This window comes from Haliotis rubra, unplaced genomic scaffold, assembly GCF_003918875.1.
Source record: "Haliotis rubra isolate DU_JTF1 unplaced genomic scaffold, ASM391887v1 Scf459, whole genome shotgun sequence".
NCBI lineage: Eukaryota > Metazoa > Mollusca > Gastropoda > Lepetellida > Haliotidae > Haliotis > Haliotis rubra.
In genome coordinates this window covers 122,678-266,856 of record NW_025767145.1, presented here as the reverse complement: position 1 = coordinate 266,856, position 144,179 = coordinate 122,678, and the positions used below count along the sequence as shown (strand labels likewise).

General features: G+C 40.1%; 5 protein-coding genes across 5 annotated transcripts; 4 read left to right on the top strand and 1 right to left on the bottom strand.

Annotated features, from left to right (window-relative positions):
• The first annotated feature begins 34,547 nt into the window (after window positions 1-34,547).
• Window positions 34,548-66,009, top strand: LOC124290158 (tripartite motif-containing protein 2-like). Its single transcript, XM_046726853.1, has 3 exons — window positions 34,548-34,575; window positions 39,991-40,281; window positions 64,362-66,009. The coding sequence occupies exons 1-3, from the start codon at window positions 34,569-34,571 to the stop codon at window positions 65,975-65,977; spliced, it is 1,914 nt and encodes a 637-aa protein (XP_046582809.1). The 5' UTR covers window positions 34,548-34,568; the 3' UTR covers window positions 65,978-66,009.
• LOC124290159 (probable E3 ubiquitin-protein ligase MID2) lies at window positions 52,931-55,380 on the top strand. Its single transcript, XM_046726854.1, has 2 exons — window positions 52,931-53,247; window positions 53,523-55,380. Exons 1-2 carry the CDS (start codon window positions 52,959-52,961, stop codon window positions 55,133-55,135), a joined length of 1,902 nt encoding a protein of 633 aa, XP_046582810.1. The 5' UTR covers window positions 52,931-52,958; the 3' UTR covers window positions 55,136-55,380.
• A 7,195-nt stretch (window positions 66,010-73,204) lies between the features above and the next one.
• Window positions 73,205-79,217, top strand: LOC124290147 (E3 ubiquitin-protein ligase TRIM71-like). The gene is made up of 4 exons (XM_046726839.1): window positions 73,205-73,296; window positions 76,888-77,178; window positions 77,582-78,722; window positions 78,932-79,217. The coding sequence occupies exons 2-4, from the start codon at window positions 76,890-76,892 to the stop codon at window positions 79,215-79,217; spliced, it is 1,716 nt and encodes a 571-aa protein (XP_046582795.1). The 5' UTR covers window positions 73,205-73,296; window positions 76,888-76,889.
• Window positions 79,218-79,705: 488 nt separating this feature from the next.
• On the top strand, window positions 79,706-86,076 carry LOC124290171 (protein wech-like). Its single transcript, XM_046726867.1, has 3 exons — window positions 79,706-79,765; window positions 83,357-83,647; window positions 84,051-86,076. The coding sequence occupies exons 2-3, from the start codon at window positions 83,359-83,361 to the stop codon at window positions 85,685-85,687; spliced, it is 1,926 nt and encodes a 641-aa protein (XP_046582823.1). The 5' UTR covers window positions 79,706-79,765; window positions 83,357-83,358; the 3' UTR covers window positions 85,688-86,076.
• Window positions 86,077-90,254: 4,178 nt separating this feature from the next.
• On the bottom strand, window positions 90,255-111,866 carry LOC124290144 (alpha-protein kinase vwkA-like). The gene is made up of 2 exons (XM_046726834.1): window positions 111,735-111,866; window positions 90,255-95,172 (listed from the first exon to the last, which is right to left on the bottom strand). Exon 2 carries the CDS (start codon window positions 95,158-95,160, stop codon window positions 94,189-94,191), a length of 972 nt encoding a protein of 323 aa, XP_046582790.1. The 5' UTR covers window positions 95,161-95,172; window positions 111,735-111,866; the 3' UTR covers window positions 90,255-94,188.
• Between the last annotated feature and the right edge of the window lie 32,313 nt (window positions 111,867-144,179).

Sequence of the window (144,179 nt, the reverse complement as noted above, 5' to 3'; positions counted from 1 at the left end):
CGAGCTTTTCAAACACGATTTGTAACTGATACATGCATCAACATATATTAGGCTGTGGGCAGGCGCTTAGCGAGGCTAAAAACGTGTCAGATCAGCGATAAAAGTTAAATTGAAATGCACAGTCTTTAATCCATTAATACTGCAGTTTACATATATGGTTTACGTTGTACAGGTATGTGTGGTGCTGACGCCAGGGCAACGCTATTCCCAGTCACACAATTTCAGATTTCAGAACACAGTTTATACTCATCATATTTTGTTTAATACAATGAAATTGATATTGTTCAAACCAGCGGCTCCTGTAGATGATCAGCGCAAGCTGCCAAATCATGTCGTCGTAACGCCACGGTACACAAAACTTCGTCTGTTGTAACGTTTGCCTGATTGTTTTGTAAATCGTGAGAACAAACATTCAGATTGTGCAAAGCGATATGTGACTGAGTGTAATTTTTGACAACATCTCTAAGTTACCACACCCCTTTCTTAATATCAAGTGCATCAACACTACCTGAGTACTAAAATATAGAAAGTCAACGACAGACAATAACCAGTCTCGATTATAATTCTGAAGCAGATTCCTTTGGGCGTAAAAGGCAAAATCAAAGTGTAAATTAAGAATGGTAACTAAAAATCAATGATGACACCATGTGTTCGCGAAACGTAAGCTAGTTCAAAATATAAAACTACATAAAACAGCGACAAAACAAACACAAAATAAAACAGTCTAAAAAAATCTGGATTGCTAATGCTTCGTGAAATTTCGAAGCGGTCACCAGTCGAACGAAATTACATAATCCACATATCTACAATGACCGGTTCCTTTAATAAATTTGAAATAAAACTTAATTCAATGTAGCCTTTGAGTATTTCCTTTCCCCAGCTTTCACCAGCAGTGATATATAGGTACATAAACCACGGGGACGGCTTGGCTTCTACGTAATGAAGTACTGATAGCCTTGTTCGTGGCTTGCTGAGATATAGATTAATTCAGGTCTCGTAAACTCCCGAGGTCTTGAGTGGGGGTCAAGCCCTTTGTAGGCTTTATAAAGGAGCGATAAAGACACCGTGTACGATATCAAACCTAACGGTGTCGATAAATCACGAGATAATTAGCACACGTGCGTGGCATGCAGACTCCTTGGAAACAATCAAGTGGGAATTAACTTGGTAACATCGCCGTTAAAATATTCCAGCAATTTACAAATGAAGTGTAATGTGCGATTAATGTTGTTGTTTCTGTTTTAAGTGTTAAAAGAATTAACGGTTTCAGCATTTTTTACAAAATAGCTTTGCAAGTCAGTTCTTCAGATCTTCAAAGATGTGAAGGAGTCTGAATTAAGTGATGTGGTTCGTCCATGCTGTTGTGGTTCGAGAAAGGACCCAAGCGGTTGGGTTTTGTACAACTGTTCTATCTGAATTTTTAAAGTGCATCTCGTGGAGTGTTGAAGTTAAGATTCGAACTGCAAGAGTGAGTGAGTAAGTGAGGAGTACGTGAGTGAGTGAGTGAGTGAGTGTGTGGTTGGCTGGTTGGTGGTTGGTTGGTCGGGTGGGTGGGTGAGTGAGTGAGTGAGAGTGAGTAGGTTGGGTTTAACGTCGTTTTAACAGTATCCCAGGCATATAACGGCATATTAGCCCATTGAGGGAGAAAAGCCCTTAGTGATGTAGCTTTCAGTCGTTCAACACGAGCTTGTAGAGCTAATAAACCTTGAAACAATCGGGACAAAATGGGGTTCAAATCAACAATTACAATCAGACTCACCGTAACGTTATTAGACTCAGACAATGTTCAGAGAGCAACGTAGAACCCAAATGTTCCATTGTAAAATACTGATGATTAAATGTTCTCGTCAATTACGACCTCAAGATAACTGATGTTTCCTTAATTCATGGCATTTGGATTTATTTTCAAACATTCATAAATACACTCATTGGACAGTGTTGTTACGGTGCAGATGTCCCAATCTGTACATTTATAACAATTGCGCTGCAGTGTTTGTCGATTTAATGTGAGGCAATATACCCGATTGATGTGATTGTTCCACTTTTGCTCTGTACCTGTACCTGTTTCTCTTGAACTAGGTTAAAAATGCTTGACATAAATCTACTGCAGTCTCACAAAGTGTTTACCGTTTATACAAATGGTATGTGTACGACCAATAATTACATATGAATCACTGTCACTGCAGCTACGCCATCATGACTTCAACATGATCTACCGTCTATATTACAGCAACAACCACCGGCGCCGTCACTCCTACCATGTCACCACCTACATCCACTAGCACTGGAAACGACAACCAACAACATATATTGCCATTTGCACTAGTGTTGGGAATTGGTGTAAATCTCATAATTGATGATTGGTTCATTACAACCGATCAATCATCGAAAATAATTGGTTAGCGTGATTCATCAAATTTTCCTGGTTATGTTTGTTAATGCACAAAAAATAAAGAAAAAACCTGTAGTTCTCTCGTTTTTTCGCAAATTGCACAAAATGCATTTGCAAATTTCACATCTTTAAAGGATGACTAGTGTGTTAGGAACATACATTTCCTGGAGTTGTTAAGATAAACTTAATCATGACTTGGAACGAGCTTGTAGTGCTTATGCAATGTCGAGACAAAATCAACCTTTTGAAAAATATTGTTATTGCAAACAAGTGGTCCAAAATTGTTTGTGTTCGATTATGAGAAAACATGATCGATTGCTTGGTCGTTTTGTCATTGCTACCAATCTTCGATTATTTCAATTAATCGGACCACCACTAATTTGCACAATTACATACATGTGCACTACCAGTAAAACTACTACCACTGACAGTATTCTACCACCTCCGCCACCATAACTACTTATACTACCACCGCCACCACAACTATCTATACTGCCACAACCTCTGCCAATTGTACAACCTCAGCTTCATTAAGGCATAAAAGTTGAATGTTACGTTGCGTAACTTTCGACCATCAGTATACCCGGCAATGCGCGTCTCGTCGCAGTGCTTCTCTTGATTTGGGGCACCGATGCTCCCTGATTATATCCCCAGGTTTAACTGCATCATTCTCATACAGGTAACTTCCATCAGAGTGATAAACATCAAATCTCAGCATCATTTCGGGTTTCTCTCCCACATCTAACTTTTCAAAGAGGAGTTAAACCCAACGAACTCACGAAGATCAAATCTCACTACAATGCAGTAGATCTCCATAATGTTATTTTAACCAATGGAATTAAATAAACAAAATATACCGGACATTTATGACCATCCTTTCTGCGTAAACTTGATAATTTGCCTTGACACTGGCATGTATACTGACTTGGAGCTGTGGGGCTAAACTTTCTGTGACTGTGAAATAAGAAATCAGCCCCTTGCTCCAGAAAGAGATAAGCAAAATTGTGTTTATCTGGAACTTAACCAACTGATAGTAGAGCATATCAACAGAATGAATATCAATTAAAGCTGAGTAAATGTAAAAGCTTTTCAGAGAGGTTAGGTCAGTCCATAAGGAAGCGGAGTATATCGTTAAAGAATCACGAGCGAATGTCACATGCTTACTTGCTGGTTACTGATTAGTTACGGGACAGTAGTAATTGAACTGTTACTTGCTGGTTACAGATTGGTTACTTGCTGGTTACTGATTAGTTACTGGGCGGTTATTGATTGCTTCCTGGCTGGTTACTCATTGGTTACTGGCTGGTTACTGATTGGCTACTTGCTGGTTACTGATTGGCTACTTGCTGGTTACTGATTGGTTACTTGTTGGTAATTGATTGGTTACGGGCTGGTTACTGATTGGCTACTTGCTGGTTACTGATTGGTTACTTGCTGGTTACTGATTGGTTACTTGTTGGTTACTGATTGGTTACTTGCTGGTTACTGGTTGGTTACGGGCTGATAATTGATTGGTTACTTGCTGCTGGTTACTGGATGATTGGTTACTTGCTGGTTATTGATTGGTTATTTGCTGGTTACTGATTGGTTACTTGTTTGTTACTGATTAGTTACGGGCTGGTTACTGATTGGCTACTTGCTGGTTACTGATTGGTTACTTGCTGGTTACTGATTAGTTACGAGCTGGTAATTGATTGGATACTGGCTGGTTACTCGCTGGCTAAAGTGTGTTTTTATTCCAACTGAATAACAACAAAGGAATCGTTTTCTTTTTAAAAACCAGAAACATCAACCATACCAACTGTCCTTTGTCATACATTCTGAACCTCTCGCATCTTTCCGTAACCTTCAATCGCTTGTCCCGGAATGACACGAAAAGTCACAAATGGTTCATGACATGACCCTTGTCTGTCATCTCATATTTCCGAAACATACCAGTTACCGGGATAGTCCGAGCATATACGAATTCCTTTTGAGATGGAGACGAGCATCGTCACGACTAACACGTAAATAAAACAACCCCAGCTTCACTCGTGGCGACAAGTCCGCCTTTAAGTTTACTCGTTTCGGTTTCCTTAGCCATGCATAACGTCTATATGCATCGCACTGAGAGTAAAATCGTACGTGACAATCCGGCGAAATGTTGTAATTATAATCGTTGATGTAGTATCCCTTTAAATATTCTGATAGAACACATAACGGATGCATTTCTACAGTAAATTTCAAACATTGGAATCTTTACGACATCAGTGCCCAAAGTTGAAGAAACATTTTCCTAAACACACGGTAAATCTTTCGTTAGTGTCTCACAGATAAACGTCTGACTTCGTTAACTGATAAAATTGATACACAAGCAAACATGTTTTTAGAAGTATCTTGTCTCCCCATAGTCCAACTCTGTAGGGCGGACCTCTCACGAATAACCAAATGTATATACATGACAGTTACAAATGAAATAGTTGTGAGGCGTTTTTAGACGCTCGTCGTGTTATCATTCACAAATTAAGATAGTGAATGAAGGAATGTAGTGCGTCACAGTAGACGACATTCAACATCACACATATTGAACACCACGCGTCACATCAAATATTAAATAAAAATCTGATGTCGTTAAGCAGTCGTATAAAATATTACTGATGTCGTGAAGCAGCAGATGCCGTATAAAATATTACTGATGTCGTGAAGACTACATACCGTATAAAATATTACTGATGTTGTGAAGCAGCACATGCCGTATAAAATATTACTGATGTTGTGAAGCAGCACATATCGTATAAAATATGACTGATGTTGTGAAGACTACCTACCGTATAAAATATTACTGATGTTGAAGCAGCACATACCGTATAAAATATTACTAATGTGAAGCGGCACATGCGTATAAAATATTACTGATGTCGTGAAGCAGCACATGCCGTATAAAATATTACTGATGTCGTGAAGCAGCACATGCCGTATAAAAAATATTACTGATGTCGTGAAGCAGCACATGCCGTATAAAATATTACTGATGTCGTGAAGCAGCACATACCGTATAAAATATTACTGAAGCAGCACATGCTGTATTATAAAATATTATGTCGGTATAAAATATTACTAATGTCGTGAAGCAGCACATACCGTATAAAATTATTAGCGGTACATGCGGTATAAAATATTACTCGTAAGCAGCAGATGCTGCCATACCGTATAAAATATTACTGATGTCGAGAAGCAGCAGATACCGTATAAAATATTACTGATGTCGTGAAGACTACATACCGTATAAAATATTACTGATGTCGTGAAGCAGCACATACCGTATAAAATATTACTGATGTCGTGAAGCAGCACATACCGTATATAATATTACTGATGTGGTGAAGCAGCACATACCGTATATAATATTACTGATGTGGTGAAGCAGCACATACCGTGATGTCGTGAAGCAGCACATACCGTATAAAATATTACTGATGTAATGTCGTGAAGCAGCACATACCGTGTCGTGAAGCAGCACATACCGTATAAAATATTACTGATGTCGTGAAGCAGCACATGCCGTATAAAATATTACTGATGTCGTGAAGCAGCACAAATAATATCAAACATTACTCATATTATCAAGTATTTCAAATATCATCAAACATTACATCAAACATCACATTACATATTGTAAATATCATCAAACATCATATGTCACTCATATTATCACACATCACACATATCATTTAATATCACATGGCACCACATATTACTCTATACGTCTCATCGCCCATCACACATTGTCCAGCCCGCATCGGATTATACTCCGGTGTATGACATCTTAAGAGCCCATGCCGTTTGAAGTCCCTCAGCGATAAACAAATTGCCTTGCATAATTTTAAATTTAAAACCACGACAGTGAGAAGTATGACAGCATATCTATATACATCAAATCTAGAAAAAGGCAATTCAGAGTTCCGAACCCACGATCACCGATTCCTGACGCGCCAAAGGGACGCAACTCTGCACAACGAAATGCGGCGATTGAGAAGACTGGGCCACCCACCAGTGCCCCCATTTACCCATTACAGTGATAACGATGGCTAGATGGATAAAGCACACTGTACTGTACTCTCGGTATACCAGGCAAGAACATACACATGTTGTCTCTTACAGTGGGCGGGGTCGAAAGATGAAAGACGAAAAGCAAGAGATATAAATACCTACTGTCTATTACGAACGATGGAAACCATTTGCCAGGAGCTATTAACTTAAGCTTCAAAGCCAAAAATACATTTTAGATGACTTGGAGGTTGCTAAAAAAGTCTCGAACACAAAGGACATCTAAATATACATCATATAAATGCACAGTTTATTTTTAATTTGAATAACAAATTGAAATGCCCATATCAAAGGCGTTGCTGTATTTAAAAAAACTCAAAGACTATATAGACCATTAATGCCATAGTCACGGTTACCTCAACAACTGTCATTAGGGCTTTTCTCGCTGCCTCTGTCATGGCCAGGTACACAGTGATAGATTCCTATCAACCATGTTTAAAATCTACGGATGAATAACCCTACAGATTTTAGATACACCGAGGACAGAGTTAATGTCGTTGAATGAAGGATGCCTGATCTACCGATTACTGCGACAGCATCGAAAAAAGTTTAACTCTTGAGTTCTGTACTTTTCCATATGAAATTTAAATTTTCGTAAAAACGTATCCTACAGCAATGCTCTGACAAAATAATTTTAAACACCCCCACCCCCCAAAAACATATTGCTTTATGGAAATCAGACTTGATCATCTGAGTGAATGAGTATGGTTTTACGCCGCTTTTGCAATATTCCAGCAATATCAAGGCGGGGGACACCAGAAATGGGCTTCACACATTGTAACCATGTGGGGAATCGAACCCGGGACGAGGGAAACGCTTGAACCATTTGGCTACCCCGCCACCGTCACAGTGACATAGCATGAATAGGGCGGTGGGGTAGCCTAGTGGTTAAAGCGTTGGCTCGTCACGCTAAAGACCCGGGTTCGATTCCCCACATGGGTACAATATGTGAAACCCATTTCTGGTGTCCCCCGCCGTGATGTTGCTGGAATATTGCTAAAAGCGGCGTAAAACCATACTCACTCACTCACTCACTCACTCACTCATAGCATGAATAGCGTAAATTGTGGCATAACAGAACATTCCCTGGCTCCATAAAATCTTTCGTACGTTTGCCCAGGTGTGACATTGTTTGTGTCTACTTGACAGGCCTGGGGCGGCGGGGTAGCACTGTGGTTAAGGCGTTCGCTCGTCACGCCGAAGACACGGGTTCGATTCCCCACATGGGCACATTGTGTGAAGCCCATTTCTGGTGTCCCCCGCTGTGATATTACTTGAATATTGCCAAAAGCGGCGTAAAACCCAACTGACTCACTCACTTGACAGTTCAGCACGACTGTCATGGGAATGTGGTCAGTGGGACAAATTCAGCTGCAGGACACAAAGTGTTTGTCAGGTACATATCTGACAGATGAAATTGATGTGCCCTGCGACCTTGAATGATAATGCAGTGTGATATTTTTTGTCGGAAGCTGTGATCACCTGCTGTAGCATCTGGACATGGGATGAGGTTAACTGGAGTTTAACAAAGCTCTCAGGATTACAGGGCGCTTGGGGTAGCCTTGTGGTTATCTTAAAGCGTTCGCTCGTCACGCTGAAGGTCTGAGTTCGATTCCCCACATGGGTGCAATGTGTGAAGCCCATTTTTGGTGTCCCCGCCGTGATATTGCTGGAATATTGCTAAAAGCGGCGTAAAACAATACTCACTCACTCAGACACTCTCATGACTACAGCACATGGAGCGACTGGAGTGGTTGGTGGCGTTGATGATGTTTGTGGTGTTGGTGATGTTTGTGGTGTTGGTGTTGGTGTTGGTGTGTGTCCATTCAGTTAGGATACCAAGATTAACATTGACACTACATTGAAACACATTAAACTGTCCAGTCCTCGTTCCATCTCCTCCATACTGAGAACCAGGCAGGGTAACAAGTACCATGTTTTAACGTCTTTTGTAATGCCAGGGTGAGGGTACTTCTGCTCAAAGTACAGACTCTAGACGTAACGATAGTTAACACTGAGTGTTTGGATCTCATTGTGTTCCTTGCTACGTCATATTCGACCAGCCAGGGTATATTACTTTATTCCCTTCAAACTTCAAAGAATTCAGAACTCAGCTGCCCCATGTATCTCCCGTTCTTCCCGCTATGACCATATCCTGTGCTTCAGTCACCTCACTGGCTTCACATCTCTGCAAGAATCACCCTCAAACTCCTCGCCCTCAGTCACGACTCTCTCTACAATGAAAACTTTCCATCCTATCTCAAAGAACTTATCCCCCCTTACTCACCTCAGCGGAATCTCAGATCCTCCAGTGACTCTCTCTTGACTCAACCAAAATCACTAAGTGGACTTTTTGAACGCGCCTTCTCTTTCTTCAGCCCACAACTCTGAAATTCACTTCCCCGAAACCTCAGGAATACAGCCACTAAAGACACCTTTAAATCACCTATTTCTATCTGTGTACCAGTAGATAATCATTCTCTGTTTTATGTATATATGTTCAGTTTTATCACTGTAGTAGCGCCACCATGAGCATCTGTAAGGTGGATATTGGGCGCTTTACAAATGTATTATTATTATCATTAATAACCCTGGAGCCATTCGCCATCAATACTTCGTTTTTAGCCCGAGCTGAATGTCACACCGCTACAATCATCCGTACAGTCAAATAAATATCACGTTAGAGGAGTTATGTGCAAAGTTCCTAAGATATGAAGATGATGTTGTCGAACGTCCGAAACAAAGTTGTAGAAACTGGAAAACCGGGGATGTAAATTAGGTGACAAGAATATTACTGACGTGATTTGTACCGCGGCCCTAGCCTTGCTCCAAGGCTGTACTGAATGCTGGGCCCAAGGATGTATAATAAGTCCGTCCGATAAGCGGAAAGGGCACCGTTAGAGGAATTTATATATATTTTAGAAATTATCATTTAAATTATTAATTATAACCGTAGAGACTTATGTAAGTCTACCGCGACCCATCTGGTCGTATCTATTGTAAAACCTTATTTATTAGCTTAAAATCCCGGACTTTGGATTTTGCACAGAGAATGTCTACCGAGGTTGATCCAAGACTTCCTATATATATTATTCAAAATCATTTTTTGGTTTGTGCTCAGGAATATGGAGTTTCTTCTCTGTACTTATAAAGAGTCCGGCTGATCAGTGGTAGAGGAATCAGCACTGCTTTGTGATTGAGACGTCAAGGTGACCGATGAATGTAAAATTCTCTGTGTCGCTATGGATTTACAGAAACATAATTTTCGAGTTCGAGAAAAGAGAAGTGTCGATGTTCGACCAACTCAATGGTACAGATTGTGATGAAACATCATCTTATTGATACATCAAGTAATTCGAGACAAGAGGTGTGTCGATATTGCATCAAAGATTCAGAGGAATAAAGTTCAAGACGTGAGTAGTGTGAGTGTTTGACCCAGGTATCGTAAGAATTGAGGAAAAATGTTCGAGACAAAAGGATTGGACTAAAGTGCCGTAAGCGTTCAGAGGAAGCGTCGTCTTAAGTCTATATCCAGTGGAGGGAGATGGAAACAAATGTTGTACTGATATCTGCAAACGGCAAGGATGCTGATGAAGCATCACCTAAAACGATCTATCGAGTTAAAGCAGTTCGAGTTATCGGGTATAACGGTTCTGTGACATGTCATTTCAAGCCGGTTGGTTGATCGTCGAACAATATATTCATGATATTTTGTGATCAAATACATTTTTTGACACAGACAAAAAAGCCCGTTCTTAAAATACACCAAGCCTCTTTTTCGTGAAATAATTGAATTCAACCGTTTTCTACTGAATAACTACACCACCGGATGTATAACATCGGATGCATTCCATCTCAATGACACCATCATAGTGAAAAAAAGATTCAGCATGACTTGTTGACGTTCTACCAGCACCAACACACAATCCGAGATGAAGGGTAGCACGTACTCGTCACCTTAATACGATTTAATGAAAAAGGACCCCGGTTCCATGAAATGTTCTCAATCTTTGATACCACTCGCACATAAGCCGACAGTCTAGATACACTAATTGGACATCACAGACTTAATCACTTCTTATCCTGAACGCGCGGGAGAGATAACATTTCGCCTGACGCACGAGCGCAAGTGTTCTGGTAGACATTCAGTATAACTGACGGTATGTTTCCTGAAGTCTCATTGTCAGGTGAGCATTTTTATAACCCTCGAGGGGACAGTTTTATGAGAAGGGTGTGTGTGTGTGGTGGGTGGGGGGGTGTCACACTATTGAGAAGGAGGGTAGGGGTTTGCACACTTCATTTCCACCCGAGTTTCAATGGTCATTTAACAAACTTTCTGGACAAAAGGGAGGGTGCGCAAGTGTGAAATAAAGTTTTTTAAACTCTTCTGTTGAATATTGTACACGTATTGAGCAAGGGTTTATTGAAATATATGAACAATCACATTTTGGGACGAAGAGGATAGAGTAGATACTTTGTGGGTTGCAGGAAGTGTCCCAAGCAATGGATTTATGAATTTTGTAAACATAAATTAACACAAATGTTTCATTTAGAAACAATACATACATAGTGGTAAGAGATCATTACAGACACGAGCAACACACATACACGCGCACATACACACACACGCACGTACGCACGCACGCACGCACGCACACACAAACTGTATACTGACTGCTGGTAAGCATATGCATTTTTTAAAAGTAGTATTCAAAGTTTATACAAGTCGGCTTTTCAAGGAATGAATGAATGAAAGAATGTCACTCAGTGTTTTTGCAACCGGTTGTATACAAGTCAGTTTTTCAATGAATGAATGAATGAATGAATGGAGCGTCACTCACTGTTGCTGAAACAGGTTTATGCAAGTCAGTTTTTCAATGAATGAATGAATGAATGAATGAACGAATGAATGGAGCGTCACTCACTGTTGCTGAAACAGGTTTATGCAAGTCAGTTTTTCAATGAATGAATGAATGAATGAATGAATGGAGTGCCACTCAGTGTTTCTGCAACAGGTTCTAAAAGTCAGTTTTTCAATGAATTAATGAAAGTCACTTCAATGAATGAATGAATGAATGAATGATTGAATGAATGAATGGATTTGCCTTCAGCTTTTAGCCATACACCTTTCATTGCAGGGGAAAACAAATGTCAACTTTAAACATTTGGGAATGAAACTCGGAACGTCAGTGTGACGAGCGAAAACTTTCTCCATTAAGTGACGTCACCTCTAATGCTCACCGAAGTGTGTGTGTGGCGTAGTAATATCTAGTGACATTAACAGCAATGAATGTCGCTCATTATTATAATTACACTGTCAGGCAGTAGTTTCTTAAATAAAACATTATTGACACAACATGGCACGTGGAGGGATTTGAACACACTGTTCCGCTTTCGTTCAAGTTGTCGACATTGATATTAATGATAACAGTAATTATTTACATTGTTTACGCTGTTCTGCATCAATTGGTATGCTGTACCCACAAGCATGCATATGTTCATGTTTAGAAGGGGCGGTAGGATAGCCTAGTGGTTGAAGCGTTCGCTCGTCACGCCGAAGACACAAGTTCGATTCCCCACATTGGTACAATGTGTGAAGCCCATTTCTGGTGTTCCCCGCCGTGATATTGCTAGAATATTGCTAAAAGCGGCGTAAAACCATACTCACTCAATCAAGGAGGGGCGTAACTGCTGTCATCATCACTGCAGTGACTGGTACATGAGATCCTGTCAAGGCATCAGAGGGCATGCACTCTGTGTATTTGGTCACCCTCTGAAGCAAGTAATTAACATGATTGATTAACACGGGGTCGCCGACTGTGAAGTCGTTATAAACTCCATGTAGCAGTCCGTCAGTGTCAACGTTGACGAAGTTACCTTGCAAAATGTCGTGACAGCAATGACTCCCATTGGACATTTTTTTTCAAACTTGTTTCTGAAAATTGGACTCTTTCATTTTGACATCAGTCCTGCCCTTGGTGTTAATGCATTGAATGAAATCCACGATGCCATATCTCCTTGCTATAAGGTTGTTGTAAATGGGATAAAACTGGGATATGATCAAAAAGACACATTTGGTCATATTAACACTTTATAGTTCTTAGTGTTTACTGTTTATTCGGAAATATTAAAGTTAAACCGAAAATAACAAACGTAATCAATGGTTAAGAGATAAAGAATTAGCCCGTTTTTTAATTACGATCTTTGCACATTATTTGAATGGTATTTTTACGTACATGTATGTATATGACTCTATTGGCATATTAAGGCTTTTTCATATTTCTTTGCTATAATTTTATTCACACTTCCAGCAAAACGCGCACAGAAATCTGCGTTCGCCTTTATTTAGGTTTCATCATTTCATATAAAAAATCCACATGTAAATTTCCTAGTTTCCTCCTTCAACTGATGGGGAGGCAATCCTGTAATGTCGGTCACAGATACAAAGGAAGTCAGCCGTGGAGGTTTATGGCTTTCTGGTCCAGCAACATCTAATCATCATCCTACGTATGTCCAAAATTCTCTTTAAGAATCATGCTTGATTTCACAGAACAAGCGGGTGACAGTCAAAAAGTAATTAATTAACGAGGGCTGAACACACCAACAGACATATTTAATTGTCACGAAATATGATGATTATTATTATTTTGCCATCATAATCAGAGAGTAATTTTTCGCCTGAATAATTCATTTGTTCAAAGAGAAAACCTTCATAAAAATATGATACTGCACAACAAACCTTCGCTTTGTTCACATGTTGTGCTTACAACCCATTGTTGTGAATTCTTGAATAAAAACGAGATTATGTTTCTTAATATGAATCATTTCAGCCCGACAACCCTTGGTGAAAAAGAAATTCGCCTGCGGGATACAAATTTAACTACCCTTTCGACAGCAGGGGGCACTTCCGGTCCGCCATTTTATAGTCTCGATGGCAGTGGAATCCAGGGATAATCTCGTAACCAGACCACTATGGAATTACAAATGGCATGTAGTGTCCTCAAAAGGCTGTATTCGTGACCGATCCTTAGGTAATGTATCGTCAATAGGCAAAGACCATCCCCCTCAAGAGGGTACGTGTTAAAGGGGAATTAAAGGATAATCCATTCATCGGGGAAATTCACACACGATGAATAAACAGAGGTCTAATTGTTCTCCTCAAGAGTGTTCTCTGCAAGCAAGCGTAAATACCTCGTCACAGGCAAAGTGAAGGGAATTGAGCTCGTTGGGTTACCACACATGCCAGTTAGCGGTTGAACATGAATGGGACTGAAGAGGGCGTCATGCTGCGTCCTGCTATCGTACAATGCAACGGCGGCGTCCAACTGCCTACCCCAGGTCGGGTCACTGTAAACAAATGATATTTAATTGTTTGAAGAAACTTGCAACTTGCAGTTGATCTGCTAGACATTGACTTCCTAAAATAATAAAACCCATCTTCGTCAATTGTGGTAATGTCTCCAATATATCCTATAGGCTATTAAGTGTATTTTTAATTGCTTTTAGGGTGTTGTCCCTGGCTCCTTGAGACTGGTCTTCAGCTCCACAACGTTCAGCGGTAGAGTTGCGTCCCTTAGATGTCAGGATCCGATAGTCGGCGGTTCGCTGTGATCATTCATCCCGATTATGATCACCATCCTCGTTTTATCTGGTTTCAACAAAGTGTTTATTACCAGCTTTTTGTAAAATTCAAAATCAATTTTAAAAATAATAAATAACTGTTTATTGCCTTTACTGAATGTTTTATCAAATGTGATAAAATTTTGTAGTACTCGAACAAAAAAGTATAAGCGTCATACAAAGTTCGCACCCCAATCATATATAAACTACCTTGCAAAAGAAAGTTATCACTTTTGAAGTAATTGTATAAAAACAGAAACGCTGTTACAGGTTTGAACTCAAGCAGAAAACATTGGCCAAAACGCAACATGGTCCCGTGAAAAACGTAAATGGGTCCAAATGCACGTGCAAATTGTTGCATAAACACCGATGTTGGACAGAGCAAGCATGCAGTAACCCCCAAAAACAACAACCCCCCCAAAAAAAAACACAAACAACAACAACAAAAAACCCAAAAAAACACACCACGAATATGCCAAGTGTAACGAGACAGGGAGATCGGTATGGCCAGTATCGGGTCTTCACAACGTCAGCTGGCAAGAACCTCCAACTGCAGCCAGGCCACCATCAGCAACTTGAAAAAACCTGCTACCAGCAAACAGACCATACCTAAGACCGCCCTAGATCGGGAAGACCGAGAGTCACGACACCGGCCAAAGACGGCTACACCCAGCAGATCAACCTCCAGAAAAGATTCGTGACGGCGACGTCAACGACAACACTTTGACACGCCATCAGCAGACGAACAGACCTTCGACAACTTGGTTTGACTGGCATACGAGAGAACCGCCCCTTCCGGGGAACGGCCTTGACCCGTTATGATCCGAGGAAATCTGAATGCCCGGCGATACAGGGATGAAGTTTTGAGACCCTTTGTGGTACCCTTTATTCGACAACAGCCAAGAGGAGTCATTTGAAAAATGATTCCGTTTTGCAAAATATTTATCATAAATCTCACTTACGTCTTTGGTTCTATTTTTTGATCGGTGGTAACTTTCTTTTATCCGGTAATTTATATAGTGACATTAACTAAATCCCTTTTCCTCATAGTACTCGTCCACAATACGCAGTGTCCGGACAAGCGAGGTCCGGGTTTACTAATTCAACCGACCGTTCCGACACATCGCGTTGTATGTACCATCAAGTGAGTGAGTGAGTTAAGTTTTACGCAATATTCCAGCAATATCACGGCTGGGGATACCAAACATGGACTTTACACATTGTTCCCATGTGAGGAATCGAACCCGGGCTTTCGGCGTGACGGGTGGACGCTTTAACCACTAGGGTACCCCACCGCTCCATGTACCCTCAAAGTTATAATGTAAAGCCTTAGTTTTGCTTCAATTAGCATGCATACGTGTACAATGTGTATGTTGTATACGGGCGTATTTTTAACGGGAAGAGATTTACTCTGCTAACCAGTAAAACTAAATAATAAAACAATTGTGAAGACCTCCGATGCGAAAATAAATAAAACCCGAAATGTAAACATCGATGCCTTGGTTCTCATTGTAAATACAGTTGAAGAGAGATAGTGTCAAATTGATGTTTGAGTGCAGATAACCTCTTTAATCGGGACTACGTTAATCAGGAATCCTTGCATTCCGGCCAGTTACAATTGCGAACGTATATACAGATCGATTTATAGTGAGTGAGTGAGTTAAAATTTATAGTCACATACATCGGCAATATTTCAGCCATATTGTGACTTACAGTACATTTGCTTCCTGCATGGACCCTAGCTGGATAGATCGATTTATAGAAAATAGGTTCGTGTCAACGATTCCTTACCTGGAAACCCGTGAAGATCCGGGTTAGAATTGATCTTCAATAACCTATGCTTGTCGTAAGAGGCGACTAACGGGACCGGGTGGGCAGGCTCGCTGACTTGGTTGACACATGTCATTGTATCCCAATTGCGTAGAATGATGCTCATGCTGTTGATCACTTGATTGTCTGGTCCAGACACTTCTATTTACAGACAGCCGCCATATAGCTTGAATATTGCCGAGCGCGTCGTTATTCAACAATCCAACCAACCAACCTTCCCCGGAAATTGGTGTATCAGGGCAATTAATGGGACTGTACTCTCTGGATGGACCAGGTTTGTGTTGTTTCAGCACTTAGGACCAATGCGCTCACCTGCCAGGAATTGGGAACGGTAACACAGTCAGCCTGATAACATTTTCCGACCACAGGAAACACATTAATCGGCTTTTAAGACAAGTTTGGAATAATAGGGACCTGACTTCTCCGAAATCCCTATTTGGTTTTGAAGCCATGATTTGGACGTTATTTGGACATCCGACAAAAACCCTAGCGTTTGCAATTCTAAAAAATATTTGAAAAAAAAAGGATGTCTCAATTAATTTGCTACAACATTTTAAGATCTGTCAAGCTTGGTCTGATTTAAAAGTACCATTACGATAAGTCTTTTTACAAAATGTAATTATTTCGCTGAGCAGTCTATCAAAGATAGGGTTAGATACAAACGAACACACAAAACTGCCAAGTTTCAAACACGACGTCAATTAACCAAGAATGAGGAACAGCGACGTCAACAGTCTCCCCCTGAGGCTGATAGCAGCTTGTACAATCAGTGATAACAAACCTTCCTGGCTTAGTCTTCAAACTGTAATGGACCTCCAAAATACGCATGTAAATAAACTCCGTGGACTTCACAAAGATATCATTATCAGTTGATGAGCTTGGTGACTCCCTTCACTTCTTTTTCATCAGAATCTCGCTGCAGTTGGAAATGTGAAGAAAGAGTTAAGAGTATGTATAAAACAACTCACTTTGTGTTTTTCGTTTGTTTTGTTGTTTAACGCCGCACTCAGCAATATTATAATGGCGGTATGTAATTACTCGAGACGTGGACCATACAATCCTGTGATTGACATAATTGTGTTTTGCATCGAAGTTTCAAAAGTTTCAGCTGCTGTTTTCAGCCCATTTACATTTGATAGTTTTCTCAATTTTGGCTTTAAATCGAATTTTGTAATGTATACCTTCTGTCTCCTGGTAGTTCACACAACGGAACAATAATAACAACGACAACAACAACAACAACAACAACAACAACAACAACAACAGCCAATAGTAACATACAGTAAACAACGAACACGTTTTAAACGAAATGACGGAAATAAAGAAACAGTTGTTTTAGTTCCGACCACTTAATGTATATTTTCATTGGAATGTACAACGAGTTATGGCAATTACGAATTGAACACATTGGTCCCTTTTAGTTCGTAATAACCGAAACCGAAGTTTACTTACGAACTAAACTAAAGTTTACTTTTGAGTTAATAATAACTTTTTGAGAAGTTTACTTACGAACTAAATAAGTGGCCTTTTTGAGTTAATAATAACTGAAGTTTACTTACGAACTAAATAAGTGGCCTTTTTGAGTTAATAATAACTGAAGTTTATTTACGAACTAAATTAGTGGCCTTTTGAGTTAATAATAACTGAAGTTTACTTACGAACTAAATTAGTGGCGTTTTTGAGTTAATAATAACTGAAGTTTACTTACGAACTAAATTAGTGGCCTTTTTGAGTTAATAATAAATGAAGTTTACTTACGAACTAAATGAGTTTATTGATGACTTATAAATAACATACACGAGATACATTGCATAACAACAACAGCTGACTGGAGTCAGCATCCCTGCTCAGTACTCATTTCCCGTAGAACCAGATGCTAATCGGTCCATCATTTACATCTCTTTGACAGGGACATCTCAAGTGAAGTCTCTACACAATTCGCCTGGTATAATGGTCGGGCAAATTTGCAATCAATTATTCTCCCGAGTCTTTATCAATCAAGTCTGACAAATGCTGTAGGTAACCCGAGTAGAATCATGTTTACAGAGTTCATAGCAGGACCGTAAGACAAATATGTCGCTGTACATGCACTGACGGAGAAGTACAATAAAGTTTAGACTTGATAGTATGTGCTTTTGATAGTACCAAATAATTCCATTTAATAGAAGCCTCAGAGAGTTGGGAGATTGAGAACTGAACCGAAGGAAAAGCTAAACTTGGTTCATTCAAGGTTTTTGCATTGCAGAAAGGGATGGAGGAAGGGAAACAATAGAATTAAAGGTCTGGGAGACGGACTATTAGAGAAAAGTTGAGAAAACATAAGTCAGGTGATATAAATGTGTGTACCCGTGAAGATCCGGGTTAGAATTGATCTTCAGTAACCCACGCCTGTCGTAGTAACCAATGGTTGTCGTAAGAGGTGACTAACGGCATCGAGTGGTCAGGCTCGCTGACATGGTTGACACATGTCATCGTATCTCGATTGTGTAGATCGATGCTCATGATGTTGATCACTTGATTTTCCCTTCCACACTCGGTTATTTACAGACCGCCGCTATATAGCTGGAACATTTGGTGTAAGCGGCGCTGAAAAAACAATCAGTCAACCAAATAAATGTGTGATTTCAGGTGTATTGTGTGACGCTTGTGCGTCAAGCAAATTTGCAGTGTAACGGATAAGGAATGTTCTGCCTGACTTGACAGCGTCTAAGTGAGTGAGTGTGGTTTTACGCCGCTGTTGGCAATATTCCAGCAATATCACGGCGAGTAACAGCAGAAAGTGCTTAAAGTAAAATACCCATGAAGGGAATAGGCGTGACGAGCGAACGCTTTAACCACTTGGCTGAAAACGCGGACTGGTGGTATTTAGTCAGTGTATTAGGTCTGAGGTGCTTACGGCGATATGCCATCCGACTCACTTGTACACATACACGCATACGCACACACACGCAACGTTCCATTTGATTTTCACCTTAAATGTCAGGAAGAATCGTGGTTCAGGTTTTAGACGTCTATCGCTTTTGTTAGAACCATGAGTATAGGTCCCGTGGTGAAAAAACAAAGGATGATAATCATTGCGATTTGGGATGGAACCCACGATCAAGGGATTCAGGGACGGAACCCTGTACACATAATTGTAACGCCTGTCGTCCACTGTAATTCGAGTGAGTGAGTTAAATTTAACGTCACATCGGCAATATTGCAGCTATATCGTGACGAGGAGTAGAATGAGAAATAAAGCCGTAATAAATAAAGTCAAATTATAAAACCCTGTCAACGGACAGTAAAATAACTAGAGCATCACATATATAGATATAAAACTAGTATGAAAAACTAAAAACTATAGAGGACAATACAATATAAAAACAGGCTACATATAGCCAATAACTGAAAGTAGATCACCATACTGGGGACCATGGGGACTGTAATTCGAAGACAGAAATATTAAAGATATTATTATACAAAACGAGTGAGTGAGTGAATTAAGATGGGACCATGTTCCACAAAACGAACGTTTGGGAGAGAACGTAACAGCTGTCATTCACCAGTATGTAATTGATAAAAAAGAAACTGTCAAACCAGTTGAAGAGAGTCAACATTTGAATGGATGAGTGAGTGAGTGAGTGAGTGAGTGAGTGAGTGAGTGAGTGAGGTAAGATTTACAGTCACATCGGCAATATTTCAGCCATCTCGTGACTAACAAATTCATCATACATATAAATCATAAAAGCCTGCCAACGAGAGACAGTAAAACCAATAGAATATCACAGATACGAATATAAAACTAGTGTGTAAATATATAACAGTTTAACTAGAAGACGATATAATATGAAAACAGGCTATAGATTGCTAACAACTGAAGGTAGATCACCAAACAAGGAACCATGTCGAATGGTTCAGAAAACTGTATTTTCCTGAAGATTTTCATACCGCTTCAACAAACACGAATGACCAAACAGAAAATGGAAAATATGGATTCAACGCCAATAAGTACACGCTAAAGTGCTTTGTGAGCAAATTTATTTATGATCACCGACTTCACATGAAACATTTTACGAACGCTTTAATCAGTAATTTTAGTACACGATTTCCAGTGGATGGAAGTCGTCTTGCGCAGCTGTGTTTGTCAAATGACAGGCTCATTATAAGTAATATATTTGTTGTTGTGTATTCGTCTTATCATATCTCACTCCTTTCTCTACAGATTCGAATTTCATTATAAGTAATAAAGTACATTGTAGAAAGAACCTTCATAGGATCTCGGTAGCAGTAAGGGTCTGTGGGGTAGCCTAGTGGGTAAAGCGTTCGCTCGTCACGCCGAAGGCCCGGGTTCGATTCCCGACATGGGTACAATGTGTGAAACCCATTTCTAGTGCCCCCCGTGTGATATTGCTGGAATATTGCTAAAAGCGGCGTAAAACTAAACTCACTCACTCGTTAGCAGTAAGGTCCACAGTTCAGACTCCTTGTATTGCTGGAATATGTCTATACGTTTCTGGCAATCTATTAAAACTAAGATCTTCATGTATTCTATCTAGGATATAACTGTCAAAACCCAAATATGTTATCAGTTCACAAGGTTACGTTTGCGACTACAACAAACTACGTTTCCAGCGAACACGCTTATATCGAACTGACGGATATTACGAACTAATGTTTTGTCCTGACCACTTGCTGTATATTTTAGCCGGAATGCTTATAACGAACTACGGTTGTTACGAACTAACATTTCTGGTCCCTTTGAGTCATAACTGTGTTTTTCTGTAGTTCTATGGGACCATTCAGCTTGTTAGGACTTGGGGCGATGGGGTAACCGGGTCCCTCATCACGCCGAAGACCCGGGTTTGAGTCCCCACATGGGCACAATGTGTTATGCCTGTTTCTTTTTTATCTGGGCACATACCAATATTATCAAGGGTACAGCTTAATTAAGCCTTATGCAACCAACCATAAAATGTGTTGTTTTAAACGGTCTGTCTTTACGGAGGTCTGTCTTATGGGAAGATACCCTAAAATATAGACTCAAACACGAGACCAGGGGTTGAAGACGTCATAAAAACAAAATGGCCGTCTTTTTTCTGTTATTTACCCCGGTATATAACATTCACCACTGTGATGTTGCTAGAATATTGTTAAAAGCAGCGTAAAACTAAACTCATTCACTCACTCACTCACCTGATAGGACTTTAAGCCTATTACAACATTAAGCCCAGAAGAAGGGATTAAGTGAGGGAGTATGGTTTACACTGCTTATAGCAATATTCCAGCAACATCACGGTGGTGAATGTTGTATACCGGGGTAAATAACAGAAAAAAGACGGCCATTTTGTTTTTATGACGTCTTCAACCCCCGGTCTCGTATTTGAGTCTATATTTTAGGGTATCTTCCCATAAGACAGAACTCCCAAAAGACAGACCGCTTAAAACAACACATTTTATGGTTTGTTGCATAATGCAAAGTCGTACCTACTGCCAAGGATATCTTGTTGTCCCTGGACCAGTGGAAGAAACTGAGAGACCGTGTCCAGGTAATACCCGACTTTGTGCCTGACCTCAAACACATGGTTCCCTGTCTCTTTCAGGAAGATCATCAAAATCAGATGGGAGCTTTAATGTGCAATGTACTTCAGAGATTTGGACAGTGCAAAGTGCATCCTCTAAAAGACTACCCTAGCCAAGCAAAAACGCTTTGGTGGATGTGTGAAAGGTTTTACTCAGAAAGTGGGGACACTGTTAGTTTAATTTGATGTTATGACTAAGGCGTTAATGGCTAAATTTTCCCAGAACAATGACTTGAAACATGTATTGATTCAATCCTATCCTAAGCAGTTAGCTGAAGCTAGCCCCTTTCATAAAAAAATGGGGAATAGGAATGAATATGTCCCATTCTGATATTAATCAACCTTGGAAATGGACGGGGAAAACCTGATGGGAAAAACATTGATGTATGTCCGTGACAAGTTGTTGTTGTAAATATTGTCCTTGATTGGTATTGTGAATAAAATATTGTATTGTATTTTCGTCTTGGTTTATATTTGCATTATGCATGTGAATCATGTTCACTTGTGTTTGTGATGGCACCATAGGTAGACTATCTAAACGAGATTTATTATGATCCCAAACATCCTGGTAGTTATGCTGGACCCAAGAAGCAATACCAAGCTATAAAAGCTGAAAGTCGTTTAAGACCATAGATATCTATATAAAAGGCCAAGAGGGCAATCTAGCGTCATTTAGCTGTAGACCAGTGCCAGTGACACTTCACCTCAAGCCGCTCACGTTTTCATCATGAATAATCCGCAATACAAGCTTTACATACCCGATGCTGATGAATGGACACAATATTACATGCTAAAGGCTAAAGGGAAAGGAGATCCTTATCATTCTATAATACATGGAGGAGAAACATCTGCCATGATGTCTGTGGATCCATATTTGTAACTGTATGACCTAGAGTGGAAGAAAGACAAACGAAAAGAATCCACAGAACAGCCTAAGATTAATTTTGTAACCCCTATTCAACAAGTGGTCGAACAGGCCAAGTTTCTTATTCAGATGCAAAAGAAAGGGGGATCAAAAGCTGATAAAATGTTTTCCTCTTCCCAGAGTCCCATGAAGAAAAAGAAGACGACTTTTTAGATAAAAGCAGCTAGTAGACAGGTTCGCTGCCATTTCGACTCGGACCACCATGCAGTCAACAACCTGTCCTCTGTGCAGTGTCACGTTTTCGAGAAGGGGTGCCATGCTTAGACATCAACACAGACGAGCAACGCAGCCACCACCACCACCACCACAAGTACCACCACCACCACCACCACCACCACCACAACCACAAGTACCACCACCACCACAAGTACCATCATGATATCATTGTAAATGGACAAAAGGGGCTTTGTACCCCGATCAGTGGACTGCTACTGGGCCTATAAAAATAGGTCACCTATCCATCAAAATGGGGTCAGTAGCCTATGTGTCACATGATGTAAAATAAGTGAATTGTCATATAGTATTCATGGAAATAGAAAAAAAATTGTTTTTTATATGTTGACTTAATAGTTTGAGAGCAATCAAAGATAAACTTTAAAATTTTGAGTAAAAGCATCCTGAAGTTTTACAGGAGAGCAAATATATGTTTGTTTGTTTTCTTTATTCAGTAATACAATTACACCATATATTACAAATGCCAAACCAATTCATCTTTGTCCAACCACTTGACTCTTAATTCACCCTACGTGACGTTTTAACAAGTCATTCAGTTTAGTGACCAACAGTCCTCAACTGCTTTTGCGGGTGTATTTCCTGTATTTAATTCCTGTCACACACTTCTCCCGAAATGACGGAAGCTGACCCCTGAGTATACAGAGTTCATCCATTCTAGGCTGGGCCTTTGCGCAATTCACGCACTGGAAAAAAATCATATGCGGGCCCACATTGCGCATGAATTAATGACAGGTAAATGACAATAATACTACGCGTAAAAATGTGGAAGATTAAATTTCACTTCGAATGTTTTGGGACTTATGTATCCTCTCAGGAGGACAACAATTTTACGGTATTTCAACCTCCCTTGAGGATACCGCCACTAACAATCTAAGTTGCTAATTTAACTACCAATAATATATATATATATATACACACACACACAAAGCATATCAATCAAAATTTATCAATTAATTCAATTGAATATATATATATATATATATATATATATATATATATATATATATATATATATATATATATATACACACACACACACACACACACACAAAGCATATCAATCAATATTTATCAATTAGTTCAATTGACCGTGATTCTCACATCACAAAGGATACAAAACGGAGGAACCTCACCTTTTAATAAATATTCATGTGTAACCTGTTGTGGCCAACGCGACATCGTCACATGGCGACCTCTTCAAATCTGGACTGAGAACCCAAGTAGGTGTAACAAATATAGGGTTTTATTTCCTGTAATTTATTAATACCGACTAGAGTATCCCACTTCTTATGCTTCAGATCACGGATGTACGATCTAATGGTACGTTTGTAATCAAAGTAAGGAATGAGAAGTGGTGTCACAGATTTGTTGAGTCCTGCTTTAGCAGCAAAATCGGCCATTGTGTTCCCAAAAATGCCAACGTGACTGGGTAACCAACAGAGGACGATGTCGTATCGGCCTGTAGCAAGATCCATTATATAATTCAATTATAATGATTAAAAGTGGATGTTTGCAAGAGAGATTTTTTGCAGCCTGAAGGCAAGAAAGGGAGTCTGAAAAGAGGCACATACACGAGTGATTCATGTTCATACAAAGTGTCAAGATTTCTTCGTGAGTTCACCCCAAATCTATCATAGATTCTTTAGAGGCTCATGGAGTTTTGACTCATGTTAGTACCTTTATATGTCCTGGTTGTGCAAGTTATGCCAACGAAAATCTCTCAAGCCAACAACAAAATCCTTCTTTAAAAGAAGTTAACTCAATACAAAACTCAACTCTTTCTGATCAAGATTTCCATGATTTATTGTCAGCTGTTGGTTCGTCTCTTCATTCCTCCATTAACACAGAACCCGAGCAAATGCGAAATGACTATAAAGACAAGGTTTATTTTCAAAATAAACTGATTGTAAAAAAGGCTGCAAAATAGGAACAGGCATGCCATTACTTTGCACCACGTGTAACCATCAGACAGACGATGAGAGTGATCCCAAAATAGAAATACAAATATTCTGATGGCAAGAATTATTGAAACTCTGTGTTACCTTTCCTGGTTTAACCTAATAGCGCCATTGGCATTTACTATCAACATTTTTCAGTATTTCCTTACATGGAGTAAATGTGCCACCACTTTGAACAATCATGTATCTCCTTCCGGATCTTACAGTACAAATGCAAATTGGTTAGACAACATTTGCAGTCCAAATGCCTCTCCTAAACAAGGCTCTGTCATGGTATTTTTCGATAACAACCAAAAGGTGGAAAGGAACTAGAATGTTACCCTCAATTTTAAAACGAAATGTAGTGTAACAACCAATCACATTTACATCCGTAACCCTAATTGTTCTATACAAACCCAGTTGTCCTTTCCCCCATACGATTAGTTGTACACCGTTGATACTCAGAATACACTTGGCCCCTTACATGACCAATATTCTAGAAATTGTATACAATTAGTGGACAATGTCATACACGAATTCCTCCAAACAAGAATAGATTCTCTAAAATAAGAACAAAGACTGAAGAATGGAGTCTTTGTGGATCCTGTGAATTCGAATCGTCCTACAGTAGAAGAACCTGATGATCCGTATTCTTTTGTCCATGAGTGCCATCCAGTCCATCCTCCGGCGATAAGTCTTGGTGATCCTTTAATGGTAAATCCCAATAGTTACCAAAGTGTGGAAGAGGTCTTTCAATGCATTCAGAATCAGACAGGATTGGGAAAGGACAGGGAGTGGGTCACCGTTGGTTGTAATAGTTCACCATACAACGATTCCAGGACATCGACTCATCGACTGCTTGAGGAAAGATAACTGTGATGCTTGCACGGCTATCTACAGATTGGAAATAGGTCAACCCCCAAAGAAGAGAACAAGACGTGCAACCAAGCTCCTCCAAGAATGTCTTGGGGGGGTTGTGCAGGAGTTATGTAGCTGGTGAGAAGACGCTCCCGGATTTTTTGCATGGCATTGGCCGCTGTATGCGAATTGATGTTTGAACTGATGTTTGATGACATGATGTCATGATGTGCTATGATCCAATAACATAAATGACAAATGAATAAATGTATGCTCATTGGCATTGTATCAAAATGTCACACAATATATGACTAATTGTATGCTCACTGGCATTTATATATTGTGCGTGGTTCCTGGGATAGGACATTTGGAAATGAATGTGGTGAAGTCTTTATTCAAATGTCTTTGGAAGCCATTCTTGAAACATATAGCCATTTTGAATAGCTTCAGATCTCCAAATGCTTTGAAATTTTTCCGTAGCATGCACAAACCATCATAAATCATGGCAATTCATCCTTATCTTTCTTTTTGGAATTTTAGACGGCATATTTACTCTCTGCGTTCGTCAGAATCTACACACTGCTTCATCAAGACTTTATCTTGGAGTCTTGGAACAGACGCATGAAGATGTGGATACCTCCGGGGTACCAGGTTAGCAGACATGGAGGCGTTGTCGCAGTCTTGGGTGGAGCAGGTATATTTTTAATACACGTGTCCTTAATATTGATGCGTTATTCATACAATGAGCCTATATTTATCCATGTTGTTTCAATCTCATTTCTCGCCATGCAGAAGGAGAACTGGACTTTATTCGCCCGTGCAATGCGCTAAGATCTCTTATAATAGAAAACCCATTCACTTTGTAAAACGATTGTTGATTGGATTAGAAAAACGGATGATAAACTGGGTTTGAAGTTGTCACCGCTAGGGGTATTTGGGCGAAACAAGTAATATCTGTGTAATATAAAAGAGGCACAATGCCAAATTATCTGTTATCTTACTTCTGTTTGGAGAAAATGAATGTTAGTATGATGTGATTGTTTATTACATTAAATCATATGAAAATCGATTATAAAGAAAGTGATTAATCATTATGCTTTAAATATCCTATTTTCGGAATAAAAATCAACAGCAGTCGGGACCAAACTAACACAGTAACAGGTTTTGTTTCATTTTTCACATTCAATAAATTACTGTAAGAATAGATAAGTGTAACACAAATTTGTTTCATTTTTCAATGTGCAAAGGATTATGCGTTGGGCAGTACATTTTTTAAGGGTTTTAAATTACGGGGTGATGAGATATGTATTCCCAGACATGAACTGTGACACCAATAAGTGCATGTTGTGTCACTGTCTTGGTCACACCCTATCCACTCCTTAAAGGTCACATAAACCCTAGGGGGTACAAATACATAAATCACTAACTGGCATCGTTATAAATGAAACCCCGTCATTAAAACTACTCATTTCGACCTTTAATTGACTTAAATCGACCTTTTTGACAACAGTGCACAATTCTCACCCGCGAACGAAATTTCAACCAATCAGAGCGGCGCGCCTCTGTGACGTCATATGAGGAATAGCTTTGAGGGCCGATGCAGAATTCATCTACATTTTAGGAGTTAAATTATCTTGTTTACAGGCTTGTATAAACCTGAAATCGTGACAATTGTTGTGGAAAATGAAAGCTATATGTTCTCACAATCTACTGTCATTTAATTTTGTCTCCTGCTTTGCCTAGTTTCCGAGTTACAACTTATTTTCATAGACGATTCTGTCAAAATCGATTGGTGTCGTTAGGCCCTATTTGTATAATGACTGATCCAAATTGATCCCATTTCTGTGTTTTTTTACCTCGATATTTAATCATGTCATGTAAAAATCTGTTTGTATTCTCAAAACAGTGTCGGCCCATAAGTTTTCACATGCAATACAGCAATTAATACTCCCTTGTTGTAGACCGTGCTAGGTGGTATAAACCTACACATGTTATTTGTCATCATTCACTTGATGGTCAGTTAATGAATTTATAACAGGTATAATTAGTGGTAACACACTTAGATTACCCGACAAAGGTTCCCATTTGGCATTTCTTGTGTCTGGAGTAAATATTCAACATTATAAACATCGATCAAAGGATTAACCGATAACACGCTGATTGATTAATTACTTTTATCTTACACAGCGGAATTGTCAAAAGGTAGTGTTTATGTATGTAGATTTACTAATCTATACTGAATACACTCTGTCGTGTCGGTGTCTGCGTAAAACAACGTCCTTCTTTCAAAGGATTAACCGGCAATACATTGATTGATTGCCCATTATTGGCTAACTAAATTACTGTTTTTAAAGAAAGGCGGACATTATGCAATTAGTTGCCAGGTGTGCTATCTTGGGTGACCAATGAGACTATACACCAATACCTGAAAAGATTTATCACTTTTTCGTATATTAAACTGTTAAAAGACACATCATTTGGAACAGTTTTGTGGATATTGATGGATACATTCCTCGAACAAGGTAATGGCCTGATATTGTTCCTATAACTTTAATCTGTTTTAATTTTAATATTTGCATTTTGTTTATATTCATTTGTCGTAGCATTCAACAGAATCATTGTTTTCGCCGTGAAGTGTAATGAGACAGACAACATGCACTAGGGTGTGTGTGCGAATTATGATTCACATTGGCAAACTATAAAATGTCTAGATATTACAGTTCTGTTATAAATTCACTAGAAGTATCAGCAGATCGTCTGCTTTTTATTTAGTTTCAAAATGCATACAAGTGTGATAATAAACTTATTAGGATTATAAGACCAAATATAAAGACGCACATTGACTAGTATCTACATACTGGTGAGTGGACATTAACCATGGGAATGTAGCAAGAAATTTATCGCGCAGTATTGTGACTTCGACCCCCACCTCGCTTCCGTGGAAGAAATCGTTATGTTATAAGTTGTGTCATGCAAAATCCGTTTGGTTATGATTCCAATACATATTTAACTACGAGTAGAAAGTAGTCTTGATTTTTTAACTTGATGAAAACAAACTATAATCTCATTAATTCTAACAGTTTTTTATTTTTAAAATGGCGGCGACTTCTGTCGGGAACATCCGCCAGTCTGAGGATAAATGGTATTTAGGTTTGTTTTCACCGAGTTACAAAATCAAAACTACTTTCTACTGGTAGTAAAATATGTATTTTTTGATGGCCAATAGGATTTTATGACATAGCGTATATCATAACAATTTCTCTCGTGGCAGCGAGGTGGGTGTCAATATAATACTACTTACTTACAATATTATTGTTACTTCGACCACAAGCTCACTTCCGAGGAAGAAATCGTTATGTTACAAGTTGTGTCATGGAAAATCTTTATGGTCATCAATTATATGCATATTTTACTACAACTAGTAAGTAGTTTTGATTCTTTAACTTCCGTGAAGCGATCTGAACACAAGTAAGATATCGTTTCAGGCTTCCACAACGCTCGCTTCGCACTCACAAACATAACCCATTTAGCACGAACTGCGGGGTCCTGTGAAAATCTGTGCATGGGGACACCATCGCCCGACCCCTAGGAGCAATTGACGACAAAGCAACGATTCGGCATGTCGTCGTTGATGTCGAGAAATCATCAAAATGATGAGCGTGCTACACATTTTCTATACAACTAACTGAAAATCGTTCCTCATATGACGTCACTGCAGTGCTCTGGCGACAGAGTTACGTAACCTGTCTGTGGTTTCGTTGGCGGGCGAGAGTGAAGCAGGCGACTTTTTGGCCACTTTTAATCGCTCGGTATTAATTAACCACAAGTTTTTAAAGAATAAATTTGGTGTTCCGCATAAGACTAACCACAAATCTTTCATATGTAATGGTTAAAAGAGTAACAAAAAACAAAGTTTATTGGTTCTTTAAGACGTGGGTCGAATCCACGTGCCATAATGTACATGACACACCTGTGAAGGTCCGGGTTAGAATATTGATCTTCAGTAGCCCATGCTTGTCGTAAGAGGCGACTAACGGGATCGGGTGGTCAGGCTCGCTGACTTGGTTGACACATGTCATCAGTTTCCATTTGCGCAGATCGATGCTGTTGATCACTGGATTGTCTGGTCCAGACACGATTATTTACAGACCGCCGCCATATAGCTGGAATATCGCTGAGTGCGGCGTTAAACTCACTTACTCACTCACTCACATGACACAACGAGCACTTTTTAGTGTCACTGTTCACATCTTTGTCTTTCACAACTGCCTTTGGATTAGTACTGCGCCTTGTAAGTGTAGCAGTGTATGTCTTTTTTTTTTTATATTGATGGACCAGGAAGTTGAGAATTTAGTTCCTGGCTTTCGGGGAGTTCAGCAGTGGTAGAAGTTGTTAGAAGGGGTTAGGCTGGTTCATGCAGTGGTGGGAGGAGGGATGATAACAGCGTATTTACGCACTGGCAGCGCTCCTTCTGGTTCCTGTAATGATAGAAAATTATATATACTCTCCCAAAGAAGAAACGCATCATGAAAATAGCAATTTCATGTAGCAATGAATTAAAACGTGATTCATTTTACAAAAGGTTTTTACTCTGTTTATGAGTCCTATGGTGTTTATGTGTTGAAACATCACAGCAAAACGCACCATCCGTAAAATACCCGTATTTAACAGCATGATTTTCAATTTCGGCATGTAGTGTCACAGAATACACAATTCACATGCAATGCACGTGAAAGTTGGGGATCAGGTAGTCTCAATGGGTATAAAAGGTTGATCGCTGTCTGTCGATTATTCACTGTATTTGGAATATTGTTGACGAAAGCAAAATGCCACGTCTAAGTGAAGCCAACCGTCATATCGCCATTGGTTTGCTTGAAGCTGGCCAGTCTCAACGTGCAGTTGCCCAACGCATGAATGTTCACCAAAGCACCATTTCACGGCTCTGGGAGAGATATCGCCGGAAAAGTGCGGTAGCAGATGCCCCTCGTAGTGGGCGACCTCGAGCGACCACTGCGGCGCAGGATCGCTACATCCGGGTACATCACCTGCGTAATCGAACAGCTACGGCGACCAGTACCGCTCGACAAATACCCGGATTGAGGAGGCTTTCTGCACAGACCGTCAGGAACAGGTTGAGAGAGGCTGGTTTACGTGCCAGAAGACCTTATTTTGGCCCTGTGCTTCGACAAGAACATCGTCGACATCGAGTTCAATGGTGCACCAACGTTCAGGCCTGGAACCTACCGAATTGGCGTAGAATCTGGTTCAGTTATGAATCACGATTTCTATTGGAACGACGCGATGGAAGAACGCGGGTGTACAGACGTCGACGTGAACGTTTCGCCGACGCTTGCTTTCCCCAGGTGGACCGATTCGGCCGGGGCAGTGTTATGATGTGGGGAGCGATCACCCGCCGTAAGAGAAGTGATTTGGTGATGATCCAGGGCAACCTGACAGCTCAACGGTACTGTGACGAAATCCTACGCCCACACCTCCTTCCAATCATTGATCGCCAGAGGGAGTTGTTTCAATAGGACAATGCCAGGCCCCACACAGCACGTCACACTAGAGACTTCCTCCAGAACCACAACATCAATGTGCTCCCCTGGCCCTCAAGATCACCGGACTTAAACCCGATCGAACATCTGTGGGATGCCCTGGACAGACGGGTGCGACGCCGTAACCCTCAGCCTCAGACACTTCAGCAACTCGCACAGGCACTACAGGCAGAGTGGACTGCGATTGGGCAACACGAGATTCTGAGACTTATTCGTTCGATGCCGAGGCGATGCCGTGTAGTTCTGGATGCCCACGGTGGTCACACGAGGTATTGACTTCAGCGCCACCACACGTCTCCATGTGACACTGAAACTGACTTTCCTCGAGTTGGTGCCAAAGACGGATAAGTCTGCATTCCCAGTGTGCAATTTCGCTATACATGTGTTTCATTGACTCATAAAGCCTACAAGATGTTTCAAAATAAACATAAAAATACAGTTGAAATTCCTATATGCGTTTCTTTTTTGGGGAGAGTATATGTATGATGAAGGTGCATTGCGAAAGTGTTATAATTAAACAAAATAAAAATTATTTATTGCACACACATACCCCATACTTTTCTTGAAACATTTGGGTGGCCAAGTAATTATGCGCACCTCCCCCTTCGGCACAAAAGTCGAAATAGACTTCTGCATCAGTAACTGACAAATGGTTGAATATTTAAACTTAATGGAGATTTTATTTATGAGGACAAACCATGCTAAATATATTGCTCATTGTTTTAAGGATAAATATATAAGTGTTGTCGGAATGGAATAGTAACTATTATTTAAAGTTAATGATTTTCCATCTAGATGCGGGAAACTGTATACAAGGAGATAGGAATCCACGACATAGATTCCTTTTCCACTATTACAACAAGGACTATGGCCCCCGAAGTCATGGGATGGCTTTGTTGGTTGCGCACCATGAACTACTTTGCTTACTCACACAAAGATGGCATTCATACAGGTGATACTATAGAGGATGATATGGAAATTAATATCAATAATTGTACATAAGGGTAATATACGGTTAATATATATTACGTGTTAAGTAAATACAAATCCTTCATGAAAATGATATACTTAATGCTGCATTTTGCGAATACATTTCTATTTTCGCTTTTCATACAGGAAATTCAATTAATTATGGTTTTGGGTATTACAGATCTTGATCCAACCATGGTTCTGGATTTGGAATTGGTTAACTGTGTGGATGTGTGTAAGCACAAGAGAGCTTTATACAGGTATATTAATACATGGGTTGTTGGTCAATGATACGTTTCATTCAATTAAGCTAAAATAATACTAAATGAAATATGCTTGAATATGTAATTCCCATTGCATTTGCAAGTAATAAAGGGACACATTACAAAAGCAATAACGTAATGTGGTAATTATCTTCATATTGAAATATTTAGCTTTATAGAAAAAGGATGATACGTTGGAACAAACAACAAATGCTAACAAGGGGTACATGTTGAATGGTGTTCACAAAAGTATGGCTGTGACTGGAGATTTCAGTCGTAGAGGAACGCCCTTGGAACGCCCTTGCGTATAACACCAGAGGAAAGGGAGGCCAAAGAAAATTGGAAGGGAAAACCAAAGATGAACTCCTCAGTTTGGTAGAGTTAAAGCTACAACAAAATGACGTAAGTCACTTAATAATCTTTGATACAGGAATATTTGTATTGCATTACACACTGAATGTTACTAATTTAATGCCCAATGTAATTGCGCCTATTTTGATTGTGATTGTGATTGTTATAGATGCATCGATGGTGATGGGTGTTACTGGCAAACAAGGATAAGTTGAGCACCAACCTGACGATTGACGCGTATTAGCATGTATGAATGCCTCCCACTGGCGCTTGCCAGTGTTAGCGAAGGGACCCCAGGTTGTCCGCGAATCAAGTGTAGTGCGGCTCAGTGAAGAGAGATAAATCGGTGGCATTGCTAGCTTTTAGCAGTGCCTGTTTCGTAGATGTATATTCTTTCTCCATGTACTAAATAACATTTTATGCCACTTCTCGGGCCTCAGAATGTATTATATGACCGTGCTTACCTAATTTTGACATGTTTAATTCTCTCGAAATATATATCTATATATCCGAATATTACCGACTTGCTACACCGACCACGTAAGAGTCTTGTGAGCAACGCGTGTGCAGCTATGCGCGGAATCAATTTCATCGTCATGCAATGCACATGTACTAGCCTACGTCTGCTCCTCCTTTCCCAAACCAAATGGATTTGCTCATTGCCGTGCACCGCCTACTTCTCGTAAACTTGTTCTCTGCGCCGGTCCAACGTATCCTTGTTTGTCAGTAACAATGTAGCAACATAAAATATTTTCCATAAAAGATTGAGAGTTAAAAACAATGATTTCCTTACAAGACGGAGAATGAGTGGAGTAAGAAATCGAAGATGTAAGACGGGGAAGTACTACCGGGATCCTCGCTTTCATGAGTCACCTAGTGGATACAATTGAAGAGAAAAGCGTATCTGATTGACTGAATATGGTTTTACGCTGCTTTTAGTAATATTCCAGCAATATCACGGCGGGGGACACCAGAAATGGGCTTCACACATTGTACCCACGTGGGGAATCGTACTCGGGTCTTCAGCGTGAGAAGCGAACACTTTAACCACTAGGCTACCCCACCGCCCCAAAACGTATCTGAAGAAGGTAGGTTACCAAATTATAACCAATAGAAGTAAGTAAGTTAGCATGAAATTACGTAATCAAATAGTAAACAAACCATTTTCATTAATGTTTTTTTTTTCTATTATGGTAACTTTTGGCGCGGTCGGACGAATCTGAAATGTATTCTTGCCCTCTGGGTCTAGTATGGTGGATAGCCGTTTTTTAGGAGGGTGCTATATCCTCCCCTTTGGACCATTTGGCTCTTTGTGTTTTCCCCAACAATTTCAGTTTACTTTCGTGAATAATATGTCATACAACAGATTTCAGCGTTCAATTTATCGAGGTAATATACCATTAAAAAAAAGTAGGGGATATTCCATTTTTCGAGCATACCACTAGCCAAAGCAAATGCATATGAGAAAAAGTAATATATATCCATACAGATGAAACATTTCCAAAGGAATGGATTAAATTGTCACATTTTCCCTTAATTTCTCCTCATCATTTGCATCTTATCAATCTTGTAAATACAATATCCCCTACTTTTTTTAATGGTATATATGAATAAATATGTAATATAAATTATAAGAGAAGTAGAGACTGTTAGGAACATTAAGTAAGTACAAATATTGGGTATTGAATAAAGTAATTATTACTTGTGATAAATTGTGTTTTGTGGTATATGAAATGAGTATAATGTGTAAGAACAATGAAATGTGTAATAAATGGTATGAAACTTGATTTTTTCATCATATAAAACGTATTTCGGTGTCATTGTTTAAATGTGAAGTGTTTTTAATAATAAAATCATCAATGTACTGACAAGAATTATGTCCCTTGGCCGAAAGAACTATGTCCCTTCTGCCCTCCGTAGATTTGAGTACTTTGGGTGATGACGATCAGTCACCGGCCGCCATTACAGGATAACAACGGGGACGATGCATGGTGAGGGACGTGGTGTGTTGCATTGATTAACATCTATGCATGAGGTGGAAATCTTTGATTTATTGTCAATATTGATGAAACTAGGGCCATTTTTTGGATCAGAATGATGTGATATGGGTCGGGTTTAGCGATAGCGTAGAGTTGACCGAGGCAATGTTGGGCTGCTGGTGCATGCGGTATGTTTACAAGGGATACAGTACTAAGCAAAAGTAAGCTCACCATCCTGCGACGTTCCGTGTAACCGCCGCGGACGGTAAAATTGCCGTTTTTATAGGGTAGATAGGGCTCGTTTATTCACTTACTAGCAAACAAGGATAAGTTGAGCACCGACTAGGGCTTCAACGAGTCCATTTTTTTTAACTCGAGTACTCGAGGGATGAGACTCGACTCGGACCCGAGTACTCGAAATTCATACCTTTCAAGCAAACGATAGCGAAAATTGCATGACGTGTTCCGATCACACAAGTGAACACTTACTTCTTTCCGACTTTATATCGTCATGTGACTAACATTTCCTATTGGTCAGAATCAGTATTTGGATGTTTACTTGACAAATGGTTTGTTCTTCGTACTTTTTTGTAATGCCTGCAAAACGCAGTGATATACCGCACAGGCGGCATTTTGGTTATTTTGCTCTTTTCACTATCCAGATCAAGATACGCCCATACATTTTTTTTTCATCTTTCTCATTGTCTATCAATTGTCAAGATAGTTACCTAATCATTTTAAGAAGTGAAATCTCAAACGATGTATAATATTTACTCTCATCTGCAGACTTCCAACAACTAATACCATACAGCCACACCGTGTGAGGAGTAAACTATTTAATCTAGGCGTTAATAAAAACATTATCAGATGGGTTAAAGAATTCAGGGTACATAGAACTCAGTATGTCAGTGTCAATGGCTACCAATCTTCTTTTCTCTCAACCTCTACTAGAGATCCACATGGCTGTGTTCCTTCATCCGTACTCTTCGTTTTGTATACCAATGACTGTTACTTGCCAATATATGACTTGTTTACTGTGAAATTTGCAGATGACGCCACTGTTACTGGCCTAATTTCTCATTCTGAACATTATTATCGTCAAGACATTGACAAAACCGTAATGACAGTTTTTTATCAAACCTTTATTCAAAATGTGTTGACCTACAATTTTCTATGTTGGTATGGGGATCTGTCTCATCGCAACAAAAACAAACTTTTCAAAATTGTTAATACTGCTTGCAAAATTTCTGTGGTGTCTTTCGAGTATATTCCCTTTATCTATGAGCGCCAGATTATCAAAAAGGCAGCTAAAATTAGATTTGATAGTTGATATATTTGATCTCACCATTTTGAACTACTTCCTTCTGGACGCTGCTATCGATTTCCTTCCCTCAAAACAAACAGAGCTCGACAATTTTTCATACCATCAAGTATTTGTGAATACAACAAATATTTTGAGTCACACCATCATGTGATTAGAACTAGAATTATTCAGCCTCTTTACCTATGTGGTTAATTGAATTATATCATGTCAGATTTATTTGTAAATAAGCCTTCGTTTTGAGCATGTTATTGTGTATATTTTTGTGAACTGTGTTTCTATTCATTTTGAGACAGTTTGGATGTATAAGAATTTCCTCGGGATAATAAAGTTATATCTTATCTTAATATTAGACGTTAACGGCCGCTCGTGCTTAGCACATGGCAGACAGTCTGTCAACGTCAAATAATTCGAGTTATCTCCCCTTTTCGAGTCCTCGAATGCATGACGTGCCGCCCAGTGGCGCTTGCCATTGTTAGCAAAGGGGCCCTAGGTTGTCCGTGATTAAGTGTAGTGCGGCTTGCTTCACCGACGTGAGGGTCTTATAACCAATCTTCTGCATCTACGCGCGGAATCAATTTCATCGTCATGCAATGCACGTGCGCTAGCCAACATCTGCTCTACCTGTCACAAAACCAAATGGGTTTGCTCATTGCCGTGCACCGCCTACGTTCTCTGCGCCGGTCCAACTTATCCTTGTTTGCCAGTAGTTTGGGTGTAATACCCAGGATGAGTCCATGTGTGCTACATAGGGGTTATCCCCAACCTGTTGAAAGGTGTTATGGCCAACAGGACAATTTTATTTTTTTCTTGAAGTTCGTCCTGGGTTACGGGATTTCCAAATCGATAATTAAATGCGCCATCTTTATCTTGTTCCTGGCTAAACTCAACTAAAGTTTCCACCTTGTCATTAGGCACCGGCTGTTCCATCATTTGCGGGCTTTTCCATCAATGTTTTTCTGCTCAGTACATGCACTCAAAACATTTGCACCAATTGAAACTAAAGTACTGTCGGAAATGCTAGAAAAAATGCTTTTTAACCTTAATACTTTGACAAAGGTGATAAATGTACTATGTTGTCAATATATCAACTCGCCGATAGTGTACCTAATTTTTATTTCAATCGATTTAACATTTCCATGCATTTAAAGGACAGTTTACAGGAGAGAATTTGATACCAAAACAACAACGCAAGAATTTTTGAGAGTTTAACATGAGAAATCTGAAATAGTCTTTACATTTATGCTAATAATACAGGTGGTGCAAAAATATAAATTAACGTTTTTTCTTAAACAAATAAAATGTTGAATGTTTGTGTTACTTGACTGAATTATCGTTTCTTTATTGAAGAAAAATTAATATAAATGTTAAGTCTTAATAAATAAGTTTCCGTCATGCATGCACATCTTTATCACCGCGTCCACTATGGCCAACTATTTGCAGTCGATCGTTGCAGAGGTTTATGAGTTTTTTGTGCTTGAGAAAGACAGAGGTAAACCTTTCATTAGTTTAGAAAGGGTTTATTACAGAACTTGGAGAGCTGTTGGTATGTTTTACCAACAAGTTTACAATATTGTAAACAAATCAGACAAGACAGGGACAGTCTCAAAGCAAAACTGGGAAGCTATACCAGTGACTTTGTTAAATCTTTGGCCAATGTTCACAACTGGATTAAACTGACCGAACTACATCCATATTTTTGTAAAGGAATATACTAATGACATGCAAAACATTTATTAAAACGTTGTACATTTCTACAATCAATCGAGAAAATAACACAAGTGATGGGATTCTTTCTCATGCACAATAATTCGTATGTTTATTTCAAAACACACACACACACACACACACACACACACACACACACATATATATATTATATATTTATATAGCTGTTGTTGGTGTGCGAAATGTGGATATCACATGAACCCTTACATAACCAATACGTATACTATACTTACACATATTCACCATTATGAAGAAAAAGATGTATTGAGATGACCCCTCACCCGAGCATGTGCTCAGGTGTCAATTTCACCTGTCGATACCGTGCATGCTGATGACATAACACAGGCAGTTAATGTTTGTATCAAATAACGCTCCACTACCCATTATTTTTCTAAGTTTTTGATATTTTCATATGTAAAAACACATTTTAGGGCATGTCTCAAAATTTATTCCCTCGGTCTACATTAGGTAGATGTTTAACTGTTATATCTCTGATTTTTACATAAAAGTCAAAAAGCATTTTTCCAGCATTTCCGACAGTACTTTAATACATATTTGTGTTTAACATTCATGACGGTTTATAAGTCAGAGAAAACACTCTCTTTGGTAGCAAATGTAAACCCTTGGAGTCGGGAAAATCCCTCTATCCCCGGGTTTACATTTGCTACCATTTGCGTGTTTTCTGATTTACTTCTAACATACTTCGAACCCGTTCGTTTTGTTTCACTCGAGTGCTTGCTTGCGCATGCACAGATAGCCATCTAGCGCGAACGACACATTGTTCCGCTGGGTGACACACTCGGTTGACTGTTTACAAACAAATAAAATAAATTTAGGTCAGTTGATTAAACATATGTCTGTAAATATTTTCGTGCTAGTAACAGTGGTCTATAAACATAGACATGATGCAGTGTCCGAATATGACTCGTACGGGGTTTGTAACACTCATTTGCGACCATCTGTGAATCAATTCAATTAACCAAAACCAAAACAACAGCTTGGTTGATTACGAATTTATTATCCCGCGTCGCGCGTTCAGCGCGAATCGGGGGATATAGTATTAGGCTCCGTCCGTCCGTCCGTACATCCGTCCGTACGTCCGTCCTTCCGAATATCTTATGAACCGTTGACTGGATTCTTTTCATATTTGGTACCTAGGTTTATCACAGTAAAAGGAAGGTGCCAGTCAGGTTTGGTGACCTTGACCTTCATTTCAAGGTCACAAGGGGACTTTAACGTTTTACTTGCACGTTAAGCTATCTCAAGAACCATTCACTGGATTTTCTTCATATTCAGTACCAAGCTTTATCTAGGGAAGGCGCAGGGCCCAGTCGAACTTGGTGACCTTCACATAATGTTCAAGGTCATGGCGACACTTTGAATATTTCAGCATGTAAACCTGCATGTTAAGCTATCTCAAGAACCCTTAACTGGATTGTGTTCATATTTCATACCAAGCTTTATCTAGGGAAGGCGCAGGGCCCATTCAATTTTGCTGACCTTCACTTAATTTTCAAGGTCACAGAGACACTTTGAACATTTCAGCATGTTAAATCGCATGTTAAGATATTCATCAAGATATCGCTAAAAATATTCTGTGGATTTTCTTCATATTTGTCCCCAAGCTTCATCTAGGGAAGGACCATGGCCGAGTCAATTTTGGTGACCTTCACATAATTTTAGGGTCACGACGACACTTTGAAGATTTCAGCGTGTTAACCTGAATTGTCAGCAAGATATTTTAAGAACGGTTCACTTGACCTCTTCACAGACTTTCAAGACCTCCCTTGAATGTTTTTCAATAAGCAATGTCTTTAGTACTAGTTTTGCATATTTCATACACTATGACATTCATGTCAAGGTCAAAGTCAGTGTTGAAAATATGTGTGTGTTTGAACAACTAAACAGCAAGATATCAAGAGAGGTAGACTGGTCATGTTTTTGTTGACATTTAACTTCATCTTAAACTTTCATTACTTTTATAAGTTTGATTTGATAATTTGCGGCGGGGGATTATGTCACCTTAGTGACAATGCTTGTTTTATTTATGTAAGTAAAGCGGTAAATAAGGACGAATATCTTTGACCTACTCATCCATGTTGCTATGAACACCGCGTCAAATGACGTACTTCCGCCACTCTCACGATCTCCCTCCTAGATTTTTGCAGGAGGGACCTCTTGACACTCGAACGAACGCACGCGAGAGACGCTCGGGCCGTTCGATTAGGTAATTCATCGCACGTGCGAAACACTTGTGCAAAACTAACGCACCCTCAGGTTTGCACGAGCGATGAATTTTATTGATATCATAGTGTGTTTAACAAATTCGGTTGAAGCCATAGTTTAATCAGACGATCTCATTCTAACACTACGGACAGAAATGGCGACCGCCAAGAAGCTGACAGACAACCACCTGACCTGTGCCATCTGTACTGAGGTGTTCACAGACCCTGCCACACTTCAGTGTAATCACACATTCTGTAAGTCCTGTCTTCTGAAATACACCAAAACGCAGACTGAAGCAATACAAGCCAAGTCCATCCCATGTCCGTCCTGTAGACAACAGACAAATGTGACCAGCCCTGACAGTCCAGTGGAGGAGTGGGTCAGTCATCTGAAACCAAGCCACGTCATACAGAGTCTGATGGACGATTTGGGGGGATCGTCAGGTGAGAAAGTTTGAAACGTTTTTCATGTCTGCAATACATTGACAAAATCTGTATTTAAAAGTTGTAGCCCATACAATGTATATATTTAATAGTTGTAGCGAATAGCTAGCGTCTGTCTGTCTGTATGTATGTGTGTATGCGTATAATAGTAAGTTGTATTAAGTGGATGTATGTTTATTGAATAACACGAATCATTCGAGCAGGTTTTCGATTTTCAGATGTTGATGCATGTAGCGTGTGCAAAGAAGATGGCCAAACAACTCCAGGTACAATGTGGTGCACCATTTGTGAAGATGTCTTCTGTGATGGGTGTCTCAAGTTACACAAAAAGATGCCACTATCACGTGACCACGAAGTGCTTGATGTACATATCCATGGCAACAGAAAAGCCAAAATACGTAACTTTATGTGCAGAATTCACAAGGACGAGAAGATAAAACTGTTCTGTAAAGACTGCAGGGTGGCAATGTGTTCTGTATGCTGCAGCATCAAACACCGGAAGTGTGATGGTGTTGAAACAATAGATGTTATGATGCCCCTTGTTAAAGAAACTCTGGTGAATGAAACAAGGAACCAAGAGAAGAAGATACAAACTTACACCGACAATATTTCATCAACAAACTCAAACATTGAAAAGCTGACGACTAGTGCACAAGAAATGAAAGATGAAGTTAGGAAAGTACGCATGGAGGCTGCAGACGTTCTTGTGAGAAAGGAAAAGGAACTGCTGTATCGCATTGACAAACTCACAGAGTCCCGTGTACAAGAACTGAAAGCCTACAGAAAGAACCAGGAAGATGACATCCAGGTGGAACAGCAGCGCTATGAGTTCACGGAGAATGTTTTGACGTCAGACTGTGTAGCAGACATGTTTGATATGTATGGGTCTATAGGTGGAGCATCTAGAAATGAAGATGCAAGTGAGAACAAGAGACCACAGACTAGCATCATCTTTGAACACGCCAGAGAGAAGTTGATGAAATCTTTGGATGAGGTGCAGCTTGGGCAGGTCAAAGTTGCTGGTGGTCGCAGTCCTGTTCTCCTGGAATCAATTGATTTAAGTAGCGATAGAAAGGGGTTGATTGAAAATTTGCTTGATTTCTGTGCTGGATACAGGTATCTCGATTTCCGTGATGTTGTAATATTTGCCCTCAATGATATCAGGGTCATTACCGTCGTAGATTATTTTTATAGACTCATTACGTACTACGTTCAAAACACAACATCCTTGAAGAAACATCTTCAACTACCTTCTGGGCCAGTGGGAATAGCTAAGGTGGGTGGAACTAAGGCGGCTGTTACTCTGCCATACACACAACAAATAGCCTTCATCGAGCTTGACCCTGAACCTACATTGCAGTCAACTGTGAAAACAGAGAGGAAGTATCGTGGTTTAGCCTTCCTGAACCCTGCACAACTGGTAGCAGGAACATTAGACGGTCCTGCCTCTGTTGACGTTCTAGATATGGCAGGAAATGTACTGAAATCAATCAACACAGGTGTGATAAGTACTCCACAATACATTCATGTTACGAGGAATAAGAACGTGGTAGTCAGTGAAGCGGAAGTGAAATCCCTGGTATCTGTGACTCTTGACGGACAAGCTGTTTTCACCTTCACACCGAGAGGAGCCAGGACTCTGGAACATCCTCAAGGCATCACAACAACCAGCACAGGAGACATCCTCTTTGCAGACTCAGGCTCCAACAAGGTGATTCAGCTGACAGAATTTGGGCAGTTTGTCAGAGACGTTCTCACAGCACGCGATGGCTTAGAGTATCCCACAGGTATCTGTCTGGATGATGACGGTCTGTTGTATGTCACTTCAGGCAGTAATGTGAAAGTATATGCCTATGAATAGTTTATGTCTGTCTGTGTGTATATATATATATATATATATATAAACAAGTGATTTTTGCAGGTGTAGGGGAGGTGGGGTAGCCTAATGGTTAAAGCGTTAGCTCGTCACGCTGAAGACCCGGGTTCGAATCCCCACATGGGTACAATGTGTGAAGCCCATTTCTTGTGTCCCCCGCCGTGATGTTGCTGGAATATTGCTAAAAGCGGCGTAAAACCAAACTCAGTCAGTCAGTCTGCAGGTGTATAAGCAATAAATATATCAAATGTGAGTCCAGATATTTCTTCTTGCCAAATCTCCTTTATATCTGCAGATATAAAAGAGATTCGGCAAGAAGAAATATCTGGACTCATATTTTATATATATATATATAGATATATATAAGTATCTCTAAGTTTCCACTGTTTTCCAAACTTGTGTCTGTCTGTTTGTGTTGCTGGAGTGGTATGGCCGCTGGTGAAGGCAGGATGTGATACCACACAAATCTATGTCATAATAACCCACCATTTGTGAATTAGCTGATACGATATATGTGTACACTGTAGCCAGATGATATCATTTAACCTGACAACGCCGACGGCTTCTTATCGAGGATACGTTGGTTTGGGCAAGGGATGCGTGGCTTGCTTGTTGTCTCCGATCCCATGCTGTTCATTCTCATCTTCCCTTAATGCCACTGGTCACATAAGTATTTGATCGAATCTCATTTCATTGTGTTTTGACGAAACTTAAAGAAATGCCTATTCAAATATCTTACTGCCACCTCGTGCTGTTGAGAAATGGTCCTAATTCCTGTTGATCTTGCTTCAGAGAGCACACGAATACTATAATATTTTAATGCTTTCTTATGCATCCGTCAAGAACTAGATTTAAGAGTTATCAATCTCAGTCAAGATACTGCAACTGCAATTATAGTATAAAATAAACTAAGCTCCAGCTGCACCAAGTCACAGTCTTGTTGCTGAGAGTGCAGTGTCCAGTGTCCAGTGTCCAGTCCACCGAGAACATTCTCATGTCTGTGATGCTTTTTAATGGTCGAGTTCGAGCATCATGTTCTTTCTCTGGTTGATGATATATTTTACATAATTGTGTGGAATCGAAATCCGCCAACAGTTACAACTTTTGAGATAGTATCAACACATAATATATACAAATTATTCAAGAGTAGATGTATATTTGAGGGAATGAATAACTTGTTGAGTTTAATGCATGTTTCCAACTTCAACCTGAACTGCTAAGTACAAGATTGGAATGTTCTATTTCTGAAGGTAGTACAGACTCAGATGACCAAACACACCCAGTGACTATACATGATGTCTCAGTTGCCCAGATGCAAACATATATCCCCAATGTAAATACAGCTTACATTAACAAACCTTCATTCTCCAATCAAATGTCATGGTCCCTAGTATGGTAATCTACCTTCAATTGTTCGTGACCTATGGCCCCGTTTTTATATTTTATTAACCTGTATTGTAATAAATGTTTTACATGATAGTTTTATTTTTTTTATCTGTGATAACCTAGTTGTTTTACTGTCCTTTGTTCACAGATTTCAGGAAAAACTTTATCTATTATTAAAGTATGTTATTGTAGTCACGATATGGCTGCAATATTGCCAATGTGACTCAAAATCTTAACTGACTCACTCACTCCAATCCAATGTAGACCTGGCAAATTAGACATATCCTTGCAGAAATAAGATAATCTTTAGTAGAGAATCAAGCATGAAATGCATCAAATAATAAACACAATCGCCTGCCTGGCATATGAACGTACTTGTTGTGAATTTTCGTGTTTTACAAATATAGACTGGCATCAGCCATGAGTTAACCATGGCCAAGGTATTCCACACAGTGGTACACGCCCTGTTAAAACAGGAAGCAATGATTTACTGAAACGGGACATACTTCGATGACACTTTGGTCTCTTTAGTAAAGAAATGAGAGATCACCGTGTGAACCTTTCAGGGTGGGTTTAATTTCAGTGTAACGTCAACAGAATGCTCAAAATGTGTGAAAAAATAATTTTGTATACATAAGAATGTTATACTCGTGTAGGTATGTAGAGAACTCATGAATCAGAACTTATGTATAGGCTCTGGTGGTTTGAACGCCGGCTCATACTCTTACAACTGATGAACAAAAGCAGTTTGTTACTACATATATAAAGGACGCTATTTCATCACCTGCTGATCTTCGACTATCAAGAGATATCAACAAGTACAGTACAACCAGAAATTGTTGAGAATTTAAAGATTGTAAATTTGTTATTTTTTTCACTCATTACTCACGTATTAAATGTGAATATTAGCAGAACATAACTCCAGATTCAAAGACAGGTGAACAGTTAGTATTTTGTCAAGTCACCATGGGCAGCAATGCAGGCTTCAATGCGCGGGGCATACTACTGATCAAAGAAGTTAGAAAGTCGTGGTCCATGCTTTCCTAATATCGGACCACCTCTTCTTTCATTTCAGCAATATTTGTCAGATTTTTCTTATTGACACTCGTTGTCCTGCTGGAAAATCGAAAAATGTCCATAGAACACGTGAACAGATGGAAGTAAATGTCCCTCGAGAATATCTGTGTACCGCTCACTGTTCATATTCCCTTCAAATACACAGAGGGGCGTTGCCCCTAACACAGATATGCCACCCCACACGTTAAATTTGGGCGCTGATACAAAGGTTTTTAATTTTGTTTGGTCCAGAAATTCAGTGTATTAGGAAACAGCCACACAGAACTTTCATCTGAGAAAATCACATTGTCCCAGTTACAATTTCTATGCTGTAAGCACCAGTTCAACCTTCGCTCCTTTTGTTCAGGTTTCATGATCGGTGATGGAATTCCTCGACTTTTCTACCAACCCATTTCATGCAGCTCAGTTCTAATTGTCTCCTTACAGACAGCCACAGTTCCTCTATCAATCATATCGAGCCTTAAGTTTTCTAAACTCCTTAGTCAATTGCAGTCCGACAGTCAATTTTCTGGGCCTCCCTGGGGCTCAATGCCATATCCATTTGCAATATTTTTCAAAACACGATAAACAGTGGACAAAGGGATGCCTGTTATTCTTGAAATCACTTTAGCTGATCTGATGTCCTTGTTATAATACTCTAAAATCAACTTCCTCTTCTCTAAATCATCCATACTGAGGATCACTGAAAATGTCGTCTGCTAGCAAGTAAACCAAGGGGGATAATTCTTCACAAACTAATGAAAAAGGATTAATGAAGTTGTCTCTCTTGAATGAGACCAAGCGCTTGATAGCTGGTCAAGGTTGTTTATACTAGAAATCCAATTAAACATATTCCTAAAATTCTCAATAATTTCTGGTCATACTATACATGGTAAACTTACACCATATGAAAATTTGATAAGATGTCTGACGAAGAAATAGAATAACCATGTAGGAAATAAGTGTGAACTAGGAGCTGCAATGGCTAATGCAACAGGTACATATTTGCTACAACTACACACATTTACAGTTGACGTGTTTCCTCCTATTCCAACAGAGAATCGCCCGTAAGCTACGTGATGCTCACGAGGAAAATCCATTTGTTCATCACTGGTGTCATCGCTGATTTTTATATAATGTTCACAGTTTTTGTCCCTTCACTCCTAACGGAGTTTGTTTCTAAAGATATTCATGACTGGGTAATCTTTTGCACTGACGTTCACAGTGAGCTGTTAGCTTCCCAAAACATCTGGAAAATTCTTAGCACCACTTACCGCCGCTATGTCAAGTATTACGCACTGACCACTTAATAATCATAATGGAAGTGGCAACACCCACACTGGCTGAGGCAGTGGCAGTAGTTGAAGCACAAGTTGCGGAGAGAGAGGCTGAGAACACGAAGGAAGTAGCAGCGGGTAAAAAGAAGCTGCAGCTGGAAAGGAAACAAAATAGCTTCAAAATGCTGTTGAAATTCAGATGTTGAACTGGTTATGCATTCTTAGCACTACTTACTGCCGCTATATCAGCTCTAAAGGACTGTCCACGTATTAGTCCTAATGAAAGTGGCAAAACCGATACTGGCAGAGACAGGGGTCCTAGTGGAAGCACAAGTTGCGGAGAGAGAGACTGAGAACACAAAGAAAGTAGCAGCGGGTAAAAAGAAGCTGCAGCTGGAAAGGAAACAAAATAGCTTCAAAATGCAGTTGAATCAAGTTCAAATGTTGAACTGGCTAAAACTTCTGTTGTATATGCACAAGCTACTGCAGTATAGCAGCCGTATGGTTTCTCCAGGCCAAGAAAACACCACCAGGCAAAGAGGTGGACACATTTCTAAAACTGAATCTAGTTCGTGCAGTAAAAACAAGCTGATCAGAGATAAATGTCAATGTTATGTTAGAGAGAAGTAAAGGATTATTGGTAGTAAAGGATTGGAAAACGCAGCATATCTTTCAGCAGTTGTCTGTTGGGTAACTATCGTCTTTGATTGAAATGTAAATATGATCATTAAAGTGTCAATTCCCAAGCTAGATTTGAATAGCTATAATTATATTAGGATTGTCCCAGATGTAAATCTAGCGGTACCTACAAGAGAAATTTTATTGAAGGGCTTATTACAAAAGACATAACGAGTGAGTTTAACTTTACGCCGCACTCGTAATAATATTCGAAATGTATGGTGGCGGTCTGTAAATAGTCGAGTCTGGACCAGACAATCCAGTGACCAACAGCATGAGCATCGATCTGCGCAATTGGGACTCGATGACATGTGTCAACCAAGTCAGCGAGCCTGACCACCCGATCCCGTTAGTCGCCTCTTACGATATATAAGCATGGGTTACTGAAAATCAATATTCTTACCAGGACATTCACGGGTTAAAGACATAATGAAGTAATTATACACTTGTATATTTATTATGGTACTGAACGCATTCCCAAACTGAACATCAGGTAATGCTTTAACTTTTTCAGTGAGTATTTTCTTATCCCTACCATGTGCGGGGCTACGGTAGCCTTGTGGTTAAAGCGTTCGCTCGTCACGCCGAAGACCCGGGTTCGTTTCCCGACTTGGGTACAATGTGTGAAACCCATTTGTGGTGTCCCCCGCCGTGACATTATGAAACCATACTCTCTCACTCTACCATGCACACATGAAATGCGACCGCCTCCGCCCGCCCGGAGAGCGGAAGGTCGCGGGTTCGATCCTCGAACGCGTCATACCAAAACTCGTTAAAATATTGTACTTGTTGGTCCCTGCCTGACGCTCGGAATTAATAGGTACAACAAGGACTGGTCGGCTCGGAGTCAGTATAATGTGTCTGAGTGGGGTATTCATGCTTCACTGCGGCATGGTATCTCAGTGGGCTAGCACTATAAACCAGCTAAAGTCTGGACTAGTCCAAGCAGCCGCACATACACATAGACACACATGCACGTCGTCATATGACCGAAATATTCCCAAGCACGACGTTAAACCAAATTTCACCTCACCTCACACATCAAAGGCGGAAGCAGAAGAGGTGAAAAAAACCAACAACGCTGGTATGGCTTCATCTTTAAAACACCACTTGACCCAGTTGGCCCCAAGCTGACGTTATCAAAGTTTATACACCGTCAGCGGGTCAGAAATGTGGCCAGATAACATTCAACGTACCTTTGACAAAGTCTGCCTTACTCAGAATGAGACTGCAACACAGATGACAGTTTTAAACATGCTGAACCTTATTTCACATACGGATCTGCCCTATTTCTTGTAGTTTCTAGTAAACATCCAGTTAATTTGTTGCTTAACGCCACACTCAGCAATACTCCAGCTATATGACGGCGGTCTGTAAATAATCGAGTCTGAACCAGACAAATAAAGTGATCAACATCATGAGCATCGGTCTATGCAATTGGGAACCGATGACATGTGTCAACCAAGTCAGCGAACCTGACCACCCAATCCCGTCAGTCGCCGCTTACGACAAGCATGGGTTACTGAAGACAAATTCTAACCCCGGATCTTCAGGGGTCGCAACAAGAAGTGATGTGGATGAGTGATTGAGTTAAAGTGTAACGTTCACCAGCAATGTTTCTGCTATATAGCGACGAGACCAAATTTACACGCGATACGATGGCATGTGTCAACCATGTCATCAAGCCTGACCATACGATCCCGTTAGTCGCCTTTCGGGACAAGCATGGGTTGCTGAAAAACAATTCGAACCATCTCCTCATGGGCAACAAAACAATACTAATTAGGAGATAAACCTACTGTGTGGGAAAATCAGAGGTATATAACGAAATTATAATAGCTCTAATTTGTTCATTTAAAACCTCACGCTACGCGTTCGGTTTTAAATGAAATTTAGAGCTATTATAATTTCATAATTGTTCATTTAAAATTTAAAATTTCATAATTGTTCGGTTTTAAATGAAATTTAGAGCAATTATAGTTTCGTTATATACCTCTGATTTTCCCACACAGCAGGTTTATCTCCATTCTACCATGACAATCTTATGAACAATTTCAGTTGGAACTCTTTCTTTGGTTGCGAGTGAATACGTGAAGCGGCCTCGCATTCCAATCTCAAGTGGCATCGCCCGAAACGGGGTGATTGGTGGGAAACCGTCAATAACTAACAAACTCCAGATTCAGTAATAACAAATCACGATTTGTTTTTTCAATGCATTAATCACCAATCATTAACTGATAAGTTGGAAAACATATATCAAATAAGTTTAAAAAGCTTGGTTCACATTTGAAAATTCCACCGTAGACCCTTTCCCCACCAGAATAATGGCAGCAACCTCATGGCCTTGACCTTTTCTCTGAAGTCATTGTTTACATTTACGTGCAAATTTGGAAAGATGCGACAGGAGAGCCTCTGACAGTTTGCGCAAGGTTAACCTGATTGTATGACTGAGATAGTCTTTGATATCTAATTACTGGTACTAAAGTACTGTCGGAAATGCTAGAAAAAATGCTTTTTGACTTATATTTAAAATTCAGAGGTATTACAGCTCCTTAAATAACAAATATCACTTTAAGAAACATCTACCTAATGTAGACCGAGGGAATAAATGTTGAGACATGCCCTAAAATGCGTTTTTACTGATGAAAATACCCAAAACTTAGAAAAATAAGGGGTAGTGGGACGTTATTTGATACAAACATTAACTGCCTGTGTTACGTCATCAGCATGCATGGTATCGACAGGTGAAATTGACACCTGAGCACACGCTCGGGCGAGGGGTCATCTCAATAGATGTTTTCTTCAAAATGTTGAATATGTGTACGTATAGTATACGTATTGGTTATGTAAGGGATCATTTGTGTATGTGCGATTGTTTTGAAATAAACATACGAATTACTGTACATTGGAAAGAATCCTATCACTTGTGTTATCTTATTGATTGATTGTAGAAATGTGCAACGTTTTAAGAAATGTTTTGCATGTCAACATTATATTTCATTGCAAAAATATGGATGTAATTCGGTCAGTTTAATCTAGTTGTGAACATTGGCCAAAGATTTAACGAAGTCACTGGTGTAGCCTCTTTAGAATATATATATTCTTCTTCTCCTAAAGTTTGTAGACCGCCCGTCTAAGTACTCCCTTGTCAAAGTTGTCAAGGATGGTTTTACGTCCCGGTTTTGCTTTTGAGAGGGCCCCTGTCTTGTCTGATTTGTTACAATATTGTAAACTTGTTGGTAAGACATACCAACAGCTCTACAAGTTCTGTATTAAACCATTTCTATACTAATGAAAGGTTTACCTCTGTCTTTTTCAAGCACAAAAAACGTATAACCCTTTGCAACAATCGTCTGCAAATAGTTGACCATAGTCGACGCTGTGATAAAAATGTGCATGCATGACGGGAAACATATTTACCAAGACTTAACATTTATATTAATTTTTCTTCAATAAAGGAACGATAATTAAGTAAAGTAACACAAACATTCAGCATCTATTTGTTTAAGAAAAACGTTAATTTATATTTTTACACCACCTGTATTATTAGCATAAATGTAGAGACTATTTCAGATTTCTGTTGTTGAACTCTGAAAAAATCTGAAGTTGTTGTTTTGGTACCAAATTTTCTCCTGTAAACTGCCCTTTAAATGCATGGGAATGTTAAATCAATTGAAATAAAAATTAGGTACACTATAGGTGAGTTGATGTATTGACAACATGTTACATTTATCACCTCTCTAAAGATATTAAGGCTAAAAAGCATTTTTCTAGCATTTCCGACAGTACTTTAGTACAAAATTTAAGAGTAGAGGCGCTTTTGCTGTAATGAAAAGTCCGTGTTGTACCGAATTTAGATACTGTTGAATTTGGTGCCCTGTCAACTTGACGATTTCACGTACCTCTATGTCTGCGTGCGACAGCTGTGGTGACTCTTACACACTCATGTGTGTACTTTGTGCTCAAATTCGATTCTACGGATATTATTTTCTACATTTTGGAAAGTGTTTTGTGACCTAGTGGCTTCAAAGTGTAGTGAATTCAAATTGAATCGGATTCGCTGGCATGTTCGCGAGGCTGTTGACAAAGAGCCAGATTTGTGGTGATATTTCCGAAGGATGGAACAGGACCATCCTCGATAATCTCCAGGGTATACGTTACGATCACTCTTCACTATACCCTGGATGCATCCACGGCTTGGCTCGATAATTATATTACCTCCCTTTGCTGGCTCCGCATTCTCACAGTAGCCAATCAGCTAAGCCGCCGTTACATCCGAGCTTGCCAGTGTCAACAAAGATAGCGGTCGCAGTCGCGAAGGTTTGTTCGCAGTGACACTCAGATTTTTGGGGAAATCATACAGACAAATTTACAGATCTGAAACTTTAAAAAAATATATGAAAGAACTGCTTCTACCTTTTTCAGAGTACCTCTGCATCAATTGTGTTGCCAAGTTTAAACGGGTAGACAATTTAAGAAGCGAAAGTGGGTTGTGATTGGTTCGCTCAACTTCCCAGGTAAGACACCTGATTGGATAAAAAAGCCAGCAAAGGGAGGTAATGAAATCATCGGGCCAAGTTGAGATGCATCCAGGTATAGTGAAGAGGATCGTAACATATACCTCTGGATTACCGAGGATCGAGGAAACAGGACAGTAGGGTGTACCTTAATAACACGGTAAGGTAATTAAGACTACTTTAATAGACTACAGATCAGTGTAATGGATAAGAGGGATCATGAGTAAGCTAAATAATTTTCTCAACGATATTATACTTTTAGAAAAAAATATTTTGGGCTATACAGAACGGTTTGCAGATTCTGTATTTGTGTTTTACTACCGCTACATTTGAAACAGTACAAATTTCTCAAAAATTTATTCATTTTGTTTGAATTGATAACCAAACTGTTTATTTATGTGGACGGAAGGCATTAAAATTTCTTCGGCGTTCGATGTTAATGCATGCTCCGTTACCGGATCAAGATCAGTGGCGATATCGTTGACAAAAGCTGATAATAAATTCAATACGGAAATGATGTAGCAGTCTCTTGCTTAATCTAATTTGACACAACATAGAATCAACGTAAACATATTTTTCTTGCTGAATTTGTATTCGGAAAGCAGACGATGTTTTGATCTTGTTCGACTGAATATTTGTTTCCATGCTTTCGAAGTACTATTGCTGTGATTTACGCAAGTAGTGAGTCGAGCCCGTCATCGCTAAATCCATTTTTAAGACATATGTGTAGTTTCCGCAAGCGTCGATCAAGAGTGCCCCATAGATGTTCAGTGGGGGACAAATCGGGTGATCGAGAAGGCCAAGGTAACACCTGAACATTGTTTTGCTGGAGGAAGTCCTGTCACACACGTGCAACGTGAGCTCGAGCATTGTCATGCGCCAAAGATCAACCGTTGACCTTGATGAAGGGAACGACGTACCGTTGAACTGGTCTACTGGCAAACATTCTGGCTTCCCATAGCCAACTGCACACTGTCTGGTCGGAGATTCGGCGCAGTCCCGGGATTTGGATTGTTGTGGATGAAGCGGCCGAGGTGTTTGAACGAAGATGTCTCAACCGGATGTAGCGACCTAGGGCGTCGGTGGTAACTCTAGGTCGACCTTACCTGGGTCTGTCATTAACACTCACAGTATTCTATCGGGTCCATAGGTTTGAGATGGTCAGTCTGGACACGCTTAAGTGCCTTGCCACCTCATGCTGCGATGTCCGTCCTTGTAAACGACCGATGGCGTTGTGTCGTTGAGCTTCTGTCAGTGTTTTCATTCTCTTGTCGTCTATCGTGGCTTAAAGCAATGCATGTGGAGTACTATTGATGTGGCTTCTTAAAGCCTACAATCATAGGCCTCAGCTCAGGTGATACACAATTTCATGATGCACGTGTTCATGGAGGGTTTCGTTTTAGCGATTCACTACAGACGTGAGTGTAACGTTACGTTTTTGTTCAACGTTCCTTTTTTTAAAAGTTTTGTCGTCGGCAACCATTCCCCCATATGTTGGGATTCAGCATTGACTGGTTTAAATATTTTCAAATATTTTCCTAAAATTCAAATCTGTCCTATGTACAGTTTCTTTTTGTGAAGAGTTTACATGAATTATGCCTTACGCTAAATATATTCTGCTGGCCTGTAAATTCAGTTGATTGACGGCAAGTGTTTGATTTCACGAATAAAACCCATGTCGCTGGGGAACGATGTCCGTTTAGGTAAGCTATTGGAACAACCCCATCCCTTAGAGTCTGTATCATAAGCAAAGATTTTGGGGACCTCTACATGACCTATGTCCACAATATGGCTGCTGAAAATAGTAATTTACTTGTTGCCAATATTGTGTGTTTAACAAATTCGGTTGAAGCCATAGTTTAATCAAACGATCTCATTCTAACAGAAATGGCCACCGCCAAGAAGCTGACAGACAGCTATCTGACCTGTGTCATCTGTACAGAGGTGTTCACAGACCCTGCCACACTTCAGTGTAATCACACATTCTGTAAGTCTTGCCTGCTGAAATATACCAAAACACAGTCTGAAGCAATACAAGCCAAGTCCATCCCATGTCCCGCCTGTAGACAACAGACAAAGGTGACCAACCCTGACAGTCCAGTGAAGGAGTGGGTCAGTCATCTGAAACCAAGCCACGTCATACAGAGTCTGATGGACGATTTGGGGGGATCGCCAGGTGGGAAATTTTGAAACGTTTTTTTATGTTTTTTTTCACATGTCTCCAATGTACAGTGTATTCACAATGTACTATATCTTTATCAAACTGAAGTCTTTGCATTGACAAAAGCTTTATTTAAACGTTGTAGCCCATGCAGTGTACATAGGTCATAGTTGTAGCGAATAGCTAGGGTCTGTCTGTCTGTATACATATATGTGCATAATAGTAACTTGTATTAAGTGGATGTTTGACATGAATAGCAAAAATCATTCAAACAAGTTTTGGATTTTCAGATGTTGATGCATGTAGCGTGTGCAAAGAAGATGGCAAAACAACTCCAGGTACAATGTGGTGCACCATTTGTGAAGATATCTTCTGTGATGGGTGTCTCAAGTTCCACAAGAGGTTGTCACTAACACGTGATCATGAAGTGCTTGATGTACGTATCCATGGCAACAGGAAACCCAAAGTACGTAGCTTCATGTGCAGAATTCACAAGGACGAAACAATGAAACTGTTCTGTAAAGACTGCAGGATGGCAATATGTACTGTATGCTGCAGCATCAAACACCGGAAGTGTGATGATGTTGAGACCATAGATGCCATAATGCCTCTTGTCAAAGAAACTCTGCTCAATGAAACAAGGAATCAAGAGAAGAAGATACAAACTTACATTGACAATATTTCATTGACAAACTCGAAAATTGAAAAGCTGACAACTAGTGCACAAGAAATGAAAGATGAAGTTAGGAAAGTACGCATGGCGGCTACAGACGTTCTTGTGAGAAAGGAAAAGGAACTGCTGGATCGCATCGACAAACTCACTGAGTCCCGTGTACAAGAACTGAAAGCCTACAGAAAGAGCAAGGATATCGACCTCCAGGTGGAACAGCAGAGGTGTGAGTTCATAGACAAAGTTGTGACGTCTGACTGTGTAGCAGACATGTTTGATATGTATGAGTCTGTGAATGGAGCATCTGGAGATGAAGATACAAGAGACGACAAGATACCACAAACATCCAGCATCATCTTCGAACGCGACACAGAGAAGTTGATGAGATCTGTGAATAAGGTGCACCTGGGGCAGGTCGAAGTTGTTAGTGGTCTCAGTGACTGGACGTCATCTCCTGTTCTACTGGAATCAATTGATTTTAGTGAAGACATGTTTCTCGTTTTGCCTGATGTTGTAGCATTTGCTGTCAATGGTGTCCGGGTAATTACTGTGATAGCTTTAAATTGTCTGCTCAGTGTTCGCTATGTTCCAAACAAAAGATCCTTGAAGAAACACCTTAAACTACCTTCTCAGCCAATGGGAATAGCTAAGTTGGCTGGAACTGAGGCAGCTGTTACTCTGCCAGTCACACAACAAATAGCGTTCATCACGTTTGATCCTGAACCTACATTAGAGTCAACTGTGAAAACAAGGGTGAAGTATCGTGGTTTAGCCTTCCTGAACCCTGCACAACTCGTAGCAGGAAGATTTGGCGGTCCTACCTCTGTTGACATACTGGATATGGGAGGGAATGTACTCAAATCAATCAACACTGGTGTAAGTAATCCACAATACATTCATGTTACGAGGAATAACAACGTGGTAGTCAGTGAAGCAGAAGTGAAATCTCTGGTATCTGTGACTCTTGACGGACAAGCTGTTTTCACCATCACACCCAGAGGAGACAGGGCTCTGACGTATCCTCAGGGTATCACAACAACCAGCACTGGAGACATTTTGTTTGCAGACAGAAACTCCCACAAGGTGATTCAGCTGACAGAGTCAGGGCAGTTTGTCAGAGATGTTGTCACAATACAGGAAGACCTATGGTACCCCACTGGTATCTGTCTGGATGATGACGGTCTGTTGTATGTCACGTCAGGCGGGTATGTGAAAGTATTTGGCTGTGAATAGTCTATGTATGTAAGTATGTATGTGTGTGTTATCGTCAGATCTTACACAGTCCATTCAATATAATGCACATATTTCTTAAATCTGTTAGTTTTGACAAGTCTACACATCTAATTTAATATATTTCATAGAATGGCTTTGTTTCATTGACAAAATATCCTAAAACTTATAACACTATTTCGAATTTGCGCAGCAGTCCTTTGTCATCGGAGCCGACAGAGACAAACGATGCAGCCTGTTTGATATATATATATATATATATATATATATATATATATATATATATATATATGTATATATCATAAGCCGTACTGTCGCAGTTGTAGAAGAATATTTATGTAACAATGTAAAACATTATAAAGAGGGCGTCGAAAAGCTTGCGTTCGGTCAGTCTCTTCTTATTTACGGATATGCGCGTTTGTTTTCAAACAAGAGAAAAGTCACGTGATATGCAAATTTGACTGTGGCAGTAATTTTATGCTAAGTTATCACTGCACCGGAGTGTGCCCAGCAAATGTTTGACGTCACAGATCATTGTTTTTGTAACAAAGTATCATAAAATTACGATGTAATTTGTAAAGTTCGTGGTTCTGTATTCTAAAGGTAGGCCGCATGTGTTTAAATGCGTGCATGTATGTTGAATTTCATGTTGATGTACATCGCTAACGAACAAATTCTCACAACCTGGACCCTTTTCGTAATCTTATGAATTCTGAATTATGGCTTAATATCTTTAGATATTCAATTCTCTCTCGGCTCACTGACAGTGATGGAACTGTTTCACTTTTGTGACAAATAAAAAGAGTTAAAAACAACTCTCTTACAAACTCATTATAAAGTTTCGAAGAGGTGTTTTTTAGTACTCGTTTACTCTTTTTAATAAATACATGACGACAGCGCATGGAACCTCATAGCTAGTTATTTATAATTCTAAAACCGAGACCAAAGCGCTCCCTTGTCACACCAGATGGTTGGATGCTCCACATGGGTATATTGTTTGAAACCCATATTTGAAACCCGTGAATTTACAGGAATATTGCTAAAGAGACGCACTATGCTCACTCACTCAAAGATTAAACTATTTAAAATACTTGCCGTCCAGTGTTTTCGGCAACAAGTAGTGAGTGACTTTAGTTTTACACTCAGCAATATTACAGCTATATGGCGGTAAATAATCGAGTCTGGACCAGACAATCCAGTGATCAGCAGCATGAGCATCTGCGCAACTGGGATACAATGACATGTGTCAACCAAGACAGGGAGCCTGAAACCCCGATCCTGTTAGTCGCCTCTTACGACAAGCATGGGTTACTGAAGACCAATTCTAACCCCGGATCTTCAGGGGCAGCAAGTAGTGATGTGGATGAGTGAGTGAGTTAAAATCCAACGTAGCATCCGAAGTATTTCGGCAATAGCGGCGAAACCATGTTTACACATTTACACAAATACGTTATTAACACAAAGTTACACTCAAAAGCATACTATTAGTTTCATATACAAACCGTAACACTACAATGCTGTCTATTTACAACTGACAATACGGATTGTAACAGTATTATTTAGAATTTAAAAATAGACTTAAACAATACCACTTAAATCCAGAAGACAGGCTAAAAGCCCAAATGTACAAACACGCAAAGAGTAATGCACAGACATTTATATTTAGAAGATAAACATCATGTGTTGGCCAAATTCCGGGTGTTATTGAGTATTTGAAGCACGGGAATTCATTTGGAACGGGAGGTTTCAAATGAAATATTCCCTGTGCTTCAAGGTACTGATAAAATTTCTTTTAAGTAATTAATTGTGAGATGACAGCTTACACGAATAAACAGACCTTTCAGGTTTACTATTTAATAATGTGAATACCTGCATGTGCAAATGCAAAGTCCATACAGTCTAGAAATCTAGTGCTATGGAGATAGATCTACATTGATGATTGGAGCTTGATATGTTCCATTAAAACCTCTTAACAATTCATTTGTTTGTTCGTTGGCTGGTTAACTTTATGAGCACCATTCAGGCTATATCACGGTGGTCTGGTGGCCATGATAATAGGTGGTATTGCTGTACTTTTTGAATAAATACATGACGACAGTGCATGAAAGCCCATGTCCAGTTATTCATAATTCTAAAACCAAGACCATCTTCACCCTGATAGTACAGGAATATTGCTAAAGAGGCGTCAGGTATACTCACTCATTCACCCAAAGACTTAGCTATAGATAATCCTCGCTGAGTGTTTTTGGCAACGGGTTGAGATTTAAATTTGATCAGTTAGAGAACTGACCTTGTCATCACAGCGTTTGGCAGTTAATACATTGTCACAGACAGCGATAGATTTGTTGTGAACTAAGTTTACAAATATTTCAATATTTACAATATTTCAGCAATATCACGGAGGGGGATACCATGGGCTTCACATCATTGTATTCATGTGATACGTATTCTTAGTCCCATTTACAGCCGCTATATGAACTCCTGAGCACTGTCCACCTAATAATCATAATGGTAGTGGCAAAACCGATAGTGGCATAGACAGTGTCCCAAGTGGAAGAACAAGTTGCGGAGAGATTGACTGAGAACACTAAGAAAGTGGCAGCGGGTAAAAAAGCTGGAGCTGGAAAGAAAACAAATAGCTTCAAAATGCAGTTGAATCAAGTTCAAATGTTGAACTGGTTAAACATTCGCTTGTATATGCACAAGCTACTGCAGTATAGCAGCCGTATGGTTTCTCGAGGCCAAGAAAGCACCACCAGGCAAAGAGGTGGACACATTTCTAAAACTGAATGTAGTTCATGCAGTTAAAACAAACTGATTAAAGATAAATGTCAATGTCATGCTATGGAGAAATGACTACTCAACACAGCATACCATTTAGCAGTTGTCAGTGATAACAAATTAAATATCATCATTAGAGCGCCACTTCCCACGCTAGCTTTTTATGGTTATAATAATAGTATGATTGTCCTAATTGAAACTCTAGCGGTAGCTACAAGAGAAATGCTAATGAAGGACTTCGTTACTTAGGTATTTATAATAAAACTGAACACAGTTCAAACATCAGTTAATGTTCTTACTCTCTCAGTATTTTCTTCTTCAGATGGGCACATGAAATGCAAAAGCTGAAGGAGCGGAAAGACAAAGCCGATATGGCTTCAGAGCAATTTTACGGTTTAGAAACTTTCGTGAAAAAAAAGTCTTGTGTGCCCCCTTTAAAGCAGCAAATTAAAACACAAACGAGCTTATGGTATCCAATTATATATTGAATACACAAGGTTACAAAGAATGACAGTACATATTTCCAATACAATACAACTGAGTCGCAAATCTAAACTATTGGGTCACAAATCTAAAATGTTAATTGACCAAAGTCTTGATATTTCCAGTAAAAAAAGATGTACTGATTGAAGATTGTTGGCAGCTGTTGTAAGTTCAATGTAGACGAGTGGTAGGTATCTTGACTGGTGAAACGTCGATGTTAGCAGAGAGATGATCGAAAGCCAATCTAAAGCAGTAGTCCCTTCATACAACTCAACAACCACCCGTTCTATTCCTTTTATATAGTTCGAGACTTTTCCAGCATAATTCACGCCATGACAAAATCCTCTCATAGTTTACAACATCATACCGAAAACCGATGCATAACAAAGGGGAGGTAACTCCCGAGCCCACTCTTAACAGTTGAAATACACAGCCTAAGTTCAAGATGTAAGTTCAAATCCACTCTCAACTTTAAACTTTTCTGACCCATAATACCTAAAAGTTAATCAACTTGACATTACAATTAACAAAACACATCCTCATAACAGCAGCATGAGACCGAACAAACTGAATTGACCTGGAAAAGAACACACAGAATCCAGTTTCATAAACCATGAACTTCGTAGACAAAATTATTTAATACAAAATTTTAATGGTGATGAAAATGCAATACGAGAAAGCAATCTCATCCATGGAACACCACTTGACCCAGTTGGCCCCAAGCTGACGTTATCACAGTTTATACACCGTCAGCGGGTCAGAAATGTGGCCAGATAACATTCAGTGCACTAGGTTGAATGAGACAGCAATATGATGGCAGTTTTGAACATACAGAACCTAATGTTATGTACAATCCACAAGTATTAATTGATCCACGTTGTATCATATCAACCGACATAAGATCCTTTTGGGCGAAGAACTAACAGGATATTCAGGTTGGGTCAGGGATAAATTTGATACTATTTATTTAGATAAAGCAAATGATGTCTCTTCGGAAGGCAGATAGTACATGGATTTACCACAATGTAATTCATCAAATTATGAGTGAAGAACAATACATAATTAACGTTACAAATTATAAAGAAAAACTGTTCAAGATGGTCATTGAGATCTGTCTTATTTCTTGTAGTTTCTAGAAAACAGCCAGTTTGTTTGTTCGTTGTTATATTATACTCGGCAATATTACCGCCATATGGCGGGGGTCTGTAAATAATCGAGTCAATCCAATCCAGTAATGGAAATAATGAGCATGGATGTGCGCAATTGGGATACGATGACATGCATCAGTCAAGTCAACAAGCCTGACCATCCGTTAATGTCCTTTTACGACAGGCATGTCGGTGTTTAAAGTCACATTTTCACACATTTTCGACAGTATTTTGGACTATATTATGCTTATATATTGGGGCATATGCACTAACTTTACATTCCTATTAATACAATTAAAGACTTATTATCCCTTACAACTTTCAAGGCCAACAGCTTCCGTACAGAGAACACTTGCCATATATGGAATAAAAACAATTGCTCCGTACATCGAAAACTGTCGCACGCTTTATTGTCAGTGTTTGCCGAACTGGTTTGAATCACCAGTTGTGCGTGTGTTTTTGATCCAGACATTAGCGTCATTTTGTTGTCTGTCTTCTAAGGAGTTATAGGACATAAACAGTGCTCCAAGGGACATAACGCTTAGGGTTCGCTTGAAATAATGTTCGGCCGGTAAAGGGCGCGAGAGTCGATTTAATGCAACGTTGCATTAATTTATCCGAACTTTTTAATTAAACATTGTAATCTACATACGTAATTTTTCAAAATGAATTAAAGCTGCCCTGAGGGCTGATAGTTAGTATTAATGAGGGAAATGCATTATCTATTTTTAAGAAGTGTGGTGTGAAATAGTGCCTTTAAGTGCAACTCTAACCCAGACCTTCATTGGTACCAAAATCGCTTTTATAAAGGCAAGGACGGGTAAACGAGAACAAAACAAAGTAATGAAAACAAGATTACCACCTGTTGAATCATTCTATAGTAGTGAAATCAGTTTAACTGATGCTGATAATGGACATAAATGGGATAAATAAGGTTGTAAGAATGTAGTTGATCGTCATAATATTATATACCAAAAAACTGATGATGTTTAGGGAGACACGTTTCAGCTTGGACCCGGCATGGTATAATTACCCTCTTGTATTCAGTATCTAGTACAGTATAACGAATGGTAAACGTCATTTATGAGGCGCTGAGAAGGCAGTGTGCATTTGAATGCTGCTTCTACGAAACATAATCTCAAAATATCCCAACAATGACTGCTGACAGCTCACAGCTGATATGGATATCATGTGTCACGTAATCGAATTGTTTCACGCCGAGCAGCTTCATGTCAAGTGATCATCATCCAGGAAATGGGAAGCTGTCCATCCCGACTGATCGTCCATGTTTGAGTGCCCGTAAGGTAAATTACAAGAACACTGTTTAAATGTAACTTGAATATTTTGTTTCATTTCAACTGACACCAATTCGTCTCAAACACGTAGATTTGAGACATAGTCGACATGAAGGTAAAGTGCCCTTCGAAAGCGTAACAGAAAGTTTGTAGAAACTTTATTTCATCCTGACTTAAATGTTTGTCTCTCTTTATGCTCGAGAATGTAGGCCATCAGCCCGGTGTACAGTTATTTAATACAGTCAACAAACGACTTGTACGCAGCTCATTCACGCAAAAAAGATACATAGCTATATTTCGCAGCACAGTGGAATTGTCCACAGACATCAAAGTATTTAATTTGTACAATAATGGATAGGTATAAAAGTTCACAGAAATATATAATGTACGTAGATGACCGTAGGCAGAACATGTTAAGAGAAAATGATATTCATTTTCAATGTGAGCACCCGAACACATATGACATAATCTCAAATTCCTTGGCTTATTGATATATCTACCCGTCTCAATAATTAATTGATAAGAGATGCAACGAAACTGTGCAAGAGCAATGCGGAATAGACTATTTTCCAGTGGTAACGTGACTTATGACGCGATCACGTGACCAGGTCAAGCTTTCGGACAAAATGGCGTCTGTCAAGCATCGTTGTAGTTACTGATCACGTTTGTTGTAACATTTATTCGCACTTTATCGAACTTAGTGAATGACATACTTAATCTAAATAGTTCTTGTATATAATTTGTCCCTTTAGTTTATATAATATTTCTCTGAGGCTGCATAATTCGGCGGAGCAATTTGAATGTAGATCTGGTAGCCGGCACGTCTTCGATGCCTGGTGCATGAGATATAAACAGTTTATAAAGGTTATGATTAATTACCATGGAGAAATTGAAAGCTCCAGAACTTAAAGATTATTTGAAAAAGTTCGGAATAACAACTACAGGTCACAGAAAAGACGTTCTCATAGCTTTAGCCAATGCAGTTTGACTGTAGGAATCTGTTCCTGAGAGGGTACGTAAGTCCCAAAGCTCTTAAAGTAAATTTCAACTTACCAGGATTTTGAGAGTAGAATTTTTGTGATTTTAATTATGGCTAAATTTGACTACAGTCGCCGGCTGCTGAAGGGATGATGTAAATCCAACTAGGGTCCATGTAGGTAGCAACGATACTGTAAGTCCCCATGGTCCTTAGTATGGTGATCAACCTTCAGTTGCTGGTGATCTATATAGCCCGTTCTTATATTGTACTGTTGTCTCTCTTGATATATTTTTATGATAGCGTACTAGTTTTAAATTAAGAGCTGTGATATTCTAATATTTTTACTGTCCTTCGATGACAGGTTTTTATGTTATACATTTATTGCTTTGAATATTGATAATATCAACTGTTCTCGTCACGATAGAGCTGCAATATTGCCGATGTGACGTTAAATTTTAACTCACTCACTCACTGTAGGAATCTGTGCAGGAAAAACAGAAGCTGGATGGATGTAATACCTGAAATAATTTTTAATATTGATCAAATAACTATTTTAAAACACACATTAAGGTCTATATCATGCAAAATATGGTATCACTTAATAAAAGATAAAATGAATGTCTATATTATAGATTTGAAACAGTGTAGATTTGAAACATATTTACCTGTGTAGAATTTGCATGATCTGTCACTTCTGAGAACATTGATGCGGTATGTATAGTATCAGAGAGAAGAATAACATCGTCGGCAAACAAAAGGAGGAACAATTGCATCAACTCAGTATGCAAAACAAAAAGGGAATTAAGACACAACCTTGTCGTACCCCAATGCTACATTGAAGCATTTCCGAGAAAGAATTGTTAGATTTAACACAGGACTTGACACAGTCATAAATGAATCTTGTCTTTTAACATTTTAGGAGACACGCCCCTTCTATTCAATACCCACCATAATTTTGACCTATTAACCAGATCGAAAACTTTTGAGAAGTCAACAAAAAAGCGTATAAACTTACCTTTCTTGGATAGAATCCTTTGTGCAATAGTATGCAAGATAAAAATATTTCCAATGGTAGAATAACCAACTTAGAACCCTGCCTGCAACTCTGAAATATTATCATAAGCATCACACCAAAACTGGAGTCTATAATTAAAGATTGATATATATAGCTTACCTCACCTCTCTTATGTATAGGAACTATTACACCTACAGACCACTGTGCTGGGAATATACCTTTATCAAATAAAATATTGAAAAGAGGAAAGATGAAAGGGAAAACAACATCACACGAATGCTTAAAGAACTCCACAATTACCACCTGATTTAGAACATTTAAGTGTATCGATTGCCTTAAGCACCTCATCAACTGATACTGGGGAAATCTAGAATAGCAGATATATTACCATCCGAGACCTCAGGGTCTCAGACACTTTTGGAAAAGTGAATAATGTTAAATAAGTGTGCCAGGAAAACATAATCTTTACGTGTCTGTCACGCGTTTCTAGCACCTACAAACAGCACATATACAGTGTATGTATAAGAATATTACAGTTATATCCCTTCATTAGGAGTTCACAAACGCTATCATATTGGTGATAACTGATAAATGCGATAAGCAATGCTCAACCTGTACATAATGTATGTGTGTGTAGTCACATATGTACTCGTATGTGTATGATATATGAACTATGCCTCATGCAAAATATATTGTGCTGGCCTGCAAATTCAGTTGAGTAACGGCAAGTGGTTGATTTCACGAATAAAGCCCATGTCGCAGGGAACAATGTCCGTTTAGGTAACCTACTGCAACAACCCGATGCTTAAGTGGTCCGTGTAAGTCGTCTTTTGTGAAAAGCAAGGATACTGAAGGCCTATACATTACTTGCACCAACTAGAATATATATATTATGGCTGCTGAAAATAGTAATATTGTTGACAAGATTTGTCTTTAACAAATTTGGTTGACACCATAGTTTAATGAGACGATTTAATTCTACCAGAAATGGCCACCGCCAGGAAGCTGACAGACAACCACCTGACCTGTGCCATCTGTACAGAGGTGTTCACAGACCCTGCCACACTTCAGTGTAATCACACATTCTGTAAGTCTTGCCTGCTGAAATACACCAAAACAGAGTCTGAAGCAATACAAGCCAAGTCCATCCCATGTCCCGCCTGTAGACAGACAAAGGTGGCCAACCCTGACAGTCCAGTGGAGGAGTGGATCAGCCAGCTGAAACCAAGCCACCTCATAGAGAGTTTGATTTTGGACGATTTGGGGGGATCGACTGGTGAGAAAATATTAATGAAGAAACAGTTTTTATCTTTGGCGCCAAGGTATTCGAAATGCAATTTAAGTCTGTTTAGGCTAGAAGAATTAAATTTGAAGAAAATTGTCTGACATGTATACATCTTGCAAATCAAGCTTATGCAAGTATTAAAATTTATGCAATAGCTGTAAGTACGTTCGAAATATAATATATGTAGCAAGTGTCTGCATATGTGTACATATCATTAACACGAATCATTTCAATCATTTTTAGATGTTGATGCGTGTAGCGTGTGCAAAGAAGATGGCAAAACAACTCCAGGTACAATGTGGTGCACCATTTGTGAAGCTGTCTTCTGTGATGGATGTCTCAAATTACACAAGAAGATGCCTCTGTCACGTCACCACGAAGTGTTTGATGTACGTATCCGTGGCAACAGGAAACCCAAAGTACGCAGCTTCATGTGCAGAATTCACAAGGACGAAAAGATAAAACTGTTCTGTAAAGACTGCAGAATGACAATATGTACTGTATGCTGCAGCATCAAACACCGGAAGTGTGATGATGTTGAAACCATAGATGTCATGATGACTCTTGTTAAAGAAACTCTGGTCAATGAAACAAGGAACCAAGAGAAGAAGATACAAACTTACATTGACAATATTTCATTGACAAACTCGAATATTGAAAAGCTGACAACTAGTGCACAAGAAATGAAAGATGAAGTTAGGAAAGTACGCATTGCAGCTACAGATGTTCTTGTGAGAAAGGAAAAGGAACTGCTGGATCGCATCGACGAACTCACTGAGTCCCGTGTACAAGAACTGAAAGCCTACAGAAAGAGCAAAGATATTGACCTCCAGGTGGAACAGCAGTGCTATGAGTTCACAGACAAAGCTGTGACGTCAGACTGTGTAGCAGATATGTTTGATATGTATGAGTCTATGGATGGAGCATCTAGAGATGAAGATGGAAGAGAGGACAAGAGACCACAAACATCCAGCATCATCTTCCTACATGACATAGACATGTTGATGAGATCTGTGGATGATGTGATGCTGGGGGAAGTAATAGTTGGTAGTGACCGGACGTCAACTCCTGTTCTCCTGGAAACAATTGTTTTTAGTAGAGATAGAATAGGGTTGATCGATTTGAGTGATGTTTTAGTATGTGCTGTCGATGGTATCAGGGTAATTACTGTGGTAGATTATTTGAATTGTCGACTCAGTACGCAGTATGTTCAAAACAAAACATCCTTGAAGAAACATCTCCAACTACCTTCTGGACCAGAGGGAATAGCTAAGGTGGGTGGAACTAAGGCAGCTGTTACACTCCCAGACACACAAGAAATAGCGTTCATCGAGTTTGACCCTGAACCTACATTGCAGTCAAATGTGAAAACAAAGAGGAAGTATCGTGGTTTAGCCTTCCTGAACCCTGCACAACTGGTGGCAGGAAGATTTGACGGTCCTACTTCTGTTGACTTACTGGATATGGGAGGGAATGTACTGAAATCAATCAGCACAGGTGTGATAGGTAATCCACGATATATTCATGTTACGAGGAAAAACAACGTGGTAGTCAGTGAAGCGTCAGTAACATCCCTGATATCTGTGACTATTGACGGGCAAGCTGTTTTCACCTTCACACCCAGAGGAGACAGGGCTCTGGAATATCCTTGTGGCATCACCACAACCAGCACTGGAGACATCCTGTTAGTAGACAGACACTCCCTCAAGGTTATTCAGTTGACAGAGTCGGGGCAGTTTGTCAGAGACGTTCTCACACCATGTGATGACCTATGGTACCCCACTGGTATCTGTCTGGATGATGACGGTCTGTTGTATGTCACGTCAGGCGGGTATGTGAAAGTATTTGGCTGTGAATAGTCTATGTATGTATGAATGTCTGTCTGTCTGTCTGTCTGTCGGCACGTATGTATGCATGTATGTATGCACGTATGTATGGATGGATGTGTGGATGTGCGTGTGCGTGTGCGTGCGTGCGTATGCATGTATGTACACTAAACGCCAAAAGAAACGCTACCCTCTTTCCTTAATGTCTGTCTTTCTGTGTTTGCGTGTGTGTGAGTGCGTGCGTGCGTGCACGCCCGCATGTATGTATGTATGTATGCATGTGTGTGTCTGTATGTTTGTATGTATGTATGCATGTATGTATGTATGTATGTGTGTGTATGTGTATGCATGCATGTATGTATGTATGTATGTATGTATGTATGTGTGTTTGTGTGTGTGTGTGTGTCTGTCTGTCTGTCTGTCTGTCTGTCTGTCTGTATTTAGGTATGTATGTAGCTAAGGTAGACCTTAACATCGCTTACAGATCGGTTTATTCGGTTGATATTCACCCCAGCAACTACGCTTTGACTGAATACCTACTTTTCTTGAAAGGTAGTCTAGACTGCAAATCTTTGTTTAGCTCATCCATATAAGTGTCATGTTTCCTAAGATCCTACGGAAAGTTGCGTCCGGCAAATGTTTTGTACAGGTCAAAATACGATCCACATAAGCATATAACTGTGTTTGATGTTTGCATTATGCACACATGTTGTTGTATTTCTTTGAAAAGACAAAGCCATTGCAATTCCGATAGAAATTGCTTGATGTTTTCCTGTCGGACACTGGCAGTCATCCTCTCAACCCAGCTGCAGCCACGAGATGTCTCTTGCAGCACCACAGGCACGTCACTGCTACACAGCCGCTGTTGTGTAATGATGGCAGTACTCCTCTGTCCTGCTGTGTTTTTCTCTTAAGGCTTTGCGCAAAATAGTACATTCAGATGGTGTCACTGTGAACATAACCGGACACTCACTCAGGTGCGGTGCTGCCAGTTGGGCAGTCAGTGTTGGAGTGACCGGAGAACTCATTCAGGACAGAGGCTTTCGGAAAAGCTCAGCATGCTTGGTACCCAGAGTTTAACTCTCAGTGTAAAATGAAAGCACTAAAGTTTAACGTTTTTGAGAGTAATTTACCATGTTAACGTTCCTGTCTTTGAATAGATTATTAATGACTCATCCAGATATTTTACTTTTTCTTCATACTTCCTTTTCCTTTTCCAACTTTGATTTGATTTGGGGAATCAATTTCATGACACTTATTTGCTTACTTTATCCCTATGTATTAAAGTACAGGTCCTTTCGCTTAAATATATATGCCTTTTTCGTTGTTTTTAACGATTTGACGTTTAGATTGTTAAAGTAATATTTTACCTCAGTAACATAAATTGAATACGTTAGTCAAGAGTCACCTCCATTTCCTTGATCACGCTAGTTTTATCAGAGTTACCTCCCTTTCGCATTTCACTCACGTTGGTTTCGCGCCCGCATGGCGTTTGTCTTTTTGTGTCCAGCGTTTGGTATCTTGTCACCCATCCCACCCTCCCAGTAGTATTATCGGGTTTTTAGGTAAAGAGGGAATCAATTGAGTCTCTTTCTCCCGCATGTTGACACTTTTTCGGGACACTTATTTGCTTCCTTAATCCCTATGTATTGAAGTTTCATTCTCTTGACATATATGCCTGTTTGTTCTTTTTAACGAGTTGAGAATGGTGTAACACTTTTTAATATTTAGTTTTGCTTTGAGGCTTTCCTTCTTGACTCACCGACAGAGATGGAACTGTTTTACTGTTGTGAGAAATAAAAAGAGTCCAAACAACTCTCTTCCAAACTCAATATAACCGTTTCAAAGAGTTATGTTTTAGTATTGTTTTACTCTTATAAATAAATGCATGGCGACAGCTCGTGAAAGCCCGTGTCTAGTTATTTATTATTCTAAAATCGGGACTAAAGCGCACCCTTGTAACACCGGATGGATATCTGGTCATTTCCACCCTGAATTATGCTGAAGAATACTGTTAAAGAAGAATATACTCTCTCACTCAAAGACTAAGCTATTTAAAATGCTTGCCGTGTATTGGTTTTCGGCAACAGGTCATGATATGGATGAGTGAATGAGTTGAAATTCACGTTTCACAGCAACATTTCAGCTATATAGCGACGAGACCAAGTTTACACATACACACAAATCCATTAGTAACGATAGTTTTATATGCAAATTGTAACACGACAAAACTGTCTAATATTGAGACCACAGACTGCAACACTATTCTTTCGTGAGACCAAACAATATTGTTTACAATCTAGAAAACGTGCTAAAAGCCCCAATTTACAAACACGCAAACAGTACTGTATAGACATATATTTATAGTTTATGGTACAGATCAACTTCGTTTAAGTAAAATGACAGCTCACACGGGTAAACAGATCTTTCAGGTTTATTGTTTAATAATGTGAGTCCACAGAGTCAAGCTGAACAGTGATACGTGGAGAATAATATACGGACGACTGGACAAACCCAGAACACTTACAGGATAGAATGTACTCACACACTCGCTCACTCAAAAACAAAGTTCTTTCAATTGCTGGACCTCTCGGATATTTGATGTGAACCTTGGGTGGTCAGGCTCGTTGATTTGGTTGCCACGCCTTATCCCAATTGTGTAGATCGATGCTCATGATGTTGATCACTGGACTGACTTGTCCAGAGTCGATTGTAGTCCACATGTAGCTGGACTACTGCTGGGTGCGGTGTTAAACAACCAAGCAGCCCAGGTTACAATATAAATATCTTGAGGTGGAGTAAGGTGAAATGAGGTTCATGTTGGACACCAGGTGTTCCGTTTATTCCGAGTGTTGGCATATTATGTATCTGTAATAAATGCTTATTCATCATGGCATTGTCACATTTGTAATATAAGTGGATTTACGAGGGCGTTTTCGCAAGTTTGGTACGGTGGTGTTGTATGCACTTGAGGCCGTTCGTACATAATAAAACCGCAGACAGTAAACTTAACATATACGGTACAGAGAACACATACACAGTTCACATTGTAATTTTGTTTCGTCAATCAGAGGTACAGAGAACTAGTCCAGTAAAGTTAGTGGAAAAAATCACTGAACCTCCAAAAGATTGGTACAGAAATGGTTTTGTGTTTATATCATTTACAATAGTTATGTAAACAATATGTAAAAAGTCCTCCCTAGGATGTTGATGCTAAGTGGCTCTTTTTGGGAAAAGAACTATGCAAAATGGTATTTTTCAATTATATTTTTCTAACTGAAAATAAGCCTAGAATATGGTATAAAATGTTGCAAAACATGCAACTGAAGTGATCAAAATAGTAAATAATGACAATTAAAATTGAAAAAATAACATGACATGAGGTTTGAACTTGGAATTTGGATGCTCTAGCGCACAAGAAATGTGTAAATAAGAGTTTTCCCTCTTTGTTTGCAATAGATTGAAGTAGCAGAAAGTCTGCGGTCGTGTAAGACTCATTCTCTTCCAACAGAGGTTAGTTGTCATATCTACGAACCTCTGTTCTAATACGGCCCTTTCATGGTGCAGGTGTTCAGGATTCGTGATTGGTTGCAATCAGATTTGGTTGTGCAATCAGCGACGTTGTTTCAAAAGTGATCATTCGCAAGGACTCAGTAATTTCCGTATGCTTCGGGAAAACTGGAACCTCTTCCCCTGCGTTATACGCAAACGTTTTCTTCTAGACAGAACTCAGTCATGTAATGGCGGATCAATGGCGTCACCATCGCCCTCGTTGACAACGGACAAGCTTGCCATTAAATGTCTTGTGTGTCACATCAACACAAGTCCCCGGCAGAGAAGAGGGATATCTGTGGCCCCATTTTTACCATTTGTCACCACTCGCCTTCCGTAACCTGATCGCTGTTCGGCTTGTCCCGGAATAACACGAGTTGGTCACGAATGCATTTTTACTTGCATCGATGTAACACGTGTTTTGATTGGATAGAAAGAAGGGAGGTAATTCGTGTTGCGATGTTTTGCCGCTAGGGGATTTTACGAGAACCGGGAAATATGGCCGTATTAGAACAGAGCTTCATAGGAAGATATGACAAGTAACCTCTGTGGGAAGAAAATGTGTAAGACTACGCACCTAGGTGATAAATGGGACATTCTGTATCAAGATTTAAGAGAACTTGAAGAAAGATATGACAAAATGGTAGATTAGGAAAATATTATAACATTTATTTTTTCCATGCTTAATTTTCAAACAATTTCAAAAGGTGATTGAAGGATAGCCCTGTTCTCTTTTAACTTTAACTGGCAACTAAATATTATCATGTGAGGAAAGTTGAGTGAATCTTAGCAACTATTTATAGTATAGTTGGTATTTTTTATCCGATTTGAAATCTCAGCAGCATTTAAAAAACGGACTGAAATCTACATGAAAAAACTTTAAATTCATTCACATAAACTGGATATATAACCCATAGTTTTAATGAAAAACATACCAATCTTTCTTAAAATTGGAAAAAAATCATTAACTTAGGTTCCTTGTAGTGAGTGCGTTTAGTTGTACACCACACTTAACAATATTCCAGCTATACAATAGCGGCGGTCTGTAAATAATTGAGTCTGGACTAGACATTGCAGTGATCAACAGCATGATCATCAGTGCAATGGATATGACGACATGAGTCCACGAAGTCAGCGAGCCTAACCACCCGATCCCATTAGTGGCCTCTTACGACAAACATGGTTTACTGAAGATCAAGTCTAACCCGGATCTCCACAGGCGCTAGACTACTTGTTAAAAGCTCTAGTAAGGTTTTGAAAGTACAACCAGTATTATCCTTTTTACCTTCAGTAAACAATGTAACGATATCGGTATTGTTTATACTGAAATTACTAAAGGACAAATGCTTTAATAGTAGATGGTGCATGCTTGTTTACCAACCGTCTTAAAATTTTGCTCAGGAAACGAAAAGATTTCGGACTGACACAGGAATGACTATATATCCATCCCATGGTATAACATGTCGCTGTGGATAACTGTTATAAAATCCTGTACAATTCGATGTACCGGTAAGTGGAAAACTATTGCAAGCAGCATTGAACCAAATTACCTCACCCAACCAAATCGCAAATATTCAAGTTAGCCTGAACACAACCCTTCAAATTATTGGACTTCCTTTACTCAGAATATCTTCTGTTACTGTTAAGGTTTGCTTGGAATAGCATTCTCACCAAACACGATTCTCAAAGTGAATTCAAATTTACAGACTGTGATACCAAGGCTATCTCTGTCACCCCTTTGAAAAGCCCTTGGTGTTAAGGGTCACTATCAGTGTAGTTCAAGCTACCTGTTATGTTAATTAATATCTTGTTCAGTCATTACTATCTCTAGTTACAGAAGTAGGAGCTAAGTGCAACGCTTCTGAAAATGGGTATACACAAGGTCAGTTCATTCAGTTTGCAACAGATAATGTAGATCAATCTGAGAGCATGGATTGACGCATACCGATGACGGTTCTGCAAAACAGGTGACTGTTTGCCAAGGTTGCCGAGGTGTTGATGCGCTAAAAGAGATGGGTTCATATGTTCTTTACCAAGCAATGTGTTCAGACTTTGCTGAATCAAATTCATGTAGAATAAAATGAATCACTAGATTGTAACATTCTCAGTATTGAGTTTTGTCACCTCCATGCCTATGATCAAACTGAATCCCAGACTCAAAGCTATATTTGCTCAACTTATGTTTGTGAGCGGTCAAGTACAATGTGAAGTACAATGTCGGAACACATTTCGACAAACCATGTATATAAGGTTAACCAGAGTCAGGTGGTCTACACAGATTCATATTCTCTTGGAATTCAGCTGATTGTATTTGGCAGATAATATCTCACATAGGACACTTCAATCGGTTCCATGAGGTTACAGCAGAAAAGTATTGATGTGGATTTCAACCTTTAGCAATACATTCTACACTCTGCTGTTAGTAAACTTAAACCTAGTGTCATAGACAAATACCTGGAGAGCAAAGGCACCACTTAGTTTCTTAATTGAACTCATATTAGCTTTGGAGATAGCCACTGCAAGCATACAACCATGGACAAAGTCAAACTCCCAAGCAAGGAAACAATATACAATGTATACACATTTCAACATCTTAAAATAGCACAGGGCTCTAGTTCTTAACTTGATCCTCTCTCTGTTCCAAGCTTATGAATGAATGTGTGTTAGTTTTAGAGATATGGAATGAAATTTCAATTATTAGAAACTTACCTTCGGATGGACATACAAGCTGTCTACTATACTACAATAAAATAGACATCTGTACTATCAAATATGTGAGAACAGCTTCTCCATATTGATAGAGGATAGTTCTCTTTCAGAAAAATTTAAACTTTGAGACAAAGAGGAATTAAATTGCCAGTTCCCGAAGTTGTGTTTATTTCACCCTTGAAAATAGAAAATATATGCTCTGAATGGTCTTTTTTTCTACGGTTTTATTAAAATTATATGAATTTTCCAGCCCGTGTATAAGTAGTTGCTTGTGTCCTCTTTGAAAATATACACATAAAAGTACATTTGAGGATAATAGGATTTAGCATATATTTATTTGACTTTTTTAACCTATGTATTAGAAGTACCTTGTGTTCTCTTTGAAAATATCCATAGAAAGTACATTTGTGTCTCAATGTGAAATCTAAAATAATATTCTCTGAAAATTTCCGTTTTTTTTACTTTTTACTAAAAACAGGGAATAACCATAAAGTAAATTGACTTTTCCAGACCACTTATTAGTAGTACCTTGAGTTCCTTGTTAAAATATACAAAAAAAGTACATTTGTGTCTCAATATGGGATGTTAAAAAATATTCTCTGAAACTTTAAATTTTCACATTTTTACCTCAAATAGGAATTAGCATAACATTATTTGACTTTCTAACCCATTTAATAGTAGTACCTTGTGTTCTCTTTGAAAATGTATATAAAAATGTATATGTGTGTCTCCATGTGAGATTTTAAAAATTATTCACGGACAATTTCAAATGTTCAACTTTTTAACCCCCAAAATAGGACATAGCATCATATTTCATGGGAGGACTTTTAGTACACATTAGTTATAACTCAAACATGTTCAAAACACTGAAATCATTTCTGTACCAATTTATTGGAGGTTTAGTCACATTTTGACTGGACTAAACGCATTGCAGTTCCCATATCTGCTACAATATATCGCGTGTCACGTGACCGCATATATTCAACCCAACCAGCAACTTCGTGTCACGTGAGGATCATTGTCGGGGCATCGATCAGGAAGTGTGACGCTATCTACCCCGGGTGCTCGTCCATGTTGCGGTATCTGTAAAGGTAAATCACGAAAACACTGTTGAATTGTAATTTGAATCTTTTAATTTCATACTGCTTCACACCAAATCGTCTTAAAACAATAGATTTGTCAACATGAAAGCCATTTGCACTTCGAAACCGAAAGTGGCTGGAAAATTCCATTTCATGTGTCCTGACGTGAAGTCTGAATCGTCAGCCACATGAAAAGATCTTTTAGGTATTTAAAAAAGCAAAACCGCAATCATAATGCATACATCACGTGTTTGTAACATCTAAAAACAACATGTAAACAGTCTACGCAGCGACATTTGACATTGTCTATATTTGGGTCGCATATGACTGTAAGAGCTATGTCCCTTTGTCAGTAGTTTACTATTTCCTGACGGATATAGCACACAAAGTAGCAAGGAAAACAGAATGCTGCCCGTTGCAGTATGACTGAAATCGTTAAATGAACAATATCGATTAAAGGTCACATGCAACCAAAAAATCAAACATAATTAAAACACAATTATCACTTATTCATGACATATAATATACATTGCTGGTTACGAAAAGATATATAAACAAAATTACAAGAGTACAATCGCAAATCGAAAGTGCAAAATTGTGTACTTCGGTTTACTTCCCAAGAAACGAAGCAGCCGGGATACCGAACCCAGTCAGAGCGGGTGGGTGTGCACTCAAGTGTAACGGCTGGTTCATTTGCAGATGCCTTCACGGCTAATTGTGTGTACATATATAGAGAGATGTTGGGTTTTGTAAATACATGCTCATTTTTTGTGTATAACATTTTGCAATCAACAGACATCATAACATGTCTTGTGTTCAAGTATCACACCTGCCTGTCTGTGTAATTACATAATGTGACAGAGACCGAACTCGGGCCAGAAATCAATGCATTTTGTTTATGGTGTATAGCCTGATTGGTGTTAAGTTCAAATTGCATGTGGTCAGTGATAGCAGCTGTGTATTGAATATTGTCATTAGCAGACAGGCAGGCAGACACACAGGTGTCAATAAAACAAGACATTGAGTTTTGTCTGTGACAACGAAATATCTATATCACAGTTAGAAATTCTGTCAACGCTAAATAATGACATTGCTTTTAAGTATCGAACTGAGAAAGTGTCTCGGTAAGAAGAACGTGTGGTGAAATAGACAAATGAAATTATATAAACAGTTAATTTACTGTCGTAACATATAAAAAGCTCGCGCCTGTGAGATATCAACAAAACATTAGAAAAATAGCTCACACCAAAGCCTTCACCGAGTATTCACCCGACAACCCGCTTCCAAGCTGCGCGAACCTATTTACTTGCGCACGTGCTATGAGCTCAGCCAAGCTGTTGAAACCCGTTTTCCCCAGAAAAGTCTGGGGAAAATTAGTGAAACGTTTGAACTCCGATTTCGCGCGTTTTTTTTCATCGCGTTATTTTTCAACTTTATAAGTTGAATTTGCATTTTTGACGATTTGTTTCGGTATGTCCATACCGAAAGGTATCAGAATCTGCAAAGTTGTGTTTTACGTTGCATGTGACCTTTAAGTATTTAGACTAAGCAGTAACTTTGCATCGATGATCCCAAAACACTAAAGAATTACATGTTACACGTTGATTCCAAGTTTAACAGGGAATCATTGTTCCCCAAGAGAGCTAAGGGCAAAACCTCTAAACATCAAAGACAAAGAACCAAGTTCACAAATCAGCGAGTGAGTTGTCATTTTACGCCGCTTTTACCAATATTCCAGCAATATCACCGCGATGGACACCAGAAATGCCATGTGCGGAATGGAACCCGTGTCTTCGGCGTGACGAGCCAAATGGTAATCATTAGGCTACCCCACCGCCCCTAATTCACAAATCAATTAAGAAAGTATCACTATGGCAGATTACAAACTAGTCAGTAGCATACAAGAAAAGTGATTATTGCCACACAGATTACCAAAGATGGCACTATTCATCTCTCAGTAACAATAATCCAAATTACATCTAGGCCTGCAGGATGATCATCACACACTGGTGTTCTGGTGTTTGACTTAGCTACTACACTCGCCCGGCTTCTGAATCGGGGGAATAAGCATGCATAAATTGCATCGATAGTCTAACACAGGTCTGTGCACGCAGATTATGACCCATGTGCAACGACCCCTGAAATAGCCAACTCATAACAGTAATGTGTAACACATAACAGTGAACTAACTGCAACGCGTAACAGTAGATCAAACTGAATGCAAGGCAGTAAAGTATAACAGTCGGTCCAACACATGACAGTAATGTGCAACAATTAGTTCAACACATGTCTCTAATAGTGAATGAAACAGTAGACTCTAATTGTAAATGAAACAATAAATAATTATGTACTACGTAGGAGACAGTGTGTCCTACGTAGGACTTAATAACTCCTACGTAGGAGATATTAATGTCCTACGTCGGAGATACTGAGTCCTACGTAGGACATAGTATCTCCTACGTAGGAGATAATGAGTCTAAAGAAATTCACCGTGGCCCCTACTACGCTTCCGTAGAAATGTGATTTAATTTAGAAATGTATTAAAAAATAAAATAAGTTCACAAATCAGTTAAAAATATCACTATGGCAGTGCAAAATAGAGTAGCAATGCAAATTCAGAGGGAGTATCATACAAGAGCTGTGATTTTATTGATAGTAATATTTACATGTCAGTAACAACAATCCACCTTGCAACTAGGCCTGCAGGATATGATCGTCACACACTGGTGTTCTGGTAACTTGAGATGTAATGTGAGATCAGAAGCAGGAGTTAACTCCTCTACAATATTGAGGGCTGCTTAAAATATTAACATTATTATTGACACACATAGTGTGTTCAACAAATTCGGTTAAAGCCATAGTTTAACCAGAGGTTAAGAAACTGACAGATAACAATCTGGGCCCCGTTTACAAATCTATCGTTGCTCCACGACTGCCCTAAGTCTATGTTATAGTTATATCCTCCTTAAAATAACACCATAATAATTATTAACAACATGATGTGTTTAACAAATTCGGTTGAAGCCATAGTATAAAGGTACAATGTCACACATTTGTGGCAATATTTTGGGCCTATATCATACATCACTTTAGCTTCCTATTGATGCAGTGAAAGACTTGCCTGAAATCGATAATTGAAACCTGGAGGCGGGCAGCTTCCAAACAGAGAACACTTGCCATATATGGAATGTAAACAATTGCTCCGTACATCGAAAACTGCCGCACACGGTGTTGTCGGTGTTTGCCGAACTTGTTTCAGTCACAAGTTGCGCCTAAGTTTTTGCGCCAGACATTAGGGTCTGCTTGAGAGGCTAAAGTCACAAGACAGTTCTGTGTCCAAAGGAGTTCTAGGATTTTCGTAAAGAACAGTCAAAGGGACACATATCTATGGGGTTCGCTTGAAATAAAGTTCGGTCGGTAGAGGACGCGAGAGTCGAATTAATGAAACGTTGCCTTAATTCATTCGAACGTTTTAATTTGTAATAAATTATATGGTGGCTTCCTGGGAGCTGATAGTATTATTGAGAGCAATACATTGTTTATGTTTAGAGAAGTGTGATGTGACGTAGTTCCTTTAATCATACAATATCATTCAAACAGAAATGGCCACCGCAAAGAAGCTGACAGACAACCACCTGACCTGTGTCATCTGTACAGAGGTGTTCACAGACCCTGCCACACTTCAGTGTAATCACACATTCTGTAAGTCCTGTCTGTTGAAATACACCAAAACACAGTCTGAAGCAATACAAGCCAAGTCCATCCTATGTCCCTCTTGTAGACAACAGACAAAGGTGACCAACCCTGACAGTCCAGTGGAGGAGCGGGTCAGTCAGCTGAAACCAAGCCACGTCATACAGAGTCTGATGGACGATTTCGGGGGATCGCAAGGTGGGAAAATATGTCTATTTTTTCATGTTTCCAGTGTATTCAAAATGTACTAAATCTTTATCAAACTGAAGCTATTGCATTAACAAAATCTATGTTTAAGAGTTGTAGCCCATACAGTGTATATATTTAATAGTTGTAGCGAATAGCTAGGGCCTGTCTGTATGTAGGGCGGTGGGGTAGTAGGGTTAAAGATTTCGCCCATCAGACCAGGTTCGATTCCCTACATGGGTACACTGTGCGAAGCCCATTTCTGGTGTTCCCCGCCGTGATATTGCTGGAATATTGCAGAAAGCGCTGTTAAACTAAACTCACTCACTCACTGTCTACATGGATGTGTGTATTTGTATATTAGTTAGCTGTGTTAACTGGGTGCATGTTTCATGAATCTTTCATGGATTTTCAGATGTTGATGCCTGTAGCGTATGCAAAGAAGATGGTCAAAGAACTCCAGGCACAACCTGGTGCACCACATGTGACGATTTCTTCTGTGATGGGTGTCTCAAATTACACAAGAAGATGCCTCTGTCACGTGATCATGAAGTGCTTGATGTACACATCCACATCAACAGAAAACCGAAAGTACGCAGCTTTATGTGCAGAATTCACAAGGACGAGAAGATAAAACTGTTCTGTAAAGACTGCAGGGTGTCAATGTGTTATGTATGCTGCAGCATCAAACACCGGAAGTGTGATGATGTTGAAACCATAGATGCCATGATGCCTCTTGTTAAAGAAACTCTGGTCAATGAAACAAGGAACCAAGAGAAGAAGATACAAACTTACACCGACAATATTTCATCAACAAACTCGAAAATTGAAGAACTAACGACTAGTGCACAAGAAATGAAAGATGAAGTTAGGAAAGTACGCATGGTGGCTACAGACGTTCTTGTGAGAAAGGAAAAAGAACTGCTGGTTCGCATTGACAAACTCACTGAGTCCCGTGTACAAGAACTGACAGCCTACAGAAAGAGCCAGGATATTGACCTCCAGATGGAACAGCAGCGGTTTGAGTTCACAGACAAAGCTGTGACGTCAAACCGTGTAGCAGATATGTTTGATATGTATGAGTCTGTGGATGGAGCTTCTAGAGATGAAGATGCAAGCGAGGACAGGAGACCACAGACATCCAGCATCATCTTCGTACAGGACACAGAGAAGTTGATGAGATCTGTGGATGATGTGATGCTGGGGGAGATCAAAGTTGTTGGCGGTCTCAGTGACCGGACGTCATCTCCTGTTCTCATGGAAACAATTGATTTTAGTGGAGTGGTGCCTAACGGTTTACGTGACTTCGTAGTATTTGCTGTTAATGGTGTCAGGATAATTATTGTGTTAGATTTTTGTGGTGGTCGACTCTGCATGTACTATGTTCCAAACAAAACATCCTTGAAAAAACATCTCCAACTACCTTGTGGGCCAGCGGGAAAAGTTAAGGTGAGTGGAACTAAGGCAGCTGTTACTGTGCCATTTGCACAAGAAATAGCGTTCATCAAGTTTGACCCTGAACCTATATTGCAGTCAAATGTGAAAACAAAGAGGAAGTATGATGGTTTAGCCTTCCTGATCCCTGCACAACTCGTAGCAGGAACATTAGACGATCCTGCCTCTGTTGACATACTGGACATGGGAGGGAATGTACTGAAATCTATCAAGACAGGTGTTATAAACAATCCAGAATACATTCATGTTACGGGGAATAACAACGTGGTAGTCAGTCGAGGGAAGTAAAATCCCTAGTGTCTGTGACCAGTGACGGACAAGCTGTTTTCACCTTCACACCTGGAGGAGACAGGGCTCTGGAAAGTCCTGGAGGTATCACATCAACCAGCACAGGAGACATCCTGCTTGTAGACTCAGGCTCCATGTTTGCGTACTCAGGCTCCAAGGTGATTCAGCTGACAGAGTCGGGGCAGTTTGTCAGAGACGTTCTCACAGCACAGGATGACCAGTGGAGTCCCATAGGTATCCGTCTGGATGATGACGGCCTGTTGTATGTCGCTTCAGGCCTATGTATGGAAATATTCGGCTTTATATAGTATGTGTGTGTGTGTGTGTATTAGGTAGTTAGTTATGAAGGTAGGTAGGTAGGTAGGTAGGTAGGTAGGTAGGTAGGTAGGTAGGTAGGTAGGTAGGTAGGTAGGTAGGTAGGTAGGTAGATAGATAGATTCCTCCGAAATGTGACTATGTACTGCTTTTTAGATTTAAGATATGTAGTCTTTAATCTCCATGTGAGATTTTAAAAATTATTCACGGACAATTTCAAATGTTCAACTTTTTACCCCCCAAAATAGGACATAGCATCATATTTCATGGGAGGACTTTTAGTACATATTAGTTATAACTCAAACATGTTCAAAACACTGAAATCATTTCTGTACCAATTTATTGGAGGTTTAGTCACATTTTGACTTGACTAAACGCATTGCAATTCCCATATCTGCTACAATATATCGCGTGTCACGTGACCGCATATATTCAACCCAACCAGCAACTTCGTGTCACGTGAGGATCATTGTCGGGCATCGATCAGGAAGTGTGACGCTATCTACCCCGGGTGCTCGTCCATGTTGCGGTATCTGTAAAGGTAAATCACGAAAACACTGTTGAATTGTAATTTGAATCTTTTAATTTCATACTGCTTCACACCAAATCGTCTTAAAACAATAGATTTGTCAACATGAAAGCCATTTGCACTTCGAAACCGAAAGTGGCTGGAAAATTCCATTTCATGTGTCCTGACGTGAAGTCTGAATCGTCAGCCACATGAAAAGATCTTTTAGGTATTTAAAAAAGCAAAACCGCAATCATAATGCATACATCACGTGTTTGTAACATCTAAAAACAACATGTAAACAGTCTACGCAGCGACATTTGACATTGTCTATATTTGGGTTGCATATGACTGTAAGAGCTATGTCCCTTTGTCAGTAGTTTACTATTTCCTGACGGATATAGCACACAAAGTAGCAAGGAAAACAGAATGCTGACCGTTGCAGTATGACTGAAATCGTTAAATGAACAATATTGATTAAAGGTCACATGCAACCAAAAAATCAAACATAATTAAAACACAATTATCACTTATTCATGACATATAATATACATTGCTGGTTACGAAAAAATATATTAACAAAATTATAAGAGTACAATCGCAAATCGAAAGTGCAAAATTGTGTACTTCGGTTTACTTCCCAAGAAACGAAGCAGCCGGGATACCGAACCCAGTCAGAGCGGGTGGGTGTGCACTCAAGTGTAACGGCTGGTTCATTTGCAGATGCCTTCACGGCTAATTGTGTGTATATATATAGAGAGATGTTGGGTTTTGTAAATACATGCTCATTTTTTGTGTATAACATTTTGCAATCAACAGACATCATAACATGTCATGTGTTCAAGTATCACACCTGCCTGTCTGTGTAATTACATAATGTGACAGAGACCGAACTCGGGCCAGAAATCAATGCATTTTGTTTATGGTGTATAGCCTGATTGGTGTTAAGTTCAAATTGCATGTGGTCAGTGATAGCAGCTGTGTATTGAATATTGTCATTAGCAGACAGGCAGGCAGACACACAGGTGTCAATAAAACAAGACATTGAGTTTTGTCTGTGACAACGACATATCTATATCACAGTTAGAAATTCTGTCAACGCTAAATAATGACATTGCTTTTAAGTATCGAACTGAGAAAGTGTCTCGGTAAGAAGAACGTGTGGTGAAATAGACAAATGAAATTATATAAACAGTTAATTTACTGTCGTAACATATAAAAAGCTCGCGCCTGTGAGATATCAACAAAACATTAGAAAAATAGCTCACACCAAAGCCTTCACCGAGTATTCACCCGACAACCCGCTTCCAAGCTGCGCGAACCTATTTACTTGCGCACGTGCTATGAGCTCAGCCCAGCTGTTGAAACCCGTTTTCCCCAGAAAAGTCTGGGGAAAATTAGTGAAACGTTTGAACTCCGATTTCGCGCGTTTTTTTTCATCGCGTTATTTTTCAACTTTATAAGTTGAATTTGCATTTTTGACGATTTGTTTCGGTATGTCCATACCGAAAGGTATCAGAATCTGCAAAGTTGTGTTTTACGTTGCATGTGACCTTTAAGTATTTAGACTAAGCAGTAACTTTGCATCGATGATCCCAAAACACTAAAGAATTACATGTTACACGTTGATTCCAAGTTTAACAGGGAATCATTGTTCCCCAAGAGAGCTAAGGGCAAAACCTCTAAACATCAAAGACAAAGAACCAAGTTCACAAATCAGCGAGTGAGTTGTCATTTTACGCCGCTTTTACCAATATTCCAGCAATATCACCGCGATGGACACCAGAAATGCCATGTGCGGAATGGAACCCGTGTCTTCGGCGTGACGAGCCAATGTGGTAATCATTAGGCTACCCCACCGCCCCTAATTCACAAATCAATTAAGAAAGTATCACTATGGCAGATTACAAACTAGTCAGTAGCATACAAGAAAAGTGATTATAGCCACACAGATTACCAAAGATGGCACTATTCATCTCTCAGTAACAATAATCCAAATTACATCTAGGCCTGCAGGATGATCATCACACACTGGTGTTCTGGTGTTCGACTTAGCTACTACACTCGCCCGGCTTCTGAATCGGGGGAATAAGCATGCATAAATTGCATCGATAGTCTAACACAGGTCTGTGCACGCAGATTATGACCCATGTGCAACGACCCCTGAAATAGCCAACTCATAACAGTAATGTGTAACACATAACAGTGAACTAACTGCAACGCGTAACAGTAGATCAAACTGAATGCAAGGCAGTAAAGTATAACAGTCGGTCCAACACATGACAGTAATGTGCAACAATTAGTTCAACACATGTCTCTAATAGTGAATGAAACAGTAGACTCTAATTGTAAATGAAACAATAAATAATTATGTACTACGTAGGAGACAGTGTGTCCTACGTAGGACTTAATAACTCCTACGTAGGAGATATTAATGTCCTACGTCGGAGATACTGAGTCCTACGTAGGACATAGTATCTCCTACGTAGGAGATAATGAGTCTAAAGAAATTCACCGTGGCCCTACTACGCTTCCGTAGAAATGTGATTTAATTTAGAAATGTATTAAAAAATAAAATAAGTTCACAAATCAGTTAAAAATATCACTATGGCAGTGCAAAATAGAGTAGCAATGCAAATTCAGAGGGAGTATCATACAAGAGCTGTGATTTTATTGATAGTAATATTTACATGTCAGTAACAACAATCCACCTTGCAACTAGGCCTGCAGGATATGATCGTCACACACTGGTGTTCTGGTAACTTGAGATGTAATGTGAGATCAGAAGCAGGAGTTAACTCCTCTACAATATTGAGGGCTGCTTAAAATATTAACATTATTATTGACACACATAGTGTGTTCAACAAATTCGGTTAAAGCCATAGTTTAACCAGAGGTTAAGAAGCTGACAGATAACAATCTGGGCCCCGTTTCACAAATCTATCGTTGCTCCACGACTGCCCTAAGTCTGTGTTATAGTTATATCCTCCTTAAAATAACACCATAATAATTATTAACAACATGATGTGTTTAACAAATTCGGTTGAAGCCATAGTATAAAGGTACAATGTCACACATTTTTGGCAATATTTTGGCCTATATCATACATCACTTTAGCTTCCTACTGATGCAGTGAAAGACTTGCCTGAAATCGATAATTGAAACCTGGAGGCGGGCAGCTTCCAAACAGAGAACACTTGCCATATATGGAATGTAAACAATTGCTCCGTACATCGAAAACTGCCGCACACGGTGTTGTCGGTGTTTGCCGAACTTGTTTCAGTCACAAGTTGCGCCTAAGTTTTTGCGCCAGACATTAGGGTCTGCTTGAAAGGCTAAAGTCACAAGACAGTTCTGTGTCCAAAGGAGTTCTAGGATTTTCGTAAAGAACAGTCAAAGGGACACATCTCTATGGGGTTCACTTGAAATAAAGTTCGGTCGGTAGAGGACGCGAGAGTCGAATTAATGAAACGTTGCCTTAATTTATTCGAACGTTTTAATTTGTAATAAATTATATGGTGGCTTCCTGGGAGCTGATAGTATTATTGAGAGCAATACATTGTTTATGTTTAGAGAAGTGTGATGTGACGTAGTTCCTTTAATCATACAATATCATTCAAACAGAAATGGCCACCGCAAAGAAGCTGACAGACAACCACCTGACCTGTGTCATCTGTACAGAGGTGTTCACAGACCCTGCCACACTTCAGTGTAATCACACATTCTGTAAGTCCTGTCTGTTGAAATACACCAAAACACAGTCTGAAGCAATACAAGCCAAGTCCATCCTATGTCCCTCTTGTAGACAACAGACAAAGGTGACCAACCCTGACAGTCCAGTGGAGGAGCGGGTCAGTCAGCTGAAACCAAGCCACGTCATACAGAGTCTGATGGACGATTTCGGGGGATCGCAAGGTGGGAAAATATGTCTATTTTTTCATGTTTCCAGTGTATTCAAAATGTACTAAATCTTTATCAAACTGAAGCTATTGCATTAACAAAATCTATGTTTAAGAGTTGTAGCCCATACAGTGTATATATTTAATAGTTGTAGCGAATAGCTAGGGCCTGTCTGTATGTAGGGCGGTGGGGTAGTAGGGTTAAAGATTTCGCCCATCAGACCAGGTTCGATTCCGTACATGGGTACACTGTGCGAAGCCCATTTCTGGTGTTCCCCGCCGTGATATTGCTGGAACATTGCAGAAAGCGCTGTTAAACTAAACTCACTCACTCACTGTCTACATGGATGTGTGTATTTGTATATTAGTTAGCTGTGTTAACTGGGTGCATGTTTCATGAATCTTTCATGGATTTTCAGATGTTGATGCCTGTAGCGTATGCAAAGAAGAAGGTCAAAGAACTCCAGGCACAACCTGGTGCACCACATGTGACGATTTCTTCTGTGATGGGTGTCTCAAATTACACAAGAAGATGCCTCTGTCACGTGATCATGAAGTGCTTGATGTACACATCCACATCAACAGAAAACCGAAAGTACGCAGCTTTATGTGCAGAATTCACAAGGACGAGAAGATAAAACTGTTCTGTAAAGACTGCAGGGTGTCAATGTGTTATGTATGCTGCAGCATCAAACACCGGAAGTGTGATGATGTTGAAACCATAGATGCCATGATGCCTCTTGTTAAAGAAACTCTGGTCAATGAAACAAGGAACCAAGAGAAGAAGATACAAACTTACACCGACAATATTTCATCAACAAACTCGAAAATTGAAGTACTAACGACTAGTGCACAAGAAATGAAAGATGAAGTTAGGAAAGTACGCATGGTGGCTACAGACGTTCTTGTGAGAAAGGAAAAAGAACTGCTGGTTCGCATTGACAAACTCACTGAGTCCCGTGTACAAGAACTGACAGCCTACAGAAAGAGCCAGGATATTGACCTCCAGATGGAACAGCAGCGGTTTGAGTTCACGGACAAAGCTGTGACGTCAAACCGTGTAGCAGATATGTTTGATATGTATGAGTCTGTGGATGGAGCTTCTAGAGATGAAGATGCAAGCGAGGACAGGAGACCACAGACATCCAGCATCATCTTCGCACAGGACACAGAGAAGTTGATGAGATCTGTGGATGATGTGATGCTGGGGGAGATCAAAGTTGTTGGCGGTCTCAGTGACCGGACGTCATCTCCTGTTCTCATGGAAACAATTGATTTTAGTGGAGAGGTGCCTAACGGTTTACGTGACTTCGTAGTATTTGCTGTTAATGGTGTCAGGATAATTATTGTGTTAGATTTTTGCGGTGGTCGACTCTGCATGTACTATGTTCCAAACAAAACATCCTTGAAAAAACATCTCCAACTACCTTGTGGGCCAGCGGGAATAGTTAAGGTGAGTGGAACTAAGGCAGCTGTTACTGTGCCATTCGCACAAGAAATAGCGTTCATCAAGTTTGACCCTGAACCTATATTGCAGTCAAATGTGAAAACAAAGAGGAAGTATGATGGTTTAGCCTTCCTGATCCCTGCACAACTCGTAGCAGGAACATTAGACGATCCTGCCTCTGTTGACATACTGGACATGGGAGGGAATGTACTGAAATCTATCAAGACAGGTGTTATAAACAATCCAGAATACATTCATGTTACGGGGAATAACAACGTGGTAGTCAGTCGAGGGGAAGTAAAATCCCTAGTGTCTGTGACCAGTGACGGACAAGCTGTTTTCACCTTCACACCTGGAGGAGACAGGGCTCTGGAAAGTCCTGGAGGTATCACATCAACCAGCACAGGAGACATCCTGCTTGTAGACTCAGGCTCCATGTTTGCGTACTCAGGCTCCAAGGTGATTCAGCTGACAGAGTCGGGGCAGTTTGTCAGAGACGTTCTCACAGCACAGGATGACCAGTGGAGTCCCATAGGTATCCGTCTGGATGATGACGGCCTGTTGTATGTCGCTTCAGGCCTATGTATGGAAATATTCGGCTTTATATAGTATGTGTGTGTGTGTGTATTAGGTAGATAGTTATGATGGTATGTAGGTAGGTAGGTAGGTAGGTAGATAGATATTCCTCCGATATGTGACTATGTACTGCTTTTTAGATTTAAGATATGTAGTCTTTAAACGTCGATGCGTAAGAATAAATCGTGGCTAAGATCGTTTCGAAATCTGGGCCATGTCAATGAACACACGCATTCAATCGCCCATCTTATCGCCAATCATGAAGTCAACTGTGGTTATCGTGTTACTGGAATGTCCAGAAGACATACCCCAGCCCAGGTTACGACGAAATGTTTAGCTATATGCGCGAAGAAAAGTGTTATCAAAACTATGCATATACAACTTCTGATGTTTCATGTCTTCGGTAGTTCAAATGGCTTTATGTGAGCTTCAAGTCCAAAACATTGATTACACAACAGTCTCGTTTCCTGCTGACTGGGTTCCGTCCTATTGCGCGACTTAGTACAATAACCAGTCCAGAATTTTTAGACCAATTCATTCAACTGGATACATAGATATTAATCAGTATTATTTGATACATCTAAGCACTCGTATATTGCAAGACTACGCTCCTTCTGTCGTACAACGTGCTCTGACAAACGGAAATCTGGAAATCGTGGAAATCTCAAAACGAGACTCTGCCGCTAGAAAAGTTTGGCGGTCTGGTACGGACTTGATATTTTATCAATCAATCACATTGTGCACTTAATAAGCGCAAAGAACACATATCAGATGTAACCAGTGAGCCGGATGACTTGTGAATCATTTTACGACCTCATCAAACAGGGGCAGTCTGTGACGTCTTAGTTAAGGTCATGCTGCCTACACCTCGCCATAATATAGAAATACGATGTTATTAAAGTTTAAAATTAAAATTAACTTGTAAATACCATTTTCTTATGAAACAAGGAATTGAAATTCAGTGTTGTAGGTCATTGTCTGAATAGGTTAATGAGACTCATGTTTCGGTTTGTGTTGTGGGTTCCGGTTGTCCGTTCCTTTTAGTATTTTTTAAATCTCCTTTGAAACTGTAGAAACATAACTTAAGTACATAAATGCTTTACGTGTAGTTTTGTACATCACTTGAGTGATTACAGTGTTAGCATTTACACCAAAAGGTTGCATATAGTGTAATAGGGAAGTTTTATATGCAATGATATGTTCCTCCTTCTGAAATCGAATATGATACATCACATTATTCACAAATTGAATAATGCGGGCAATTTACTGATAAATCCCTGTTTCCTTGGAAGCAGCGAAACTACCCCTAACCCAAGAGGATGTGTATACAAACTGAAATGCACTTGTGGCAGCACCAACATAGGTGAAACAGGCAGGTCTGTATGTACCCGTATGAAACAGCATCGGTAAAGACCTCTGGCATGAAATCAGCCTTATCAGAATAGGTGATCAGAAATCCCAGCCAGACGATCACACTGACGTTTTGGCAGTCAACATAAGCGCTTGGCGGAAGAGAAACTCGATGGAGGCCATCTGGATCCGCCGAGCGAAACCCGAAATTAACAGGGACCAGGCTGTTTCCCTGCCTAATGCTTGGGGCATAGAGAAATAAGCTTCCAATTCACTGTTTCCCATGCTGCTCCAAATTACTGTTACACACTTTGATGTGTGTCTTCCAATTACTGTTTTCACGAGTTGCTTCCAATCAATGTACAAATATATATCCTTTTCGTTGTATAAACACTCTGTACATACCAGTCTCTATACCAATCCGTTGCATAAACATACCACTTAATTCCCTTGATCTCTGTACATGCATGTATATCATATATGTATATACTGAAAAGCAAAAGAAACGTCGTACTATTGGGAATAACATTTAAGTATCAGTGGAGGATTTGAACCTATTTTTAAAAAAATAAACACCAGAAGTCAAATTTTCGGAAAACATTAATCGTGGTTGTATAGCCTGTTTTGCCCAATAAAGTATTGTTTGAGTTTGAGGTTAGAAATGTTTTTGTTTGTGGAAAGGGAAGAGTTCACACAAACACAACATTGAAATCGAGATGCACGTGCATCATGCATGCATTCAGGCATAAATTGCCGGCTTCAATGGCAATCGTTCACTTGGTTTTCTGAAGCTTTTCAGAGGGGACTTTATCTTCTGACGAATTTGTGAAATTAAAAATGTCAATTGTGTATTTTATGTTGTTAGTGTAGCCCAGTCGTGTAAGCCAACGGAATACATTGTGTAGATTTGCAAGACTTCGGTGAACCAGGATCTTATGATGAGTTTGAACCCGGGTTTTGGGTAATTGTTTTCGAGTTTGTCAGGAGCTGTGCATATGGGGTGCATGTGATGTTCACAAAGTGCTTTTCACACACATGTTTTTGTTTGTTTCTAGTTAAACGCCGCACTTGGCAGATATGTGACTGCGGTTTCACACACATGAAACTGCCATGCAATGACTTAATTATGTTCACAGCAACGCCAGATCGATCAGCTGATATGCTTGGTCTCCCAAAGTGACAAGTCTAATTATCCCGTTGCTCATGACATCAACCATTGGTTTGTCCGATACAGATTCGATTACCGACCACTACCATATACGGAGAATATGAAATACGCAGTGAGGTGCTTAGTGCTTCCCTTGACAAGAAATCTTTAAACCTGGTGTTACATCGTAACTGCACCTACTGACTGAAGGTCGGGGTTAGAATTTGTCTTCAGCAACCCATGCTTATCGTATGACACGACTAACGGCGTCGCATGGTCGGACTCCCTGACTTAGTTGCTGTATGTCATCGTATCCCAATTACGTAGAACGATGTTCATGCTGTTGATCACTAGATTGTCAGGTCCAGACCGGATTCTTTCAGAACGCTCTCATGAAGCTGTAAAATTGATGACATTTTAACAACAAACAAATATAATGGCAAGGAAAGCTTATGCACGATACCTGTTGATAGTTGGGTGTGTGTCATAGTATCTCACTGTTTCGTCAAGGCCTGATTGGGTCAATTACAGGGGTCGCCCAATAGCTGAAATCCTGCTGAGTAAGGCAGCAGGCTATTAAGAAGGTTAAACCCAACTCACACCGTAGGAGCGGTGAACGGCAGGAAATATTTCATTGGCAGGAAGTGAACGATTTATCACGCGAGAGGTGAGTAGATTGTATATTTTAGATGTAGGAAAATTGTCAATATCTAAATTTGTATAGGCCACTTTGTCCCCAAAATACATGCTGTAAAATAAAAAACACGTGCGTAATTCCACCAAATATCTTTCCATTCCGTCATTATACAAGCCCATGAGCCTGTAAAACAATGCCTAGCTTCGGCTACGTTTCCGTGAAGATGCATAAACATATCAAAGTTTAAGGTATCATTGCTGTATAAACGAAAAACAAAATACACCAACATTTAGAGTAATTATCGAACTATCTTTGTGCCAAATTTGAATGCTTAGTGTTGTACCGTTTTCGAGCTTTCATCCTCGGAAGACCGACACCATCAAACAGTTGGTGAATGATTTAAGATCACAGACATGAAATCGTTCACATGGATCGTTCACTAAGAGTTTAATATTTCTATGAAATATTTCCTACCTTTCACCGCTCCTACGGTGTGCAACCATTCCAGTGAAGATTTGTTTAAGAATTGTTACCCTGTGTCCTGATTGGTATCGATTTGGTCAAGGCAAGGCGTGGCTCGTGATGACCCACATGCTCTTGTTTTAGCCTTTGTTTGCCGTGTCCAGTCGAGGTTATCTCAACACCCACAGCCATGCTGCTAAAGGTTGTGGACTGTTATTTCAAACGTTGGCTCATCCACATACAGATTCATAGACATGGTTCATATATTCTCGGAAACAACTAGAAAGTGTTTTTATTCGTAAAAACAGATGTCTCACCCTTCCCCCAATTCAACGTTGACACTTCAAACAATTCATTTGATTCCTTCAATTTCAAAATCTCTAAGTATGAAAATACATAGTATTGACAGCCCAAACCCTACCCTTCAAAAAGACCAAGTCCAAATTGTTGCCATGAAAACAGCACAAAATCAAATTGAAAGAAAAGTTCAAACCCCCAAAAGGCTCATCTACATGATATGGAGAGGCAGTATAGCAAATTTGGTGAAGATGGGTCAATTAGTTTAAGAAATTTGCTCCGGAAACGAACTTTACTCTTCAAAAAGACAGAGTCCAAATTGTTGCCATGAAAACAGAAAAGAATAAATTGAAAAACAACAACAAAACCCATCAAACCCCCCAAAGGCACATCTACACTATATAGAGAGGCAGTATACCAAATGTGGTGAAGATTGTTCAAGTAGTTTTAGAGTTCTGTTCCGGAAACAATGGGAACGCCGACGCCGACGGAAACTCAACCAAAAACAATATGGCCCCCGACCCTTCGTGAGGAGACATAATTTATGCAGACCACTAAGGATCAGCTGGTCCGGCTTCCTATCCCGGTCACGATTGCATCATTGCTCATTATAGCAATCACAGGTTTGTAAGGTTCAATAATTATTTCCAAACTGCAATCAGGAAAGTGTTATTAAACATGACCAAATACAACAATGAGAAGTGGAATAGAAGCCAGTGTTTATTTTACTGTTATATACAGTTTGAGCACCAGTAATCAGAAGCTGACATTGCATTGGTTGTCAAGGCAGTGAAAGCAAGTCCAACACAACACACGACACGTGACAGGTCACGTGACAACATGGAATGATATGAAGTACACAACACTTTGAATTCACATGAGCAAGTTAAAAACATCATTGACAAAAACACAGTTCAGGTTGAAAAAATCTAAATATAATATTTACTAAAAATAATGTTAAATGAAATTATAGTAAAATGACAATTGTGCCAGTATGCCCGTAACCTTCGGATGCATTAAAACAATGATATTATGTTGAAACAGATTTCTGAAGATTCTTCATGAATGAATTTAAGACTTCAAGGAACCAGTTCTGCTTCATGACATGACACGCAAATACTTCATTCGCCTTGCTACAGAACTACCATTCTGTCATGTGTCCGATGAAGGAATGGTTAGGCCAAAGCCATGGCCAGTTTTAATTCCTGTATCATTTGCTAAAGCTCCATCAACAATTACCTAAAAGACACCCATGGATACCAACAGATATCACTTAATTGATAGGAAATAGTGACATAGAATTTTTATCTATTTTAAACATACCAGAATGATCAAAACAGTGTCTCATTTTCATATCCTATTTTAACAGTTCACAGCGATAAAATCAGTCTCTCATTTTGATCTCTTATTTCCACCATCGCAGAATGATATAGCAGGCTCTCGTTTTGATCTCCCAGTTAAACATGCCGGAATGATCAAATCAGTTTCTCATTTCTTACTTGCGGCTCTGTGAAAGGTTCAAATGTAAACAAAGTAAAAAATATAAATGGATTTCTAGTAGCAATCTCTACAGAAACAGGAAGTGCAATTGCTGTCACAAAACTATATATATGATATGAATGACAAAATCAAGGATTATTTGGCACAATATGTAGAATCATTAAAATCGCACGAACTACACAAATACAATACACTCTACTGTCGTATCAATCCACGTACATGATAGTTTGCTAAACGTTACAGAAATAGAAGTTTTAAAAGGATTGCACAATGAAAATGGACAATCGAATGGGAGATAAATATGTATATTTTAGCTAACGAAGTCGTTCAAGGATTTATCTCCCTTTGATGCCGGGTTAACGATTTGCCAGCATTATTTGGTTTTGAATTTTGCATCATTTACTTTCAAGTAAATATATATGAACTGCTAAACTAGCGAAGTAAGACAATACAAATGACATAAAATCACAGATAAAATAGCACTATTTTGATTTTAAAAAATTATACCTTCTGCCATTTTGAAGCTAAAAATCAATTACTTTTAATTCAATAATTGCCTGTCACCTTATCACAAAATTAAAATACATAAAACTCTATATATGTTAATGCCATCTTTTCTGAATAACCGTAATTTGAATCACATTTCAATATTATGTTCCAGAGCAATTATTATACATCATAAAAATCACATAAGCGAACTATTGTTCTATTAATGGGAGAAGGTATACCACACTGTCTGCCATGCTCCTCATCAAATAGCTGACATCAAATCGATGTTACATAGAAACCCTATTAATCAAGACAATAAGTGTTCGGATTTTAAAATTTCTTGATTTTGCAGTGACTGGATTAAAGCAAGCTCCCTTTGAGTGTATGAAAATGGCCTTAACCTGAATTGCCCGTAATGAGGGGTTTCCAGAATAATGTGGTTTTATAGCAGGAAGATTTAATAAGGTCAATGACAAGACAAATCAAGTTCATTATCGACAATGTTTACACACAGAATTCATTCTCAGCAATTTACGTAACAGAAACAATTATAACGGTCGTATCAATAATCTTGGACTCATGACAATACTGATCTAACGATAACAAACAGTTATGACTGTGATTTACTGTAAAATAGGTCTGATTGAACAGGATTATTCGGTCAAGTACTAGTGTCTAGGTTATGATACTCTTGTCAAAGAGATTACGGAGAACGTGTTTATTAAAATTCATGTTTGCTCGGTTAAACGGGTTTCAGATTAACGAGGGTTTGCTGTTAGCAAGTCTTTGGATACCGCGATGGTAACGTATGTTAAACTTATTAATCGCATTCAAACGAAATATTAACAGATTATATGAAAATACGGGTACATACACATGTATATAACATCATACATCTCGTATTACAAGATAGAGATTTCTTCCAACTGCCTATACTCAAGGCCTGAGATCCATTCCTCGGTTAGAATAACTAATATGTTTAAGGATGAGACACGGTTTAAACTTCATAAATGACATATCGATAAGTCATGGACATAATTCACCAAATACATGTATGTTGGTAAATAAAGCAAAACATAATACAATAAAATAAACAAAGTCATTTTGGTCTTAATCTCCAGTAAGATCTTACGCTGCCAAATATACAAATTTGCGATTCACAGGAAACGGCACATTGGATAAATATTTCCACCCTGGAGTATTACGTCTGTTTCGGATAAATTGGTCAGCTTTAAATTACACGTCACATACTAGTTTTTTTCTTGACTACAATAGTTTCAGTGTTGTTTTGGTGAACAGTTTCGGATGTGTCCTTAACAAAATACCTCTGAGATCGTCACAGTGTAGTTCGCGAATAATAGCCTTTTGTGCCTTATCTCGAGAAACAGTTGGTTTTACTTCGCCGAGACGTTTGGGGACATTTACATAATGGTGGTTCACTTGAAAATTTAGTAGTCCATAAATAGAATAATGACACAGAGATGTGGACCTATTAAAACACATGGAACAAAATACATTTCTAATCAAACTTAATTCAAGTATGTAAAAGCATAATTATGTCCTTTGATGTCGAAAGTTTATGCGAATTTTGGGATTCATTGTCCCGTTTGTTTACTGAGTCATTACCATTTCCAAATTTTTCTGTCGCCTTCAAAATATTCCTTAAACAGTACTTCAGTTTACTCACGACATATCTGCTCAATTTGGGAGAAAAACCCCGAAGGAATACATAGTTCAGACGTTTACCACTGTGGCGTAGTCTGTGGGTATATGGTACAGTCAAACCTAAAAACCGGATTCGAACCCTCAGTCAGAGCAAATTGAAACACCATCTACAATCGGATCACCAGTGGCCCAAGAAATTTCTGAAATATTTCATTATGATAATGATTATGACAATCTGAGCCAATTTTAGATTTGAATCCATGATTGTTGAATATTAACACACCTCATGGAAGCGACTTGCATATTTCTATTAATCTGAGACAAATACATACATCATGAAACGCATGAATTATTAATAATTGTTTACAAACCAATATACGTTGCTGCGAATGAGACAAGAACGTTTCCCTCAAAAGAGGTGCTTATTGCGAAAATACAAACCTACTTTGTAAACGAGACAAAAAATGACCTCAAAAACATTCATAGTCCTGCTTGATAGAAAGGGCCCACCGATTCGTATAAGCAACAAACAACCTTTGAATAAACAATTGCAATGACTACTTCTAAAGAGAAGCATTGAACAGGGTTTGAAATGTTTATGAGAAATTTATACTGAGCACGCACAGACGAAGAGCGATGATTTTGGCATCTTGCATAGCTGCATTCTATATAAAATATATAAACTATGCTTCGGTAATAGCTGCGCTTTGTTTATGCATATACTTATAGGAATCTTGAGATATACATGATATGTCATACATTGATATGATCGCAAGTAGTGGTTGAACGCAAGCGCTGGTCATAGTTCGTGTTCTGGCATCGTCCATATACCTCACGTCTTTCCGGAACTGTCCAATATTTTTCGAAGGTGATGTAAAAATGTTCGTGGTGCGATATAGAGTCATATTTTGTTTTCGGGTATTGTCGTTGCAGCTTGTGTCTTCTCCGGAAATGTTCGTGAGGCGATGACATGTATCAGATGAATCTTCAGGCTGAAATTGGATGGTGGTACTTTGGTTGATAGGGTGTGGCGTTTTGGTTGAAAGCACATGCGAGGCGAAGATCAGGATACATTTGGTAGGGCGGCGGGGAAGGGAAGTTGAAATACTGCCCGAATGTGTATGGAGAAAATTGGTCATATCTTGGCGTCTGGGACGCTTCAAACTCGCCGCCATTGACAAGATCAGGGTCGAATGGGGCGGAAGGCTCGGCACGATCTGAGAAGTGTCGTGGCGTGATGAATGCCCTGCACATGTCGTTGCAGACATGATTTCCAAACACCATCTTGATTCCCTTTTCTCCCAGATCCCATCCACCATATTCTTTGGTAACCGAATGGATGGTCGGAGTCTTCAGATACGTCTTCCCCCCTTCGGAGCTCCCTTCCAATCCGCAGACGACAAGTTTCCCGCCAGAATGGTGGTACGTGAAGTGAACAAATGCTTCGAGAATTTTGGTAGCAGTTGTCGGGTTGGCTTTTCCGGAATGGCTAACGAAGTTTTGAAAGTTCTTGCCAATTTTCTCCTCGATTAAAACCCATTCCTGCTTACAGAGCTTCCTGCCGCTGGACAAGGCGTTCTTCATAAGACATACATCATCCATGCAGGCTTTCAGGAGACTAGTAAAGTGAATTGGGGATTCAGGTGAGATCACGCCTGTAAATGGCACGGCAAACGATTGCGCTGTTTTGGATTTCTTGATTTCTGTATTGCACATTGTTTCCGTCCCGGCTTCGTCCCGAAAGATTTTTATGACGGTGTGGTCCCCACTCCGAGGTCCTTTGCCGTTCAGAAGGCCAACGTATGCCTTCAGACGTTGACCTTTGGCGAATGACGTCAGGTCGAAGCTGGACCAATAACAGCAGCCGTTCTCATCCGGGCTAGATGACAGCGTGGTATTGGCAAACATGGCGTATCCTTGTGGACAGCTCACGTCAGTCAGGCGAGAAGTGCAACTCATTAAAGTCCTCAACTGCAACGAAAGAAACAAAAATTAATAAAAGGAAGAAATGAGATAAGAACAATGATTAGAACAAATAAAATTCATCTCTACAAAGTAAGGCAAAGCAGTACGTTCTCATTTAGTCTGTCATACAGACCCTGAAGCAAATAAATCCAAGTCTAGAAAATGTGGCAAGTCTACATTTCCACAGCTTCAGGGTCTCTGAAAATGAAGAAAGTCACCGGGCTCCTTTTTATTGTATTTATAATTATAATTTATAAACTTTTATTTACTGTAAAATATGTTCATTTCAGAGACTAGCTGTTAGACTAGTTCTCTTTAGGAAACGAAGTTTATCCATGAAGTGTGGTTCATTTATAATTTGACCGAGTTTCAGAAAAAAATATTTTCTTTTTAATTCTGATTCAGATAGGTTATAATTTTTTTGCTCTTCTGAAAAACGGAAATATTGTGTATCATTGTGATCTTCTGACACAGCCGTATGAGTTAGTGTAATAAATACAAAATATTATAATCAATATATATATTTTTAGTTACATCTCATAAGATGGGACAATAAGAATGGAAGACCAACCATTCATATATCCCACAGTCAAACAAATAAACTGTTTATTTGATCGAAAATTAGAAGTCGGTAAACAAGGAAGTCTGGATGTCTGTAGAAAACTAACGACGATGTTGTCAGCTACAAGGAGTCGTATCTCACAAAGAAACTTCTTTTGAAATCATTTTAACAGCAGGAAGTTTGACAACGTTACGAGGAAATACATCAAACTGCATTAGAATCTACCTCCACGTCGGTCTGTCTAGGCGGAGGGAAAATAAGGATGTTACTGAGACTAGTGACCATCTCAAACCAAGACACAGATATCTGTATAAACATGACCACCTATCAAAGGACTTGGACAAACTTTCTCTTTCCTTGTATGAAAACCAGACACTGATTGGGGTCAGGGTCAGGGTCGGAGCTGGTTGGGTACGTGAGTGAATGTTGTTTATCACGGCAGTGAGCGACATTACTGCTATATCGACGGCCAGTTTAAGTTGAATGGAGACAGGGAAGCTTAGTTACTGAATGTCTCAGCAACGAGCCACTCTGTCCGGACACGGCGACACTCTCTCTAACCCTCCTATTCTCGTTTACGTCGACGAATACGGTAAACATGGGATACCCGTGGTCTATCTGCATCCAGAATCCATTTGTTTGGGGCTTTTTAAAACAATTACGCTGAAGCTGATCCGTTAATCTCCAACACAAAGTGACCGCCTCCGTGGTGTAGTGGTTAGAGCGTCCGCCCGGAGAGCGGCAGGTCGCGGGTTCGATCCCCGACCGCGTCATACCAAAAGACGTTAAAATATGGTCCTTGTTGGTCCCTGCCTGGCGCTCGGCATTAATGGGTACAACAAGGACTGGTCGGCTCGGAGTCAGTATAATGTGTCTGAGTGGGGTATCCATGCTTCACTGCGGCATGGTATCTCAGTGGGCTAGCACTATAAAACCAGCTTAAGTCTGGGCTAGTACAAGCAGCCGCACATACACACGCATGCACGTCGTCATATGAGCGAAATATGCTCAAGCACGACGTTAAATCCAATTTCACCTCCAACACAAAGTAGGTCCTGTACAAATCGGGGAAAGAATCAAGTTCCGAGTTACCTCCCTTCCTTTATCGACGGGGATCTGTAGCGAGTTGTTAGTAATTATTTGTTTTGAAAACGTAAATAATTAATTTCAACAAGTTATAACCAGAATATTTTAAGTTATTTATCAATGTTTTCTATAAACAGTAATAAAGTCTTTTAAAAATGTTTTACGTGTTCATGGTCGACGGAATACTCCCTCCCCTCAACACACAAAACAAAAATGCTTGTCACACTTAGGAAAATGTCTGGTCTAACGAATTAGTTGTAATGTTAAGATCTCTCTGTGGATACAGTCCCTTGATCTGAACAAATATGCTCCAATACTTGTGAGGTAAGGTGGGGTGAAATGGGGTTTAACTGACTGACTGACTGAGTTTGGTTTTACGCCGCTTTTAGCAATATTCCAGCAACATCACGGCGGGGGACACCAGAAATGGGCTTCACACATTGTACCCACGTGGGGATTCGAACCCGGGTCTTCGGGGTGACGAGCCAACGCTTTAACCATCAGGCTACCCCACCGCCCCCTGGGGTTTAACGTCGCCCTTAAGATTATTTCGCTCATATGACAACGTGCATGATTGTGTATGTGTGGCTGCTTGTACTGGCCCACACTTAAGCTGGTTTTATAGTGCTAGCTCACTGAGATACCATGCCGCAGTTAAGCATTATACTGACTCCGAGCCGACCAGTCCTTGTTCTACCCATTAATGCCGAGCGCCAGGCAGGGATCAACACAGTACCATATTTTAGCGTCTTTTTTGTCTGACGCGGCCGGGGATCGAACCCGAGACCTTCCGCTCTCCTCCAATACTTGTGTACAGAACCAGATGGATGTTTAAATAAATTAAGCCCCACCTCAGTGAGTCGTATAAAAGCTGGAATATTTACGCACATGTGAATGCAGGGTGGATACCAGCAACGTAAATTGTTATTTTGCTTACAAGATTATTTCGACAGCAACTCACAGTGTAGAGTTACGGGCCTTTGGTATGCCAGAATCAGATGATCATGGTTTTGAGTGAGTGAGGCTTTTTAAAGCAATATTCCAGCAATATCACGACGGGAGACACCAGATATTGGTTTCACAAATTGTACCCATATGGGGAACGAACCCGGGTTTTCGGCGTGACGAGCGAATGCTTTAACCTCTAGGCTACCCCACCGCCCCGACATGGTTTTGAATTCGTTCTGGTTATGGTTGTTGGCTTGGTAACTCTATTCCCTGATCGTGAGCTTCACGAAAGTAGCAAACCTCTAAGAACCGCCATATACCTGGAATATTGAGTGCGGCGTAAAACTAAACTCACTCACTAAAACTCTAAATATAAGGGACTTATACGGCTTATTACGCGGCTCCGATCTTCCCACCTCAAACCGTCGCTAACTAAATATTGTTCAAAGAGGGGTTAAATCCAACTCACTCACTCGCGATAGCTAGTATTAGCTACATAATGGGACTCCCTATACTGCCGTGGAGTTACTTTTGAACATCTGCATGTATAAATCAGATGTGTCACACCAATAACAGCTGTCTCGAGCGGTTGCGCCCTTGTGTCAAAATCGCAATCCCTTTGTTAAATTCTCACGAGATTCAAGTAATCCAGGGTTTGATAAATATTATTTCAATCATTCGCGTTCGGGAAATACCCAAGTTTACGTATTTAAAAGAATGCAGTCGACCTCAAGGTGAACATTTTAGCCTGCGAGGGAAGACAAATTGTCGAACATTCCAAACTGTCAAGTGAAGTCGATACCCTAGGATACTGTACCCTGTTTTCCTCAATCTACCCGACTCTTCCCGGGGATCCGGGTAGGAGGCTGGTCGAGGTTAATCTGCAGGTGCATATCGACGCTGGTGGGGTGTGTCAGGTTAGGGCATGTCAAGGGTTGGCTGGAGGATTCGTCTAAAAGGAGACTGGCTGAATCGTTATCAATGAAATACAGCTCGACAAAATGACAAATAATACTGACGTTGCGTGGTGCAATCGTGGGGTTGCTGAGTGGGGAGATGAGCGCGGGAGGCCTCGTGGGGTACCGTTTTGAGGGGTGGGAGTGGGGGTGGTGTGTAAACACAGACGTCTGACCTGTTGGTGCTCTGCGTTGCAGATTACGCAAGCCTCTGTGACTCGATCCGCGTGTGGCGGCAAACTTTGAAATGATATAGGGTAAAATAACACGTGTTTAGTGATGACGAGCTCTAAGTTAGGTTGGAGTTCAACAGACATGGTAGACTAACGCTTAGTCTCTGAATATATATAGTTTCGATAGAAACAAACAATTCCTTTAATACTTAAAAGGAGACCCGGTGAGACGGGAGAACCTCAGGCTTCATTTAAGGTTCATTTAGGGTTTTAGGATTGATCTTATGTAACCCATGCTTGTCGTAAGAGGCGACTAACGGGATCGGGTGGTCTGGCTCGCTGACTTGGTTGACACATGTCATCGTATCCGAATTGCGTAGATTGATGCTCATGCTTTTGATCACTGGATTGTCTGGTCCAGCCTCCATTATCTAGACCACCGCCAAATAGCTGGAATATTTATGAATGCGGCGTAAAACTAAACTCACTCACTTAAGCATTGTAGAAAAATTAAGGTTCTCGGCAGAAGGGAAAATGATGCGGTTCAGGGACAGTGAGACAGACAACGGTCATGTCCCCTTCCGTAGAGACCTATCTGTAATACAAAAGCCGTACATGAAGCAAGTGTAGATATTCCGTTATCTCCCTTTCACTTAATCTCCTTTAAAATCGAGTACAAGCAGCCACACATACACGTTGTCATATGAGCGAAATATTGTTAAGTACGACGTTAAACCCCATTTCACCTCACCTCACCTCACCTCACCTTTTAAATCAAAATGAAGTTATTTTTTAAAACGTCAGTCTACAATAACAGCAGACCGCGGCCAGATAACTGAAACATTGTTGAACTTCGAGTTCGATAACAACAAAGAAACAAAATAACAAAAAATGATTTAAAAAAAAATAATGATTAGATTCAAACAGAAGAAAAGTAAACGGGGCGGTGGGGTAGCCTAATGGTTAAATCTTCCTCTTGTCACGCTGATGACCCGGGTTCGATTTCCCACAGGGGTACAATGTGTGAAGCCCATTTCTGGTGTTCCCCGGGGTGATATTGCTGGAATAGTGCTGAAAGCGGCGTCAAACTTGACTCACTCACTCACTCTGTTAAACATTCAGACCAGGTAGGGAATCGAACCCAGGACTGGTGTGCCGCCGCGAACGCTTTAGCTACAAGGCTACCAAACAAAGTTAGTAAAACAACGCATCGGTACATGTATCTCGCCGATTCTTTGTTTGTTTAACATTACAAGAGTCTCTTCTTTCACTGTTTCTATGTCGAAAAACATTATTACTCCAAGCCTTTGGTAGTTGTACAATATACCGTAATCATCAAACTCGTTCGTGACAACTCTTGCCATTCCGGGACAGGTAGACTAATAACTAGTCTCTGAAGTGAACATATTTACAGAAAAAAAAGCTCATTTTCTAGACTTGCGTGGGCTTTCTTTGATATATTTGCTTGAGGGTCTTTTTGACAGACTACGGGGCAGGCCAATGACAGATTTACGGAAAGAGACGAGCGGTGACGAATGCTTTGTCTGATGAAATGTCCAAGCAAGCATTCAGGAAGGAGAGGACGATGCTCGAGTTACACGCGGGCCTAAATGAAACGGAAATAAGTCTTTGTACACGCGCGACCTTGACACCACGAGATTTACTGCAAGGGAAGCTGTGCACAATGACCAAATCTGGTAAACAGCGATAACGCTGTGTGGAGACGAATAATGCCTCGCATTGCGTGCTATGTCGTAACCCTGGGGGTACTGCTTTGATAACAAGATAGTCGGTGATTTTGGGGTGTTTGAGTTACGACTGTGCCCCTTGAAGGAGCTAGCTAGGGGATTTACAGTCGTCCCTTATGATGGTAGGGTGCTGTGGCCTGCCGCCATTCATTAAAAACACGGCTCTCGGTAATTCTCGGGGCTGAAGTCGGTGACTTGATTTAAGTTGCAAAATCTGAACTGGGATTTTGTTCGTCTTTTATTCAGGGGCGCACAAAGGGAACCGTTACAGTAATTTAGATAGATGACGGTGATGGTTTAGACAAATCCAAATAAATTGGGATTATCATTATAGAAATGACTAAAATACAGGATTGTCGAAAAGTCGATAAATTGTCGATAAATTGTATGGTAGAGAATCTTAAGCTTCGGTTGAGTCGAAGTAATTTTTTCACCTCATGCCATTGCAGTATATTAAAATTAATGATCATTTGATTTAGAAAATACGATTGGAAGGACGTCGTCACGAATGTCTCCCATGTTGACGTTTTATCTAGTAACAAATAAACGAAACTCATGCTTTCTACAATAATTGTGTAAATTATTTTTTAAGAATATATAAAACGTAGATCACTTGGTAATTGTCTATAAACTAATTTATGATGCAGATCAATTTACTGTGCTTCGGATACTTCGTTATGATTGTAAAGTAGATAAGAATTATGGAAATTAAAAAAACCCCATGAGTGTCGCGTTTCTTTTGGAACTGAGTATATTAGTATTTTCATACAAATTTTAGAAGAATAACGATCAGGTGGCTTGCCTTTTTTTCTTTTGAGTGTGCAGGGGTAAAGGTGTGTTGTTTTTTTTATCACATCGGGGTGTACATTTCTACAGACGCGGTGAAAATTTAAATGAGAAAACGATTTTATTATTTTACATTGGAGTAAACATTCAGGGCGGGAGGGACATGGGAAACAGAAAATAATACGTACAGTCTGAACGATATGTTGCGGTCATACCGGTATTGTGCACTCACAACAGAAGTGAGTGAGTGAGTATTGTTTTATTGAACAACTAATTTAAGACCAATTTAGCAAATTGTCAGCCATATTAGAAAAGTGGACACCGTTTATGGGTTTTATGGTACTAGTGTGTCGAATCGAACCCGGTACTTGGAAGGTGAACCAACGCTGTAACCTCTAGGCCACCAAACAGCCTATGCCAACGTAGTGTATTAGGCACATATGTTTTAGGGGTGACGGGGTAGTGTAGTGGTGAAAACAATGGCGCGTCCCGCCGAAGACCCGGGTTCGATTCCTGATGGGTACAATTTGTGAAACTTATTTCTAGTGATTACAGAAATAATGCTAAAATCACCTTAAAGCCTAGCCTTGCTCCAAGGCTGTACTGAATGCTGAGCCAATGGATGTTTAGGAATTCTATCCTTCGAAGAGGCAAGTTTAGGTTAGCGAAGGACCCCAGTCTGTTATATATTATTTTTTTAGAAATTATCATTTAAACTATTATTTTTTACCTAATAGATAAAGCCCAGCCTTTACAACTCATATAAATTATGTGTATCATAATCGAATGAAAGCTACGTTTCCTGTCATAATCCTTATGTATTTGGCTTAAACCGTTAAGGTATTATAAGAAATGTTTCATTACCCGTACCTGTACCTTGAACTAAGGACCGGCGGCTGACATTTTCACATAAATCGCTACGATCCCGATCCAACTTCTCCCACATAAATTTCAAATATGCACTTAATGTCATTGTATGCAGTTTATTAACCCATATGCCCGCCTCCCAACGGCGAAGCGTAGGTTACACATTTACACATTCTGTGTCAAGGTTCTCGCGACCATCCCCAAAATACAATGCCTGAAATAGGACACCATTTCCTTTTCAATTTCTAAATGAGGTCAGGATTTCCTTTTCAAACTGGGGTCAGATACCTTTGTTAACCAGGGTAGTTACAAGGGTGAGTGAGTGAACAGTTCTATTCAAAATTTCTAAGTGATATCACATCAGCCTTTATGGTATTTCTGTGTAACTGGTTTGATTACGGATTTCGTTATCAAAACCTTTGGCAGGTCATCGAATATTTTTTCAGTTTTTGTTTTTGACGGTAGGATGTACAAGAAATATTTTTCAGATTTTCAGTTTATGAAAAGTCAAAGGAATGCTGAAAGCATTTAAATTAACACAAACAGTGAGTGAGTGAGTTTAGTTTTACGAAGCACTCAGCAATATTCCAGCTTTAAGGCGGCGGTCTGTAAATAATCGAGGCTGAACCAGACAATCAAGTGATTAACAGCATGAGCATCGATCTGCGCAAGTGGGAACCGATGACATGTGTCAACCAAGTCAGCGAGCCTGACCACCCGATCCCGTTAGTCGCCTCTGACGACAAGCATGGGATACTGAAGATCAATATTCTAACCCGGATCTTCACGGTTTTAACACAAAACAACACATAGCTGACAATGCCACTAACGTTATGAGTAATATTTGCGTTAGCAATTACGGGTCATTGAGCATATGCCCCTAGTCTCCGTCAGACAGGGGCGGTGGGGTAGCCTTTGAGGTTTAAGCGTTCGCTCGTCATGCCGAAGACCCGGATTCGAAACCCATTTCTGGTATCCCCCGCAGTGATATTGCTGGGATATTTCTAAAAACGGCGTAAAACTAAACTCACTCATTCAGTCAAATATGGGGACAATTTGTGATTTCCAATCTTATTCATAAGCGTGGATTGGGGATTTCAGGTTTGGGGATTAAAAAGACGAAAACTTGATTTTGGTCATATTCCTGAATTTTTAGAATCGAAACTTCCTTGTTCTATTTGATTAAATTTTGGCGTCATCTGATACATGTTTAACAAATGAATTTATTATTGCAAGGGACCGGGTCTGGAGGCTGATATCAGAACGTTGACTGTACCCGTGGGTTATAGGCGTAGTAGACACTTCCTCAGTCGGTGTCCACTCTAACCCGGTCCATGGAAAGTAAACCAAGACTTTAACCTCCAGGCCACCTAACAGCTCATGCCAACCTGGTATGATAGTCACATATGTTTTAAGGTTGGCAGGGTGGTGTAATGTAGTGGTTAAAGCACCCGCTCGTCACGCCGAAGACCCAGGTTCGATTCCCCACATGGGCACAATGTGTGAAGCCCATTTCTCGTGTTCCCGCCGTGATATTGCTGGAAAATTGCTAAAGGCGGCGTAAAACTAAACTCACTCACCCACTCTTCCTCAGTCACAATGAGGGAAATATTTAAGATCCTGTAAGACTATTGTTACACACAGGTCGTCCATAGTTGAATGTGCATAGCGTTTAAGAAAAAATGTGAATATTTCACAAGTTTAGAACTTAAGATATGTACAAACACGAAAATCAAATTGAAATCAAGGAATAAAATGCAGGAATATTTCGCATCATGCAACAGCTTAAGATTTGAAAAGTCACATCCGTAGCAACTTTCATCATATCTATTTCCAGTGATCCAGATAAGAAACCTTTAGTAGCGTCTTGTTTATCTTCACTAACTTCCCCCTATGCAATCTGTGTGTCATACCCCTATTTTATACTCAAAATACTTGACAAAGAAATCGAACAGCTGCTCCCAGCGAGGCCCGACGCCGAACAGGCTGTGTTTGCCATACTGGTTTTACCCACGAGCCGCTGTCGAAGACGAAACAAAGCTTTTAGGGCGACGCGGTCGCCTTGGGAGACGGAAGGGCTAATGTGCTCGTATGGCAACAGATTGATAAAGTTCACGCTTGATAAAAACACGTGCCGAATATACAACTAGAGGGACTATTAAAATTGCGTTGTGCGAGAGGATTATCTGCTTAATGATAATATATGGTTTAGTGACTGGTGTTCGGCAAGGTAGAGTCATATTGCCGTGTTGATTACTGCTGTGGACATAAGATTCACTCAGGGTGAAGTAACAAGGGCTTTTGGTGATTTATGAACGCATAAAATAAGTAAGCGGAGAGACCAATGCTTTCTTTGTCTAACATGATTATTGAAAACGTATTTCCACGTAAACAGCTCCATTCCAGAAATCATTGTCATTTGTATAAACCCACACCGGTGGAGGGGCGGAAGGGTAGCCTTGTGGTTAAAGCGTTCGCCCGCCACGCTGATTCCATACATGGGTACAATATGTGAATCCCATTTCTGGTGTCCCACGCCGTGATATTGCTGGAATATTGCTAAAAGCGGCGTAAAACTAAACTCACTCATATCGGCATGTATCATATATACACATTTTTTCCCTGTACGTGTATGTTGTTTCCCTTTATGAGTCTGTCCATGGTGAACCGGTTAGAATTGGTTGTCAGCCCATGATTGTGGTAAGAAGTGGTTGGCGGGGTCGGCTGTCTTGGCTGATACAGATTATCCTAACTGCGTAGATCGATTCCCATGATGTCTGGCATTGGTCTGTCTGGTCCAGACTCGAATGTTGACAGACCGCCGTGTGTCATACACTTTACATAGTGCCGCGATAAACAATACACAAACGTTAGTCCAGGCTATTTATACCAGTAAATTAGATTCAAGTAACAAAAAAACCCACTTTGATATCAGCTTTCAGTTCATATTTTACGATGAGTGAGTAAGTTTAGTTTTACGCCGTACCCAATATCCCATCTGTATGGCGGTGGTCTGTAAATAATCGCGTCTGGACCAGACAATCCAGTGATCAACAGCATGAGCATCGATATACGCAATTGGGATACGATGACATGAGTGAATGATGAACAGTCAAACCCCGTTATCTCGAGCCTCGCGGCACCGTACCCGTGAAGGTCCGGGTTAGAATATTGATCTTCAGTAATGCTTGTCGTAAGAGGCGTCTAACGGGATCGGGTGTCAGGCTCGCTGACTTGGTTGACACATGTCATCGGTTCCCAAATGCGCAGATCGATGCTCATGTTGTTGATCACTGGATTGTCTGGTCCAGCGTCGATTATTTACAGACCGCCGCAATATAGCTGGAATATTGCTGAGTGCTTCGTAAAACTAAACTTACTCACTCACTCGCGGCACCGTGTTTAAACGTAAAATACCCGACCATTCGAGATAAGGAGGGAAGAGCATCCACACGGACGAAATGACAATATCATATGATGTATAATTGTATGTGGATTTGAAGTTAATGGTTGTTCTTATGATACAGAGACAAAGAATCCCACGTGGTATTAAATAGGCAAATACTGGCACCAGAAGGTGGATCACACCCTTTGAAATATCTTTCCTTTCACGGGGAATACAGCACTAGTGTAGTGTGGAATACAGCACTAGTGTAGTGTGGAATACAGCACTAGTGTAGTGTGGAATATCAGGTTGCAAAGCCTTTAATGAGATTGGAATGCTAGGAATAGCAATCGGTTGCTAGGCTGTCACGAACAAAGAGGATCAATGGAAGAAGAATGGATGGGTGTGTAACACGAGGCCGGATATGATTCAGAAACTCACACAAAGAGACAATTTAGTGACCTTTGAGCTTCTGTGACACTGCTTCGAATAGTTACCGTTATCATGAACCTCATTATTTCACGATAGCGTTGCTTGATGCACAATGCGTCAGTTCTATTTTTAGCCCTTAACTCAAATAACACATGTGAACAAGTGAACCTCTCTTTTCTGTACAATCGGAACGTGTAAAACTTAAAGATACCTTCTGATATTTGTCAGCACTTTAACCACATCGCATAATATATCTGGGAAGAAGAACATATAAACTCAAACATACCAATTTCAGCTCGTTAATAGCCATAGTTCGCAATACATATTTCGACCAATATATACAGCAAGTGGTGGGGAAAAACAGTTCGAAATATCCGTTAGTTCGGTATAAGCGTGTTCGTATAAAATGTGCTTTACTGTGCTATTCTCTGCAACCATGACGGAAGCAGTATCTCTTTCATTGTATATTCCGTTTGAATCAAAATCTCCCCAATGAATTGCCCTCTGTCGCTACACCAAGTCTTGAAATATCGAATGAATGATGGTTTGTTAAATATCTTTAATATTTTGTTAACAAAAACTATAACAAAATTCTGCAGAGTTGGTGTGTGTTTCCTGTTTACTTTGGCGTTGGTTTGAGTCATTTACGATTATATGTTTTTGAGTGGATTATTTATCGAAAACTCAAAATTTTAAATTACCTCGAGAATATTTACTTTTGCTTGACAAACATTGTGTACGTGTTGTAAAAACACCAGGTGTTTACTTTGTTTTGTACGTCAGTTTGTATTGCCATCAACATATCGATCACAGTCTAGTTAAACATTCCTAGAATATTTCTAGTATATACATGTGAAGAAAAACTTTTCATATTTCCAAAGAAATCCTAGCCGATGAATACAGCCATACAAAAGCCTGGGTTTTCGAAGCTTAACTACGTCTTAGGATGACGTCACGCATGACGTCATCCGAATGGGGTCAGCAGCGAAGGTCATACATTACACAATAATCATTCAGGCCCGTTATACTCCTAAACACTATCTTGCTTTATTTCACCTAGGCTTCTTATAAAGTTTCTCATTCATTTCGCTGTTTAAATTACTGCGTGTTTATGCGTGTACAGACCGTTTATATTTCCCTATGTATTGTTCAGTATGTGACGTGTCTTGGCGAATGTGTGTTATTATAGATGGGAAGCCGTATGGGAATTTTGTATGAGATGGAATACTTTTCCGTCTTCAAAGCAAACATGTTACCTGTTAGCTGACGAATTTCTGTGTAATGTTTCCTGCAAAAGCCTCTTTGGTAACATAAGTTATATTTTTGACCAAATTGTCTCTTTATTTCAATTAAGTTTTTTTGTTGCGAAATTACGAGTATTTGTAAATCGCTATTTCGATTATAGTTTTGTCCTTTAAAAATATTTTTTAATGTTTCGAGTTTATTTCAAAATTCGATATTCATAGTTTTTCTCGATATTTTAATTTTTAGATTGTTTTGTTTCTTGAATTATTTCTCGTGATGCATTTATACTACATATTTCAGGCCTTTAAAAATGCAATATCTAAGTTACGACCTTTTCTTCTTAGTTACGATTATTTTCTCTTTATTTTAAATTCATTTTTCGTTGCTCCGATAATCTTTTCAGATATTTTCGCCAAGTTTCGATTTTCTTGCCGTTCCTTGGATTATGTTATTGATATTTCGAATTTCGATTGTTCTGAAGTGTATTTTTAAATTTCGAATGTGGTCGATAGCGTATAGTCGTCCTAAGCTGGAATATTGCTGAGTGCGGCACTAAACTACATTCAATCAATCAAGCGTTTTTAAAAGTGACAATGATAAGACGAATATTTTATCAAATACAGTTAAAATAATAAAATTGTCAAAATGACATCTATTTCTCTGGCCACAAATAAGGACTATGTATAAATAGCTTATCTACTTGAATAGGAGGCAGCAATATAACTCCGATTATGAGCTGAAAAAGCTACCCTGCAATTTTAACTTTTTAAATTCTTTGATATATAGGCTGTTATTCTACCACCTGGTGTTTACGTTCACGCATACAATGCTTCTGGCATAGTTCACAGTCATTAAGGTACACAGGGAATAAATGTACATCCTCATTGGGGTGTACGCGGAATGTTATTCCTTGTATACGCCGACATGAAGAATTATAATCAGATAGACCATATCAGCTTACTTTGAGAAATAGAAAAAAAATAACTATAAAGCATCTTGTGAGGACTCTTTTGATGTGAGAAATCTTAGAACTTAGATGTTTCGAACGAAGTGGCAGGGAGTTGTCAGCATAGGTCATCATCATCTTTCCGTGACGTCAAAAATTATGACAACCACGACAGCATCGTTGATGGAGACGGTCTGGTGATACGTCTTTGATAGGAGCACTAAGACGATCAATATACAGTCGAGCACCATTGTCTCGATATTCATGGGACCAAGAAAAAATATCGAGTTATCCGTTAGCTTCTGGGACCATCAAATTATATCGAGATATCCGAAATATCGAGACATCCGTTTCGAGTTAAAAGAGCTTGAATAATGATAAATTATGAAGGATTTTGCCGGGACCGAGATGTTATATCGTGACAACCGAGATATCGAGTTATCAGAGTTCGACACAACGATGCTCGACTGTATGTGCTTCATGGCATAATAATATATATAACAGCAGTAATTATAGGCCTTGGAGAGACGTATATTGACGAGGGTATTAAATATCTTGTTAAAGTATTATACAGACTCTGCCATGTGGTTATCAGACAGCTATAGACCGATGTTTATGGCTCTGTGGACACGCTTACTCTTTTGAAAAGTTGAATTTCCAGTTTTATGGGATGGTTTCAGGTGATACGCTTTAACCGATGCCAGACGATGTATTTGAACTTTGAATGGGAAAGTACACTGAACTGACACAATGAATGAGTTTCTTTTATCGGTAATACAACATGGTGGGCGGCATCAAGGATTCGTTGGATCTACGCAATTCGGACACAGTCAAGTTAGCGAGCCTGACCACCCATTCCCGTTTGTTGCATTACAAGGTCAACTCTTTTCATTTACAGACCAGGGTATCAACTGTGATCTAACGCGATGGTTAGACGCTTGCCCACTGGGCTAACTCATCGGGCTTACTTTCAAATGGGCAGGGGCGGTGGGGTAGCTTAGTGGTTAAAGCGTTCGCTCGTCACGACGAAGGCCCGGGTTCGATTCCCCACATGAGTATAATGTGTGAAGCCCATTTCTGGTGTTCCCCTTGATGTTGTTGGAATATTGCTAAAAGCGGCGTAAAACCATACTCACTCACTCAAATGGACGAGACACTTGCACAGCTTAGGGCGCAAAGACACTCCGAACCGAGTACGATTATTAATCGGTAGGTCATGTATCGAGTCGACACGGTACGTATCAATCGCGATCCGTGTCACAATCTGATAATAAAGGAGGCAGCATGTTGTTTTACGCCAAAATTCAGCAATACTCCAGCTTTATCATGGTGGAAGGTAAACGATCGAGCCTCGACAGGCAAACCAGCCGTTGACAACACAAAGATCCGCCAGGGTAGGTGAAAGAAGAGAAGCCACTTCACTAATTTTAACCACCCAATCCTTATATAAGTGAGTAAGTTTTACGCGGCTTTTAGCAATGTTCTAACACGATCATGGTAGGCATCTAACATGTGGCTGATTCGGTGCATCCACAATCAGAAAGACTCGCCGCCATCGAACCATCCATACATCCGGGGTAACCGTTCGACGCGTAATGTCATTTTAAGAATTTTATTCTACGTTGATATAATCATTTTTCAGTCGCAAAAGTATTTTAGCAGCTGCTTGCGAAATTACCTTATGTTGTGTGACATTAGTAGGAATTAGCTCAGTTTCTGCCAGCATACTTATGCTATAAGTGCCTTTGATCGACGCACTGTTCCCTTTTGCATTACGGACAGAGGAAAGATGGTATCATATTTTCCTTTTAACCGTGTACTTAAATTTTGGGTGTTAGGATTAATTTGCATTTTGTGCGGTTTGGAGGCCAAATACATGTGAAAAATCAGTTGGCGAAACACCCCAGTAAACACATACATGCGCTGTCTTAAGAAACTTGTTTACCCATCTTAACACGTGGGCATATATGCTGCAACGTGTTTCTTGATGTTCGGCGTCACAATCAACGTAATAACTCTTATAAATGCATATACCCCTGCTGTGCTCACTTGCTTAGTATTCAACCAAAACACATTCACAACGTGAGTTTAACAAAACAGTTTGGTAATAGTTTTGGAGAGAGTAATGTGAGCGCAAGTAAATGACAATCCCAGTGTGAGCTGGAGTCTTAGAACACGCATTCATAAGGAATCTATTCATGAGACTGAATGAAATCACCCATGTATGAAATCTTACATGAAAAGTGGAGCGCACACTCAAAGAGCATTCATAAAACTGAGTTGGATAATGCAAGGATATACTCTCCGCCCTATGCTATTTCATGATTATCACTGCTTTCTCTACTGGATGGCTTTCAGGAAGATAAGGTCAAGGCAAAGCAGATATAAAAACCGGGATATAAATTAGATATTTCCAAAAACTACAAATGTAAGATGCAATTTGTTATTTATACGGGATCTTACGTATTTACACACAGATTATGTACATGTATCAAAACTGAAAATATATTACTAAAACATTTTAAGGCCTCATTATATATTTAAATTTGCTTTCCACTTTTGAAAAAAACCCAAAACTTTATGTCACACGATTTATATACCATCAGACTGGAATTTGTGAACAGCTGCTGTATCAATTTAGATTTCTCTGAAGAAACAGAAACTACCAAAAACCCAATAGGCGTAAATGACAGCAGTAAAATTGACTACGTTAGTCACCAGAGAATGGTCTGTAAATCTCATTTATACAAAACACGGACTTTCACTGTCCTTTTCATAGTCTCACAATGGCATTGTATTGAAAAACTAGCGAGCGAAACAACAACCCAACACCCCTCTGGGCTAACCCATTTACGTTTGCTTTGAGTCAACATTTTAGGTCAGCGGAACTAGCTATTATGTCAAGAAGGGTAACCGGCTTCCAACAAAGTAAATACCGGGTTATTCAAATTCGGAAAGTAGAACAAGCCGAAAAAAGATGCTAATCGACGTAGTTTTAATCAATTTTCGATCATATGATGTTCAATGATGACGTTCCCCCAAATAATAACTCATAAAATCACCAAATAACATGTCGTCTGTCCCCAATCGTCTGCTAAAGCCTTTCAAACGATCAAAACAAACAACCAAACCGCGCTTTGTCTTATCAGTGTACGCGGGAAAGAGAGAATGGGTATTTAAGATCATTTAACGTAATTATGCTAGTTTAAACACAACCTGGTAGATTTAAGAGAGTGTTGAAATGCCCTAAATTTTAAAACCAAACGCTCTGCTGCCTCTGGGCTGAAGTGGAGCAGCACACGCGAGGCGGCTGATTCGAAGCCAGCAGCCGTTACAAGGAAAAACACATCTGTTACTTGCTACTTCCAGACTACACTTTCTTTCTTCAATCCACATTAAGAACGTAGGTTTATCTGATAAATATAAGTACTTACCTCTCTCGGCGTTGAATTTGACTGAAATGAAGTACTTTCCTCAATTCTTCTCGGAGAGAGCTGAGACGAGTCGCGATCACATGGGGACAAAAATAGTACAGGGATTCCCTTCAGTGACGGGCTTTGTTATGAGCGCGTCAGTCACGTGATTCGGGGATACCGGTTCTCGCGTCGAGAGTCAACTCACGAAAGCACGCGTTGATTTGAACGTTAAAATAGGAACACGTATCTCCTGGGTTACAACTTGTCATGTTCAGAGATCGGATGATTGATATTTCAGTACAAAGGGGTTAATATCCCACATCATTTCCTCAAACTCGTGTTTGTATTATAAATATATTTACTTGCTTTCCTGCGCGCTGGGAGAATACACGTGTCGACCGATTTAGACATTGATACATATTTATGCATGACGAGTATCAATCGACTGCTTACGTGGATCACATTTTTCAGGAACCGGAAGGTATTGACCATAGCTCCTGGTAATTGGTGATCGTGACACATTCGTACATATTCCCCAGGATTAGCAGGCACCAACGGAAACATTTTCAGTTCACGCCGACTTTGACATATGCAGTATACTAAATTTATAAGTGACGGAGTATGAATTGTCAATCTGTGAATTTTCCTTCTTACAAGGAATGAGTGGGAGTGTACCATGAAAGGGGGAAGGGATGGGTAGAGGTATGGGGAAGGAGGGAGAGGGGTGAGAGAGCGGGAACACAGTGAGTACTGTCGTCTGTCTAGCAGTCCCTGAACCGCATTATTAACACACACACACACACACACACACACACACACACACACACACACACACACACACACACACACACACACACACACACACACACACACACACACACACACCGCCCTTTCCGCAATGTTGAAGCCCTAAATGAAGCAAGTCTAGACTTCCTCAGGTTCTGATTCTCGCATCTCACTGGGTCTTATTTTCAGTTCAAAAGGAATTATTTGTTTTATCAAAATTATATATATTCAGAGAAGAATCGTTAGTCTAATTGTGCTGGTGGGAAATCATCAATGATATGTACATTTTGTTCGATGTATTAAAGCCCAAATTATATGTATGATCTCAAAATGTAGAATATAAATACACCAAACCACGTGGATAAAATATGAAGGAATCAATAGTGACAGAAGGCATATACTACTTAAGAGAAGTTAAGGAACTCTTGGTCCTTTCATCTTAATGTAGTTGTCTGTCGTGGCTTATTAACTGTAGTATGAAAGAACCAGTGATCTTTAACATTTCTTTGAGTAATATATATAACTAACAGTAAACGTATACTGTAAACTAGGGCCCATAAGGGTTATGCCTGTAGATTGGACCTGTAAGCTGAATATCTTTAAAGTGCATCTGGTTTTCTGATGAAACATGTACAATACAATATATACTCTCCCAAAAAAGAAACGCATCATGAAAATAGCAATTTCATGTAGCAATGAATTAAAACGTGATTCATTTTACAAAAGGTTTTGCTCTGTTTATGAGTCCTATGGTGTTTATGTTTTGAAACATCACTTAAATAATAAAAAACAAAACGCACCATCCGTAAAATACCCGTATTTAACAGCATGATTTTCAATTAAGGCGTGTAGTGTCACAGAATACACAATTCACATGCAATGCACGTGAAAGTTGGGGATCAGATAGTCTCAATGATGGGTATAAAAGGTTGATCGCTGTCTGTCGATTATTCACTGTATTTGGAATATTGTTGACAAACGCAAAATGCCACGTCTAAGCAACCGTCATATCGCCATTGGTTTGCTTGAAGCTGGCCAGTCTCAACGTGCAGTTGCCCGACGCATGAATGTTCACCAAAGCACCATTTCACGGCTCAGGGAGAGATATCGCCGGCAGAATGCAGTAGCAGATGCCCCTCGTAGTGGGCGACCTCGAGCGACCACGTACTGCGGCGCAGGTTCGCTACATCCGGGTACATCACCTGCGTCATCGAACAGCTACGGCGACCAGTACCGCTCGACAAATACCCGGATTGAGGAGGCTTTGTGCACAGACCGTCAGGAACAGGTTGAGAGAGGCTGGTTTACGTTCCGGAAGACCTTATTTTGGCCCTATGCTTCGACAACAACATCGTCGACATCGAGTTCAATGGTGCACCAACGTTCAGGCCTGGAACCTACCGAATTGGCGTAGAATCTGGTTCAGTGATGAATCACGATTTCTATTGGAACGACGCGATGGAAGAATGCGGGTGTACAGACGTCGACGTGAACGTTTGGCCCGCGCTTGCGTTCCCCAGGTGGACAGATTCGGCCGGGGCTGTGTTATGATGTGGGGAGAGATCACCTGCTGTAGGAGAAGTGATTTGGTGATGATCCAGGGCAACCTGACAGCTCAACAGTACTGTGACGAAATCCTACGCCCACACCTTCCAATCATTGATCGCCAGAGGGAGTTTTTTCAACAGGACAATGCCAGGCCCCACACAGCACGTCACACTAGAGACTTCCTCCAGAACCACAACATCAATGTGCTCCCCTGGCCCTCAAGATCACCGGACTTAAACCCGATCGAACATCTGTGGGATGTGCGACGCCGTAACCCTCAGCCCCAGACACTTCAGCAACTCGCACAGGCACTACAGGCAGAGTGGGCTGCGATTGGGCAACACGAGATTCTGAGACTTATTCGTTCGATGCCGAGGCGATGCCAAAGACGGATAAGTCTGCATTCCCAGTGTGCAATTTCGCTATATTTCATTGACTCATAAAGCCTACAAGATGTTTCAAAATAAACATAAAAATACAGTTGAAATTCCTATATGCGTTTTTTTTTGGGAGAGTATATTATTGTATTATGAAGGTAAATATCGGCTTTGACATTTTCATTTTACAGAATGTCTTGGTCAGTATGTAACGTGGGCTGACAAGAATGTTGTGAAAGTTGAAATCCCACATGGATGTGAACAGGGATTTACAAGAATTTGTTAAATGAGGCATTTGTCAACATTTGCGAAATTGGAGGAAAGTTGACAAGTTAAACAAGATGTGAAACGGCATAGGACAGTATAAATTACAGTTCTGAACTTGTGACAGTGAGTGATTCTAATATTACACCGTTTTGGCAATATTCAAAGAACATCACGGGTTTCACGCATTGTACCGATGTTGGGAATCTTGACTACCCAATCGTGATAAGGGCGATTTTGAATATTGATTGGTTAATGTTCCATGTGTACGTGATGTTTAACATACTTGAACACATTTCAACTTTGTATACATTTTGTTGAGGTGTGGAAGTGTTTTTTTGTTTGTGTGTGTGCATGTGTATTTGATTTCATGATTGCGTGTGAGTTTCTGTATTTGTATTTGCGGTGAGGTGAGGTGAAATGGGGTTTAACGTCGTACTTAAGAATATTTATCTCATATGTACTAGCCCAAACTTAAGCTGGTTTTACATTGCTAGCTCACTGAGATGCCATGCCGTAGTTAAACATGAATACCCCACACAGACACATTATACTCCGAGCCGATTAATGCCGTGCGCCAGGCAGGGACCAACAAATACCATATTTTAACGTCTTTTGGTATGACGCGGTCTCCACTACACCACGGATGCGGTCATTTGTATTTGCGTGTGGCTGTACGTGCTTGTGTTCGTATGAAGGGGTGTAAACGCCGCTTAAAGAAATATTCCAGCAATAACACAGCAGGGGACATAAGCAATGAGCTTCTCGCGTTGTAAATCTCGAACTCTGGGTGAAAATACACCAGCAGGTCATTCAAACTTTGTCACAAATATTCAACATGTCCAGTTACCAGATGTAAACAAATCCCTGAAAATCCCACCACAGGTTCTATCCCATCCCAGTGGAAGAAAGGTATCATCATCCCAATCTTCAAAGGCGGTGGCAAACCAAGGACGTCCCCAGATTCATACAGAGGAGTGACTTTGTTGCCTGTTATTTCAAAACTCTTCGAACAGGTCATAGCGAAACGGATCCCACAATTTCAAGACTCCACGGACTACAATGCGGCTTCCAGAAAGGCCTCTCGTCCCTTCATGCATCATTCCTCCTTCAGGTCTACCGCTACAAGGAACTGAAAGACTCTCTGAAAGTGGTGTTCTTGGACAGAAGTAAAGCCTTCGACACTGTGTGGCATGATGGGCTACTCTGGAAGCTGAAGGAGTTAAACATTCATCCAGGTGTGTGGCGCATGTTCTGCAACAATAATACCTACTCATCCTGGTTTAAACTCGACCATGGAGTGAGACAAGGTAGCGTCCTTTCTGCCAAGCTCTACTTGGTTTACATCAACGAGCTTCTGACAAACCTATCACATCTTAAGAAGGGAGCATTCATATTGGATCTCCACCTCGCCGCTCCAACTCAGGCAGATGGTATCTCACTGATCAGCCCTATCACAGCCCATCTACAATCCATGGTAACAGAGTGTCAGAACTACAGTGCCAAATGGCAGTTCACATTCTCTCCCTCAAAAAGCAACGTCTTGGTCTTAAATCCGGAAAGAAACACCAAGTGCAATATCAAATTTTACGGAAAGACTTTACCTGAAGTGGACAACACAAAGCATCTTGGCATTCTTCTCGACTCACACCTCAGCAGCCACACTCGAACATCAAATGCATGTTCGAAGAAGAAGTCAGCTGCAATGATGTTGATGAAATCAGGCTTACACAACAGTGGGCTGAATCCAATTACCAGCTCCAATCTTGTCAAGTCTGTGTGTGTGCCCAAAGCCTTGTTTGGGTGCGAATTGTGGTCAGGGTTGAAAAAGGGCGATATTATCACTGTTGAAAGGGCACAACGATTATGTTTAAAGATGTGTCAGGGGCTCCCCAAAACTACTAGATCTGACATATGTAACTCCCTGATTGGATGGTACCCGGCAGAATCACATCTCGACACAACGAAGTTGATTTTCCTTGGCTCCTTGTGTAACAGTAAGAAGCACCTACTCTGCTTCAAACTCTTTATCTCACGCCTGTTTGCGTTTAGAAACTGCATATTGAAAACAAGAACAGGATTTATACCAGATATAGTGCATGTACTTGAAAAATACAAACTGCTGCACTTTCTTGAGAATTCCGTCTCCTCCGGCATCTTCATGAGTCAACTCTCCTGGAAGAAGATCGTAAAAGACTCTGTCATGGACTACGAGAAGTCCTCCTGGAACCAACGAATGGCATCAGATCCAGATCTCAGACACTGCAGGACATTACACCCCTCAATAGAGCCACACCCATCTTGACTACTTGCAAAAAGATACCCCTTTTTGAAACAACAATGCATCTTCATAGTGCAAATGTGTGCTCTCTGGCGTCCTTGCCGTGTGTATGGACCTTGTGATAAATGTAGGGTGAACTGTGCAGACCTTCTGATCCATGTCCTAACATCGTGTGAAGCTTGTGCTGGCTGCAGAGACCAACTCTGGTGTGACATTATCAACGTGGGCCCAGTGGAGTTGAGCGTGGAATTACACAACAAGACTGATATGGACCTGGTGTGCAGCCTGCTGTCCGGCCGTCCCCCAGTACTGCTCTCTGACGAGGAATCTGAGCTGTACACACTGACTGTTGTTAACGGACTCTACTCGACTAGTCTGTCGTACAGACCCTGAAGCAAATATATCCAAGAAAGGCCACGCAAGTCTGGAAAATGTGGCAAGTCTAGATTTACTCCATGAAGATAGTCTCAGGGCTCCTTTTCATTATATTTTTTTTTTTACTATGAACTTTTGTCAGTAAAATATTATTTCAGAGACTAGTTGTTAGTCTACTACTCGACCTGTAATGCATGAGTATTCTACGCGTCTCTATTGTTAACTTAAACCTATCTTAACTTTTCTCGCATTCCCTTGTATAAAAGTATATATATATCCTATGTATATATAGTACACACTCATTGTAACGTATCGCTGTCGTGTACACGTGACACATGCATCCATGGCGACACATGAGTGACATTTAGTGTTGTTCATTTCCACAACTGTGTTGACCTATAATGGAGTATTGTGGCACGAGTGAATGCGAACTGACATTTGAGCTACGCCATGTACGTGGTATGAATGACGATCATATGATATATTACTCAGGGATCATATGATCCGGCGAGTTTCACGAGAAAGGTGACAGAGGAACAGATTCATAATGAACAGTAAATATTTACAAGTATCATGCAGACAGGTCACATACCGAACTTGTTATCTGATACTTTGATGAGAAGATGGGATCAGGGACATATGGTCTCTGATGGGATAAACATATCACGATATAGGATGAAACAGAAGTAAAGGCGTTGACCCTCTGGGTGGCTGGCCATGGGTGACGTAAGAGCTTTTAGTCTGTATGTAAATCAATAGTATTACCCAAACATATACAGTCTCGAATACTCGCTGAAACAGATCTTTTGTCTTCAGCAACCAATGCTTGTCGTAAGAGGCGAGTGAAGGGATCGGTCAGATTCTGTGACTTGGTTGACACATGTCATCGTATCCCAATCGCTTAGATCTATATGCTCATGATGTTGATCACTGGATTGCCTGGTCGAGACTCGATTATTTACAGACCGACGCCATGTAGATGGAATATTGCTTTTGCTAAACTAACAAATATACAAAGCCCCCCTCCCAAAATAATTTTTTTTAAAAAAAACAACAAAAAAACATTAAATATTTTTTTTATATGAAAAAAATATACGAAAAAACACAACAAAAAACACACACACACCAAAAAAACAAAAAAACAAGCTGACATGCAGTACCGCCATCATATAGCTGGAAATATTCATGAGTGCGGCGTTCAACAAAAAAAAGCTACCATGCTTTGAAGACCCCTCCTCCACATACGTTGAAGGATTACGTCGACCACAAATACTTCGAACTAACCAGTATGTACCTTCTACTGATGATTCATACACAATCAAGCTTTTTTATTAAGCGGCTGTAAAAGACCGCAGGTGGGATATCGATCACAACATTATACGGGCTGCTCGGCCCACGGACAAAGCTGATTGTGAACCTACAGTACAGTCAATGAAGTGGACGTTTGAATAGAGCCAGGAAAGGGGTGTCCATAACACACTCCACGATCAAGTCAACGTAATCTGCTCTGGAATTTCTTGTTATTTAAATGCGATAAAATATTTTCCTCATTCATAGGAAAACCTGGCTAAAGTAGCAGCTTTTACATTAGGCACAAGATAACAATGTAGCGAGTATGCGTGGATGTTGGTTGGTTGGTTGGTTTGTTGTTTAACGTGCACTCAGCAATATTCTACCTATATGACGTCGGTCTGTAAATAATCGAGTCTGGACCAGACAATCTAGTGAGTGAGTGAGTTTAGTTTTACGCCGCATTCAGCAATAGTCCAGCTATATAGCGGCGGTCTGTAAATAATCGAGTCTGGACCAGACAATCTAGTGATCAACAACATGAGCATCGATCTGAGTGAATGGGGGAACGAGTGATTGGATAAGTAAGTGTGTGAGTGAATAGGAGGGCGAGTGAGAGATGGTAGGTGTGTGATTTATGTGAGTGGACGGGAGAGTGAGTTAGTGATTTGATAGGCGGGTTGGTGGATGCGTAGGTGAGTGAGTCAGAAATGGGGGAACGAGTGAGGGGATGAGTAGGTGTGTGAGTGAGTGAGTGGACGGGAGAGTGAGTGAGTGAGTTGGTAGGCGGGTTTGTGGATGCGTAGGTGAGTGAGTCAGAAATAGGGGAACGAGTGAGGGGATGAGTAGGTGTGTGAGTGAGTGAGTGGACGGGAGAATGAGTGCGTTGGTAGGCGGGTTGGTGGATGCGTATGTGAATGAGTGAGTAAGTGAAGGGGGGGGGGGCGAGTGGGGGATGGTAGGTGTGTGAATGAGTGTATGAGTGGACGGAAGTGTGAGTGAGTGAGTTGGTGAGTGGGTGCGTAGGTGAACGAATGCGAGTGAGTGAATAGGGGAAGGAGCGAGGGCATGGGTAGGTGTGTGAGTGAGTGAGTGTGCAGGCGGGTGAGTGAGTGGCTCGTCGGGTTGATGGATTCGTAGGTGAGTGAGTGATTGAGTGCGTTGGTGAGTGAGAAAATGGATTTAACCGAGCTTTTGACATTATTTTGGTTATATTTAGCGTTATCACTTGTACGCCACACCGGAATTGTGGTGATGCATCTGTCCACGTGACCAGGATAAATACGGCAATGTATCTGAAAGGAAGAAGACCTGATAACGTGTGGAATTACCCGGAAGTATACTTCTGACGTCATGACAGGGAAGCATGAATTTGTTCTGAATGTGTAAACACGTATGGAAGAAAACTTAGGAATAGTTTTCCAATAAAACCTTCGAAATGAAAGTATGGCGATTTATTACCAACGTCGCGTCTGAACAAAACGTATATTACTTTTAGGCTGTTAAGCTAATGAAGATAATACACTTAATATACGTAAATATGTTAACCGTATTTGTTCTAATAAACACTCTGACTAACCGCACCATGCCCAACTTCTAAAGGTGAGGTGAGGTGAAATTGTGTTTAACGTCGTGCTTGAGAATATTTCGCTCATATGACGACGTGCATGCGTATGTATGTGTATGTGCGGCTGCTTGTACTAGCCCAGACTTAAGCTAGCCCACTGAGATACCATGCCGCAGTGAAGCATGAATACCCCACTCAGACACATTATACTGACTCCGAGCCGACCAGTCCTTGTTGTACCCATTAATGCCGAGCGCCAGACAGGGACCAACAAGTACCATTTTTAACGTCTTTCGGTATGACGCGGTCGGGGATCGAACCCACGACCTTCCGCTCTCCGGGCGGACGCTCTAACCACTACACCACGGAGGCGGTTCCAACTTCTAGAGGAATCAAAGAAACCTTTTGACTGTTTTCCCTTTGCTGATTTGTTGACAGAAAATTATCGATATTATCGGATAGGTGATAGTTTTAACGACGTTTGAACTGTTTGTTTACTGCTGCTCGATCTCTGAAACCAAATATATCTGTGTATGTATTAATAGGCGACCCTGATTATCGAGTTTTTAAGCCGCCTCTTTATTCACATTCTAAGCGTCCGTCTTTAGTAACAAGCGGTTCTCATTATCAATGGTCTAAGCGGCCCTCTTTATCGATTTTCTAAGCGGTACTCTTTATGAATTTTATAAGCGTCTTCTTTATAAGTTTCCGCACTCTCCTACCCAGAGTTCCATGCGGCCAGCCAGCATAGTACCTCTGCCACAGGCCAGAAAGATGGGACGATTCGTCACATCTTGCACAGTCCATTCAATATAATGTACATATTTCTTAACTCTTTTTATTTTGACGAGTCTACGCATCTAAATAAACATCTTTGATAGAATGGTTTAGTTCCACAGAGAAAAAGTCCTAAAACATGTAACACTATTTCGATGTGCGTAGCGATCCTTTGTTTACATAGATTGTACGGCTCGACGTGCTGTCATCGAAGCCGACGGAGAGCAAACGATGCAGCCAGTTTGATATCTAAATATGTACTGTCATAAACCTTACTGTCGCAGTTGTGGAAGAATATAAATGTAACAATGTAAAACATTGTGAAGAGCGCGCAGAAAGCTTGCTTGAGGCCAGTCTCTTCTTATTATGAATAAATTCACGAAGGCACCCACGCATGCCCACAATTTATTAAGGTGATACTAATTCAGAGCAGCTTTTAGCGTTAGTCACTTATAAACCTAATTCGTCAAATCCACACACTAGTACTGTATCAACGGGCGGTTGGGGTAATCTAGAGGTAAAAGCGTTGACTCGTCTTACTGAAGAACCGGGTTCGATTCCGACATGGGTACAATGTGTGAAGCCAATTTCTGGTGTCCCTCGTCGTGATGTTGCTGGAATATTGCTAAAAGCGGCGTAAAACTAAACTCACTAATTGAGTTTCTATTGACACAGTTCAGCGTTATTACACATGTGACTTGCCCTGTATATTTGTGCAACAAAGACTTTCATATATTGCTGTCATCATCAACCTTTATTTCTCATATAACACGGGCCGGTGGGGTAGCCTAGTGGTTAAAGCGTTTGCTCATCACGCCGAAGACCCGGGTTCGATTCCCCACATGAGCACAATTAGTGAAGCCCATTTCTGGTGTACCCCGCCGGGATATTGCTGGAATATTGCTAAAAGCACCGTAAAGCTCACTCACTTACTCTTAAAGAAACCAAAGTCCCTTTGAACTAAAAAACCCAGAGAAATCAATCTGTACTAACGCCGTTCTCATGTACCAGAAAGTCTTGTGTTTGCAATATGCAAGTAGACAGAAAAAAAATATATGTGCGGGTCCATTACCCTTGTAATCCAACTATCGCAGGCTTAATGGACCCACCGGAAACGGCAAATTGACACGCCTAGGACAACATTGCTCCCACATCGTGGATTAGCATAATAAAGGTTCTGCTAAAATGCATACATGCATAAATGCACCCATATAAACCCCTACCCCCCAGTCGGCGGATTGTCTTTGTTGGGCTACGGAGACGAGGGTTGAGGGTTGAAGGAGATAATGGAGGATGCTATCAAACTACCCCTCGTTCACACATATTTTCTCACGATCACCCTGTGTTCAAAACCAGCCAAATTAGACAGATCTGGTCAAGTTAATTGATGACCACTTCCTGATGGCCAGGCAACCCGGACGCAGTGACGCTGGTTCACAAGCTCACAGCAGCAAATCGCACCATTATATGACTTACGATGTTTAAACACTTATCTCTGCTTCACCGTTGCTACACACGCAACACGTAGAGCAGGTTTATAGATGTGATGAAACGGGTTTCATTTAAAGCGACAGATTTGCAGATTTGAATGAGAGTCCGTTGGTGACCTTTTAGCCTCTTGATTACACAAAACGCTATGTGTGTGATCAAGAGGTGGAGATGCCTGCCTGGGTCTGCTCGATGTCAATTTCAAAACGTGTAATACATGAATGAAATACATGTTTGTTCATTTCAACTATCAACAACATGTGATAAGAGTAGAGATTGGGCAGGGGCGTGCTGTATCTCCAATGTACAATATTACCTATATGTTATCAAATCTGCTCAATGTACTATCTGTAGCTTGGGGAGGGTAATAATGATATATCCTATACCAATTTGTATCTTAAGGGGCCTTCACACTTATTTCGAATTGACAGGAATCAAGGAGAATCAGCCAGAAAATAATTTTTTCAAAATTCGAACCGCATTCGGGAGAGAATGTCAGAATAAACAATTTTTTCCAAGCTTTGTAAGAATGCTGTTGGAATACTCAGAACGCACTTCGAACCTGCCTCGAATGATTCTTACTCATTCCAGATGTACTAAATCACGAATGCAGCTCGAATGAATCGGAATACAGTAGGAATAATTAGGATGGCGTTAGAATACACTAAAAATATTTAAAATGAATTTCGACTGCCGTACGAGGCATGTTCGATTGCTGCGTGAATAGCACTCGAATTTCAGTTGGTCCTCATGGCCCTTGTGGATGGAAATTATAAGTTCCTGTGGGTGGACGTTGGTGCTTACGGAAGTATGTCTGATGCTCAGATCTTCAACGAGTGCGAGCTCAAGGATTGCCTTGAAGACGGGAGTATGGGATTTCCTGATCCGTTCCCCTTACCCCAAGATGACTAGCGTATGCCATGCTTTATTCTGGGAGATGATGCCTTTGGAATAAGGGCTTTCTTGATGAAACCGTCTCCAGAGAGACGAGAGAATCAACAACTACAGGATCAGCAGGGGCCGACGGGTAGTGGAAAATGCATTTGGAATCATGTCTCAGAGTTGGCAGTGAGTGAGTGAGTTTAGTTTTACGTCGCATCACGTCGCTGATTGCACAACTAAATCTGATTGCAACCAATCACGAATCCTGAACACTCGCACCATGAAAGGACCGTATAAGAGCAGAGGTTCGTAGGATGATATGACAAGTAACCTCTGTGGAAGGAGAATGCCTCTGTTGAACCTTTCAAAAGTTCTATAAAAAACATTCCTTTTCAGAAAGTATTACAATGTCTAACATATTTTTTCAGCCACTTTATTCATAATATATATACACTGAAAACTGTTTTAAATAGATTTTTATGTTCTTGATATTGTAGCGCTTGGAGCATACATTATGTATGGGATTCAGCGCGATATAAATATACATATTATTGATATTATTATTTTTTATTTATTTACCATTACATAAATCTTGGTGTGGTGTGGCAGTCTAGTGGTTAAAGCGTTCGTTCGTTCGCCGAAGACGCGGGTTTGATTCCCCATATGGGTACAATGTGTGAAGCCCATTTGTGGTGTCCCCGCCATGATATTGCTGGAATATTGCTAAAAGCGGTGTAAAACTAAACTCACTCACTCAATCGTTGTTTACCCATACGCCTGTTTATACTTTTTGATGGTTATATATTGTGATAAACTTTCTTTATGATTGAGGGGATTTCAAATGTGGGCCAGCACAGGGCACACTGAACAGGATCTGTATTACACATGGTGTTCGTCGAATCCAATACTGCAGCCTTCATTAAGAGAGTACAACGTATCTCACATCCTCGACACTTACTTCCTCCTGACATCCTCAACATGTACTTCCTCCTGAGAGAAGTCTACTTCCTCCATTTGTAGCATCGGCCTTTCCTTTGACATTAAAAGCACACGCCCTCCGATAACTGGATTACTGTCCAAAATGGAACCCGTGAAGTCGCGGGTTAGAATTGGTCTTCAGTAACCCATGCTTGTCGTAAGAGGCGACTAACGGGATCGGGTGGTCAGGCTCGCTGACTTGGTTCACACGTGTCATCGTATCCCAACTGCGTAAATCGATGTTCATTCTTTTGATCACTGGATTGTCTGGTCTTGCTGACTATATGATGCATGTTGTTATATCTTAAACTTCGTCCAAAGGGTCGTTAAAACAACTAAGATGGAAGGCTCAGATTTTAGTGTGTGAGTTGAAGGTTTGCACAAATTATCCAAAAATGCGTTCGTAGGACTATGACATTCGTAAGCCTATGATAAACTTTTGAATTGCGACAGGTCGTAGCGTTACGAAGTCTTCGTGGATCGGGACCCTGGCATTTGTTCGCCAGCAACCAACCGATCCACAAATCGTTTGTGGCGTTATGACATTCGTTAGCGTACGATAAACCATTGAATTACGACACGTCCTAGCGTTACGAACTCTTTGTGGATCGGGACCCTGGCTATTGCTCGACAGCAACCAACCGACCCACAAAGCGTTCGTAGGGTTATGACATTCCTATGATAAACTAATGAATTACGACACGTCGTAACGTTACGAACTCTTCAGGGCCCTGGCTATTGCTCGCCAACAACCAAAAGTACACTACCAAACAACGAACCAGGATGAGTAACGGTATCGATTTCCTCCATGGGACATTATTCACAGTGCTTCTATATGCAGAGTATCTGTCCTTGTACATGTGTCCTTGTGAGTGGACCTTCAACCCATTGTAGTGAGTGAGTGAGTAAGTTGCGTTTTACGCCGCTTTTAGCACTATTCCAGGAATATAGTGGGGGGCACCAGAAATAGGCTTCACACCAGGGCCTTCGGCGTGACGAGCGAACGCTTTAACCACTAGGCTACCCCACCGCCCTCAACCCATTGTAAAGGGAAGTAGGTACACAAACATTATCTGAAATATTTCCTCATGCAACATGTTCCTGCTTTTATAGGCGTTCAATGTTTGACCTGTTCGTGACGCAAATGCTCTTTACTTGTAGTAACGGTGCTTTTATGAATAAATAAATCCAAATCATTCCCAATCGTCCTTCTTCCCTGTGCATTGTTTGGTCTACATAAACCAGAAGCAACAAGGAATTAAAACGTTTTGGGATACCACATCAATGACAAGGAAAGGTCACGTTCTACGTCATTCTAGATTGAAATCTCATTCTTTCGAATTGATAATAAGTTAATACTAGATGTATTTGTGTTAGTTCTAGTTACACGCTCGCAAACTCTTACATTATGCTTTTGTAACTTCCTCCACTACCTCGAACTAGCAATTGGTTGTTGTAGCGTATTTAATTAAGGTCGCGTCAGGCTTTCAAAAATGGTTATAACACTTCATAGTATTATTAGCTATAATCAACATACAATATAATTACTTGCTATGAACTCACCAGCGTTTATTTATTATTCTATTTCTTGTACTACTACAACCACTACTGCTCCTGCTACTGCTACTACTAGGGAGGTGGGGTAGCCTCGTGGTTGAAGCGTCAGCTCGTCACGCCGAAGACCCGTTAAAATATGGTTCGATTCTCGGCATGGAGTCAGTATAATGAAGCTCATTTCTGGTATTCATACCACATCTGCGGCATGACTACTCAGTTACTACTACTATAAAACCAGCTTAAGTCTGCTATACTACTACTAATGCTGGCGCACATACACATACACATGCTTCACTGCGGCATGCTATCTCAGTGGGCTGCACTATTAAACCAGCTTCTAGTCTGCTACTAGCTACAAGCAGCCGCTACATACTATTGCCATGCTACTGTAGTCATATGAGCTACTATTCTCAAGCTACGACGTAAACCCAATTTCTGCTACTACTTTGCTACTACCGCTTCTGGTGCACCACTATTGCTGTTTGCCACTGCTACTACTACCACCACTTATACCATTGCTGCTGCTACTGCTACTACTACTACCACTTATGCTACTATTGCTGTTGCTACTGCTACTACTACTACCACTTATGCTACTATTGCTGTTGCTACTGCTACTACTACTACCACTTATGCTACTATTGCTGTTGCTACTACTACTACTACTACTACCACTTATGCTACTATTGCTGTTGCTACTGCTACTACTACTACTACTACCACTTACTACTACTACTTTGCTGTTATTGCTGCTGCTGCTGCTGCTACTACTACTACCACCACTTTATGCTACTATTGCTGTTTGCTGCTGCTACTACTACCACTTATGCTACTACTGCTATTATTGCTGTTGCTGCTGCTACTACTTACTACTACCACTTATGCTACTATTGCTGTTGCTACTGCTGCTACTACTACCACTTATGCTACTATTGCTGTTGCTACTGCTGCTACTACTACCACTTATGCTACTATTGCTGTTGCTACTACACTACTACTACTACCACTTATGCTACTATTGCTGTTGCTACTGCTGCTACTACTACTACCACTACATGCTACTATTGCTGTTGCTGCTGCTACTACTACTACTACCACTTATGCTACTATTGCTGTTGCTACTGCCACATACTACCACTACCACCACTTATGCTACCATTGCTGTTGCTGCCGCCACCACTACTACTACCACTTTATGCTACTATTGCTGTTGCTGCTGCTGCTACTACTACTACTACCACTTATGCTACTATTGTTGCTATTGCTGCTACTACTACTACTACTACCACTTATGCTACTATTGCTGTTGCTGCTGCTGCTACTACTACCACTTATGCTACTATTGCTGTTGCTGCTGCTGCTACTACTACTACCACTTATGCTACTATTGCTGTTGCTGCTGCTACTACTACTACTACCACTTATGCTACTATTGCTGTTGCTACTATTACTGTTGCCGCCACCACCACCACCACCACCACCTTACGCCACCATTGCGTGTTGCCTGCCACCACCACCACCACCACCTATGCCATTGCATCATTGCCGCTGCCACCGCCACCACCACCACCACCTTATGCCACCATCATGGTTGCCACCACCACCACTCATCACCACCCCATGCCACCATTGCGGCCGCCACCACCACCACCACCACCACCTTATGCCACCATTGCTACTTCGTCACTACACCACCGCCACCACCACCACCCTTATGCCACCATTGCCGTTGCCACCACCACTACCACCACCATTTATGCCACTTCATTGCTCGCTGCTACCACCACCACCACCACCTTATGCCACCATTGCCGTTATGCCACCACCATTACCATATGCTACTAGCTGCCACTACTACCACCACTTATGCCACTATTATCGTTGCTGCTGCTACTGCCACCACCACCACCACTTATGCCACCATTGCTGTTGCTACTGTTACTACCACCACCAATTTATGCTACCATTGCCGTTGCTACTGTTACCACCACCACTCCGCCACCAATTCTTATGCCACTATTGCTACTGCCCGCCACCACTGCCACCACTTATGCCACCATTAATTTGTTGCCACCACCACTCACCACCACCCCATGCCACCACTGTTACCAGTTACTACCACCACCTTTATGCCACCATTGCTACTTGCCACCTACCATTTACTACCACTTTACCTTACCATTGCTTATTGCTTGTTTACTGCCACTACTCATCACCACCTCACCACTTATGCCACTATTGCTACTGCCACCGTTACCAATACCACCACCACTTATGCTACTATTGCTGTTGTTAATACTACCACCACATTACTACCATCACCACTTCATGCTACTATTTCTGTTGCTATTGTTACTACCACTATCACCACTTTATGCTACTGAGCATTGCTGTTGCCACTGCCACTTCCCCACCACTATAAGCTACTATTGCTATTTTGCTATTGCTTGTTACTACTATCACCACCTATGTCTCATTGCTATTGTTACTCGCCGCTCACCACTCACCACCACTTATGCCACTCATTGCTGTTGCTATTGCTACCACCACCACCACCCTTATGCCACTTCATTGCTGCTGCCACTGGCTGCTACCACCACCACCACTTATGCCACCATTGCTGTTGCCATTGCTGCCACTCACCACTTATGCTACCCTCATTTGCTTGCCACCGCTGCCACTACCACCACCCTTATGCCACCATTGCTGTTGCCACTACCACTCACTACCACCACCACCACTTATGCCACTATTGCTGTTACTCACCACTACTACTACCACCACTTATGCTACCATTGCTGTTGCTACTCACCACTACCACCACTACCTATGCCACCATTGCTGTTGCCACTGCTGCCACCACTACTCACCACTTATATGCCACCATTGCTGTTGCCACTTCACTACTTCACTCACCACCACTTACATGCCACTATTGGTTGCCACTTCACTACTCACACTTATTCACCAATTTATGTCACTCATTGGTTGTTGCCACTACCGTTTACCACCAATTTATGCTACCATTATTGTTGTTTACTGTTACTACTACTATACCACTTATGCTACTATTGTTGCTGTTACTTATTTTCATTTACTTTCAATACTCACCACCATGGTTATGCTACTTTCATTGCTGTTGCTACTGCTACTACTACTACTGCCACCACTTCTTACGCTACTTCATTGGTTGCCATACTGCATACTACTACTCACCACTTAATTTCCTTATGCTATTATTGCTGTTTGCTACTACTACTCACTTCACCACTTATGCTACCATTGCTGTTGCCACAGTTACTACCACTACCACCACCACTTATGTTACCATTGCTGTTGCCACTCGCCACTTCACTACCACCACCCTATGCTACCATTGCTGTTGCTACTTACTACCACTACTCACTCACTACCTTCATCCTTATGCCACTATTGCTGTTGCTACCGTTGCTGCCACTTACCACCACCTATATGCCAAATTATTGTTGCTGCCGCTGCTACTACTCACCACTTATGCTACTATTGCGGTTGCTACTGTTGCCATTACTACTTACTACTACCACTTATGCTACTATTACATGCGTTGTTACTGTTACATTACTTACTACCACTTATGCTATTATTGCTGTTGCTATTACTACTACTACTTCTACCACTTACTTTGTTACTATTGTTAAGCATTGTTTGCTGCTGCTACTTCACTCACTTATGCTAATTATTGCTGTTGCTACTACTACGTTGTTGCTACTACTACCACTATCTATATTGTGCTATATTTACTGTGGATACTTACTAATTTGGAGCCATATCCAGCTCAGCTGCTCAAAGGCGCTTATGTTTTTCCTCGATCATTGGATGTCAATCTCAACAGCACATCGTATTTTCAATCTCAACTCCCTTGGAATCATACAACTTTTGCAGCCACTAGGCGCACCAAGTTAATGTGGCTTTCCCATCCGGACGAGGTACCAATTCACAGCTGGGTGGACTGGGAGACATAGTCACTGTACGTTGCTGTACCCGCAACTAGGTGTTTACCAACGGATTCGTGGGATCCTTTAACGACACAGGCTTGTGTACTGTACACTAGGGGTTGTGACAACACTGGACAAAGGTGAATCCAAGGCTTTTACACCCGGTCATATGAGATTTCTCGTGTATAAATTTCATATCATGTTATCTGCTATAAATAAAATATGAACAAAATCAAGATTGTGTTATGTTATTGCCATGGGCAAGTCCGGTTCTAAATTAGGGGTGGCCTGATTTTTCTTATTCTGCCTACACTTTTATAATGTCTGTAGGCAGACTGAGATGTTGGCAGAATGAGATTAAACCGATCCTGGCACCTCATGCCCGCTGGATCACCAGCCTGGCGCCTTAGACAGCTCGCCCACCGCGCCCCCTAACTTCCAATATTGCTCCTCTATCTTCCACTATCCCTCATCTTACTTCTACTATCCCTCATCTTACTTCCACTAATGCTCCTCTATCTTCCACTATCCCTCATCTTACTTCCACTATTGCTCCTCTATCTTCCACTATCCCTCATCTTACTTCCATTATTGCTCCTCTATCTTCCACTATCCTCATCTTATCTTTTAATTATCCTCATCTTACTTTTACTTCTACTCTATCCCTCATCTTACTTCTACTTTATCCCTCATCTTTTACTTCCACTATCCCTCATCTTTACTTTTTTTACTTCTATTATCCTCATCTTACTTCTACTATCGCTCATCTTATTTCTACTTTATCCCTCATCTTACTTCTAGCTATCCCTTCATCTTACTTTACTATCACTCATCTTATTTGTTATCACTCATCTTACTTTCTAATTTTTCCTCCTCTATCTTCCACTATCCCTCATCTTATTTCTACTATCCCGTCATCTTAGTTCTACTATTGTCTCTCTATCTTCTACCATCCCTCATCTTACTTCTAATATTCCTCCTCTATCTTCCACTATCTATTTCATCTTATCTTCTACTATATCCTCATCTTATTTCTATTTTATCCCTCATCTTATTTCCACTATTGCTCCTCTATCTTCCACTATCCGTCATCCTTATTTCTACTTTTTCCTCCTCTATCTTTCCACTATCTCTCATCTTATTTCTATTTTTTATCCCTCCTCTTACTTCTACTATCCCTTCATCTTACTTCCACTATTGTTCTCTGTTCTTCTAACTATCCCCATCTTAACTTCTACTATCCCTCCTCTTGTCTTCCACTATATCCTCATCTTATTTCACTAATTCCTCCTCCTATCTTCCACTATCCCTCATCTTATCTTTTTATTCTCTCTACCTTCACTCTTCACCATCTTACTTCTACTTATCCCCATCTTACTTCCTACTATCCCTCTTCTATCTTCCACTATATCCCTCATCTTACTCTCTACTCATCCTTCATCTACTTTACTTCTACTATCCCTCATCTTACTTCTACTTTTGTCCCTCATCTTACTTCTACTATCCCTCATCTTACTTCCACTATCCCTCATCTTTACTTCTACTATCCCTCATCTTACTTCTACTATTCCTCATCTTACTTCTACTATTCCTCATCTTACTTCCACTATCCCTCATCTTACTTCTACTATCCCTCATCTTACTTCTACTTTTCCTCCTCTGTCTTCCACTATCCCTCATCTTACTTCTACTATTCCTCCTCTATCTTCCACTATCCCTCATCTTACTCTCTAATATCTCCTCATCTTATCTTCCACTCATCCATTATCCCTCATCTTTCTTCCTACTTATCCCTCATCTTACTTCTACTATTCCTCATCTCTATCTTCCACTATCCCTCATCTTACTTCTACTATCCCTCATTTTACTTCTACTATCCCTCATCTTATCTTCTACTATCCCTCATCTTGCTTTTCTACTTTATCCCTCATCTTATTTCCACTACCTATCCTCTATCTTACTTCTCACTATCCCTCATCTTACTTCCACCCTATCCTTTTCCCATCCTCCTCATCTTACTTCTACTATCCCTCATCTTGCACTTCTACTATCCCTCATCTTACTTCTAATACTTATCCCTCATCTTTACTTCTACTATTCCTCCTCTATCTTCTACTATCCCTCATCTTACTTCTACTATCCCTCATCTTACTTCTACTATCCCTCATCTTACTTCTACTATCCCTCCTCTATCTTCTACTATCCCTCATCTTACTTCTACTATTCCTCCTCTTACTTCCACTATCCCTCATCTTACTTCTACTATCCTCATCTATCTTCTACTATCCCTCATCTTACTTCTACTATCCCTCATCTTACTTCTACTATCCCTCATCTTACTTCTACTATCCCTCATCTTACTTCCACTATCCCTCATCTTCTATCTTCCACTATCCCTCATCTTACTTCTACTATTCCTCATCTTACTTCTACTATCCCTCATCTTTACTTCTACTATCCCTCATCTTACTTCTACTATCCCTCATCTTACTTCTACTATCCCTCATCTTACTTCTACTATTCCTCCTCTATCTTCTACTATCCCTCATCTTACTTCTACTATCCCTCATCTTACTTCTACTATCCCTCATCTTACTTCTACTATCCCTCCTCTATCTTCTACTATCCCTACTTATCCTATTCCTCCTCTATCTTCTACTATCCCTCATCTTACTTCTACTATTCCTCCTCTATCTTACTTCTACTATCTTAGCTCCACTATCTTCCCTCCCATCTTACTTCTACTATCCCTCATCTTACTTCTACTATCCCTCATCTATCTTCTACTATCCCTCATCTTACTCTACTATCCCTCATCTTACTTCTACTATCCCTCTATCCCTCATCTTCTACTATCCCTCACTACCATCCCTCATCTTCTACTATCCCTCATCTTACTTTCCCTCATCTTACTTCTACTATCCCTCATCTTACTTCCACTATTCCTGCTCTATCTTCTACTATCCCTCATCTTACTTCTATCCTCATTCCTATCTTATCCCTCATCTTACTTCTACTATCCTTCTCTTACTTCTACTATTCCTCCTCCATCTTCTACCATTCCTCATCTTACTTCCACTATTGCTCCTCTATCTTCCACTATCCCTCAACTTACTTGTACTATTCCTCCTCATACTTCTGTATCTTCTGTACCTAGTACTATTGTATACTTGTCCTCTTTGTCATTGTTTCCCTACCTCTTCCATTCCTGCTTCTGTTGTACTATTTTTCCTTCTGTATTTAGTCTTGCAGCTGTACCTGCTACTATCACGCTGCTATTCCTCAACACCAACAGCTACAACCACAACTACATAATATTCCTACTACCACTGAATTATAATTTATTGGATATAAGTCGATTTGGGTCCAAAATGGTGTATTTCTAGTACTCAGTCACGTCTCTTTTCGGGAACTTCTCTTCTTTGCATGTGATCCTCTTTGTCAAAATCATTATTTAAACACCATTTAAAAGGAACACACGTTTCAAATATGACAAGTATCTGGCTCAAGAAAACAAATCGACATAACCTTTGGCTATCTTTTACCTTAAAATCTCATAATTGATGATTGGTTCATTACAACCGATCAATAATCGAAAATAATTGGTTAGCGTCATTTATGAAATGTGTTAATGCACACAAAAATAAGGAAAAAAACATGTAGTTCTTTGGTTTTTGTGTGCAAAATTTCACATCTTTAAAGGATGACTAGTATGGAGGAACATGCATTTCTTAGAGTCTTTAAGATAAATTCAATCATGACTTGGAACGAGCTTGTAGTGCTTATGAAATGTAACAGACAAAACCAACCTAGTGAAAAATACTGTTAATGAAAACAAGTGTTCAAGAATTGTTTGTGTTCGATTATGAGAATACATGATCGATTGCTTGGTCGTTTAGTCACTGCGACCAATCTTCGATTATTTCAATTAATCGGACCACCACTAGTATTTACACAATAGTTTCATCTTGACCAGTGTCGCGAGAAATTGAAATTAAAGTAGTCTACAAAGGTACACAAAGTAGGTTTAATTCCTTTCAAATAATGGATGAAAGAAAATGTTATCATACGCATTTAGAATCAGTGTTATTGATACTCGTTAATAAAAATAGTTTGATTTAGATTATAAAATAGACAAGGACTTCCTTGTCTCGTTTAAACAAGTCTCCAGATATAGATTAACAATAGGTTCGTTCTTCATAATATCTGCGCAACAACGCCCAATTTGTAGCAGGCCATCGTAACAGAATGCCAGTCCCTTTCTCCAGTACCGCTACTTAAATGTAAGAGGTATGCAGCATACTCAACAAATCCAATATAACGGTAAGTGTCTTTCTCACCAAAGCATGTACTCGAGGGTTATATAAACACATATCTCAAGCAAACTAGACGTAACATTACTTGTGTTGTCTGACTGAAGGATCCGGGCTCGTTTCCCTGGAGGCGTAATTTTTTTAAAGTGTCGTCTTAAGCATGAAATAACGGATTTATTGCCTAGGGTGTAATGAATACAAACACCATTCCCATTATTAGAAGAACTCACTTAAAAAGACAGTGTCCATTGTATGATTCTGACAGTATCACAGCCATATTTCCAACAGTGATGTAAAGGGAGTTTAAAAATATCAAGAGCTTTGAGATTCAGGACAATAGAAGCATGGACATGTATTCAGGATTGGATGTCCTCCCTAGCCAACTTCCTGGTTCCTCTATGCTATCATTTGATATGTCAGGATACCAAGTTTACTCATAAAACAATTACTGTAGTGGTGTTACATACACAGTACAGTTATTTGAGTGAGTGAGTGAGTCAATAGTTAATGTCACATCGGCAATATTTCAGCCATATAGTGACGAACAGTTATTTGAGACCTGACCGATGTGAACCGTGAGTCAGTTTAATTTTACACCGTCTTAGCAAGGTTCCAGCAATACCAGGGCGGGCTTCACATATTGTACCCATGTGGAGAATCGAACCCTGGTCTTCAGCGTGACGAGCGAAAGCTTTAACCATTAGGCTACCCCATTGCCCCGGTGTGAACAACTATGTGTTCAAACTTACGTCAGGAGGCCGGAGGAGAGGGATTGGTTGATTATAATTCTTTTCGTCTTTCTCAGGGTATTCCATCAGTGATGACATAGAGTCAACTACGGTTATAACGAACTCATAGGAACTATGTTTTTTTAATTCGTTATATACGGAGTTTGTTACAAGCTTTTCCAATAAATATACAGCAAGAGAATGGGACCAGAAACAGTTCGTTATATCCGTTAGTTCGTTTTAAGCGAGTTCGTCATAAACGTAGTTGACCGTTATTGCTTTACCTAAAAGCGTGAGAGAGTGAGTTTAGTTTTACGCCGCTTTTAGCAATGTGCCCGCAATATCACGGCGGAAACACAGTCCAGAAGTATGCAAATATCTACTAAATGACTGTCGGAAATAGAAAAAAACTGTTTTTAGGCTATTACTTTGTATCCCTAAAATTTACACCATTGCAAATAGCATATGTCAAAATAGCCCACATCGGCCTAACTGGGCGTTCAATGGGATGCGTAATAGGATATCCAGAAAAACATCTTTACTCGTGGAATTGGGCAAAACTTAGAAAAAATACGAATAGCTGCTGAAAACAATAGATCAGAGTATATAGATGACAATTAGGTCGCTCAGCCACGTATGGTGACTGACCGTCGACACACCTGGCATGAAATGCACGTGCTGATACCAGGCACAAGGGGTCATTTCAAAGCTACTGGATGCCTTTTCTTGTGTGTTGAATATGTCGCATCTGTTGATTAACATCTTTCGTGTTTTTCTTTCATAAATTTTATGTTCAGATATGTAAAAGAGTATGATTCCCGTAGAAAAGCATAATCAGTCATCGTATTAAATGTCTCAAAATATATAGGTGGCATAACCACCCGAAGATCGACAGGACTGGATATTATTTGTAAATTGTTATGGCATGCCGTTTACTTCCATAGTTTAATTCCCCTGAAGGATCATCTTATTTTAGCTGATATCTCTTTACCCCAGCCCGACCCCAAACCACCGACACCTGTCCTTGTTTTGCTTTTGAGACGACCCCTCCGTGGTAGCTACATCGTTAATTGTTTCAGTATTAAAGTTATTATTTTTTTACGTCAGCTATCATTTATAATGAAGCTAAGTCTAATTTCAAAATGGGTATTTAAAAAGTGTCCTTTGTAATACAATACCATCGCCCACTAATTTGCATAAAGCCATGGTCTGTTCTAAATAAGTCGATTTGGACTTAGAAAAAAACCGCATTGCTCATTTCTGCACTAATCTCTCCTGAGTAAGGTCCAATTTTTACGTTTCCTATGTCCCTACCACTGAGACTATAGTTAGGCCGAATTTAGTTTAACACATATTTCACACTTTCACATATTATCTACATAAATTGTAGATGTAAATGTGAAATAACAGTTTTTTTTCTATTTCCGACAGTACTTTAACAAAAGTTAGAATATATATCGGTGTTTGAAGTTGAACAGATGTGTATTTATCTGTCGAGGTACAAGTTACAGGTAACCAGGGATCGGTCCCATCTCTTTCAAGCATACACAGTTTGGTGATAAAATCAGCCATAATTGAACTTACTGATCATATCTTGGACGCATTCTTGATCATATACTCAGCGTCATTATAGAGGGAACACGCACATGATCAGAGATCAAACGCCGTACTTTCATCTCCGTGAGTGGACTTCATTTGAGTCTTGATTGAACTATTTCATACCCACATCGACAGGTACTTGTCATGTATAACATGGGCAAGGGCTTAAACACGTGTCAGTTAGATGGTATGTTGTTTAACGCCGCACTCAGCAATATTCCAGCTGAATGAAGGAGGTCTGTAAATATCGTCGGGACCAGACAATCCAGTGATCAACAGCATGAGCATCGCTCTACGCAATTGGGATATGATGACATGTGTCAACCAAGACTGACCACATGATCCCGTTAGTTGCCTTTTACGACAAGCATGGGTGCTGAAGATCAATTCTGACCCGGATCTTCACGGGTAAAACTACTTGTTAAATTTGGGCGTGTATTTATGGTATTATTATCCTTCACCTAAACTATTGTACTGTTTAGTAGCCGTTGTAGTTTGAAGGCATCCAGCCAGTGTGAAATTGCATACACAGCATGTTCTGTAGCAGTTAATCAAGTTGCTAATATACTCAGAGATCCTCTATGGTATGTGCACATGTGTGACACCCTATACACCAAGGTGACCCGTTGATAATGACGCTGAGTATACACACCACTCGTTAACTGACACCTTCGACATTCTGACATGCATAAACCACCGTCTGAAGGGCAAGTGCTGCATCGGAAAGTAACTTTACACACTTAGCAATTTTCAAAAGGTAACCTGACACCTGAGTGTGAAAATTGTAAAGTGATACACCGTCCGTATTTGTTTCTTTGTTTCCCATTTCCGCCTGGCCCGAAGTTTCTTGAGGATAAAAAGGTTTTCCTATCTCAATTTCCCACCGCCGTATAAATCCATGTCCTTATGTTCTAAAAATCCCCTAGCGCACTATTAAAATACGTATACATGTCAGCGTGATCTTTTTATCTTGATTAAACAATATTGTTTCAGAACCTCAGCGACTCCATCTACATATCAGTTACAACCTAAAGACATGAAAAAACCACCCATTTGAACAAAAGTAAATATTCGCCCATGTTACCGGCCCATGGGCGAGGTAGTTTGAATTTCAGTTTTCAAAAAATATTTGTTTAAAAGTGTTTCATCTTTAGCATACATACATGATAACTGTATGTTGAATTTTTTCAACTCGTTTGTCAGAAACTGGCCACAGTGCGGAGAGTTTCTGGACTTTTGGGTTTCCAGAATTGAATTGTGACGTGTTACATAAATCAATTTTTAAAAAGCTATTACCAAATGATCTAAATTTACAGTTTCACAAAATTACACTCTCTCAAAAAGAAACGCAACCCCTGTTTTTGGGTAATGTTTATATCAATTTTAACTGGATTTATTACATTTTGTATTTTTAAAGATAATGCCATGAAATTTGACAACCTTAGGTCAGCACGGTATAAGGTAACAGTTAATGCAGGTCAGTATCGAACTCTCAATTTACGCTAGGGGCGTTGTCTTCAGTATCTCGTTGTAGAGCCACGAGCTCTAATCACAGCAGTGCACCTCCTCGGAACAGAACGAATCAGACGGCGGATGTTTTCCTGGGGATTGCTCTCCACTCTTCCTGGAGTGCTGCGGCCAGTTCAACCAACGTGTGCGGTTTGTGGTGTACGTGCACGAACACGACGATCCAGCTGGTCCCACAGATGTTCGATAGGATTGATGTCTGGCGATCTGGAGGGCCACGGCATCACGTTGACGTTTGAATTCTGTAGGAATGCCACTGTTGCACGAGCTGTATGAGGGCGGGCATTGTCATGTTGAAACAACTCCCTCTGTTGGTCGATTATCGGCAGAAGATGTGGCTGTAAGACGTCATCAATGTGCCGTCAAATTGCCACGAATGATGACCAAGTCTGACCGTTGGTTGTAAGACATGGCTCCCCATACCATGATGCTTCCTCCTCCAAATCTTTCGACCTGTCGAACGCAGTTCGGTGCAAAACGTTCATTTGCTCGTCTATAGACACGTTGTCTACCGTCGTCGTCGTTGAAGAAAACGAGACTCGTCACTAAACCAGACTCTTCTCCAGTTTCTTAGGGTCCATCTCCTTACGTTAGTACACCACCTGAGACGTTGGCGTCGATGTTGGCGTTTCAAGACGGGCCCAACAACTGGTCTTCTTGCACGTAAATTTGCCTCATGTAAACGGTTCCTGATGGTTTGGGCCGATACTCTCCTCAAACCTGGCACCTGTGTTGCAGTGATGGTGGGTGTGGCATGCCGATTACGTAGGTGGCTGAGTCGAATAAAGCGATCCTGAGCCGGTGTGGTGATCCTAGGTCTACCGCTCCTGGGACGATCTTCAATTGCATGGAACTGTGTGTAACGATTCCAAAGTCGTGAGATTGTTGTTTTGTGTACGTTTAGATGACGGGCAACTGTTCCAAAGCTTTCCCCGGCCTCAATGCGACCAATGGCAATATTTCGATTTGCTGTACTCAAACGGGGCAGTTTCGAACTTGATTTGCAGAGCAAATTATGAGAGAAAAATTACAAACTACGCGTGCTTTTAAAACCCTCTACATGAACTGTGTTTTCAACGATTTGCACGTGCAACAGGCTTTTAGCATTTTGTACATGACAATTTCGCACTTTCTCAAATAACACGGATACAAAGGTCATCATGTGTGAAAATGGTTCCGTTTGGGAGCTTATACTGATCAGATGGGAACGTATTAACAGTATTTTGAAGAAAATTCTAATTTACATTCACCATCTTTATTCTAGAAATGATGTCAGATATTTAGATAGGGGTTGCGTTTTCTTTTGACAAAATCACAAAAGTAGTAACACAGTAAGTGAAAAACGTTTTTATGTAGTTCGATCGTCCCTCTCTTGTTGTTTGAAACTTGAGTTGGGAAACACATAACAATATGTATGGCCTAAGTTTGATGAAACATTTGGATGGTATTTGGTTACGAGTAGTTTGTGGTAGAGGTTGATTTAAACCATCATAGAAAGTTTCTGTAATAGGATAGAGTACCATTCAGTGTCTTCATTTACCTTGTGGCTGGAGGTGGGACGTTATACTTAGAATGCCATCACCATGGGAGATCCTATTACCATTGGCACAACTGACAATTTAGTTCAACAAGCTGTATTGCACAGGCCGTTGCACGCTGCCCATGAAGTGAGACGAAGAGGATATTTATGTTCACCTTGTCTTTTTCATGAATGAAGGTGGAACAGGTTGACGTTCATGTCAAACCATCAAGGTTATGTAGAGGTTGGAATATGAGATGCTTTGTTGGAGAATACCACCTTGAAGAAAGTCAATGCCCATAAGGATATATTATATTTGTGTTGCAGAATTCTTTACGGATTATTCTTGAGTAAATGTAAAGTTAAACCCACCCCACTCGAGGTTTGTCATGCTGAACATATAGAAAAATATGAAGAAATCGCTTATCAGTACATAATAACATAAAACAGACGCATGGCATGGCCAACCGAAAACCAGACTTGAAAAGAGGATTGGTACATTAACTATGTCCTAAAAGGACGATATATCGCCGTACAGACGTCACACACAGACGATGTTTCGTTGGAAGAACGTCACGCAAAAATGATATATTGCTGTAAGAATGCCATATAGACATGTTAATCGCTGTAGGAATGCCATATAGACATGATATATCGCTGTAAGAATGTCACATAGACACGATATATCGCTATAAGAATGTCATACAGACACGATATATCGCTGTAAGAATGCCATATAGACATGATATATCGCTGTAAGAATGCCATATAGACATGATATATCGCTATAAGAATGTCACATAGACACGATATATCGCTATAAGAATGTCATACAGACACGATATATCGCTGTAAGAATGCCATATAGACATGATATATCGCTGTAAGAATGTCATATAGAGACGATATATCGCTGTAAGAATGTCATATAGACAGGGGGGGCGGTGGGATAGCCTAATGGTTAAAGCGTTGGCTCGTCACGCCGAAGACCCGGGTTCGAATCCCCACGTGGGTACATTGTGTGAAGCTCATTTCTGGTGTCCCCCGCCGTGATTTTGCTGGAATATTGCTAAAAGCGGCGTAAAACCAAACTCAGTCAGTCAGTCATATAGATAGGATATATATATCGCTGTAGGAATGTAATATAGCCAGGGTATATCGCTGTAAGAATGTCATACAGACACGATATTTCGCTGTAAGAATGTAATATAGACAGGATATATCGGTGTAAGAATGTCATATAGACACGATATTTCGCTGTAAGAATGTCATATAGACAGGATATATCGCTGTAAGAATGTCATATAGACAGGATATATCGCTGTAAGAATTTCATATAGACACGATATATTGCTGTAGGAATGTCATATAGACACGATATATCGCTGTAGGAATGTCATACAGACAGGATATATTGCTGTGAGAATGTCATATAGACAGGATATCGCTGTAAGAACGTCTTATAGACAGGATATATCGTTGTAAAATGTCATGCGGATACGATATATATCTATAAGAATGTCATATAGACACGATATATCGCTGTAAGAATGTCACATAGACACGATATATCGCTATAAGAATGTCATATAGACACGATATATCGATATAAGAATGTCATATAGACACGATATATAGCTGTAAGAATGTCATATAGACACGATATATCGCTGTAAGAATGTCATATAGACACGATATATAGCTGTAAGAATGTCATATAGACACGATATATCGCTGTAAGAATGTCATATAGACACGATATATCGCTATAAGAATGTCATATAGACACGATATATCGCTATAAGAATGTCATATAGACACGATATATCGCTATAAGAATGTCATATAGACACGATATATCGCTATAAGAATCGCTCTAAGAATCATATAGACACGATATATCGCTATAAGAATGTCATATAGACACGATATATCGCTATAAGAATGTCATACAGACACGATATATCGCTACAAGAGTGTCATATAGACAGGATATATCGCTGTAAGAATTTCATATAGACACGATATATCGCTGTAGGAATGTCATATAGACACGATATATCGCTGTAGGAATGTCATACAGACAGGATATATCGCTGTGAGAATGTCATATAGATATGATATATCGCTGTAAGAACGTCTTATAGACAGGATATATCGTTGTAAAATGTCATGCAGATACGATATATCTCTATAAGAATGTCATATAGACACGATATATCGTTGTAAGAATGTCACATAGACACGATATATCGCTATAAGAATGTCATATAGACACGATATATCGCTATAAGAATGTCATATAGACACGATATATCGCTGTAAGAATGTCATATAGACACGATATATCGCTATAAGAATGTCATATAGACACGATATATCGCTGTAAGAACGTGATGCATGAATGTCTTCATGTCACACGCTGACCGTCACAGTGTCAGAGTGACTAGGACATCTGACAGGAAGACGTCATACAGAAAGGATCCCGATCCACAAAGCGTTCGAATTCGTAACGTTGCGAGCTGTCGTAACTCTATACTTGACCATAGGCTTAAGGATGTCGTAGCGCTACGAACGCTTTGTAGATCGGGTCCCTGACTGTTGAAGATGCTAAACTTGTTTTCATGGTGGAAAGTGGATAGACTGGGAATGGATGGCTCGGAGTCGGTCTAATCGGTCTGACTCGGGTATCCATGTACAAGCAGACACAAGCAGACATTCACTCACACAACGCAGACCCCCTCTTCCTTTTACCCTCGAACCCACCACCCAATACGAGAACCTTGTCAGTACAATAATTCTCAACCCACTTCACGTCACCACCTATTACGAATTACTCCAAATTCTTAAAAGAATGTCCTCGAGGATGATGACTGGAGTAGCAGGGTAATTAGGAATCGTTTAGTATTTCCCAACTCATGCCCCATATCGACATTGTACAGTAGAAAAAAACTGTTACACTATCCTTTTCATTGCTATTTATAAACAGTCGAGACAGAGTCTGGCCACAGTTTAATACCGACACCTACATACCTTCTCTGTTCAAGCTCGTAAGTCGATATATCCTTCCGTTTGTGTATATCCATGTACATCCACAAACATTTATGTACAATGTGTCAGTTTTCAAAACATGTTGGCTGAATCCGGAGAAAAAAACCATCCTGTTGCTAAATTCGTACGAAAGAGTATTACTATTATCCGTGCCAGTTGATTCAGCCACACGATCGACAGGCCCTGGATCTAAATATCGTGACAATGTGTAGTAAACTACGGTTATAGCAAACACGCGTATGACGAACTGACGGATATCTCGAACTGTTGTGGGGCCCCGGTCATTTGCTGACAGTGTGTGTTTCAACGGTTATAACGAACTAAAATTAGGGGGAGGGGGAGGGGGGTCGTTGATGTTGTACATGGCATGCAGGGGGGGCGCTTACTTTGTACATAACCCCCACCCCTAAGCCATAAATTATTAAGGGTCCCTTACTTTCAAGTGGGGCTGTGATTTGAGAAAGGCACACGATAAGGAGTACACTGAATGTAGGACTTCGTTTCTCGGGAAAGCTCTTTCCGAGACGACGTCAACCAGACTCCTGCTGGATGTGAGGGTCGCCCAATTATTTCTAAGTGAGTCATGAGGTATCGTAATGTGTACTAATTATAGCTTGTGACAGCCAACTCAGAAATTGTGCATCACATGTTTAAAATACATGTTTATGCAAATACCAAAACAATGACAGGTTATGTAGACGCGAGAGAGAAATGTGCTTTGATATCACGTCCAGGGTTATTGCACTTATAGCGATGTGCTTGGAGCGCGCGCGTGTTTGTTTCCTTGTGCGCGCCTGCGCGTGTGTAAATATAATACAGTGTTGTATGTGCGTACGTGCGAGTGTGCATGTGTATGTGACTTTTACTTCTGTCCTGCATCTTATATTTAGCGAAAGCTCATTTGATCACAGTCTTACATTCCAGGTAAGCATGACCTGGCTTCTTGTTGGTCATTGCATCCGGAGAGCTGTCATAATATCAACCATTGGTCTGACGTGATATAGCTTGAATAGCACGGTGACAGCAGCAACATTACCTCTACTTGCCTCCGTTCACACCAACTACATCATCATACATGTAACTGAAACTATTTTGCACACACGCATCGTTTCTATGTCTTTAGACGCAGCGTTTCCTGATGCAGGTTCTGGGCCAATACATATTCATATTTTAAATTAATCACAATTCATTTTAATTCAATCATATTTCATTGAAGCGAACTTGTAAACATATTCATATATTCACTCTAATTATTTTCCTCATCAACCGAGGGGGTTAAGTGCACACAGGTCACGTGACCATGGTAACATGGGGTCCTAATATGCTGAAGTGTATCCTTTCCGTGGTGGAGTGGATAGTGCATCTGCCGTATAACGTCACAGGTTCGATACTCTGACCTCGTTAAACCGAACTATTTTAGATATGGACATGTCTGTTGTTCGTCATTATAGGACAAGACAAGGACTGTCCCCTTGGTGTATATCGGTGAATAGTATGCCTGGGTGACATATTCTTGTTAAAACGAGGTATTTTATGTCAGTGTGCTGTAGTTATATAGAAGCAGCTCACATCTGGACTAGTT

What these genes read in the sequence shown, in the direction of transcription:
- LOC124290158 (XM_046726853.1), top strand. An exon ending in CGATTTGGGGGGATCGTCAG is followed by an intron (nt 40,282 to 64,361) that starts GTGAGAAAGTTT and finishes AATCATTTTTAG; the next exon opens with ATGTTGATGCGTGTAGCGTG.
- LOC124290159 (XM_046726854.1), top strand. Translation starts at nt 52,959, where the DNA reads ATGGCCACCGCCAAGAAGCTGACAGACAGCTATCTGACCTGTGTCATC. An exon ending in CGATTTGGGGGGATCGCCAG is followed by an intron (nt 53,248 to 53,522) that starts GTGGGAAATTTT and finishes TTGGATTTTCAG; the next exon opens with ATGTTGATGCATGTAGCGTG.
- LOC124290147 (XM_046726839.1), top strand. Translation starts at nt 76,890, where the DNA reads ATGGCCACCGCAAAGAAGCTGACAGACAACCACCTGACCTGTGTCATC. An exon ending in CGATTTCGGGGGATCGCAAG is followed by an intron (nt 77,179 to 77,581) that starts GTGGGAAAATAT and finishes ATGGATTTTCAG; the next exon opens with ATGTTGATGCCTGTAGCGTA. An exon ending in AATGTGAAAACAAAGAGGAA is followed by an intron (nt 78,723 to 78,931) that starts GTATGATGGTTT and finishes GTCTGTGACCAG; the next exon opens with TGACGGACAAGCTGTTTTCA.
- LOC124290171 (XM_046726867.1), top strand. Translation starts at nt 83,359, where the DNA reads ATGGCCACCGCAAAGAAGCTGACAGACAACCACCTGACCTGTGTCATC. An exon ending in CGATTTCGGGGGATCGCAAG is followed by an intron (nt 83,648 to 84,050) that starts GTGGGAAAATAT and finishes ATGGATTTTCAG; the next exon opens with ATGTTGATGCCTGTAGCGTA.
- LOC124290144 (XM_046726834.1), bottom strand. Translation starts at nt 95,160, where the DNA reads ATGAGTTGCACTTCTCGCCTGACTGACGTGAGCTGTCCACAAGGATAC.